This window comes from Catharus ustulatus, chromosome 2 (assembly GCF_009819885.2).
Source record: "Catharus ustulatus isolate bCatUst1 chromosome 2, bCatUst1.pri.v2, whole genome shotgun sequence".
NCBI lineage: Eukaryota > Metazoa > Chordata > Aves > Passeriformes > Turdidae > Catharus > Catharus ustulatus.
The window spans coordinates 4,784,198-4,924,800 of NC_046222.1; the positions used below are offsets into that span (position 1 = coordinate 4,784,198).

General features: G+C 48.2%; 3 protein-coding genes and 2 long non-coding RNA genes across 5 annotated transcripts in view; 4 read left to right on the plus strand and 1 right to left on the minus strand.

The window, feature by feature from the left end:
- LOC117011236 overlaps positions 1 to 1,028 on the plus strand; it is a 5,057-nt gene extending 4,029 nt beyond the window's left edge. Inside the window, exon 3 of the long non-coding RNA XR_004420910.1 lies at positions 953 to 1,028. This is a non-coding gene — a long non-coding RNA (uncharacterized LOC117011236). The remainder of the gene's footprint in view (positions 1 to 952) is intronic.
- Positions 1,029 to 4,092: 3,064 nt separating this feature from the next.
- LOC116992943 lies at positions 4,093 to 18,124 on the plus strand. Its single transcript, XR_004417137.1, has 4 exons — positions 4,093 to 4,268; positions 5,831 to 5,980; positions 7,877 to 7,995; positions 17,975 to 18,124. It is a non-coding gene; the product is annotated as an uncharacterized LOC116992943 (long non-coding RNA).
- A 2,200-nt stretch (positions 18,125 to 20,324) lies between these two features.
- Positions 20,325 to 112,319, plus strand: IGSF3 (immunoglobulin superfamily member 3). The gene is made up of 10 exons (XM_033051412.1): positions 20,325 to 20,389; positions 46,851 to 47,228; positions 79,459 to 79,869; positions 80,674 to 81,063; positions 82,754 to 83,155; positions 86,538 to 86,942; positions 101,912 to 102,322; positions 104,419 to 104,826; positions 108,230 to 108,664; positions 109,356 to 112,319. Exons 1-10 carry the CDS (start codon positions 20,347 to 20,349, stop codon positions 109,604 to 109,606), a joined length of 3,534 nt encoding a protein of 1,177 aa, XP_032907303.1. The 5' UTR covers positions 20,325 to 20,346; the 3' UTR covers positions 109,607 to 112,319.
- Positions 112,320 to 113,292: 973 nt separating this feature from the next.
- Positions 113,293 to 121,017, minus strand: ADPRH (ADP-ribosylarginine hydrolase). The gene is made up of 4 exons (XM_033051414.2): positions 120,667 to 121,017; positions 119,673 to 120,016; positions 114,478 to 114,838; positions 113,293 to 113,788 (listed from the first exon to the last, which is right to left on the minus strand). Exons 1-4 carry the CDS (start codon positions 120,951 to 120,953, stop codon positions 113,401 to 113,403), a joined length of 1,380 nt encoding a protein of 459 aa, XP_032907305.1. The 5' UTR covers positions 120,954 to 121,017; the 3' UTR covers positions 113,293 to 113,400.
- A 13,918-nt stretch (positions 121,018 to 134,935) lies between these two features.
- LOC116992697 (T-lymphocyte activation antigen CD80-like) overlaps positions 134,936 to 140,603 on the plus strand; it is a 19,515-nt gene continuing 13,847 nt past the window's right edge. The window contains exons 1-2 of the mRNA XM_033052555.1: positions 134,936 to 135,031; positions 135,174 to 135,273. Of these exons, the coding sequence (XP_032908446.1) occupies positions 135,192 to 135,273 (82 nt within the window). The 5' untranslated portion in view covers positions 134,936 to 135,031; positions 135,174 to 135,191. The remainder of the gene's footprint in view (positions 135,032 to 135,173; positions 135,274 to 140,603) is intronic.

Genomic DNA, 140,603 nt, shown 5'->3' on the forward strand with positions numbered 1-140,603 from the left:
AGGGTTCTTCAGCATCCTACAGCAGTCTCTCTTTTGGGTGCTCTGTTTCTCAGCAGAATGACTTGCAACATGCTCTCTCTTAAGAGATTTCATAACAACCTGCAGAAAAATCCTGTACTTTTTTTTCTGATTACAACCCCCACCTCCCTATAACTAATGCACTATTTCTGACACCCACAACCTGAATTACCCTAGTGCACTCCCACAGAGAGTGTATCAGATGTATTAATGATGCCTCTGACTGATTCAGCCCCTGGCATAGAACCCTCTTCCACATTGTCAGGTTATAAGGAGCAGAGGTTTCCCCTCATATTGAACCAGCAGTCAGCATCAGCCTGGTCTGAATTTTAAGCTCACAGCCCATTTCTGGTGTGCTTTTGCTACCCAGAGGTGTCTGCCTTGAGAAGTTTCCACTTGAAACGCACCAGGATCAGGCATGGTTGTACACCAGGAGTGCAGAGGGTGGCAGTGCCATGTACATACTCATCTACATATAGATATAAAAACCCCAGATAACGAATTGACAGGACAAACTCAAGTGAATTTTGTGCTTAATGATGTTTCTAAGGAGTGCTGCTTCTGCTGCTTGCAGAACTGGGGGTGCCAATGGTGCGTGTAATTGAGGTCTCTACTTGGTGTGCCTTGGTGAGTTATTCCAGGGAAGTGAAGGAGAAGGAAGAAAGTGAGAAGAAATCAAATGTGACCACACTTTTTCCACATATGACCATAATTGTTAATGTTACTTGAGTGATCTGCTGATAGCACAGGGCCTGATGGCTTCTGGTGCTACTCTGTGTTAACAACCAAAGTGGAACTTTGAGGCAACTTATCCTCAAGCCTTGCCTTGTTATCCCTCATGTCAGCAGCTAAGGGTGTCCTTCCCCTCATCCCCATTTTTTTCCCCTTTGGGTAAGCAGAGGAATTGCCCATTTCCACCCTGTTTTAATTACAGGAGCCGTGTGACCCTTCCTGGAGCAGACAGAGTGCGAGATCACCAGGCCAGCAGACTCACAGAAAATATGTAAGTAGGTTACAGGGGGGTGGAGGAAGCTGTTAAACACAGCATGATCCACTTAACAGAGCACCTGTTAGGGGAACAGGCAGACAGAGCCATACCTGCACAGCTTTCTTCTTTCTAACAAACCCTGGCCAGGCTCAAGCAGCAGAGTGGGAAGCTGGGCAGGGAGGGAGGCTGGCAGAGAAGAAGCTGAGGGTGTTTGGATGCTCTGGGATGGAGGGATGACACAGGGAGCAGCTTGCCCTGGTCCCATTCCTTCTGTGTGCACAGGGTGGTGTGTCCTGTCCCCAGGGCAGGGGACAGCAGCAGCGAGGGCAGAGCCAACACCCTGGATTCAGACCTGGTCTCCTTCGTGAAAGCTTTTGGGGAATCCAGGCAGACTCCTTCTTGCCTCACAATTTAACTTCTAAGATTTTCAGGGTGGTGTTTTGCCCTAAATAGCTTAAGGACTGCCTTATCTTTTGGAGAGAGGCTCCTCTGGGCACCTGGAGAGCATCTCTGGCATTTGACTAGCTGGGTGATGTTTCCCTTCTCCGAGGTAAAACTGCTCTTAGTTATATGCAGCATGAGGAATTTTTTTTCCCCTTCAAATCTTGCATTTATATAATCTGTCTGCTGACAGATATAGCCAAATCAAACATCTAAATAGGATTAATTCAGGCAGCTTATTACTGGCTCTTGAGGAAGGCCAGGAATTATGGTTATCAACCATAACAGTGAAGTTGGGGTGTCTGACCTCAACAATTTATCCTTGAAAAATACTGTACTAATATCTTCTGAACTGGTGAAAAGTAATTTCATATTCACTGAATAACAGAGAAGGGTGCAAACTAAAATAGCCAGATCTGAATATCAGAATATATTTTGGTTTTTTTCTTGGTGACAGGAGGATGAATATAATCATAAGTGAAATTAGTGTTGAGCCATATTTAACCCTCTCAACACCCCATCAAGACCAAACAAAGCTGTGTCAGTCTTTCCAAACATAAAAAATTGCCTGACCACAGAAAACTATGTGCTCTGCTATTGTAAGGGAAATATTCTGTGATGTCTCCTGCCCTTGGGTGGGATTTATCTGCAAAACCTGTGGAAAAGCTGCCTAGATGCCTCCTGGCTTACAGGGAGCCAGCTGGGGTGAGGTGTCCAGGACATTCCACATCAGGATTATGGCTGGATGTGATGGTCCTGCACAGTTTTGTGCTGTGGAATGTAGTGCACGAGGGCATGGTAAGGAATATATGTTTTGTTCACTCCAGATGGCTCACTGAAATCAATCTTGCAGTCACTGAGAGTGGAAGTACAGTTCTTACCTCCTGATGGCTACCAGCAGCCTGTTTGAACAGAGCTGATGACTCCCAGTGGTGTTCTTGATGGGCAATGTCTCCATCTTTTAAAATCATCCTTAACAGACAGGTGATTAGTTCCCTTATTGGCATTTTCACCTGCAGAAATGAGAACTGAATGGGCTGAATGCTCATTTTGTACAGTAATTTATGCATGTAGTCCAATATAGCTCATACTGAGGATCTATTCCTCTTTTATAATTGGGACAAATTCCATCTCTAGAAGCTTTTCTTCCAAGAGAGGATGAAATATCTAAGCCATCACCTGTCTAACACCATTCAGCTGGTATTTATTTCTGACATGTTTGTGTCAGGAGAAGACTTTCCAAGCTCACAGAGATATTGGGAGGTTTCATTTATACAATACTGTGAGATTGCCTGATCAAAGGCATACAAGTGGAAATCATTACTGTTATTTTCAGACACGTCTTTAATCACAGCCTCTCCCTATTCATTGCAATCATTGCAATTGTAAATCAGAAGTGAGTTCCCTCACCACCTGGCCACTTGGTGCTCTTTTAATTTCTGCCTGTTGCCTGTACAGTGAAATTCCTCCTGCATCCCCCTCCACCTCTGTGTGACGCAAACACGTGCACTAAAATTTGCTATGATAGCTCCACTTTATGTGGATTTGTTTCTGCAAAGAGAGGTGATATTGAACTTCCTGAATCTCTCCCGCTGGGAAATGGGGATAATGCTTGGAACTGTCAATACAGGGACCATTCACCAGGGCCTGAGAACCCTGCTGAAGTGACTGAATCCTATTCCTATCAGCAGAAAGTAAGAAATGAGTTACAGTGATTTAAACATGGGACTAGAGGAATTTGACCTTCTAACTACAGAAAGGAATGAGCTTGTTAAGGCCCTGTACTCTTGATAATGTATATATTTTTTGTCTGATCATGCACTAAGTCCCAGTGCTGTGGTAGCTTCTGGCCAGGAGAACTGAGCTTTCTCCTTTCTGTTATTTCCATGGGATTTGTGAACCTGACACTGTGATAGAGCTGGTCTGTAGTCTCTCCAAAACCAGTGGGTTCAAGAAAGATATTGAAGTGTTGGAGCAAGTCCAGAGAAGAGCAATGGAGCTGGAGAAGGGTCTGGAACAAGTCTAAGGAGTAGCTGAGCGATCTGGGAGTGTTCAGCCTGGAGAGAAGGAGGCTCAGGAGAGACATTCTCACTCTACTACCTGAAAGAAGTGTGGGGTTTGGCCTCTTCTCCAGGCAGCAAGGGACAGGACAAGGCTTCAGGCTGTGCCAGAGGAGGTTCAGGCTGGACATCAGGAAGAATTTATTACTGGAAAGAGTGGTTAACCACTGGAATGGGCTGCCCAGGAAGATGGGAAGGTTACCATCCCTAGAAGTGTACAAGAAATGACTGGATGTGGCACTTGGTGCTGTGGTGAAGTTGAGTTTAGGTGCTTTAGGTTGGACTTTATTATCTTGGAGATCTTTTCCACAGTTCATTATTCTATGATTCGATGCACATCCACTTCTTTTTTTTCCTCCTATCTCTGCCATCTGTAGAGACTTTGGGAAGTGTGGCAGGTGAGGGTAGAGAACCTGCAGAAAGGCCAGTGTGGAAGTGCCCATTAGAATAATCTGAGATCTCTGCTGGAGATCCACTAGGGCCAAATAAAACCGTCTACTGCACTCTGCGTTGTTTTTTTCAGAAGCTGTATCTTTTATTTCCAAAAGGTTACAAGTACCCAGAGTGGCTTTGCCCAGAGCTCAGGCCAGTCCAGCTGGACAATGGCAATGGAAATCTGGTTTAGTTTTGAGCCTGGTTTTGATTTGGGGCGCTGGAAGCCATGAGAATGCCAAGAAAACTTTGATGCTGCTGACTGCCTTGGATGACAGCAAATCTCCTACATCCTGACCATGGAAATGCCTCCCTCCCAGCAGCTGCAGGTAATGACTGTTTCCATGTGTTTGTCTCATCTGGCTGAAATCCTCTGTGCAGCAGCTGTTGCTGTTTTATAAAGGCTAAGGTGTTTCCCAGCTCCCTTAAACAGAGATCAGTGTCTCACGAGGGCAGGAATGGGAGGTGGAACCTTCCCATCTGAAATCACAAATTCTAGTCTGGGCCTAGGTCATCTGAAAGTTGTCATCACTTAGAAATTCAGTCTACTTGTATTTGCCCTGCATGATTAAATATTCATGCTGGGATATTGTGCCATGCACGATGAGAATATTCAATGTAATCTCACTGGAAAAACTATTCTGCAGATGCAGTCAATGTCCTGCTGCTTTCTGAAATGAATTCTACATTTGTCCATTCTCTAGCTTCTCTCTGATAAATGTCAGACTAGTCCCAAATGTCCACATGATCATCCCATTCCGAGAGACTGATTTTTTTACACACAAACATCAACACCCTCCTTTTCTTGCCTGATAAGGCAAAGGGGGTAATATGCTAAATATCCTTCTCATTCCCAGAGGTGGGTGATTCATCTGAGAATGAAGAGACTGCTGGGGAGCAAACCCTTTGCTCAGGATCACAGCAGAACAGCTTCCAGCGCAACTAGCTGATGGCTAATTTGCTTGGGGCTGGCAGCCTGGTGCTTTCAACAGCCTGAACTTCACTTAAAAAAATTATAGTGATTAAGTAAACACAACTATAATGGAAATCTTTATTCTGCATATTACAAACCAAAATGGCCATGAAGGGAGCAATTATGAAATCTCAGGACTGTGGTGAGGGGAGGAATCGTTTGAGCTGTGCTGTTGTTTGTTTTTGTACATCATTTATTTCCCCTGGGAAACTTGGCTCTGAAGCAATCTCTGCTGCATTGAGAGATTCCTTACATTTTTGTTAACCCAATTTCCCATCCAGTCTTAAGCAAGATGGGAGAAAATATAAGGGTTTCACATGAAATCACAAGACGTGATGAACTACCTTGGGGAAGGATTCCTAGATCCAGCTTCCAGTTCCTACCATAAGCCCCCAGCACAAGTTGCACACCAATTTCCCTCTCTCTTTTCCTGTTAGTCATCAATGACATGACTGATCTTACACAGACTTAAAGGAGTGGTGAAGATAATGCAGGAGTGGCAGTGTTAAAGCTGTACTAGTGGGAATTGCAGTGATGATTCAGATGTGGTGGTCTCCTGCCCTTTCTGCAGATCGGTGATTGGTCCTACTGGGTCTTTGTACTTCCCTGGTTCAGGAAAATTATAGTGTAAAGCTGCACCAGGCTTTCAGCTTCAGTTGATTTTTGCTGATGTTTGTTCAAGACCAGAGGGAAATTAGCTGGTGGACTAGTCAGCTGTTAGTAGAAAATTGACTGAGAAATCGAGAGCACAGCAGAGAATAGTTGGTAAATGATGGGATGAGTGGTAATTCCTAGGTAGTGAAAAGATTGATGCAATCCAAAAGCCCAACATACTTCCTAAATATATATAATAATGGAAGTTCAAGAGCTGCTTCAAGGGCAGAAACCAACTTGGAGATCTTTTCCTTGACTCAACAGGCTTAAACAAAGAGAGTCCAGCATTTCCATTTGATCCCTACTTAAAGCTGCAGATCTGTCAGCACAGGCACTCATTGTGTGTACAAATATGACAGCTGAGCAAAGCCACAGGCTACCAACTAATCATCCAAGATCTCCAAACATTCCCAGGTAAGGACTGAGTGTGCTTCAGGGATGGAGAGCAACCCCCCTAGGCTGGAAAGTCTCCAGAAATGTCTGGCACTTCCCATCAGGTGGCTGTGGTTGGCTAAGGAAGAAAGCTGCCCAGGCACCATCCAGACTTTCCACTGGCACCATGGTGAGCACATCCCAGAGAGGTGGAAATAAGAGAACAAACTTTCTCCTTCCCAGGCAAAACACACTTCAGGTACAAGGCTTCAGGGCTGAGCTAGCTGGTTGCCAAGGCAGTCTGGAACAGCAGAAAAGTGGGTGGTGTCTAGGGAATAAGGGGCTGGGTTTGGTGGGAGAGGGACTGAGGGATAAAAGAAAAGACTTAATTTTTAGGGATGGGAGTAAACATGGCAGGATTTTGACAGCAGGCTGTGGCTCCTGCCTCAGCAAACCAAGCAAAGAAAGGTAACCAGAGCACACACACACTAAAGGAATTGTAACTATTGCTCCTATTCAAGGGCAATAATGGCAATAATACAACACATACCTGCAGGTTGGTCTGAAACCACCTCCCCTGTTCACCCTCACTTCTTCTGGAAGCCAATTAAGTCCTTCCTGAAGAGATGCTACATGAAACAGAGGTTTTTCTGAGATTGGTAATGGCTGTCACCCCAGCAATAATCATAATGAATCACACTTGGGCTCCTGTTGAGCTCATATTTTCAAAGAGATGTTGGTTCTCGATCCATTCATTAATATTAATTAGCATGAAGTCACGTTTCATTTCCCACTTATGTGCCCAACCTGCAGCATCCTTGTGTGTCCTGTGCTAACGAACCAGATGCCATTTATGGCTGGCACAAAATAATTAGCTAATAGTTGAAGAATACGTATCTCAAGTTATTTAAATATTTATGCCAGACTTTTTACATTTTGGCTCCCAGCCCTCATCTGGGGGTTGCAATGCAATTTAGGGAGAATATGAGAAAGTTTTCACAGTTGTCTGCAGAAAGCTTCAATTATACATTCTCCATATGGATGCAAATGTTTGATGTTATACAGATGTTGGCACCAAGCTGACCACCGAGTACCAGAGTAGAAATAGCAAACTTCAGCAAGCAGATCAAAATCTAGCTCCCTTGTTGTGACTGGATGCTGCATAATGCAACAGCTACTCTTTCACCTTCTGATCCACCCTCTTTTGCTCAGGGACCTCTTCTTCCAAACACTTCCAGCCAAACCCTGCTCCTGGGGATCTCTGGAGGAGGCTGAGATCACAGAGATGTTATCAGCAGGAGCAAGGACATCCAGAACTCAGAGGAGCTGGGATTCCTGGTGTTTTGAGAAATTGAGGAGTATATCCCCCCTTCTGACTCAGTGTCAATGCAGGGATGCTTGTGTGTGTAATTCCTGGTGTGCTTCCCACTGAAGGATCGGAGAAGGAGGCTGGCAGACTGCGATGACACAGGGCTGTTAGCTGATTTCTCCTTGAGGATATGAACAGAACTCTGTTTACTACTTTATAAGTGAATGGCATTGATATATGAAGTCCCACTGAAGGCTGATTTTTGCTTAAGTCACCTACCTCTCCTGTGCTCTGACCTTCCACTCTTAACAGTGCAGAGATGATTTGCTTTTGCATAGTCAGAAGCTCAGAAACTCCAAATTATCTGTAGTGTCTTGAGCACATAATTATATTGAGCTTATCTCTGTGATTCCTCGGCACTTTCACCTTGCTGTGCCCTCGGTGAGGCTCAGTCCCTGAACCAGCTCTGGTGGAGATCCAGTTCTGCTGAAGCTTTCATTCTTTGGAGCAGGTTTGGGCAGGGAGATGGTGGGAAGGGGAAATGTTGGTTAATGCATATGTTAGATGTGATACCAGGAGAAAAAGGGCTTGTGATCAGTTCTCACATGAGTGTCACACCCTCTGATCAGGTCAGACGAGCTGACTGCTGCGTGAGGAGCATCTGGGTCCTGTGAAGGAGCAGTGAGTGACCCATACCTTCCCTATTTCACCCTGCTGCTCCTGCCTCTGAGATCGCCCATTTCCACAGGTAAGCAGAAATGGGCTTACTCACTAGGTGGATGAAAGAACTTCTAAGGAATATGTGGGTGCTCTAGAAGGTCATGTTGCACTTCACTGAACAGAGCCCTTCCCTTTGAATCAGTCTCTGCTTTGGCAATTCAGCCTTTACAGGCAGCTCTTTATTTTTTTGTGGTTTTTTTCTTTGGTCTAAGTTATGAAAACCATGAAGGATTTCTCAAGGTTCCAGTTAAATTGCAGTTTTTGCCATTCCAATCCGCTGTTCCATCTCTGCAGGCAAAAACAACTGCATTTTCCCTGCCACTCCTTCTGTGCTGTGAAATAGCTGTCAAGCTCTACCCCAGAGTTAGCTGCATTGTTGCGGGGGAAGAAATGGTTTTTTTCTGTCCATGCACGAAAGTGAATAGATAAATCTCCTTAGATGAAGAGGCAGTTATTTTGTCTTAAAGAGTGGGAAGTGAATGGAGGAAACAGTGAGAAGACTACAGCACACTACAGCTCAAGAATCAGTTCAAGGTATTTATTCCTTGCAGAGGCAAAGGAGAGCAGTCCCACCATTTTTCTTCTCCTGGGTCAGGAACACAGGAGTGACACCACAGTAACTCACTTCTTCCCTCTTGAGGGATGGCTGTAAAGGCAGTGGTTTTAACTTATTGTATTTAATAAGGAGCTGAGAGACAATAAAGCAACAAAATGAAACTTCTGCCCACCACGTAGCAAGAAGGGGAAAGAGGTTAGACAAAAGTCCAAATGCCATGTCTGAAAAGTGGAAAGCAGGGGTGTACTGGTTACAAATCACTTACTCCACAGGGCTGGCCCTGGCCACAATGGATGCACTTTCTTTTTGGCTGCCTACAGCTACCATCACTCCTATCAATGTTTTCTGCCATGGCAGAGGAGCTGTGCTCTTTGCATTGCAATGCAGAACTGCAGGCACTAGGAAGGAGGAAACCAAAGTACAGTAATTTCACGATTATAAGCCGCACCATTTTGACTAAAATTTTGGTCCGAACCCAAAGTGTGGTTTATAATCAGGTGCGATTTATATGTGGACAAAGAACGAAAAGTTGCTGTTTTAGTTTGGAGGACAGGTGTCTGCTGAGAAAGGCAGGAGCTTCTCTTTGAAATGGAGAATGTAAACCCCCTTCCTCCAAATTATTATAATTTTGAAATCAAGGGGCTTTCAGGCAAAGATATGGGAATTAGGAATAACAGTTCTTTACTAGGGAAATTAAAATAGAAATACAGCACTACAAAGAAACAAACTGCAAACCCTGACACAGTCAGAGTACAACCTGACACCCGTCAGGCAGGGTGTTGGCAGCAGTCCCATTCCATGGTGGCTGCATCCTCCTGCAGTGACAGATGTGGCTCAGTTGGAGCAGTGCTCCTGTACAAGGTGCAGTTTCCCTCCGGAGCTCCAGTGGTGATGTGGAGAAATCCGGTTTTCCTCTGGAGTCCAGTGGAGAAAGGGGCTCCCTTAGTGTCCCAAAACCTCTGTTTTTATCTTGGTAAGAAATGTTGGGCTCTTCCCCCTGGCTGGAGCAACTTCCAATGGGATGCAGTAATTTTATCAGTCCCACAGTGGGACTCAATGGCCATTAGCAGAAAATGACTGGCTGGAGGAAGGATGGGTTGTGAAAAGATAAAGAACAATGCCCCAGCTGGTTTCAATGGATGGCCCATTAGCAGAATATCTCCCAGGGAGATAAGGATCACTGCCCCCACCCTCAACAGATGGTGATAGAACAGATACCTTTTATCACACTCTGTGTTGTAATGTGCAGCTTATAATCAGGTGTGGCTTATAATAATGAAATTACTGTAGTCTTGGCTGAGGGGTGAGACAGCCCTGCAGGGTTTAGTTTTTGAGGATTTCAGTTGGATATGTGCTTTCCCTCCTCTTCTGGAGAGTGCCTCCTCTGTTCTTTGTTGAGCTGGAAAGAAGAAAGCATGGAGGACCAAAAGAAAGGGAGTTGACCGAGCAGGTCTGTAGAAGTTCCTAAGGGAAGGAAAAATCCTCTCTCAGTCTGGTGAGAATAACACACGGTGCTCTAGTTACTGGGGGCACGGTGAAGGGAGCTAGTGAGGATGCCAGAAAAAGAGTGCAGCAGGCGTCATTGCATGGTGGTGATCCACTTTTAAGTGATACCAGAAAAACCTATTAAATATATAACCTCAGTGCCCAGAAAAACGTGTTAAGAGGTTTATTCGTGTAGGAAAAGCTTCATCTTATAAATATAGATAAGGGCTTCTTTTTTTTCCCCCTCTTCTTCTTTTGGATTTCCTATACAGAAAACATATTTGGACTGTAATTTCCCTTCTGGGAAGCTCTGCCTAGTTAGGCTGCTTTCTGTCTGGCAGGACTGCAAGGTCCATGCTGGAAATGGGAGAGCTCAGTGTGAGGAGTTCTTCCTGACATGTATCCCACTACATCCTGTTCCAGGCCCCATTCTACAGAGCTGTGTGCATGTGCTGCCCTGCAAGAGGGCTGGTGGTTCCACCAAGCAGATGTAGGGCTGCTGTGTGCTGTGGGTGATGGAGAGCTGCTGCAGATACTCCCCTGAAAGAGAGGGAAAGATCCATAAAATAAGAAGCCACTCTTGGTTTCTCCTTCTTTCTCTCAGCATAAGCTCATCAGGTGGAAATACTGTTGTGAAGATTAAGTAAACCTGCTATATTCAGGTTGCCACCTTCCTTCCTCAACAATTCTCTTTCCTCTTTGAGAGGGTAGAACAGGACCTCTCTGAGGTGCCCACCCTCACCTACCAACAAAAGTCCAGCCAATATCTTTGTGCTGAACATAAATCAACCCATGTCTCACCTTTAAATCCATGTTCTCCAGTCCAAATTAACATTTAATTCTGTTTCTGTGTTGTTTCTTTATGGAGGGCTCCCAAAAGCTGGAGCTCAGCAATGCTGATGTTCTTGTCCACAGTCCCCATTGCTTGTGGGGACCCCTCAAAATGATGCTGAACTGGGTCATCCTCCTCATGCTTGGTTTTTTGGCTTCTTCTCATTTGCCTTGACTTCCTATGCCTTCCCAGCTCTTCAGGGTGTCCCTGTTCCAAGTGACCTGGCAGGCATGGAGCCTTCCCTGCTCAGACAAGCGCTGTTGGGCTGTACCTGTATGACTGCTCCTGCTGAGGACATCCACAATCATCTGCTGTCATCCCTGTTCACATCTCCTCAAAGTTCCTGTCGTGTGTGTCTACAAACAAGTAAACTAAACAACTGCCAATGTAGACATTTTTGGGGCTTAATCACTATGACTAACATTGCCTCATGGCTTCTTTATGCTCTTCTATCCACAACCATCTGCTCTTGCTTTGCTTACCAATTGATAACTGTGAATCAGGGAATTTCCTCTTCCCTTCTCCACCCCACCCCAATCTCTGCCTTATTCTCCTAGGGGCTATGACAGCTTCCAAAATCATCTCATTATCACAGGCAGGGCAGCTCACGTCCTGTTGGTACAAGGAAGCTTCCTTTTGTGAACATTAAGGACCATCCCTTCATGGGAGTTGTGAAACAACCAGATGACACCATGCTTGCATTATATTGCCATTGTACTTGGCATTATATTGGCTGAGGTGAAAGTGGAACTAGCTTATAAGCAGGTTGCAAAACTCCTGCCTTGCTCCTTCTCAGGTGCTGTCACTGGTTTGTGACACACTTCCAAAAATCCCATTTCTGGTAGAGGGCTTTGGTTATTTTTTCTGATTAGTTCTTTTGGGAGGGGTTTTGTGTGTGGTTTGTTTTGTTGGGTTTTTTATCTTTGTCTTGGGGATATGGAGATACCAAATCTGGTTTTTCCTGGCTTTGTCAGACCTCTGAGGTGAGGCCCAGATCAAGTGCTAGTACAGGCGCTGGCAGCTCTCCCCCTTCTGGCATGGGTGCCTGCCAGAAAACCCATGAGACACTGCAGAGAGCATTACTTTTTCCTACTGGGATGGAAACCAAGGCAAAGAGGGGTGCAGTATCCAGCTGATTACCCAGGAGGAAAGGCAAGTTTAGAGTACAGGGCTTGTCCTGATCTCTTCCCACATGCTGGGGCTGACTGCTGCTTTTTCTGCCGTCCCCCTGGGATGGGGGCCAGTGCTGGTGGACAGCAGAAATGTCCTTTTTCCTCAGCTCCAAGTGCCCATTGCAGCATTAGCTCTGCCTGGCATGTGTGCCCGCAGAGGAATTCAGAGTTTGAAAGAAAACAAAGCAGAGCAAACGGCTCTCCTTGAAAAGCAGCTGGTGAGCTCCTCTGGCTGGAGCCAGGAGCCCTTTTAGGGTAAGTGACGGTTCCCTTCTCCCTTAGGGAAGAAGGATCTGCTCCAACAGAGGCTCCTCTGTAATGGGAGGTTAGCAAAGGAATCTGGTGTACGTTTTAGTGGAGTAACGCCTCAGATTTTCGGTTTGCAGCCCGGCTGTAAATCACATTTTCATGTGGGTGGGGTGATCCGGACAGCTCCGGAGCTGCAGAAGGAAACCTGTCCGTGCTGGCTGATTGGGCTGATAGCAAGTCAAAGTCTGCATCCCTTGGGTGTTTGTGAGGGGGCCGTGACTGGGACCTGCCTCAGGGGAGCCCATGACCTCAGCTCTCTCCTGCTGTGCCCCCTGATCTGTCTTTTCCATCAAGGTAAAGTGGGAGTAAGATAATATCCCTAGGAACTGGTAACCATCTGTGTCAGGGCCAGCTTTAGTCACAGCAGTTGCTTTCAGGCAGGAAATTGCTGAGGACAGCAAATCATCCTGACAATAACCATAATGCAAACCTGTTGCCTCTTCCCCCAGCTTTGCCCTGCGCCTGCTTCATCTCCATCTCCATCTTCACCTCCATCTTCGCAGCTGCTGCTGGTGCAGGGGGCAGAGTGCAGAGAGGGCTGCCCTGGACTCCTCCTGCCCCACCACGGCCTCTGTGAAGAAATGACAGGGTGCAGAGAGGGGGATCACACCAAAGAAGCTTCCAGACTCAGGAAGTTATTTTTTCCTCATTCTTGAGAAGCAAATCTCACATGAGCCGTGTGATGGGAAAGCTCAGCACGCGTCGAACAGCACTGAGAAGTGAAGACTCGGCACAAAACCGTGTTGGCAGCTGACATTTCGTGAGTGCATTGCCATCAGGCTCAGCTGAGAGAGCTGAGGAAACCCTGCAGCAGGGTGGCCCCTTTGCCTGCCCCAGCATGGAGCCTCTGGGGGTGCAAGATGCTGTCCTGTGGGCAAGGCAGAAAGCTGTGAACCAAGGTCACCCCTGCTCCATACCCAAACTGGTGCCTTGTCCCCAACGTGGTCTCTTGTTTGCACAGAATTTAAGGAGGTGACACTGAAGTGTAGGGGATAAAAGGTGTTCCTGGTCCTCTGGAGAGGGTTTTTGACCACATTTTTTGTGTGCTTTTCCACCCACAGCTGACCCTGCTCTAACTTTGTACACAGGGATGCCTCGACAAGCTCCTACCATAGCTCACCACAAGGAGAAGGGGCAGTGCATACCCTGCCAGTGCACTAATTTAAATTACCTGGCTGCAGCACTACTGCACATAAACCTGTTGCCTCCTTTGGGAGACTCTGGGAGCTGAGGAGTTGGAGCTGATGAGTCATTTGCCACGTAGTAGAGAAGCCATTCATTGCCTGCCTGCATTTCAAGGCATCTGACTGCCTGTGCTGTGTGCTTTCAGTTCAGGTTGGAAGGGAGACAGCAAAGCCTGCTGTGTTTGGGAATGTCAGCTTCTTGGAATGGGAGATGAAATGTTAAGGGAGAAAAAGAAGAAGGTGGTGGAGGGATAAACAGGGGACCAAGTCTCGTAATGTAGAGACTCCTGGGCTTTCATTCTTGCTGTCATGAATATTTCAAGGTTTCTATAATGATTTTTGAATGTAAAATGCAAAACAGTCATGGGAGTAAGGGCATGGTGTCCTGGACTTCTCCCCCTTTAGATGAATCCCAGACTATTTCTTTATTACATAAAGGTGACCAACACCCACAGCAAAATGCAAGCAGAATTGCTGGTATCTTTCCATATCAGCTGCTACCTTGCTGTCACAGGCCAATATTGAGAGAGGTATGAATTGGCTGCAGTCACAGAAATGAAGGTGTGGACTCTGAAACCTAATGATAACATATTTCTTCCAGAGTAACAATGAAAGTGCTTATCATAGCTAACTGGATGAAAGAAATGTTTTAAGATAAATGACAGCAGCTGAGAGACGGCTTTTTTTTTTCTTTTTTTTTCTTTCTTTCTTTTTTTTTTTTGTACAGTTGCCCAGAACTGTTTAGAAAGAATTCAGACACACCCAAAAAGTCTCACATGGTGAGATTGGGCCAAGAAATAGATTTTCTTTCCTAAAAATGATTCTGTGGAAAAATGGGAAGTGCAACCAGGAGCTGAAAGTCTTGTGAGATGAGAGGCTGAAAGTGTACTTGGCAAAGGTGATTTCTACTTTTGCTGTTCACTGCTGAAGCACCCTTTTTTTTTTTTTTTTGCAGGTTGCCAATGAAGAAATTATGAAGAAATTGATAATGGAAATGTCCATTTGCCCCTTTTTCTATGTCACTTTTCTTCCCAGGGTGGAAAGAAAACAAAGATAAACCCTGCTCCATCAGCGATTGTGAAGTTTGGACTCAACCTTTTACTCACACGCCTTATTCTGGCACTCACTCTGAGCGTGGGGAGGTCTGAATTAACTGGCAGAACAGCACAAAACTGAGACCTGAGCTTGATTTTGGTAGGTAGGAGTAGGAAGCAGAAAAGCAGTGTGCTCATTCCTGCGTGTACTCCCGGCAGAGCCTACAGAAGCTGGGAAGGTCCCAGCAGCAGCTGCAGGTCCGGCTGCTCCTGGAGCAGAACTCACCTCTGTCATCTGTGCCTAATGAGCCCAGTCTTCTGGGCCCTGAAGGGTTCTGCCCCTGTAATTTGTGCATGCCCACGTCAGGACCGAGTCATTTTAGCCCTGCAGCTCACAAGAACAGCTTTATGGGCTGCTTGCTGCCTGTCCTTAGAGATGGATGCAACAGCTGAACGCTGCAGAACACAGCATCTGAGAGTTACATCAGGAACAAGCAAAGCTTTGCCTTGTTGTAGCTCTTTGGTCTTGCAGAGTGCTCACCAAACTGCACTAAAGCTCCAGCTGTGTCTGGAGGGGACGTGTGGGAGGACTCCAGCAGGGGGTTGAAACCAGAGCTGACCATCAGCCCATCTGGGCAGCACCAGCCCTGTCCCCTGCACTGGCTTGGCTCAGCCTGGGAGGGATCCAGCAGCGTGCTGGAGAACTGCAGGTATGTAGCCAGGCACCCACCTCACCTCTGGCCTCCTTCATCTTCAGGAAACATCTTTGACTCTGCACACACTCCAAAGCTTGAAGCTGCTGTGCGTTTCTGGGAGAGATGTTTCCCTAATGTTATTTCCCAAGGTGGTAGTATAACGTTTTTCCTTGCAGATAGATCATAACCCCAGGCTGAGTGCAACATCAGACGTCAGTACATTTATGAAAAAAAATTGGCATACTCCTCTGTCAAGCAACAGTTAAAAGAAAATCTGCAAAGGGATTAGCTGCCATACACTCTGGGGCTTGCTGACAGATGTCCTGAAAATCTGGAAATGTGTCGATCTATCTTTACACAGGGTTTTTGGTTTTTTTTTCTCATTCTCTCTCCTTCTCCCTCTCCTCATCCATCTTCTCAGGGCACACAAATGGGAATTCCTTCAAATCCACAGGGCTTCCTGGGAACAGCCTTGATGCCATCCACAGACTGGTATAGGGGTCCTAGGGTGCAATCTGGACTGAGTTAAACCCAAAACCTCAGTCTCATTAGATGCCAGCCTCCCTACAAGGGCAGCAGTGCTGCTTTGTGCCAGGGCAGTTAGGGTTTTCTTTCTGTTCCAACTGCAACCTCTCAGCTCATTTTAAAGGAGCTTAAATGTTGGCCATTAAATATAAATATCTTCTTTTTCCTCTGGGCAAAACTGATGTTCAAAACTTCACAGTGTAAATAAGGTCTGGAGAAAATGTTTTAGGCAATGATTCTGTCAAAATACACGGCTCTGGCTGTTCCTCCCCATTTCAGACCAGAGCTCTAGGTGTACCTGCTCTCCCTTTCACAATGTGGCAGAGGAGCTTTGACCTGATTGTGATGTTCCTCCAAGCACATCTTTTGGTTTAAGACCCTGACTTCTGTGGATTGTGTTGCGTGATCTTGGGCAAATCACACAGGACCATTTTTTAAAGTGCTTTCTGTTTCTGGATGGTTTGTCTCTGATTGCTCAATCTGAAATGCTCAGGTGGCCTCTGAGAGGAGGGGGATGTGGATACAGCCCCCTGTCTTTGAGCCTTTTCTGTTCTCCAGCTCTGGCCCCAGTCACTGCCCTCGGGAGAGAGTCCCTCCTGCAACTGTGGTTAAATCTCCCCCTCCTCCCCAATGATCTCTTTCCCTCCCCTACAGGAAGGAAATAATTTCTCCTGACTTACGGAGCAGTCAGGAGTCTCCTGCCTTGCTGAAAACAAGACAGGGGCCTGCCTTGCTCTGTTGAGTCCAGTCCCTCTTTTTGCTATAGTTACTGCCTGCTCTAAAATCTAATTGCAAAACTGTTCTGTGCCTTATTCCCTCTCCCACCTGCTAATCAGAGGAGCGGGGTAAATCCCCTCTGGGTCCAAATTGAGGGTGTGCATTGTTTTGTCCTGAAAAAGGAGCAGCATTCTTATTTCATAACGTACATAAGTTGTATTTTTTGCCAAACCTCTTTTCTCTGAGGGCCAGACAATAGTTGAACTTCACTGTTCATTTGTGGGCCATGGGAAGCCTGTGCACATCGGGCAAGCAGCATGTTCAGAGTCTGGATGTTGATGTAACCCTGCTTCCCTCGGGGGAAGGAGGCAGCTCTCAGTCACAGTTGTTGTATTACAGCAGCCTCTGGCAAGCCAGAGGTTTGGGATGCACCTACCCTGATGGCCCTGGGCCACACAGCAGCCACCCAGCCTCGCCTCTCGCTCAGGCACACGCTGGTTGTGCTCCTGATTCGGTATGAGCACTGAGCAGCCCAGCAAATACCACCATGTGGGATCCTTTCCCCTTCTCCTGCTGCCCAGCCTCAAGGTGAGCCATGGCAAGCAAGTCCCAGCACACTGCTGGCAGCGATCAAGCACCACGAAAGAGGCAGTGTGGGTTGTGACCTAATGAGTGTATCATCAGCAGGGCTTGAGTCACGCCTGTCTGCCTCCAGCTCTTACAGCTGCCCCGCTGCCAAAGAGCAACCGCGTGGCCCGACCAACATGATCCGGCTGCTGCTGAGGATGGCGCTCCTGAATGACTCAGTTGTGCTGGGAGAACAAGGCAGCCCAGATCTGTCTTCCTGGAAAGCTGCTTCGCAGCAACCTTGTGCTTGAAAGGGTTTTGTCTTTGAGGTGGCTGTGGTGCTCGTTTCCATTCAGCCGCGTGAGTAAACCACACGGACAGACAGATGTCCGCAGGGAGTCCGAGCCCCACCATGTGAGCCGAGCACTGCCTCCCTGGGCTGGGGAAAGCTGTCCTGCCCCAGCCTCAGTTTCTCCACTGGTGAAAAGTGAGGCCAATGTTTTCCCCAAAAGACCAGAAGGTGTTTGTGAAGTCCTCTGGAGAAGGGCACTCTGGTGAACACCAAGCTATTTTTATTATCGGGGTCAGGGAGGAGAACGCGCGCAAAGGTGATGAAGCTCTCGAAACACAGGTTCCCATTAATAGTCTTCAGCACGCACAGTTCTTATTATAATCTAATTTGACTGGAATTGGATTAATCTTATAATGCTATAATGTCATTTCCATGGTCTTTTTATATTTTTATTGTTACTATGCATTAATGCAATACTCTGCAAGAGCTCTGAGAAGAGGATGTGAGTTTAGTGAATCTCTGATAACATTTTTGCAGGGCATTTTTATGTTCTTGTTAGGCTTGTATGCTATAAAGTCACACAGTGCCTGGAAAAGAGCAAGAATTCACATAAATTCATCTTGAATTATCTTCCAACAGGCTCCACTGGCAAAAGCAATGTATTCAGAGCCAAGACACCAGGCTTGTCCCTGACCTGTCCCAGGAGCTCACCTGAATCATGCCAGTGTTTTCGTCTCTGTCTCTTCATCTGGAGATGGAAATAATGTGTCCACATAGGAATGTCATGAATCTGAGGTCTGTATCCCTTGCCATCTAGAAAAACTATCTTGTGTATCACAAAGCTTTAATACTCCCTTTTTTATTGACTTTATCCTGCCTGTGCCCTGTATTTCCTAATTTGCCTTTTTTTTTCTTTTGCTGTTATTTGTTTCTCTAGTTATACATCTTTTGAAGCAAAAAAGTAAATGATCTTTATCCTGCATCAATTTAAAGATGTTGGACATTTACTTGAAAGCAGCTCCACAGTTCTTGCTCTGAAAACTCCCAGACTTGTCCGTGAGGACTTGTAATAGAACAAATGTGACAAATATTGGGTAGGCTGAGCAATATTACAGTGGATGACATTTCAGTCCTCGAATCACCTAAGAGAAAAGCCAAATAGACTGGTATTTTCTATGAACTCTTATCAACACCTCTGTTCCTTTTCCAAGTCTCACTTGAAGGCAGTCTCGATGCAATTAGAGCTTAAGGGCCAAAGCGTGAGCTTCGTTTTCAGTGCAAGTACAACGCTAACCCTTTCTCTCCCAGATCTCTGGTTATTCTGTTCTTTGGTTCCTCTGCTCAGGGAGCATGGCAAAGCTTCAAATCAAACCTCCCACTCTGAAAACGGCACGCTTAACATTATTAGCCTGCAGAAACAGAATTTGCTGGGTCACTAGGAGCTGGCTACCAACGCATCTGCCACGACAGCCACGATGGGAAGCAAGTCCATATGGTAATCCAGACAGCTTCTGACTTCTGCTGGGTACAGCATCTAAGGACTTGGCATGTTTTATTAGACAGTTTGGGTTTGTGCTGTTTTGTGCCTTTCTGTGGCATAAAAGGGTTGGATTCCTACATTTTCTTCCCTGGGGACACTCTGTACGTAGGCAGAAGGGTCTCCTGTAGAGGATCCTTGCAGGATGGGAGCACTAGGAGGGTACCTCATTCTGCTATTGCTGTCACTTTCTTATTTTTGTAAGCAAACAAGTAACTAGGAGTTTCATTTGGAAGGAAATTTGAATGTCAGCACCCTCGAGAAGGGCTCTCTCATTCTCGTTTTATTTACAAACAACCTCAGCCCCAGTCCCTAGTGTTGCCGTACTTATGCATTTCAGGGTTTCCTGGATGCACTTTTAAGGCACTTCTGCCACTGCCACCGTGTGCTTATGATGGACTGGGCAGCATCCCAAGTGCAGCAGTGCCCGCACATGGGGAGGGCTCACATCTGGCAACCTGGCATTGACACAAGCCCTGGATTCGGGTCTCGGCAACAGCGCATCGCAGCGGGACGGTCACGAAACTTGCGAAGCCGGGCTGTTATTTCTGGCTTGCACGGGAACAAAAAGGTGCATTTATACCACGTCCCAAGACGCCGGCTTTCCGAGGAGCGCCCGAGGGAGGACTCTCCGACTCTTTCCCCCAAAAAAACAAAGGAACTCGAGTTTATCCCTGCAGCTCACTCACGCCACAACCTTCCCCAAGCCACGCGCTCCGCAGCGCCGTCCCAGCAGCGCCGCTCGCCGGGGGCACCGGGGCGGGACGGGGGGAACGGCGGTGAGGGCCGGGCCGGGGCGGGGCAGGGCCGGGGGGAACGGGTAGGGAGGGCCGGGCCGGGGGCGGGCAGGGCCGGGGGAGCGGGCGGTGAGGGCCGGGCTGGGGGCGGGCAGGGCCGGGGGGAGCGGGCGGTGAGGGCCGGGCCGGGGGCGGGCAGGGCCGGTGGGAGCGGGCGGTGAGGGCCGGGCCGGGGCGGGCCGGGGGCGGGCTCTGGCGGCGCGGAGGAAGCGCCGGGCACCCCGCGGCGGCGGCAGCGCTGAACGGGCGGGCGGGCGGGCAGGTGAAGGCGGCGGGCCGGGGCAAGCCGGGCAGCGCGGCGCCCCGCTTATTTTTTGTAACTTTCCGGGGTGGGGTCTTTTTGTTGTGGCTCCTGCCTCCTCCCCGCCTCTTCTCTCCCGCACCTTCCCCGTGCTCTTTATTTTTTTTTTTTTTCTTATTTTTTTTCCCGCCCCTCGGAGGAGACGTTTTTCCCTCGCTCTCCTGCTGCCTCTCCCGCGGGAGCCGTGGGCGCGGAGGGGAGGCGCGGCGGCCGCCCCGCTGCGGGGGCGATGCCCCCGCCTGCCTTGGCGCCTCCCCGTGCCGGCCCCGCCGCCTTCCCTTTGTGCCGCCGGGCCCGGCGCGACGCCTGCCCCGGGAGCCCCGCGGCGCCCCGCGGCGGGAGGTAAGGGCGGCCGCCGCCCCGCGCCCCGGCAGCCATGCGGACCCTGCGGCCGCAGCTCGCCTCCCTGCTGCTCCTCGGTAAGTGCCCGTCGCCGGCGGGGAGGGGCGGGACGGGACACGGGGTGCCCCGGTGGGGCGGGACGGGACGGGATCGCCGGTGGGCGCAGCGCTCGCAGGGCGTGCGGGAGGATCACCCCTTGTCAGTGCCGAGCGCCCGTGCCCGGGAGTTGTCACTGCCCGCGCTGCTCCTGCGGTCGGAGTGGCGGAAAAAATCCCACCGTAAATATGTGTATATGTATGAAACATATCAGGGTTTCATCTCCAGCCGCTGTTTCCCGGTGACCGTGCCCCGGGGTCCGGCCGGGGCGTGGGAGCGGAGGGGACGCGCAGCTCCAGCTCCGGCTCCGGGCGGGCTCCGGCTGCAACTTGGGAAGGCGAGCGGCCGTGCAGGGGCTGCTGCTGGGGTCGGAGGTGTCTCGGAGGGGAGCCGTAAGGGTAGGGAGTTACACGGCTCTGTGCTGAGCTTGCACAATGAAAGCGGAGAAAATGCCTGGGGTAAGGTAGGCTGCAGAAACAAAGTGCTCTGCTTGGCTCTCGAGGAGCGCGTTGAAATGTAGAGGGAAGGCAGTCCCTGCTGCCGTGAAATGCAGTTTGATTGCTTTGTGCTGCCTCTCCAAGTCCTGCTGTAGTCCCTTCTCTGTGCCGGCGTTTTGTACCCCGTGAACCGCTATCCGTGCGGTTTTGTCCCGTCCCACGAGTGCTGCCCCAGGGGTGGCTGTATGCAGTTCTCTAAAGTCCTTTGGGATCCTAGGGCTGGGTGAGAGATGCTCTGGGAATGCCAGATTCCTTCCCACAAATTTGGACAAAGCAGAGTACAAGACAGTTAAAAAGCCTCTATGTTTTCTGCTGCAGAACCAATGTGTGAGGCTTAAGTGCTGATGAATTGATAGGAACATTTGTGGAAAATACAGCACGGCACCCTCACTCTCCGTTCTGCCTGTGTATGTGCAGAGCAGCCCCGGAGCTTGTTTTGATTTGTATGATTGGTATGATTTTCTGCTGGCATTAATGCTGTTGAGGGAAGAAGCGGCGGTGCTGGCAATTTTACTGTCTTGAGAATTGTTACATGCATACCTGCTCTGCCAATTTGGAAACAAGATCTCTACTGGAATTGCAGTCATGCTTCCATGTCTGTAATTTTGAGGGAGGGGGGGGTAATAGCAAAGAAGAGAGCAAACTCTTTGAAATGGTTTTGGCGATGGTTCAAACTTCCCCTAACCACTAGCTGGGTTCCTTGGAAAAAAAGCCATCTCCGAGCTAAGTTTATCCAGGGTGCCCCTGCTCTGTGCGTGCAGGGAGGCTGGCGTAGCCCGCAAGATGGGTGTAGGCGAAGGGCACAGCGCTCGCTGCCTTGGCTTCGCACGCTCCATCTCTGCTGTTAAAGAACAATAGCACCATTCTGGATTAGGGATTCCTAATATGGAGCGCTCGGCTCTTGGGTCGGTGCGCGCTCCCTCCGGAGCACGCCCAGCTGCTGCTGCGGGGGAGCGGCCGGGGGCATCCCTGCTCCCGACCCGGGGCATCCCTCCACTGGGACCCACCAGCCCTGCACTCCCCACCCCATTCCGGTGCTCACCCACAGCCCTGCCCGCTGCCGAGGCTGCCCCGACCCCCTGCTTGCAGGAATTACCTTTCTACGTTTGACCTAAAACTGGCTCTGCCCTGCCTTGATCCTCCCCGGGGGACGAGCTGTGAGGTGTCATCTGTCGCTTCGGAGGATCGGTTGCTTTTCAGTGGTCCCCAAATCCCATGGATGTGTCTAGTTAATGAAAACACCGTGCTGACCTCCCTGTGCTGGACGTGAGGCTGTTTTGGAGGGTAGGATGGGTACCATGTGTGTGCCTGGAGTTACTTTTTCTTCTTTTCACCTGGACTTCTTTAGCTGCTTGGTCCGCTTTTTGCCCAGCTGCCAGTTTTAATAAAGCTGGGGATGTGTGACAGTGCCTCAAAGCCACAAGTCACACAGAAGTGCTTTCGGCTGCCCCTTGTAAAACTGAGACATCATTTGACTTAGTTTTGTAAAAATGCATGTTCTGTAACATAAATGTGACTGTCTAGAAAAGGTCTGTTGCTTTCTAAGCAAGTAATGTTTATGCTAGAATATGGGGATAAGATACTATGGGTCAAATATGCAGAAAAAGAAATGCAACTCATTCTTTCCTTCCCCTTCTGCAAACTCATTAAAATCACTGAAGGAGGAATTGTAGTTATGGAAAGAGATGGTGGGTGATTTAATATAATGTATCAAACATTAACTACCTACCAAAATCCACGTATCTGTGAAACCAGGGTCTGAAAACCCACATCTGGCATGTGGGTGTAACATTTGTAGATCTCTGCTGTTTTTTCCCCCCTTCTCCCTGCAGTGTTTGTTACAGGGTTCTTTAAACAAGTGGCACTTCATCACAACAAGTACAAAATGGGAAAATAGAGCAAGTGCTGTAAATAATCCTCATGCAGCAATGAGACCATTAATACTTGTGCCAGCCAGTGCTAATCCTATGTGTAGTTGCAAGATTTACCTCCTTTTTTTTTTTTCCAGGGATGCAGAGTCTGATACTCCTCATATTTATAGTGTAATATATAGGAAACACAATAGGCTTCTGGGGAACGCTGAACTCATTCATGTCAGTGACTGGTTTATGAATAGTTCTGCTTTTGAGTCTCTTGCAGTCTCCAGAATACCACCTGTGAATGCAATTTACGGCTCTTTGTGTTCAAACATTGCATATGTATATATGTACATAGACTCATTACCCTCTTCCTCTCTCTATTCATGCATAGTAATTGGTGATTTATTTGCGATTCCTAGAGGGGAGCAGAGCATGCTCAGGTCTCCAAACTGCAGCTCGCTTGTAAATGGCTCTTTGGGGTGGAATACCCATGCAGAGGTGGCTCTTGGAGAATGAAGGGATGCTCTTCCAGGCCTGTCTCCCGGAGGGGAAGGGGTGCTGGCTGGGAAGCAGCAGTGTGCAGCTGGCTGCTGCTCAAGAGTTCTGCTGCCTGCCCAGGCTGAGGCTGACACACTCAAGTTTAGGGGCACTAGACCTGAGGAGTGCTTGGCTGGAGGGGAACATCTGGAGCAAACAGCCTAGTGGGTGTTTGCACACAGGGGTTTGGGGCTGTTTTTGTTTACCACAGCTCGAAACCCAGGAGTGTTGCTGGCGCCTCATCTGCTCCTCCATGCACTGTTAGCAGCAGTGGCCAAGATTGTGCTTCCTCCATCTGCGTCTGCCCCAAGTCCTCCGCCGCGAGCTTCGTTTTTCCAGCCAATTCCGCTGCCCTCGTGCCTGTGTTTGCTGCCTCGGGATCACTGTGCTGTGCAGTGCTGGACCTGGGCTGATCCTGAGTGTGGGCTGTGACTCTGCTTTATCTGGGAGCATTCTCTGCAGATGGCTCTGGCATTGCCTCGTTTCTGTGTGTGGTTGAGGTGGCTCTCTGGTGTCCCTAAGGTGGGACACTGCTGCAGCCATCGGAGCCGGGCTGGCAGGCTCCTCTCCTGCACATCCCCAAGTGCAATTCTTCATGGGCAGACTCCCTCCCTGCGTTCTTGGCCAGACTCTCTGACATCCTGAGGCTCCTGCAGATCCTGTTTATTTACACAGGAGGTTTTGGTTTATGCGAATTGTTGTCTTTTAGTTGACCTTCCGTCAAGTTAGATGTCTTTATTAAAGCAGTTTTTATTGCAAATCGAATGTGTACTTAGAACACTTCTACCAGACCCATTATATAAAGTGAAAGGCAAAATAAACAGTGCTGCAGAACCACAGGGAAGGGGGTGGGAGAGAGATGGTCATTGGGAGAGCATCGCTCTGGTATTGGAAGGCTTGTTGAGTTGTTTTTTTTTTAACCAGGAAATTGCCTTTTTTTAAAAGACAAAAAAGTTCTTTTATTTTGGTCTTTCTTGGTTTCTTTCTTATCCATACAAAACGGGTCATGGGTTCTGTCATTGATTTAAAGGTTATACAGTCTAGTTTGAAGCCAGAGGTGTTTTCATTGGTTTACCTTGGGTGAATCAGAGTGCTGTAACCTGAAAGAGTGCTCTTTGCTGCCTGATAGTCAGCAATCTGCAGGATTCCTTGTCCAGGAACTTGAAGCAAACAGGAAAATCACCTGAAAGAAAGGGTAAGATTTTTGAGCTCAATAAGGTTTTCTTATTGCTGCTAGGGTTCCCCAGCTCATGATTTGACTTGTCTACTGGCATTGAGGGCGTTTAGGCCCTCCAGCCAGTGTCTGGAAAACTGCTGTATTGTGACTTGCCTCTGGCTTTGAAGTTCCTAAATACTTCTTAATGATAACCTGCTAAATGGGTTTTGACTCCATTTTTATATTATTATTTCTTTCCTAGTCGTATAAAATCTTCTTAAGCAACAGTTCTCTGAGCTAGAATATTAGGAGACGTTGAGCATCTGTTTCTTATCAGCCATGGTGAGGCTAAAATGGAGCCTTTCCTAACAAAGCTGGGTTTGATCACATTGCAAGGCAAAGAAATCGAGTCTGCAGCTGTTTTTGGTGGGTCTGGGCTGTTCCTGTGCATCTCTGTCATGTCCAGCTCTAACCTGTTGCTCACCCTGTCTCCATCAGGAATGTGTTTCAAATGATATAAGTCAGTAGGGTTTTTCTTGTTAGGTTTAATTAGCAAGTGAGACAAGAGGAAGTGTTGCCTTTCTGACTGTTGCTGAAGTCACATTTCAGTAAGTAATTGGGCACGAGCACAAAACCAGACCATCTCAGCTAAGTGATGGGAAGCCTTTCTTGGAAAGGGAAAGGCTTTGATGCTCAGGACTTGTACCATTGCTGCACAGTACTTCAACAAACACCAAAAAGCAGGGATGCTCCTGAAAGGAGGTGTTCCAGCCTGGTTCCTGCCTGGTGTGGCAGGCAGGGGAGGTGCAGGTCAGGCTGCTTGCATGCAGTTGGAGGGACTTGATTGATCTCAAAGCTAGCTTGGCAAACCCGGTAAATATGTGGAGGGACTGTGTGTGTGTGTCTGACACCAAAGTAGATCTGTTTTTCACATGGTCCTGCAGATGTTTGTGGGATGCCAAGGGAAGGGGGGTGCTGTGGAGGCAGGGGCTGGAGGGCATGGCAAGTTCATCTGGCTGGGTTCCCCACTTTGCTGGGATGTGCATGCTCCATGTGCCCGGGCCTCATTACTGGGATTCCAGGATGTGTGACCAGTTTCTCAGCCCTCCAGTGAGCCCAGCGTTTGATCCAGCCAGTCTCCTCAGTGTTACCTGCCCCTGACAGAGGCTGCCTGCTCTGTCCTGCTCAGTGTTTAACCTGCAGTTTCTGGCTGAAACCACTGCCTGAACCCTCCTATGGCTCCTCTTTCCTGATTTTTAGTCCTGTGCTGGTAGTTCTTTGGTGTTTCTAGGTCCGTTTCCAGCTGTTACTGGGCAGTGATCCACAGGGAGGGAAAATGTGGTGCACTGTAAAGTGGAGGAATGGGAAAAGGATCACAGACTGATGGAATAATTCGGGTTGGAAAAGACCTTAAAGATCACCTAGTTCCACACCCCCTCCCTGCCATGGATGGGGGTACCATCCAACTACACCAGGTTGCTCAGGGCCCATCCTACCTGGTCTTGAGCATTTCCAGGGATGGGGCATCCACTGCTTCTCTAGGCAGCCTGTTTCAGTGCCTCAGCACCCTCTGAATAAAGAATTTCCTCCTAACATCTAATCTAAGTTTCTCCTTTTTTCATTTAAAACTGTTCCCCCTTGTCTTATCACTGTCTGGCCGTCTATAAAGTTGTTCTCCATCTTTTTTATAAGCCCCCTTTGAGTACTGAAAGGCTGCAGTGATGCTTCCCTGGAGCCTTCTGTTCTCCAGACTGTAAAAAGGATGAGCCAAGGGAAAGCATTAGGGGGAGAAAGAAGGTGAAGAACCCAGCTGGTAAGAAAGATAGAGGGGAGCAGGCTCTGAAGGATGGGTCTTGCTGAACACCAGGCCTTACAGCTTGCCCACTGCTTTTCAAGTGTCAAAGACTCCTGAGTATAAAAGAAACTCAGATCTTGAGGATCTGTCTGTATTTGTCTTGTTCCTGAGTGTACTTACCACTGCTCTTAGCTGACTTCTTTCCAAACAAGGTATTGATTCCACCTGGGACTTGAAAAATCATCTAGCACTTCTCCTGTCTCTTCTGATTTTGGCAGATTTAAGACTGCTGGTCAGGAGGGGGTGAGGCTGCTGCTGAAGTGCAGGAATAAGGAGATTCCAGCGCAGTTTCTGGTGACAACATTGTCTTAGTTGGAATCCAGATCAGCATTTGGGGCAGCTGCACAGCCATTAGCACTGTCAGGCATTTCACTAATGCCAGTTGTTTGCTTTGCTGTTCTGCATATTGTTTTTCTGCCCCTTGCAAAACAGCTCATCAGGCTCTGATGTCTTTGGAGGTGATTTTTGATAGCTGTTGTAGCACTGCTAAATTTTGGGGGGAGGTTTTAACTGGTGGCATGAGTCTGGAATTGCTGTCATCTGCTGTGATAACTATCACAGAAGCTGATAGTTTTGCTTCCCAGCAAATATGTTCCCTCCTAGAGTCATTGTGATTAGAGGGGGAATAACAGGCAATGATGGTGCATCTGGGGGATTTTTGGGGTGGTTTTTTTGGTTGTTCCTCCCACATTGCATTCCTGATGTGTCTGCCTCAGGCCTGCTGTCACTTTTATGGCTTTTGGGCTTTGTGTGGAAGTTGATAAGCTTGTCAAAGGGAGATGGGAGAAGGGGGTGAGGTAGATCTAGTTTTCAGCAGACTCTGTTGCGCTGAATGTGTTTGAGAGGAGCTCAGCACTGACCCAGGCTGCTGTGAAATGGGTAGTTTCTGAAGCTTTTAGAGAAATGGAGGCTTGAAGATGAGATACTGAGCCCCAAAACAGCAGAATTTTTGGTTGTTTCTGTGGGAAAGAAGGGCTCTGATATCTCATGACAGCAAGGTTATTAAGATTTGACTGCTTAGATAAATTGGGCTTTTTTAATCTTTGATTAATCATTTTGTCTCCATGCAGCATCAGCACCATGAACCCAGGAATCTGCCCAGGTTCCTCCAGCTCTCTCTGAAGGAGAAGCTGGACCTTGAGTATGAGAAGGCAGTTGTTTGTTGCCAGAAGTCATCCAGAAGCTCAGTACTCTGGAAAGTCATACTGCTGGAATCTGGCACTTATTAACTCAAGTTACCCAGTACCTAGGATCCAGCCAAAGAGCTCTGGCTGGCTGCCAAGCTCAAATTACCAACCTGGGTGTCAGGCCTTGTTGGTTCCCCCTTGATAGCTTGAAATAGGAGCTTCCCAACAAGCATCTGTGTGCCAGCCTCCCTTCTAGTCTTATTTCTTCTTACAGCTTTGCAAATTTGTTTGAGGTAATTATAGTACCTACTAATATTTTCCCCAGTTCTGAGCAATTCTCTGAATGCATTTATCTCCGGTGTGCTTTCAAAGTGCTCTGCCCCCTCTCACAGTATCACTTCAACTCATCTCCCTGACTCAGTGCTTTCTGCTCTTCTTCTCTCATACAGTCCTTGGCCCTCAGCTGCTTCCACCCTCCTGAATACGCTGTCAAGCTTTGCTTTCCTCTCCTGGAGGTTCCCATATCCCTCTTTCCTGCTCTGCTGTCTAATCCCATTACAGGGGAGGGATGTTTGCTCCGGTTTGTGGGGGATGAGTGCTTGACCACCCTGCCAGGTGCTAAGGCGCTTTCCATGGAAGGACATGGATACCAAGGGAAGCTGGGCTGGCACTGTGCCGTCTCCCAGCTTTCTGCTGGCTGCTTGTGGCCTGCAGACAATATCTTGAGAGCTCCTGCTGAAGGGTTTGACCTTTATGCCTACAGCAGTGTTATCTGGCGCCTACAGCAGGAGTCACAGCGTGCAAATTCCAGCGCTTTCTTCTGACTTGTGATATAATTGTAGACAAGTCGCTCTGTCTCTGTTCTTGAAGTAGAAAGAGTGGCTTAAAAGGTGTCATGGGAAATATGCAGCATTAGGGCTGAGGTCTTGCTTGCTGTCTGTAAGCAAACAGGCTGCTTTTCTTCCTTATGCGCGGAAGAAAACGTGGCGTGGAAGAGATTGTTATGGCCTGATTGATTTCACTCTTGGTGTTAGAAAAAGACGAAAATTGATTTTCACTTTGAGCTCTGCGATGTTGTTTACCTGCACAAGCTCTCCTGCTTATCCCAGGTGAATGAGAGCTGGTGGGGCATGGCCCATGTGCCTGTAACGTGGAGCTGCTGTGATTCATCCCAGCCATCAGTGTTACAGCAGCACAGTTTATCTATGGGTCGCTGGCACCTCAGGAGCTGTTACGTCTAATCAGTCCCATGCAATGAGCTGGTTGGCAGTGAAATCTAATCTACACTGTGTAGCTGCCAAATGCTTGAAGTTTGCCAAGCACTTACTTACTCCTTTCTGCTGTAAATGAGTTGGGCTTGAACAAGATCAGCTTCAGGTGCCTTTCCTGCGTGTAGGACTCAGAGTCCAGCCTCAGATACCTGTACTGCAGAGGGGCAAAAGTTGTCCAGAGTCCAAAGGGCTACAAGGAATGTCTAAATTGACCTGCTCATCTTCATATGTAGATATCAAAACATGCTCTTCTCATCTCACGTGGTTTTTTTATGCCACCTCTTCCCTTTGCTTACGTGTGAGGAGGTGATCTCTCAGATACTGCCATCATCATTAGAGCATGGAAGGACTTTGTCTTGGTTTTTTTATATTTGCATGAGATGTCTAGTTTTTGTTTTTATTTCCTATTTTCTGCTGCTCTTACACCTCATCCACTCCTCTTGAGTTGTCCAGCTGTGCCTTCAGGATCTCTCTGCAGAGGCTACCCTGTGGCTACCAAGCAAAGGAAGGGCAGCACTTACTCGGTGATTATTCTGATTTGTGCCTGGCTCTGGAGTTTGGGCTATTTTTTTTTTCTTTCAGTCTTTGCAGGAAAGAATGTGGCTGCCAGTGTGTGGTGGGAAAGAGGTTTATTTCCTCCTGGAGCAGTGGGGAAAGCTGTCTGAGACTGCCCTGAGCAGCATGGGGTAATGTAGGGGAGGCAAGGGGCGGATCTCAAAGAGGTCTGTCACCTCTTCTCACAAGCCTGCCCCTCTTAAGCTATTGTCACCCTTCTTCAGGCTCTCATCTGGATCCCCTTGGTGTTTTAGGCTTAGGAGGGAGGTGAATGTGAGGAAGGATTTGCTGTGTGTCAAATGCCTGATAGCTGCTCTAGCAGATCCACTGGGATACATTACTAAAAGCATCCTAATGATCTCAGTGTAATGGGTTTGAGCCTTGGAAGTCCAGTTGCTGGGAAGGGGATTCCAGAGCTTTGTGCTTGGCTCCTGGGGATTGAGGGCTGTGTTCCTGGCAGCAGACAGGGCAGGCAGCAGGAGCTGCCTCAATCACAGAATCTATTAGGCTGGAAAAGCCCTCTGAGGTCATCCAGTCCATGCTGTGACTGAACACCGCCATGGCACTGAGTGCTGTGTCCAGTGGCACTTGGACACCTTCAGGATGACTCCATCACCTCCCTGGGCAGCCCATTCCAATGTTCCATCACCCTCTTTAGGGTACCCATCCCTCCATGGGGAAGTGTCAGAGCCATGTGCAGGGTTTGGTGTGGCAGAAAAATGACTCGGTGGGAGGCCTGGCCAAGCACCAACTAATGCTGTTACCTCAGAAACGTAGATTACCAGAGGCTGCAGTTGTGTGGGTGCCAACTAAGTCCCTAAAGAGATGTAATGTGAGGAAAGGGTAATTTTCCTTACAGAGGTATCTGGGTGCTGGTGGAAGAGGGAGATGTGCAGAGGAGCGTGACCATAACTGATGCCAACAGCCTCTAAGCCTGGCTGCTGGCAGCACATGTGGTCAAGAGATGTGCTGGGGAATGTGGCATCTGGCTCCGCTGCTCCCATTCCTATAGCCACTGCTGTTCCTCAGGTGGCATCATGCAGCCTCCTCTTCCTCCTGGCACTGGTGGTGACCTGGGAAAGACATGGGTTGTTTCTTACCTGCAAAAGTGATGGGAGCAAGGTGAGAAGTGACAAAGGAGGGTTCCTACCTTTCCAGGGTCCTGGAAGGTACCAGTGGAGTTGTGAAGACCCCTGAGATGGGTGGGGATGATGAAGAGGGTGTAGAAATGAGGGTGGGGGACAGCAAGAGTTCAGTTTTCCAGTGGATGGACAGATGTAAAAGAAATGCATGTAGGTGATCATAAAGGTGCTGCAGTAGAGATTCTCCATAGTTACTGGGGTGATCAGCATCGTTTTCTAAATCATCCTCCATATGGGGATGCGAATCTTGAGTGTGGGTAGGGTGAAGTGAGGCTTCTGGGGAAGTATGCTAGTGGGAGGCTAAAAATAAATTATCAAAAGGAAGAATTGAGAAATTAACAAAGCTAAACGGATGTATGCAGCTCTAAGAAAAGGGTGTCGTATTTGAAAGCATATTTTTGAAAATCCATTTGCTTAGTCATCTTACAGATAATTTAGCTATTTTTGCCTTCTTTGCTCTGATGACACTTCACTGTCTATATAATAGGCTTAGCATCTGCATTCTTTTCTAGAGTAAAGGGAAAATATATCTGCTAATTTTGAGTTGGCTTTGTACAATTGCTTTACCTCTTGGCTGTGAAATAAATAAGATACTGGTCTTAAAACTATTTTAAAGGGAATAGTTGGCATTATTTTCCTTCTAACTCATCTTTTTAATCCATCTGCCATGTCTGCAATCAAATTTGAATAGAGAATATATACCCTTGCTATTTAATGTGTAATAATAACTGTGCCCTCAACTGCTCCAGACATTAAAGTGGTGATGTTTGGGTTCAGCACAGTAATCTACTGGGGAATGAATGCAAGATCAAGGGCATTTGCAGATTTTTATTTCTTTGTGTTTGCAGGGGCTGTGGCACTGCTAGCGGGTTGCTCACAAATGGTGTCTTAGATTACCTCTTTTGCAGGCAGCGAGATTTGCATCTTGCCATTCCTATTTGATCTGCAAGTGGTGATGAGAGCTGTGTACTTGGATTCAGATTTTTCTGAGTGGCAGTCTGCAGTCATTAGGGCAGCACTTAGACCCCAGAGGCTTTTTCCATGTTTTCATCCTGTTTCAGTAACCGTGTCTCTTGTTATCTTGTTCCTGAATATTTTCTCTGGTAAGAGGACGCTGTTTGTTGCAGCTGTTAAACCTCAAATGTCTTGAATCTCCCTTAGGGAAGAGAGGGGAGAGTTCCTGAGGTTTCTGTGTGAGTAGACTATAGAAACACCTACATGTCTTTCCCAAGTATACAGCCAGGAGGTATTATTGGTGCTGTCCTAAACAGCTGATGGAATCTGGCTGATTCAGCCTGTGATTCCTCCCTCTTGTTATGTTGAAGGGGTTTAGTAAGGAAACAGGGATAACAGGGATTCTTTGGTTTTTTTCCTTTTTTATTTTTTCTTCTTGTTTTTTTGGCATGCAGTGGTACTGGATGGCTCTGGTTGCTTTTGTCAGAACAGTGTAGCTAGGAGGTGTCAAAGGAAATTATGGATGTTTGTTCGGTTTCCTGGCTGGATGTACCATGTGGGTTTTGGAGAAATGTGCATTGAATAAACATTGGGTAAATCTCCTAGGACTAGCACCGCCTGGGAGCAGTGTTGGGAGCTGTGCTTATCTTCATGGCAGGATTTAAAAAGAAACGTTTGTATGAGAAGAGTTTTGCGCCCTGTGTTTGGTTCCCATCGGTTCAGTGATTTGTAATGTTGCTCCGTCTGTTCCCTTTAAAGCCAGCTGGCCAACCTTAGGAGAGGATTATCTGAGTAAAATTCTCCAAAGCCTATATTGCCCTCAGAATTCTTTCTTTCCTCCTCTTTCACAGAGCCAGAGTCCAGCCTGAGCCCAGATCACATTTAAAATGTTGTGGCCAACCCCTGGGATTGCTGGAGCCCCTTGGCAGACAGGTTGTGCCCCATTTGTGCCCCTTCACTGGGTGGGCATGGCATGGGCAGAGCCAGTGGGGACAGCCACTGCCAGGAAGGACAGGAGCTCTGTCCCAAGTGGTGACAGCTCAGTGCCTTTTCCAGGAGTGGCCTGGCCACTGATGGATGGAGAATCCAAGGCTGTGTGTGCCATGGACCCGTTGTGCCTGTCCCCACAGGTCGTGCTCCCACCTCACTGGGGTCCCAGGGGATGCTGTGGTGGCAGCCAGCCCTGTGGCATGGTACACATTCACAGCCAGGGACATGGCTTGGGCTCTGTGCTTTGGGACATTGACCAGGGGCAGCCAAGTGCTTGTGGTCCCAAAACCTTGTGCAGGATGTGTAATTCTGCCTTCATCTTGGGAGGTGACACTTCACAGCTGCTGCAGGCAGGTGCTCAAAAAGCTGTGCTAGTGACTGGAACCTGTCCTAACCTCACCAGCAGTCTGCTGCTGCTCTGAGGTGAGGAGGGGGATTGCTCCTTTGGGATTGCAGTCCCACTTCCCCTCCCTTCTCCCTGTCTTTGTGCTGGTCTCCTCCAGCTGTGTTCAGTCCCTGACAGATCTGGAGCGTGTGTGGTGTTTCGGTACAGCTGCTGAATCTGTTAAACTGGCATCAGTCACTTGCTGTTAAGGCTTATAATCAGTGTAAAATCTCTGGGGTGCAGCTATTTACAGAAAAAAAACCAACCCGCTGCACCCTTCCAGACTTGCATCAAACAAGAGTTTTATTCTCATTAATTGAATTCCTCTAGAGTCTGATAACTTGGGCATGTTGAAATCAGATAAATAAAACCCTCCCTCCCTGGTAGCTGTGTAAGCCTTTCCTTAACTCCCTGATCAGAGGGGACTAGGCTTTGCTAAGTAAGTAGCTGAGGATGAAAACTTCTGCATACGTCTGCTCATCAGGGAGTGTAGGCAGGAGGATGCTCAGAGTGGAGGAAAGATTTACCTCATCCCCCACCCTTCCTTTCCTCAGTTGATTAGGAAAGGTTTTTTTGTTTAGTGACAAATGCTGTTTAGTCACCCTCAAACACATCCTCTGTGTCTAGAAGCTGAGATTCTGCTTTCTTCCAGACCTTCAAATAAACCTGCAGCCCTACAAAGTGGCAAGTCTGCTCTTGCTGCAGTCAGGGTGTATCACCTTTGGAGCATCTCTCAGGCTGTGCTGCCCCATCTCATCTTGTGGATGCTGAGACACATTGCTCTGGGAGGCAGAAGGGCTCTTGGACTGGTGCCCGAGGTGTGGTGTTGCTGAGCTGATTCTGTAATCCTCAAAAAATCCAACTTGCAGCTTTTCCCAGACTCCATACATCAAATGAGACTTGCAGTCGTTAAGGTCACGTCCCTTTCTGTGTTGTGTCTCTCGTGTTCCTGTCTTGGTGCTGGAGGCTGGGGCCCCTCTTGTTCAGCAGATGCTGTTGGTTAGTCCAGAGTCATTATTCCCTGTGCCTGGATCCCCCCTGCCATAATGAGGTACCTGGCTTGCCAGCCAACCTTTTGCATTTCAGTCAGCACTGCTCCTCCCCTTCAGGGTCTTTCTGTTGTTCTCCCCTGCCACTCCTGCTGCTGCTTTTTTTGTGCACCCTGGATTTGGATTTCCCTCCACTCCTCTTTTATCAGTATTTCTGCCCCATAACTGCTTATACCATCAAAGCAGTGGCATCTCCCCCATCCCCAGGACACTTTTTCTGCCCTCTCTCCCATCTGCTGCTTCTGCTCCTGCTGTCATGCAGTGGGTGTGAGACTGGCCTGAGTCCTCTCACCACACCGACCTCCCCATCTCAGAGCTTGGCCTCTTCCCTCTCCACCTTGTCCCTCATAAACTGAATGCTGATGTGGTATTCCCTCCCCCAAGCTTGGATAGCCCCTTCTCCACCTTCAGATTTGCTTCTCAAACTGTAAGAACTTTACGAAAAGAGTTGGCATACAGATGACGGTCTGTGCTTTCCTTCTCCATGCTTTTCACAAAGGTAGAATTTCTAACCTTTTTGCTTGTCTTAAGAGTCCCAACTCATTCTCCCTTGTCTCTGTCATTTGTTTTCCTACTCATAACCTCTCTCCTTCAGTGCAAAGCTGCTTTATCCCCTCCTCCTCCAGCAGCTGCTGCATCCTCTGTAAACCCCATGGGATGCTCTGTCTGGAGCTTTTGCCTCCCAGCTCTCTGCCAGTTCAGTCTGTTGCTGTGATTTACTTCACAAGGGCTTTCTTAATAGCCCCCACTGCTCTGCATCTCGGTTGTGATCAAATATTACCTTTCCTGACTTTGTAATTGACCTTGCACTAACCAGTTTTGGTCTCTTCCTGGAGAGATTTCCTCGAAGTTCTGTTGTCTTTGTCTTTTCCTGCCTCTGACAGAGCTTTTCTTGTGACTTCATGAGTCTACCCTGTATGCCAGTTTCAGGGTTTGTTTTTGTGTGGCTACCAGAGGTCTATTCTACATCTCTGTCCAGATTGTCCTACAGTCCCTGCTTCTTTGTAATTTTTTCCACTGGTAAAAACCTCTCTCTGCTGATGTTACAGGCTCATATTTCTGTTCAATTAAAAATTTTAACCTCAGTCTCTGGTGCTTACCTACATGCATGTGCACACACCTGGGTCTTTCTGCTTAAGGAGTGTAAGCTGCAGCATTTCCTATCCATCTCTGCCTCTGAAATTTGTTAAGTTTTTTTTTTGTTGTCTGCTGATTCCCCTGAATTCTCAAATTAGTTCCTCCTCTTCTGCTGTGCCAAATGCAAGATGCGTGTCTTCCCTTTTTAAAGCCCTTCTTAGCCTTGTTCTACCTTTTCTTTTTAGTGCTTTTTCCCTCTGTGGCTTTTGATTCCCAGGCTGTGCCTCTCATTGTGTTTCCTCAGGCTGGGTTCTCAGAGAAAGAGGGCTTATCTGATCATGCTGCCTCTGCCACCCCTTTCCAGAGAACCTGCAAGCCCTGTGGCCAATTTTACGCAAATTTGACAGGAGTAGAGCGCTTGGAAATAAACGAGTTCCTGCAAGCCTTGTGAAGAGTGAGTAGCTGAATGAGGGCAGTTGCAGGGGATGAAGGAGACCCTTTTCTTCCTCAGCAGTGCCTCCAAATGACTGTGCCAGCTGCAGGAGAAGCTCCAGCTGGAGCTTGCAGTCATTAGTCTCAGAGCCAGCCTCCCTCCTGAAGGCACGGTAAGCTAGGCTTCATTAAGTCTCCTGCTCTTAGGGTTGTTTGCTCAAAGAGGTGGCTTGGAACCTTTTCATTTTACTCTGTGTGATGGGGAGTAACCTGCAGCGAGCCTCTGCAGCACTTCTTCACTTGCTGCCTTTGCAGAAGGCATGTTAGAGACCTGCCATCAGGGTCTCCCAGCAGAGAGAGACCTTGGCACTTGTCACACTCTGCCCTGCTCTCCTTTCCTGCCCTCTCCTGACCCATCTGCTGCCTGGCTGAAGGTGCTGTCTCACAGTGGGGCTGAGCTGGTGCATTATCCCAGCTGCTAATTAAAAGGGTTGTTTGCCCCTGTCCCCCAAAGAAAAAGGTGTTCCTGCTCTCTTAGTGAAAATTCTTTCCTTGGGTCATTCTTTTTTCAGCTCATATGGAGGTCAAGCATGGGGAGACGAGTGTGTATATTTTGCCAGGAATAAAGTGAGTGGGAAAGCAAGACAGCTTTTTTGCTGTGGCAGCTGGTACCTAGAGCAGCTTAACTGCATTGTGAAAACACATTTTTAAACTGAATCTCCTGGGATGAGGGTTATTTTACCACCTTTTCTCTGTGGCTGGTGCAGTGAGGTTGCTCTGCGTAGGTGCTTGGTGCTGAGCTAAGGTAACTGAGTCTAGAGGAGTGGTAAAAATGCAGTCATGTTGGAGAGTCCTTCCCAGAATAGTTGAGATTAGAAGGGACCTTTGGAGGTCATCTGATCCAAGCTCCTTGCAGATTGCTCAGGATCATGTCCAGATGACTTTGAATACCTCTGGGTGGAGACTCCACAATCTCTTGAAGCAACCTGTGCCAGTGTGCAATTAGCTCTGACTGTTGTGTGTTGGTTTTGTTTGTTTGTTTGTTTAGTATAAAAAGTGTTTTCCTGTGCTTTCCAGCTGGTCAGTTCCCCCTGGTGCATGGGCTTGTTCCTCCTCAGGGAGGAGAATTGCATGATTGTCTTTCTTAGTCACTGATAGTAGTACTGTGCTGAGAAGAAATAGTTGTACCTTTCTCCCTCCCAGCCTGAAAGAAACAGTAACATAAATGCTTCTGCATTTCTTTTTGTTTTGTTTTGTTCTGTTTTCCTTTCCAAATGCCAGAAAGCTCCTGTCCTCTCATTTGAAATGAGAGCCTTGGTAGTTTGGTGACAACTGCTGATAGTCTGTGTAGCATGTCAAACTAATAAATTATAGCGTATGCAGACAAGGAGTTCTAACACCTTAATTAGCAATAAAAGGGAGCTGGTAACTGAAGAATCTCCCTGGATCTTTGTATGTCTTTCAGGGATGCTGTCTGAATCACAGAAGTTTTGAGAGGCAGCATCTTGCTGCTGCTTAGTGAACGTGGAAGAATCCAGATGAATTTGTAGGGAGGAAATGGAAATTACCTGCTGCTTTATGGCTATACTTCATATTCCTGTGATCCTTTATGGTGGGGTGGGAAAACTGTCTTGGAGAAATGCATGCTTTTAGCCAGTACACTTGACTTTGGGGATAAGTCAATTTGCTGTTTACCTAAAAGCTCTTTCTGCTAAAGAAGTACAAGATGGCAGCTTTGCCTTGCAAATTGAATCTTCTCTCGTGCTAATGGTCATGGCTGAGGGGCACAAATGTTTCTTTAGCAAGTCAGAAAGAAGAGGGAGAGATTGCCCCAGCTTTCTTTTTGAAGATACTACATTTTAGAAATTGTTTTTAGTTTTATTTCTACAGAGCTGTGTGCTCCAGAGGAGGTGGGGAGCAGGTGCAGAACCTGTGCTTGAGGATGCAGCCGGAGTTGCTGGAGGAATGGTGGGCTCTGGGAGGTAGGAAGGAGCGTGCAGCAGGGCGGTTTGTCATCAGCTTTTCCAGCCTGTCAATATTGAACAGATTGTTGTTAGATTTCTCTCTCTAGAAGGTAATCAATTCAGGGTTAAGCAATTAATAAATGGCTGCCTAAGGTGTCCAGTTTAGAGGTTGAAAAGGAGATGCTCTGTCGCTGCATGGAAGAACAAAGATGCAAGTCAAGGTTACAGAGAAAAATACGGGTACCGAACTCCTAAGTGTCGTCCTTGCCAAAGTAAGGGAAAATCTGGAGTCACTTGGTGCAAGGGGAAGGGCAGGAAACCAAATAAGCAGCTTCAAGGAGTATGGGAAGGTGGGCCAAAACACTGGTGTTTCTCTTTGGAGATGGAGGGAGGCACTTGTATCTCTGTCCTTCCTCCCCGTGTTTTAATTAAAGAGGACAAGAAGCTTTGTTTTTCTTTAGGAAAAATAAATTTGAGGGAAGGTAAGAAACCAGGCTTTCTGTGCATCAGAAGTATCTTAAGAGATCTGATGAAAGAGAGGGAATTCCTTTAATGAATGCCTGGACAGAAAATGCTGTTTCCTTTTGGCAAGGATAATGTGAAGGTGAGATTTGGGACTCCACACTCTTCTCTCTTGGGAGAGTATTTAAGCATCTGGATATTATGAGGTGAATTGCAGCAATAATAGGGACATTCTGTTTTTTAATATTGGAGGGGATCTCAGAGCATGCAGGAAAGCAAAAAAATAAGTGACATTAAAACGTTATTGACTGTGAAACAAAATGAAGTTTCTTATTGTCTGGGAGTGAGTGATAGCACAGGGAATAATGTTTGACAATTCTTCGAGTGACCCTGGACGTTGAACATGTAGCACTTGAAGACTAAGGAAGGATAATAAAAAGAAATACAGGGGCTGGAGGGCATAATGAACTATGTCAGAAATTTCCTGCCTAGCTTTGATGCTCAAAGCAATTTCATTTTACCCCCTCCTCTTGATAGGCTGGGAGCACATACCAGCCAAGAGTTCAGCAGTCCAAAATGCTTCATAGCTTTGGTACTAAAATGGCAATGCTGAATCTTTTAGAGGTCTGGGAGCAGTACGAGAAACACCAGAGTAAATGGTGTGTCCTTACATGTATTTTAAGAGCTACAAGAACAGAAGAAAAAGCACACATAGGAATCTTAGGAGACTTCACTTTTTTGTGCAGGTCTGCACTAAATCTTACAGGGAGTACATGTGGTGACAGCTTCAAAACTCAGGCTGGGGATGTACTGATGAAACCATCACTGCTTTTCATTGGGAAATAAAAAAGTGGGCATTGCCTTGTGCATTCCAGCAGGCCACTGTAAATGCTGTTTTGTACTGTAGTGCTTAACCAGACCTGGAACCAGCAGCAGTGACACAAGTCACTAGGGCTTGTAATTCAGTGGGCTGTGAGGAAGAAGAAACTCCTGAGGATAAGGCACAAGTTAGAAATACTGCGTGGGCAATCCAACACTTCCTGCCTGCATACTCCCAATATAAGCAGAATCTGCCAGGGAGCTTCTGCTTGCTTGTTCTTCCCATAATGATAAGGGTAGGGATGGTACTGTGTGTGAAGAACATGCTGATCTAGGAGATGGAAAAGGGCTGCAAAGGTCGTGTGCTGACCTTGGAGAAAGAGAAATTGTTGATTAAATGATTCACAGGACAAGCTCTACCTTAGGTACAGAAAAGAACCGTCCAAATTCTGTGTCAAAACTTTGGTGAATTGCTGGTTATAAGGGATTCTTTTTTCTCAGCATCTTTGCAGGAAAATAATAGAACTGCAATGAGCAGTAGGTGTGTTGCACAAAGATATTTGGGTCCCCAGCAGTCGTTTACAATTGTGAATCTGAACCAGCACAGCAGCCAGCTCAGTCTGTCCCTGGTGCACCAGCATGTGTTGTTACCTTTTACATCCAGGTACATCTTGTGCCATCCAGTGCTTCAAAGCCCTTGTGAAGTAAGGAGGCTGAGCACCATGAGCTGCAGAGCTCAGGGGTCTGTGTGCAGAAGGACTGCCCAGCCATCCTCCTTCCTTTTATTGCGGGTATTGCTCTTTGTTCTGACCACAGGCGTGTCTGGCTGGCTTCTGGATGCTGAGTACTTTGACTTTTCAAAGTCAGGCTATACGAGATTAAAGAGTAGTTTCAGGCTTCTGTGCAGCAAAGTAACTTTAAATATACTTTCTGGTGGGATGATTGAGAACGATAGAACTGTAAGAGCAGGGTGATCTTATGTCGTGCATCCCCTGGGGCAGGTTCATCTCTGCCTTATGGTATCCTCCATGAGTGTCTATTAGAGGAAGCTGTAGTGTGAGATGCCTCAGTCTCACAGAGCAGTCTCTCTAGTGCCTCACTTTCCTAGCTTCTGGGAAATGGAGCATTTAGCTAGCACCCATGACCAGTCTGAATCTCTGCTTTTCAAGTCCAAGCCTGTTGTTTCTTGTCTTTGCAGAGTCCAATGTAGATAACGAATTATTATTTCATCCTTTCAGCGTTTTTAGAAGTTTAAAGGTTGTAGTAATACAAAAACCTTGATCTGTGGCTCAAGAATATGCTATTCCGAGGTGGTGTTAAAACTTAGCATATTTTAACATGCCTAATTGTAGAACAGGGAAGAAGCATTTAGAGGAATGTGACATCCATATAGGATGTAGTTTGCTTAAAAAAGGTGGGGGGAAGAAATCACAAGGGCAGATCACATTTCACACTGTGCATCTGCAGAATACCAATGCCATCCTAGGGAAAATAAGGAAGTCTCCTGTCAATATAAGGGCCAGATCTGAGAAGAACCAAAGGATGTAAAATGGCTCTGATCTTGGCAAGGGGGTTGGACGTCTGGCTGGATGCATAATTATAGCAGAGGTACAAGACCTCTTTTACAGTCAGAACTTGGGAAGCTAGTCACAGGCCACCACAATCTATGGTGATTAAAAGAAATGTCATCTCTTTCATATTTATTGAAAACATTTTTCTTAAAAGACAGTAAACATCTGCTGTGGAAGCGAGCGGCTGTGAGACGGAGCAGCGAGCGGAGACGAGGGAAAGCAGTGGTGTTGGAAGAACAAAGAGCTGCATTGGCAGCTCCTGTCTGGTCTGCCCATGCTTTGATATTTCCCCTCTGATTCTGATATTTCCATACCAATTATTGTATAAATTGCTCCTGGCTGACCCCGCCACTTAGCCATCCTTAGTTGGCTCAGCAGTGGGAAGAATTTGAATGAGGAATGAATGTCTGGATGAGTTGGTTTAGGAGAGATGGTCCATGTGCTGGGAGCGGTGGGATGGTGGCAGGAGTGGAGGAAGAGGAGGATAGGGGATCAGGCATCCTTTTGGTTGCACCATTTAAACATTAAAGCAAAAGGGTTGAAGGGTAGGGACAGAGTTGTTCTGCAGGTGGCTCCAGCCAGCCTTTCAGTATACTGAGATCTCTTGGCATGAGAAAAAATACACCAAGAGAACACTGTATTTCCCCAGAATAAGGCTTTACTGTATTGAGGGAATGGTGGGGGCTTACCACATGTTTTCTTCTGATAGCATTGTTTTTTTCCATCTGGCAGCAGGTTGCAGTGTATGGTGATCGTTCCTGCTGTGAGTCATTTATGCAAAAATCAAGCTCAAACCTAATTTTGGTTGTGTGCCTTAACAGGAGACTTCACAGAATAGCAGGTGTGTGTTGCTAAAAGATTTGTCTCTGTTTTGGTGTTGCCTGGTGGGGCAGAGTCTCCCCCAGAGATTTTATTAGTCTTCAGCCTATGGCAAAAAGAAATGATGATTGCTTGGGGAAGTGTTCTCAGTGTCTGGACAATGGTGAGCTTGGAAGAGCCTTCTTGAAATGAATTACTGCTTTGTGTGTGTCAGCCCTGCTGTGGAGTGCAGAGAAAAAGCAGGGACTAAGAAATGGACTGGGTTTGGCAGGAGGTGTCTACATCCTCTGTGGGTGACAGAAGGGAGAGAGGAGGGGCCATCCCCTGGGAAGGCTTGTGCACGAGTGAGACTGAAAAAATAATCTGATTTGAGGGGGAATATGAGCTCGGAGGATGCTAACTGTCCCCGAGTGATTCACTGGAAGCACAGTCCTGTGCAGGGCTCAGTGCTCCTGCTTTGGGGCAGGGGAGGCAGGGCACTGAGGAGGGCTGATGCCACAGCCTGCAGCTCCTGGGCAGCAGGAGTGAGTCTGCTGGCACTTGTCTCACCTCAGACAGCACCATCCCATGCATTGGAGCACAGTGGCCAGCTGGGTGGTCAGCGTGGGCTCCTGCAGGTCCCCTGCCCCTCAGACCTGCAGGAGGGCAGCAGTGGCCACAGCCTGTGGTGCACTTGCACCTGCTCTTGGGTTGAGCTTGCCCAGAGCATCTCTGAAGCTCAGAGTTAGATACTTTAGCATAACTGCCCTTTAGCACTTATGTCTGAATTGTCTTCATTACTGGGGACTTTCTGCCAGGTCCTGTGGTCTGCCACAGATGCTAATTTGTCATAGCCAAGTAGGATTTATCCTTCCCTTCCCCTCCCCTCCCCTCCCATGTCAGTTCTAAGGATGTTTTGAGAGAACCAATTTGGTTGTTCAGAGCAGAAGTAGTCATGCTCTCAGAGAAGAAGCTGAAATGGGACCTTTTTTAGCTTCTGTTGCAGTATGACCAAGGCATAGTCTGCAGACCAGATGTGACCCACCCTGTTGAAGAATACAGTCTGCAATGACAGGAGTTGTGAGGGGGCACGAGGACACCTGTGCCAGTTGAGTGAATCCTGCACCTTGCTCAGCATCATGCCTCAGAAAGCTGTAGGCAGGTAGCTGTGCTTTGGGAGCTTGTTTTGGGAGCCTTACCAGGAACCTGATGTGGTTTACCTGTTTAGTTGCCCTCTTTCATGTGCTTGTCCCACTCATATTTTGACCCATGTAAACTTTTTCCATACCCACTGTATCCTTTAGCAAGGGCATCCACAGGTCTGCTATGTACAGCTGCAAAAACTGCCTCACTTATTCTAAACCTGGATCTGACCAGTTTTGGTTGATGGCCCTTGTTTTTTAAACTAGAAGACATGATAAACAGTCAGATTCTTGACCATCCTTGCCATGGTATATATATTTGTAAAAAAACCTTTACCAGATCCCCTTCAAGTCACCTTTTTTTTTTCCTCCAGACTCCATTATTTCTGACAGAGAAGCCATTCCCTAGTGTTTATCATCGTTGTTGCTCTTCTCTTGACACTTTCTCAGCAGTGCCTGTAAGTTGAACAAACAATAGCGACAACAACAAAACCCAGATGTGTGCTGTGTGTTTGTGAAAGGGAGAGGGATCTCCTTGGAAATGTTTTCTGTCTAATAACTGTAGTCAAAGCAGTAATTTCTAAAGGAAATTTAGGATTAGTATTTTCAGTTATTGACAAATAGTACTTTAGAGCTTCTCAGTGAAGGAAAGCTGCTGTAAAGCTACAGGGGTAGAAATATCCCCTCAGACTATGTAATCCATTTGGTGTTCAGCACTGTGAGCCCTGGTGCTTATAGAAAACATCTATACCAGTGTGATATCTATATCAAGACTTGCTGTCTAGTGATTAGAGACCCAGGATAATACTCATAGGAGCTCAAGTTTCTCCTTCAGATTAAATTACTACTGGCAGTGATTATTGATATCTAAGACAACTTGGTGCAACTGCAGCAGTGCTTTTGGATGTGGTGCAGACATAACCCATATGGTCTGAGATGGGGAGAATATTTGTGCAAGAGGCTCTACATCATGCTGTCATTAGTTTTTATTTATTCTTTTGATCTGTCAATGCTGTGGCAGAGTTTCTGTGTGCTCAGGCATCCTTTTATTACACCCACCTGTCCCTTGCAATAAGCCTTGAGTCGATGTTCTCAGCTAAAATTTTACACACCTATTCTTCTGAAAGGGGCCTGAAGGTCCACATCCTTCCCAGAGGCTAAATGTTTGGCACTTTGTGAAATGGGGCATCTTCAAAGTACTTCAAATCAGGCATCTGAAATGACCAGTTGAGTGTGGAAAACCTGAGCTCAGCGTGTCTCCATGGAAAGGTCAGATCTTGCCAAAATCATCTGAGGTTGCTGTGAGGATTTTGCAAAGACACAGTGTACTCAGAAGCTGAGCTGCAGCACTGCTGCTCCTTTCTTGCTCCTTTCTTGCTCCTTTCTTGCTCCTTTCTTGCTCCTTTCTTGCTCCTTTCTTGCTCCTTTCTTGCTCCTTTCTTGCTCCTTTCTTGCTTCTCTCTTTCTTGGAGAAGCATTGAAATCCTGGCTGTGATGTGACAAGGGAGACTGACATAACATTTTTCTCTTGCCTTTCCCGTGCTTTTCAGAGCTATTTCCCATGACATTTGCAGTGGCTCTGCTGGGTGAGCAGAGGTTCTGCGTCTGAGGTTCCTGGGTGCTGCACTGTCCCTTGCTGCTTCAGTTTAATCACCTGGCTGCACATCCCCTTTTGCCACTGCTCTGATCCCCCCTGCATCTCCAGGGCTGGGGAGATGGGTAAGCTCAGAGCTGCCTGGCTGTTGTTTGGCTTGCTCCAGGCTCAAAAGACTGGCAACAATAGCCCTGATCCCTAGGGGATAAGGATCAGGGAATGGCTTCCTCTGTATTGCATGGGATTTGCTGTCTTCTGGAAAAATACAGATGCACGAACCTATAATTTCTTATTAATTTTAAAGTAGCACTTGGTTCGCTACCTCCTCCCTATCAGCCCTTGTGTTGTCAGTAAATTATATTGGATTTGCAATTAAAAGCCAGCTGTGCCAGTGCAGTACCAGCCAAATGCCACCATCACTGTCTCCTGGGTGTCCTAGGGAAGGTGTGGAGCACACAGCTCCTCCTGTAGTGAGCTCTTCTCTCACTTCAAGAGGGAATGATAAGAGTTTAAATGGGATCTCAGGCACGTTATTTTTGTTAATCAGAGCACTTGCTCACTGAGAAATGCAGCTCTCTTCTTAATACCCTGTGTCATGAACATAGCAATTCCCAGAGCTTGCAAAGTGCCAAACATCATGCATAAGGTAACTGAGCACATCATGTACTGGTGAATGTCTGCCTCAGGCTGATTGTTTTTCTTCTTTCCTTTCTTGATTAAAATAGTTTTGGAGAAGTATTTCTGCTGCTGCTATTTGGGATTTTTTTAAAGTGTTGAAAAGCATTTGTGCCCACCTGTGTTGGAGCAGGAGCTTGCAACCAGGCATAGGGAGCAGCACTGAGGATGCACTGCTCCCTGCTCCTCTGGAGATCCAGCCTGTTCATCCAACTTCTGGGACAGCAACCTGCTGCCAGTTGTAGCAAAAGCCTGACTGCTTTGTCCTCTATCCATACTAGAGCTGGGCAGGACTTTTTCTGCACTGTCTTCTTCTGTCCCTCAGCTTCTTAGGCTCCTGGAGCCAGAAGAGAGAGCAAAGAGCTCTTTGACTCTTAACTCTCTCTTCACTTTTGGGTGCTTTAGGAAGGAGGAGGAATGTAGGAAGTGGGTCTGTTCAGAACCTGGAGGAGGACTCCAGGCAGAGTTACAGTGAAGGTCACTGGCAAGGGAAGAAGGAAGCCCATGTTAGTGCTGGCTGTGAGGGTGGAGAGATTTGACATCTGACAAAAATCTGTGCTGTGGGTCCCTGGGGTTGTGGTCTTCCTGTGAGCTTTGGAAAGTCTGATACCCATCTCTGATAAAATGATATTTTTTAACTAGCTAGCTGGGAAACTCCTATGTAAAAATCCAGCACCGTGTTAAAGTCCTGATAAACAAAGTTGTGCACGTAGCTGAGAAATACCTGATTGAGTGTTGTGTGTGGAACTTTAGATTCCTACCACTGCACATTTGCCTTGTGGTGCAATTTTAATTGTCATTGCAGGTGGGATATGTGTATAGGCTACATGTGCATACAGAAATTGGATTATGGGCTGTCTTTAGGTGTGTAATAAAGATCTTGTCCTTCCTGCTGCTTTCAAAACACTTCACTTCAAAGGCTGTAGTATTTGCTGTGTCCTTTGGCCTTTGTGGGGTGAGAAAAGAGGCTGCCTGCACCTTATATGTTAGTTGTCTCTAGCAGTATCTTTCCCCAGGATGAGGAGATTGGTACAGCAAACAGTGGGGGAGTGTTTGCCTCTGTTGTTCCTCTCCCTGTTTGTTTCAAATGTGCTAGCTTTCCCCGTCCTCCCCTTAAATCACATTATTTCATAAAGAGTAAAAAGAAACATAATTTGGAGCAGCAGCAAGCTGAGCCCAAGTTAATAGTTTGAATTGCGCTCCATCTGTTCAGCTGCATGCCCTGATGGATGTGCTGAACCCATTTTTCACAATTTGTTTTAAGCTGCTAAGAACCATCTCTCCTGGCTCCAGTCCAGGCTGGCTGTGGAGAAAAACTTTGTTTCTGGACATCGATGTTCAGAGGGCAGGATTGAATCGATAAACCCCAGCTTCAAGGCTACCTCTTCACTTGCAAGATACCAGTTTTTGAAAGCTTAAATTCTTCTCTGGACTTGAGCATTGTTATTGAAAATTAGAGGGGGGGGAACCTCCAACATACACACGCAGAGAGAGGATGAAATTTGCAAACGTGATTATGCAGGACCTGCTCTAAATCGGCTTATTGCTGTTTTCTGATGGCAAGCAAGCAGTCACAGAAGCCAGGGTGATTGGCCTTGCCATGTGTGCATGCTGCTGGTAACTCAATAACCGATGAACACCCACCGTGGTCTCCAGACCTCGAGCCTTTGATGCAGCAACAAACAAGATAGATGGCTGTAATTTATCCGGCCCCTGGAGGGCTGTGCTGGTAATGTGCCATGAGCCCAAGGGCCAGCCATCCATAATCTGTGTAAAAATCCAGCGGATGGCCATACTGCGGGGCTGTCTTTGTTTTGTGCTGCACATGTTTGTGTGTGTACAGCGCACAGCACTGGGCTCTGGCTCCAGCAGCCAGGGGCACTGAGCTTTACTGTAATGTGCCCACTCCCTCTGTTAGCTTTAATTGGGTTTGTTATGTACTAAACAAAACCGATTCAAACATGTTTCAGATAGACTTGGGAAGGCAGTACTGGAAACACGATATTTCTCTGTGTGCCTTTACAAGCATAGGAGAGAATGGAGAAGGTGTGCTGGATCTGGGGAAAAAGAATGGGATTTTATAGCAGATGAAGCCTCTGGCAGGTTTGCTGATGGAGGATGAATGCCTGGAGCATTGGACTTGGATGGTCCAGCAACCAAAGGAGAGTGTGTGTAGCCCCTTGGCTTGCACATGGGGTGATTAGAGTTGGAAAGTAAAAGTACTGAAAACAAAGACCTGTCACCTTGAGTTTCTGATTTGTTTCTGTGTGGTGCATTGCCCTTTCACGCCTGGGTTCTTACTGCTTCCAAACAAGGGGTTTATGTTACCTCAAGGCTGCTTCTTCCGTGGGGTGTTTTTAAAACACTTCCATTGAGTCAGCAGGAATTCTGCGATCTGATGTGCCAGCTGTAAAATGGGGTGTGAGGACTTGATTTGTCCAGCATGGCCATGGAAGGGCGAGGATATATCTGGGTTGTGGGTGTGGGGATTGCCTGCTGGTCAGTAACACCGGGCTCCTCTCCTCCCACAGGCATGGCACTGGCCCAGCGGCAAGTGACAGTGCAGCAGGGCCCCCTGTACCGCACGGAGGGCTCCCACATCACCCTGTGGTGCAAGGTGAGCGGCTACCAGGGGCCAGCAGAGCAGAACTTCCAGTGGTCCATCTACCTGCCGTCGGCCCCGGAGCGGGAGGTGCAGATCGTCAGCACCGTGGACCCCTCGTTCCCCTACGCCATCTACACGCAGCGCGTGCGCGGCCGCGGCATCTTCGTGGAGCGGCTGCAGGGGGACGCCGTGCTGCTGCACATCACCGAGCTGCAGGAGCGCGACGCCGGCCAGTACGAGTGCCACACGCCCAACACTGACGAGAGGTACTTCGGCAGCTACAGCGCCAAGATGAACCTCGTGGGTAAGCTGTGGTGTCGCATCCCACCCCTGTTGGGTTGTTTTCTTTAAAGAGCAGAGCAGTTGTTAGCTGCTGGGACTGAGGCACTTCAGTCTCGAGAGGCAAAGAATCACAAGTGTTCAAAAAGTTTTCAGCACAGAGTCCTAATGGTCCTGGAAAGCTGATGTTGCTGTGGCAGCTCCTGTCTTCTTCTGGTGAGGATGATAGTGGTGAGGGGAGAGAAGAAAGAGAGAGCAAGAGCAAATCTCTCCCCAGTTTTATACACAAATTACCCAACAAGCTAAAAACACAAACTCTAACCGTTTCTTCTTAACCTATTAGAATTCCAGTTTCTTAGCACACCAGGTTGTGTATAAACTACGCATATGGGCTATCTAAAAAATGTAACCAATATTCTTACTATAGCTTTATTTATAAAACTGTGTTCCTGGACCCTCTATGGAAACTTATTTTTAACACTAGTATCTAGGACTATGTTTTTCAGCCTTCACTGGAACTTGCTGATTTCCTCAGAGAGACCTCTGTTTTTTCTGATTCCATCATTCCCCATGTGCAGTGGCTGTCAGGTATAAATGCCGTGAGGGAGAGCTGGAGCAGAGAGGAGGTGGCACAGTGGTGTGAATTACAGGAAATCAGGGTATAGAGGCACAAGAAATGGCAAGCTTTCTTCACTAAAATGAGACCCCAGGCAGAGGAATGTTTGAAGCCATGGCTGAAAGCAAGGGGGATGTGGAACTGATTTATACAGAGGGAAAGGAGCAGGGAGTCTGTGTCAGATGGCACAAGTCACAGACGAGAGAACTGCTTGCCAAAGGTGGTGAAATAACTGAGCAGGAAAGATGGGAGTAGTCATGAGCAGCACATAAAAGGGAACAGGAGAGATGGTCATCTTCAGATTCTTACAGCAGTGCTGAATACATCCTGAATCCAGTGAGCAGATTGAGCTGTCCGTAGATCAGTGTGGAGAAGCTGGTTTGGGACTTCTATTTTTTTTGTTAAAAAATTGAAAACAGATACTTTAAAATCTGGAGTATGTCCATGGCACCTCTTTGACTGGAAGATTTGACCTTTTCAAGCTTAAGCTTGCTTTCTGTATCTCAAAACAGCATTTGAAGTGTCTAACTTGGCTAACAGCAGTCAAACAGCTTCCATCCAAGTCTTTGGCTGAAAGACCCCTAAAAGAGCTCCTTTGCAGCACAGACACCCCTCTAGCAAATTCAAGCCCACGGACAGCAAGCAGGCTTGCTTTCCTTAGGAGGTGTCTGTGAGCCTGCAGCTTGGAAACCACTTTGGCCTTTTCCAGCCCATGGTGGTGTTGCTGGTTTAGGTTGTGTTGACACAAGAAGCCCAGTGTGAAAGGAGCCACGATATTATTTCAATCACTACAGCCTTCCTTTGGGTTGAGCTTCTTGCTTCCAGCTTGTGTGGCCCTGGCCTCTTTCCTTCAGAGGTGCCAGCCCACCCACTCTCGCAGGTGAAGCTCCACAGCAGGGGTGTAAGTGCTTATTTATTTAGGTGCCTTTTTTGCCATCTGATATCCGTGAGTAGTTGGGGAGTAGATACCTGAGTATTTTCTTTTTTATTTCCAGTTCTGTAATTTGCTTTAGGTGTCCGGATTTGCAGTTCCCACTGCAGTTTAAACAAGACTGAGTCAGAGCTGCTGCTGTTAAATCACCTTGGGGAGTGAAACCCATTGAAACCAACACCCTCTGAAAAAACGTGCCTGGGGTCGGGGTGGGGTTGGATGGGTTCTGGGTTGCTCTGCCAAAGAGCTGGAGCTGAGCACAGTCAGCACATCCAGTGGCTGGGCAGTGGGGAGCTCCTCCACTGCTCTCCAAGAGTCTGGGGAGCCAAAGCTGTTTGATCTGTTTTTGCTCTGTCCTTCCCTTTCCACAGCTACAAGCCCGTAAGATTTGGGATTTAGACACCCAGTAGCAGAGCTTGGAGGACATTGGCTTTGGGGCTTACATGTGTCAGAGACACTGAAGAAAATTGATCTAAAGTAACTTTTAATGGATTAGTTAAATCACATTATGCCCCTTCATGGATACTTGCGCTCAGGATTTTGGGCCCGAATTTGGTTTAGCTTAATTAATTTCTGAAAACTCACTTTGGAAAAGACTTAGGGTGACTTGCATTTTGAACATGTGCATCTATGTAGGTTCCCTTCTGTGGGTTAGCCAAACTTTGACAGAAACTGAATTTTTCAGAGTGCTCCCAGCAATGACCTGTAGACAGCAGGTCCTTAAAGAGATCCTTCCTTCTGCCTCCTGTTCATGGGATGTAGTGCTGACTTCAACTTTGCTGGACCCTGAAATCCTTCTAGGGAAATGGGCTCCTCTCTGCAGTGCTGGGCAGATCTCCTGTCCTTTCTGTTTTCCTGTTCTTTTAGCTCTCAACTGCAGGTTGGGGCTTTTCAGGCTGGTTTAGTTTCTGCAGACAATATGCAAGAAGAGGTACAGAAAGGAGTTACACTTCTCTTTTTCGCAGAAAAAGAACCAAACTATTACTTTTTTTTCATTCATCCAGTTATGAATTTTTAATTGACTCATTATATTGAGTGGCTCTTTTCTGGCAGCAGCAAAGCCTGAAGGGAGACAGGTTTGTTAGCATCTCTGTTCTCTCCACTTATGTGTGAAGTGGATGGGTTTGAAGCAGTGTTGATTTAGGCTTGCTGCTCTGGGACCTTGGAATTGTTGTGTCCTGTGGTTTGAGGGAAGAGCTGAAGGAGGAGTTTCTCCTCTTTCATAATCCAACCCTGTGGCAGGGGAGCTGGATGGGACACTGGTGCAGCAGCACGTGGGGCTGCTGTCTGCACCGGGGCGTTTCAGCTTGCAGCAGAGCAGCTGGGATGTGTTCTGCTCCTGCCATCTGAGCATTGTTGAAGGCTGTGTCTCCAGGGCTCTGAGGCTGCTAAAAAATAATCTTGTCAGCTTCAGAGACATGCCAGTTTGGCTTGAAAGTACACTTCTCTCCACCTCATGAACAGCAAGCGTGGCTGGTTGTCCCTCTCCCATTATTAGTGTTGCCGCTCCAGATTCCTTTTCCTTCGCTGAGACTTTGGCCATGGTCTAGTACTGCTTTGAGGACCTGATGTCTGTGATGGCCTGGAGTAAGAACTGCTCCCCAGGCACTCTGTGGGGCTCTTATCTGAATTTAGGCATGCAGCACAAGTGCTAATCTCACTGAACTCATGTGGTTCAAAGGCTTTTTGCCATGCAAGCATGTGTATCGAGGCTTAATCTTCTTCACCAGTCTTCCAATTTCCTTCAGTTGCTTCAAAAACAAGCTTTTGTATGTTACTGCTCCTCTTCTCATCCCCCTCTGAGCTGCATCTTTGGGATGGAGTTATGCCTGGGCTGCAAGATGTGTTAGAAAAATTTATAACATTTCAGACTGAGTTTCAGGTGCTGAGAGAGGTGGGGGGGAAAAAAAAAGAGGGGATGCAGCTCTTCAGGATGTTGTGGAACCATAGCCTTGTGATTGATTTATGAGAAAGGATTAGCCTGTGTACAAAGTCTGCAACTCTGTTGTTTGCCTTCAGGTTTCAGTTCCCTGAGGGTGATGCAGAATTGCTGAGGCTGGTTCATGCTCTTTTACTCAGGGTGGCAGGAAAATACTTTGGAAGACCTCATGAGTTGTCTGCCACCCATTCATTTCACACCGGACTCACTGCCTAAGGTAGATGTCCAGGCAGTATCTGCCATCAGAAGAGAGAAGAGGACAGATCTGAAGAGCAGTCCATCTTTGTTTAAATTAACTGCATTGTTCTCTGTATTGACTAAAGAGAGATCCTACATGTTAGACTCAAGCTAGGCACAGTGGCTGATGACTTGCCTGCTCTTGAAGATTTGCCCTATCAGGCTTCTAAGCAGCTGGTGGGAATTTTGACTTTGTGGTTGAATTGGGAAGACACTTGAGTGTACTGAAGAGGGGAGCTTCAAAATTTAAATTGAACTGATTAAATCGTGCATCTGGGGACAATGCACACAATTGTATTGCTTGTTGCTGACTGTGGTATGTGGGCTGTCACTTCATTTTTTTAAGAAATTGAGGACAGAAAAGGATTTTCAGGTGAAGGAAAGCAACATCCCAGAAGCACAGCATCACCACTGACAAGACAAGGTTCAACGTTTTCCAGGTTGTCAGTGGAATTCTCCCTTTTCTTAACTCTTGAAATATGGGCAGAAGAGGAGGTTTCTGTGCAGTAATTTAGTTGGTGGAACTGCAGGAGTGCTATGCAAATGAAGGTGGTGGTTTGTGCTTCTCCTGTTGATGGTAAACTTGTGTTTTGCTGCAGGGTAGAACTGAGCACATGGCAGTTCCTTCAAAGAGCGTGAGTCACTGCAAATTTGTACTCCACTATATCTCTGCGATGAATTGTTTGTGTGCCTGTACCCTTACTTAGATAACAGTGAAGAGGCCCAGGTCTAACCTCTTCAGAAGTTTCAGACTTTTATCTCAGTGTTTTTTCATCTGTGCTCCCAAAAACTTTGAGATCTTTTTCAGAGTAAGTGATTTGAGGGAAGAAATCAAGCTTTGAGGTTTTTCTTAAACAGGTTGTGATAGAGCGGGAGGAAAGGTTTCAAAGCACTTGAGGAGGTGGCAGCTCTTTTAGTCTTTATTTTGGGGGAGGCAGCTGTACAGCATCTGTCCTAAACAAGTTAAAGCAAAAAAATTGAAAGGAGTTTGGATGGGAGGAGGCCACAGTCCCCACAGGCTGGGAAGAGGCAATGTCAGTGCAGACTTGAGAAACAAGGAGCACTCAAACCCAGCTGCCTTTGCAGCAGGCAGGAGCTGCTGTGGAGCTGGTGTAGTGCCTGCAGGGATGGTCACCAGGACCTTCTTCCAGCCAGAGGGCAGAGAGGCTTCATGCTAGCTAGGTGCAATTCAGTGGCTGCTCTGCCAACCTGGTCACACTTTTGCTCTCTGCTGTTTCTCACTGGTCTCATCCTGCCTGGGTGGGTTGGTGCCTTGGCCCCTGCCCTGCTGTCCTGTGTCCTGCATTACCTGTGATGGCTCCCAGGGGTTCTGTGTGGTTTTTTTGGCTAGTATAGCCCCATTGTGGTGAAGTTCCTACACCGTGCCAAGCTTGGAGTGGTGGTGGGCAAGGGCATTGATGGGATGAAGAGCCATCTGCCTCTGTGGCTGAGGGGTCTTGTCTCCTAATGCTGAGCTGCCCAAGGCACTTGCAGCTCTCTGCAGACCAGGACTCATTCCATGGACACCTAGACCATGCCTTCAGGAGTTTGTCTTCAGGATCCTCTGTGCCCTGCAACTGTGGCATGTAACTGCGTGGCCACCTGCAAGCCTGTGTCTGGGACAGGCGGGACATGTGTAGGTGTAGGACATGTAGATAGGTGTGTCTGAGAGCCTTTGGTGGCAAGGGAGGTGGAAGAAACATTAATGCAGGCCAGACACTTAGCACTGGAAAGAAAGGGGCTGCATGTATCTCAGACAAGCCTTCAAGAGAAAAAAGCAGGTCTCTTTTGTTGGACTTGCCACCAAAAACCTCCAGGATCTCTCTGCTGAGAGCAAAAGAGTGTGTGGCAGGCAACAGAAAGTCACGTCACAGTTTGGATTTGGGAAGCACAGTCTGCTCGTGGCAGCCCGGATGAGAGCAGTCACATCTCTCCATGAGGGGCACATGGACCTCAGTGGCTGCTACTTTATTCCAGCTGCCAACAGGGCTGAAGGTGGCTTTGCTTGAGGCAGGTGTTGGAGAGAGATGGCAATCTCAGAGACGAGGACCTACCAGTTCTGATAGAAGTCTTTGGGGGCTCTTCTTCCTGCGCTGCATTTTTCTTCTTTGTCTTCACCTGAGAGACAGGGAAAAGTGTTTGTCACTGTACTTGAGTGAGCAGCCTGTGTCCTGGGGAGACCAGGCTTTTTGCAGACGAGCAACAACAGGGCAAAAATCGAAATAAGCAGTTCAGCCTGTCCTGAAAGGTTGCAAAGGCTTCATCTCTGGAGGCTTTCAAGACCTGACAGGATCAAGCTCTGAGTGGCCTTGTCTGACCTTGTAGCTGGCCCTGCTTGACCCTGTAGCTGCACTACAGACCCACAAGGTCCCTTCCACCCTGAATTCTCCTGTGATGAGCTACTTGGCTGCATTGCAGAAAGGAACCACTGTCAGGCAGCGTTTTGAAGGGTTGGTGCTAAATAAGTGAGTTTGGAGGGTCAGAGCTAAATAATGGCGTAACATTGATGATCTCAACCAGGTGAGAACGCCTATTTTACATCCCCAAATTCTGTTTTTTAGCTGGCATATTTTTTATATTTCATCTTCTTATTTCTCTAGTGAGGTTACAGAAGTTTGTCTCCATTGCTCTGCTCTGGTGTCTGAAGGTAGAACTTGGAAATCCTATTCACAGATGTCCTAATCTCTCTTAGTCTGTCTCCTTGGCTTGACTGCCTCCATGAAACATGTGTGTGCCTTATCTGGCCAAGCTGTGTGAGTTAACCAGAGTGAGCTGCAGGATTGGTGTTGTACTGTGTGAGTTACATTAATCTTTGCCTGTTTGGGCTGTGCTTGTTGCAGTAATTAGCTCCCCAGAGGAGTAAGATGTCCTTCACTTTCAAATTACCCTTTAACTGACATTAAAAAGGGATTTAAAAAAAAAATCAAATGCCTTCTTATAGGTGGTCCTTTGCAACTAGGCACAGGGTATTTTGCTCTTACTGTCCTCCTTTACATGCCTGATTCTCTCTATAGTAACCTTCACCAAAAAATTGACCTGTGCTCCTCTGCTTTCTCTTTCTGTTCCTGCTATGGATGGAAAGGAATTATTTGTCTGTTGATGGGGGAGGAGTGGGGAGGGGTAAACATATTTACCTCTGGCAGTTCCTGTGGCCACAGCCTGGGGAATTGCACCTGGTTTGTGATGCTACAGGCATTCAGCCCTGTTATGCTGCCAACTTGCTACATGTCCTTGGATATGGCACAATCCATCTCCCTCACCGTTTTCCAGCTGGTAAAATTAGGGATAATAGCACACAAGCCTTTTCACAAAGTCTAAGCTAAATAATTGTGATGGGCTTTGAGCTCCTCAGATAGCGGGAGTTAAAAACAAAGGCTTATATTTCAGCTCTGCCTGGTAATAATGCTGAATGGGATTCATCTCCTCTCCTGCTTAGTCATTTCTGCTGTCTTGAAAGTGTAGCTGCCTAAGCTCACCCAATTTTCCCCCAGCAGGAGCTGTGAGGCTGATAGGCACTGCCAGACTGGGGGGCCGGTGATCCGCAGGGACGTGGGAGCCCGGCACAGGCAGCCCTGTGCTTTAGTCATGTACAGTCTGGCAGTGAATTCCATGGGCTGGTTATTCCTTGTGCTTCCCAAACCACTCTTTTGTAGGTACCAGTCGTGTTAGAGCTGATGGCTTATGACAGAAATCTCTGTGCATGTCCTCGCATATGGGACAGGGCTCACTCGTTTTTGTGTCTTTATCTCATCCCTTGTTACTGTATTTTTCTGCTAAACACTTCCAATTATTCCTGTTTTCTTGCAGTATGCCATCCTCTATTCTTTCCTGTTGGAATTGCTTGCCTGATTTTTACTTTCTTATTTTTGTATTACATTGCATCACTTCTGTACCTCTGAATATGCAGGAGAAATGGAACAAATTGTGGGCAGACTGTGCCTAAAAAAATGGGCAATCCATTGTATCCACTCTTTTGTTCCTTTCTTCAGTTTTTTCTTCCCCTCCCTCGCCTTTCTGCCCTGTCCCTCAAAACCACGAGCAACTTGGTGGCATGACATGCTTTGTGGGAAGGGCTCTCAGTTTGGGAACTGATTCTTTCTTTTTTTTAATGCCATCCACCTACCCGTTTCTCAAAAACCTGGTATTAGATACATTTGGAGCACATCACTGTATTCTATATATTTTTTCCTATGTTGTCTCGTATAGGAAAAGGTTTGAGGCAGAGGTACTTTTTAAAATTTAGCTAGCATGTGGAGAACAATTGCAATAAGAATATGTGTCCTTTTTGGATGTATCTGTACACTTGTACCGATTTTTTTTGCATTTTAAGAAAAAAAATATTCTAAAAAGCATTTCTAAAAATGTAAATTAATACAGCCTCAGGCAATTGCACAGTCCCCTGCTTGAAGATCTGGTCTTGTCTTTAAAATGAGCCCTCTTGCTTCTTTCTACATCCTTTCCTTGTCAGGAAGGCAGGCATGGAATCCTGAATGCTGACTTGCCTTCAGACTGTGAAGAGCTGCAGTGTTTTGCTTGGCTGGGTTTCTGTGCAGCGCTGAGCCTGAATGGTAACATCAGGCCAGTCAGCTAAAATGGTCTTTGAAAACTAAAGCAGTCTTTGCTGAAAAAACCTCTTTTCTGAAGGCTCTGAGTGGTGCCCTCCAGTCTGCTCTTGAGCCGTGTCTGGCTCCTCTCAGCCTGATGGGAATGTGGCATTTGCTGTCAAGGATGCTGCAAGGCTTGGGGTCCTCTGCTGCCCTGAAAGGAGTTGCTCAAAACACAACCTTGCTCAGACCATGTCTTCTTTTTGCTTCTCCCACGTGCTTTGCCAGTTCCTGGTAAATTGAGGTGTTTGGTGATAAGAATTGTTGTGTTTTATGGGATGCCTTTCAGTCTGTCCCCCTGAGAAGAGGGATTGGTGGCATGGCTGTTTGTGTATATTGACATAATGTGCTGAGAAGAGATAAAGGATGCAGAGGTTTTTAAGTAGGATAGAAGAGTCTTTAGTTAGAGATCCTGGTGCATTTGCAGACCAGCTCTACCACCACTGGGTTACTCAGCATCCTAGGTTCAAGCCTGGGGCAAAAGGTTGTCTGGTGTCAAAAACAGTTTAATGCTATCTCCATTCCTGAATTCAACATTTCCTCCTAACCTTGTCTGGGCAGCCCCAGACCCTTTTTTCTCCCCAACAAATGTTTGCTTTTTCACTATATGCACAGCTACAAGAAGCTCTGAAGGATAAAAAGAAAATTGCTGCGCACAAAAGGAGAGGCAGAAGGAGCTGGGCTGGGTCGTGCGAGCAGGTGGTGGAGCCAGCAGGCTGTGAAGTGGGATGGGCAGAGCCTGGCACCTGCCTCCTACCTCCTGTGCACTTGGCAGCTTTCTGGGGGCTGGAGGGGAGCTCAGGGACACCCATCTCTTCTTCCTCCCTGCCAGTGCTGGGTACTGAGCAGCCAGCACAGCCTGGTGGCTCGCTGGCATGGGGACCCAGTGTCACTGGCATTGCCTGCTGGCATTTCTGGCAGCCTTTTTGGAGTACCGGGTGGCGGGGGAGAGGCACAAAAGTGTGCAGGTTTCTGTGCTCGTGTGCCTCCAAAGAGTCTCTCAGCGTTAAACGGGGGAAGCGACGACTGCGAGCGCAGCTGGTAACATATGGCACCCGTCCCCAGCCTTGGCAATTGCTCAGTGAACTCTGAAAGTGGAATACGGTCCCCGTGGCTCCAGCCAGCTGCAGCACTGAGAAATTCCGCACCACCGAAAACTTCGCGTTCCACGTCGCTTATTTTTCCTGCTGTGCTTCCCTGGGGAGGTTTTTGCTGTGCTTACTCTTCCTCCCACTCCCCTTTTTTTTCTTTTTTTTTTTAAATTTGTTTTCCCTGGAGGAGTGCTTTATTTGTTCTTTAGTTCCAGCCCCTCAGATTTGGTTGCTCTGCACTTCTGTTGCTTTGCTGCCCTGAGAGGAAGGGGCAGCTGTTTCTGCTGTCGATGCTGATGCTTTCCTGGAGTTCTTTTGGGGAATAAGTAGGTCTGGTGATGAACAGTGGAGTCCCCACGTAGCAGAGGGTGAGTGCAGTGCCCATTGCTCAGCCCTGTGCCACAAAATGCTCCCTGTGGTGTGGATGCACATCATCTTGCTGAAAAACTACAAAGCCAACCAAGTCAAACTGGTGGCCAGTGCAAGCCCAGGATCTCCTAGCAGCATAACCAATCTACATCAGATCCTTTTTGTCATCTCAGATAAGATAATGCCAAACTTGCAATCCTACTATTTCCTACCCCTAGCTCTGATGATTTGGAATCCTTATCTCTAATTAGAGATGCTGCTATTGAGCATCTGGGGAAGAAGGGTTGGGGTAGGGGGAGATGAGGAGATTTCTGTAAGTTTAAGGCTTTGGAGTATCTCTGCCCTGCTTCTGCTGCCCACAGGAGAGGTGGGAAAGGGAAAGCAATTCTTTGGTGCTGTAGAGTTCCATGGCAGCCTATTCCTCCTCCTTCAGCCCAAAGCCCTGGCAGAACTGGCCTTTCTCCCCTCCCTTCAGCTCCAGGTGGTGCAGGGCTTTGCTTTATGTGCTGAGAAGGAAACCTGACCTGCTCTGGGACAGAGCTGCCCCTTGGTGAGGGGAAGTTGGGGAGGGAAATTTTCCATCTTGATTCTGTGCCTGCCTTGTCAGTTTAGCCCTCTAACAGTTTTACAATCTTTATCTGATATAGGTTTAAGAGGATTTCCCTGGGCACAGTGGGATTATTATAAGTCAGAGAGCAGTCTCCAGCTGATATTCCTTCGGCAAGTATTTTTTTCGAGTGGGTTTAAGAGTATTTAATTTAAAACAAAAAAACAACTTTCTGGTTTTTGGTTTTTGGGTTTTTTTTGCATGGCTTGTAAGTAAATTGTTTGTGCTATCAGAGAAGTAGAGCCTGAATAAAATGAAGAAATATATTGTTGCTTTCCAGGCTGGGGGTGGTGGAAGGAAAGCAGCAGCTGGAGGTGGGGAGGGTAGAAGATAAAATAGTAATGTGGTGGGAAACGTAACATTATTCCATGCAGCACTGATTAGTAATACTGCCAAACAGCTGTTTATAAATGGGAAGTGTAATGGGAAGGAGGGCTGTGAGGAACATGAGAGTGCTGCAGGCACTGCTGGGTCATCGTATGAGGAGGGGATGGCTTCTGTCAACCTTTTATCTGCCCCCTGGGGTATCAGGGGCTGTGTGCTGCAGCCCCCAGGAGCATGGGGTGCTGGGGGTGTCCCATCCACCCTCCCTGGCCCTGGTGGGATGGTGCTCAGTTGTTTTTACACATAAAATGCTCCCCCCAGCTTAGGAGTTTTGTGTCACCTTCAGAAAAGAGGAGCAGTGACGACCTTTGGCATTGGGAAAGCTGTGCCTGTAGGAGAAAAATCTCCTTTTGAGCCACATGTGGGCTGTCTGTTTATCCTCTTCCCCCCTCTGGCAGGCTTTATTGATGGCAGACGGCTCTGGGCTCTGGGGCTGGATGTGTGTGCACGCATCCAGAAGTCCTGCTGTCTTAGTGAGAGTCGCCTTCTGGCCACCTGCACCCCGGCAGCATCCCAGTCCTTGGAGTATTTCAGAGGATGCTAATGGAATGGGATTAGCCGCCCCACTTGCCCTTGCCATCAACAAGAGATGTTTCTGGAGAGCCTACAAAGAAAAGCCAGAGCTAACAGGGCAAACCCGAACAAAGGCGCTTTAGAATGCAGAGAGAAGCCTGATTTTTACCCTGAGGAGGCAAGAGGTGGGGCTGCTCTGCTCCCCATTTGAAGTCTGAATGAACCTCTGCCTTAAGGGATGGTGGATGTCTGAGTTGGTGCTAATGGGCTGGATGCCCTTCAGTGTCCCTGCTCTGCCCTGCTCCCTTCCTTGACATTGTGTTTCAACATATTGTGCCCTTCAGGGCTTTATTCCTTGCTACTTGAGAGTTAAAATGATAATTTAGGGCTCTCCAAAGAAATGTAGAGCTAGGGATGCCTGCCCTGGGGAAGTGTGTCATGGCAGGCAGGGTTTTCTGGGCAGGAATGCCTCTGTGCTAGGCACGATGTGCTCTGAGCACTTAACTTTCTTAGACCCTGTCATCCTTCATTTTTAGCTGCCTATTCAAGAGAGCAGGATTTTTATACAGCCATTTCTTACCAAAAGCATTTCCTGATTGTAACTTGTAATGCCAAACGTACTGAGGGTGAGAAGGTTTAGAGGGGTCAGTTTTCTTTATGGCATTGTGCTGCTGCATGGAAACAAAGAGATCCAAAAGCAGCAGGTTCCTTATCAGAGGGTTAATGTTGGTCTCCCTGTCCACTGAAAAAATTGCATCAGCATGCCACAGATGACCACAGGTGCTCTGGCAGTCTGTTGTCACCTTTTGAGCTCTCTCAGGTGTACTGATGCCACCTGGCCACAGACAGGACTCCTTGCAAAGCTGCAGGTGATGGCTGTGCCCCTCAGGTGGCCCACCTGGCACTGTGGCTGGAAAGGGGGAGTGCTGGCCCAGCAGTGTTTACCTGTGGGGAAGGGAAAGTATTGTGGTTTTTGGGGGGTTTTTTGCTAGAGTTGGGATTAAAAGTTCAAGAGACGGTATTTTTTGTTTGGACTTAGATGTTTATTAATTTTTATTTATATTACAGTGAATTCTACAGTACTTCTAGTTAACAAGCTATAAATGGAGACATATCTTTTTTCTCTACGAGGCCTTTTAAGGGCAAATATGTCCAATTAAGAATGGACACCTAAATTATTTTCGCTTTTAACTTAATAACTAACCACTTGTGACTCACAGTATGAAATTTTCTATCTAATTATAAAAGTACCACTTAGATCCATGAAGAAGAAAGACACTTCCATGCTAAAACCTCCATTTTGCTTTGTATATATATATATATTACTATATTCTAAAACCTTTTCCACCATGTGATATTACACACTGCTATGCAAACTACACACTCGTGGTCTCAGTTTTATCACTCGATTTTGGAAGCCTCCACAGCCTCAGGTCAAAAGCTGTGTTTTTGTGGGGGTCACTGCCTGTCAGCACAGAAAGTCTAAAATTCTCAGTGCCCAGGTTCCAACAGAGTGCTTCTCACTTCTGCAAAAGTTAGGAGCACTGCCCATCATCCAACAGCCCCTCTCAAGTACAGCAGCCAGGTGAGTGTATGAGCTTATCCAGAGGAGTGGTGCAGGGAAAAGCATCCCTCTGCATGAAGGGTTCCTGCCTCCAGGCAGAGTCCTGGTGTGCAGGGGGAGCCAAGGATGGAACCCTTTGGCTGCTGTGGGGTGGGGGATTATGGCACCCCTGCCCCTACTGGGGAAAGGGAAGGTTGTGGTCATCCCAGGGCTGGGCAGGGAGAGCAGATGGAGGCTTGTGAGGCAGATAGTGAGTGGGGTGAGGAGATGGAGGTATAGGGGTTAAAAACCAAGCAAAAGGTGAGAGGAGGGAAAACAGGGAGCAGGAAGAAAAGCAGGAACAGCAGCACTGGGAAGGCAAGAGGAGGAGGGAGTGTGGAAGTGGCAGGTGGAAGACCTTGGATGGGAGTTTTTTGTGCTGTTAAGAGCAGTGGGGTGTGCAGATTGGCATCTTGGAGGTACTGAAGCAGGGAGAGCTGAAATGGGGAGTCCCAGAGAGGGACTGTGGTTGGGGTGGAAGGAGTGTCCCTGCTCCCTCCTGCAGTTGGAGGTGGCCCCTGAACTGCCAGAGACACGAGTCCCTCTCCATCTGGCCTCCTTCTGCTGGGCTTTGTGGGGGCTCTTCCCCTACCCTTTCCATGTGTCCTTGGTGTGCCCTAGATGCTCTTCCAGCTTTTGACTCTGGAGCAGACAATGGGGGTTTCAGTGCTGTCTTCCATCAGCGCTGTCAGGATGTAGTAATTACCTTTGCACTGCTGCCTCCTACCCTTTATTCCTCTCCCTTTGTGACTGGGATGTCAGAGGCAGTGCTGGTGCTTTGAGGAGCTCCTTTTGAAGTGACTTTGTGAGTCACAGGGACTGGTGAGCAGTGGGGAGTGAGAGCTGGTGCCCTGCACTCTCAGATCATTTCAGCTCCCTGGTGTCTGTGGCCAGAGCAGCGTGTCCTGTGCCCATCCTCGGGGACATCCTCAGAGCCCATATGCTTAGAGAGGGTCTTGGTGCGGGTTTGATGTGGATGGAGAGAAAGGGAGGGAAGGAACCAGGACACCAGAGGTGTGCTGGGCTGGGCAACAGTGCTGTGGTTTTGGCTTAGCCAGAGCCTGTTGCTGGGAAAAGCGCAGCGCTGGCTCAGGGCGCTGGGCTGCTCCATTGCAGCAGTGAGATGAGTTTCTGCAGGCAGCCCTGTCACAGATCATCAGTACAGCAAGATGGACTTGCTGTCTCCTGTGGTGTGTTCAGGCCACAGGATGCTCTGGTAGAGCTGAGTTAAGCTGGATAGCTGTGGACAGTTTGCACTAATGAGATGTTTTAAATGACACGTGTGCCCCCAGGAGCCACTGTAGAACCCTCCCCGCCTCAAATCTCTTACTGCAAGGTGCTTTCCATCACTGCTTAAGTGTCATGAGTTGGAGCCAGGCACCACAGTCCCAGCTCTATTACTGGTCCACTGAGCTGATGCCCACAGGGCCACCCATCCTGTCCCTTACTCTCTTCTGGTTGAGGTTGACAAGACTGAAATGTGAGTCCTCCTGTTGACTGCCAGGAGTTAGCGCTGCTGTCGAGCATTCAGGGCTGCTGTGTGGAGCAGTAGGACAGGCAGCCAGCCTGTCTGTGAATCCCCTGTACGCCAGCCAGAGCAGAGCTGATTAAGCTTATGAAACCTGACAAGATCACAGCCCAAGGTGGTATTGCTGGAGGCTGCTTGACTGGGAACCACGTTCCTGTTGCAGCAGCACGGGCATTAGGGATATGCCTCTTGAAGCCTGTCATGACACACGGCTAGCCCCTGAATGTCTCTCACAGTTGTTATCCTGCCAGCAGAGTGCAGGAAGAGCCTCCTCCCAAAAGGAGCACTGGCAGCATCTGCTTGCAAATGAGGAGCAGTTCCTCATTCTCTGCCATCCTAGCTTTGAATGGATGGTCCCCTGAACAAGTAAATGCTGACCAGGGCACTGCTCTTTTGGCTCTGCAGATACAGCAACCTCTCCAGCTTGGCTGATATGTGTGTCCCCAAAATAATCAGGCTTTGTGACCTGTGAAGGACATCCCCATAGCCCTGCTGCTCCATCGGTGGCCTGTGTCTCTTTGACCCCAGATGAGGAGCTGTTGCCTGTCTCTCAGGGCATGGCAGTCAGTCCCTGAGGGTGCTGTGTGGTGCCTGCTGTAGGTCTGGGAGCTGGCAGAGCAGGGACTGCTGCAGGAGGCTCTGTGGTCTGCTCCCCATCAGCTAAAATAAGATCTGAAGTGATGCATCCTGTGGTACAACCTGGGTGGGAGACTGCCTGACTCACTGCCTCTGCCTAGCAGCTATTGCAGGGATCTTCATGCCACTTGTTGTGGATCTGCATGAAACCAGAGGCTTATATTTCCTTAGCAATCAGTATTTCTCACGCAGGCACTGCCCGCAGATTCCTCCTGGTAGGATTTGTGTTTGTCTGGGAGAAGCAGCAGCTTCTTAAACAGACCAGCTCTTATGCCTTTGTTTCCCTCAGCCCCACAGGGTTAATCTCCTTCTTGGCACCTGATTATTTGCTGCTGCAGGGTGTGTGTTTGAAATTCTCATTTAGCTGGCTTTAATCCCCATCTGGGAGCTCTGTCCAGGTCCCTGGGGCTGGGGGTGAGTTAATACCTGGGCCTCCCTGAGCAGCTCAGTCGCCTCTGCCTCTCCCCACAACTGTGGCTCTCAGGTATCCCTGAGCGAGTATTGAGGGGAAAGGACCACTTCCCAAATGGTTACCAAGCATGTTGTGTTCCTTTGTGAGCATTGGTGTTGCTGGCTTAGCAGCAGGCCCGCTGACAGGCAGGGATGGGGGCTTGCAGGGCTGCCTGGTCAGGTGAGAAATGGAGCTCCCTTCTGCTCTCACCGTGAGCTCCTCTCCTTCAGCTCTGGAGCACATCAGGCATTGACACAGCTGGCAAACATCACTGTATCCCCACGAGCCACGAGCTTCTGTCACCCTCCTGTTGCTCCTGCAGGCAATGGCACCCAATACTTTCCAAGCCATTGCTCCATCTCGCTGCCTTCTCCTTCTACCCTAGAGATGCCCACAGTTACCTTTTCAGTGTTCCTCTGCCACCCACTTGCCTTGATGCCTTGTCTTGGCTGTCACACTGTCACCTTCCCCTCTTCCAGTGTCCTTGCTGTTTTGGGGCAAGAACCATTCCCAGTGGAGCTCAGGGTGCTCTCTCCCCCAGCCCCATGTGAAGCAGGTCTGGTCTAACTCCTGCCGTGCTGTAAGGTACCCACTGTTCTTTAGGATGCTCAGTCTCCTCTCCCGTTGGCTCTCCCCCCTCCAGGTGCCTCTGCTGGTGTGTAATGAGCTGGCACAGCACAGAGCAGTGGCTCCCCGGGGTGCTCTGAGCTGACACGAGCAGCAGACGGTGACTAAAGCGGAGACAGCTCCGCGCGCTCTGTGCGTCCCCGGGAGCTCAAAAAGCCATCACAGATGTGGAATGAACGGGAGCGCTTTGAACGAGTGGCACCCTAATCCCTCCCTGCCCCCGCCCCTCTACCCCCCTTTTTGCAGACATTAGTGTGATTAAAATTGCATGAGCCCACACACGGGTGTATTTTATTTTATTTATTTATCTCCTCCTAGCGAGAGATTGGTTTGAGGTCTGCTTTGTGGGAAAACAGCCAGAGGGATGCTGGGGAATTTGGGGTGTTTTACAAAACTTTCCCTCTGCGGAGCTCACAGCTGGCTGCTGTGGGACTGGTTGTACTGGTGAGACCTGCTTTTCCTGTGGGATGCTAAACATAAGCACCTTCTTCCCTGCAGAGCCTGAGGTCCTTGCTGGTGGTGCCTGGGTGTGTGCTGGGCAGGCAGGAGCCCCTTCCAGCCCTGCTGTAGGGCAGCAGCACATGGAAGGGAGCAAAGCTTCACCCAGGGCTTTCCACATTACTGAAATGGCTGAGGGTGGGTGTAAACAGCTGGTGTAAAACACAGGAATTAACTCACAGTATAGGTAAAACAAAAATAGATGCGTTCTCTTTCAGCCAGGTTTGTGCACCCAGATTGGACACCAGTAAAGTCTCTTTACCATTTGAAGCAGCCTTCTGTCTCCTCTAGAAATGGGGAGAAGGCATGAAGAGATAGATTACTTTGTTCTGCAGCCCTGTTCCATCTGTAAATGCAGTATTTTTGCCAATGCCGTGGCAGTGCTGTGTCAAATCTCCTTGGTGGGCATTTATAGTATAGGCTGTCTTACTGCCTCACCCAGGGGCACATACGGTTCAGCTTGTGCCTGTTTTCCCCCATTTTGGAAAAGAAAGATGCAATTTCCTTCCCTTCAGGAGGGTTTACTTTTAATGAAATGTTGTAAAGTGCAGTATGACTCCAGGGAGGGCTCTGTTACACTCCAAGCGTGGTTTCCTTGTCTGTATCTTTGTCATGCCCTGCTTGTGCCTCTGTGTTTTTCCCCAGGTGGAGCAGTGAGTGAAAGGGGGAGCAGCTCCCAAATGTGCTCATCCCAGGGCTTTGTGAGCTGTCTGGAGGTTTAATCCTTTCTTCTCAGACATCGCTGTGCAGCACAGGGCTCTGGGAAGATGGGCTGGTGTAGCTGGTGTCCCAGCTGGCTGCTCAGCCCTGAGCTCCTGCTCAGCTGCTCAGCCTGGTCTGCAAGCCCATGCACTTTTAGAAGGTGGAAATGCAGTGGGAGCTGTGTTTTCCCAGGAGGAGATGGCTTCCTTTCCTCTTCCTTGCCCACAGGGATGAAGTGGTTGTGTGGTGTCTAAAGGACAGCAAGGTTTCATGCAATGGCAGTGCAGGATGGGTGCTCTGTGCAAGGGGTTCAGAACCCCACGGGATCCTGCTCCTCTAAGACCCTTGCCATAATCTGTGTCCATCACCATGGAGTGCCTTTAGTGGCACCCCATGTCTGCCTTCCTTTGGGAGGAGTGGCCATTCTCTTGGGCAATGGGACCCTACACGAGTCCCTGTCAATGCCTCCACGCACAGGTCTCGCTGCAGGACACATCTCTTCCAGGTTTGATGGGAGTGTGACCTGCAGGACACAATTCCCTGGGTTTTTTGAGTATGTGGGTGCTTGCCTTCCCCACGGACTGGAAATCTTTGCTGGCTGGTAGGGGTTAGCATAACAAAGCGTCAGGTGAGAGGGAGGCATTGAATTTCAATAAACCAGCAACTGGGGAATGAAATCTCCTTGATTCTAATTCGAGTCCCTCTTGCTCACCTCGGAGCAAATCTGCTGTAATGCATAGGAAACAGCTCAGCAACTGCAGTTCTGCTGTCATCGAGGTGCAGGCTGAGGTTTATTAAAGACCTGCAGAGGTCTGTAAAAAAAAAAAAAAAAATTTATGATCTCCTTGGGTTTAGTCATTGCAAGTTAAATATTTGAATAGGTAGGGGCAAGCATTTTGCTGAAATTGGATGATCCCTTTCATATTTATGTTTGGTTACTCTTGCTCCACTTGTATTTGGATGCTTGGCCAGGGGCGGAGAGGGAGGTGAAGGATGAAAGGGATTTAGTACAGAGAGGGGAAAACAGGAGCAGGGAGTGATTAGAATGGAGAAGAAAGCAAAGGAAACTACTGAAGGTTAAAAATAATAACAATTAGACTGGGGGGGACCGAGAAGAGGCAGCAAAATAAATTGGTGCCTTTGAAGAAAAAAGGGGATAGACAGTGAAGCCTTTTATTAAAATCTAAATGGCTGACTCTGAAGATAAATGAGGTTGCAAAGAAACAATGAAAATAATAAAAAGTGGAAGACAGGAAGGAGGGAAATATTTAAAAGGAAAATGAGAGGTTTTCACAGGTGTGTGCGATTGAGCATGTCAGCAGAGATGCTCTGTAATCTGCTCTAATAATGTGACAGCTACTGGGGGCTTTGGAAAAACAAACATAGCCCAAACCTTGCAATTATTTTTCCAGGGAGGTGAAGTTTGTTGAGTGTCTGAAGCTGATGGTGTCCTCCTTTTGTGAGGCTGCAGATTACAGTCCAGCCTTTCCTTTCTGGGACGTGTCAGGAGCTGCTGCAGGGACAGTAAGCAAAGCCTTTCCCAGGGCACTGCTGGCTTTTGTTCCAGATGCAGGGAGGCTGGAGAGGCAGTGATTCTGTGCTTGCCTGGGGTTGCACAGCCATCAAGGTACTCCAGCCACCAGCAAAGGAAAGAGACTTTGATCACACCTGGGGAAAATCCTGCCATTTTCCACCCAAAACTGTTGTGCTGCAGGGGGATATCTGCCCTGTTCTGCTCTGTTTTGCTGTGTCTGTGGAAGTGGTTGGTGATTTTGGGAAAGAAGGATCAGGGCACCCTGCTTGCTAAGGAGGAGCCAACCTCCTGTTGGGCTACTGTGAGGATTTGTGAGGTGGTCACCTCATTTTGTGTAGGTCCTTGGCACTGTGGGAGGTTTCTTGGCTTGGTAGGACGTGGCTGTGATGGATGAAGATGTCAGACTCTGCTGTGTGATGTTGGGAGGTGTGATGTTTGCATTTCTGGGAGGTCAGGTCTGACCCATAGGCAGGTGGAGGAATTTGTTTGCCCCAAACCAGGCTGGGATCCCCAGTGCTGCCCATCTCCATGAGTAGCTGTGCACTGCAAAATGGGGAGGGACTGAGTTCATTGACCTTGCTTTTCCTCCCTTCCCAGTGGAGCATTTCTTTAAGGTGTGCCTGGCTCCCAGCAGGGACAATCCTGCTGCCATCCACCAGCCATGCATGTGTCAGTCCCTCTGTGGAAATTGTATTTCCAGGAGGGAACCAGTGCTTCCATAGTTCAGTGGAAAGTCCTGTCTCAAAATCTCTCTCAGCAGTGAATTGGTCTGCACCTAGGGCAAAACCACAGCACTCACCACGAACTGTAGAGGTGGAAAACAGATGTATGATTATTTTCCTTAAAGGAAAAAAACACTGAATCACAAGGACCTAATTGCTTAAAATAAATGCAGGGGAAAAAAAAAAAGGAAAGGTAGGAGGAGAGTGGTGGAGGTGAAATTCAGCAAGCCAGTGCTGGTAGCCCCTGTTAGGATGCACATCCACCCACTCTGTCTCTACTGCTGTGTTCAGGGTGAACATGACACATTTCTCAGGGATGTGGCTGCCTCTTACCCACTCCCAGCCTGTGTTTCCACAGGCAAGGATCTTGTGAGCCATAGGAAAGAGCTCCCAAGCCAGGCTTACCCAAAGCCAGTGGAAGGCCAAGCTCTTGATGTTCGGTGTGGTGGCGTGCACCTCAGCAGCTCTGTGGATAAAGGAAGAGCATTTGTCAGCCTCCTAGGAATTTTATCTTCACATTTTTCTCATATTATTTCTGGGTACTCTTGGGGGCTGAATTTGCATCAGTGGCATGAAAGGAATTGGCTTTTCACTTGCAACGTGTGAGGTAGTGAGTTTTGCATTTTGCCTGTGTGTCTTTTCCAGTCTTACTACACCCCCACCCCTTTGTGTATACCCTTAAATTCCTGAAATTATCAAGGTGAACTGCATGGATTAAAGTCTGCTACAAATATCTTTTTTAACATCAAGCATAAGAGGCTTCATTAGTTTAACTGAAATCACTTTGTGTGGATTTCTCTGGCATAAACCAGACCTTAATAGATCCAGAATGTCTGAGGATGATGGAGTACTCAAATAAACTTGCAATGAATTTTATGGGAAAATAGCTTTCTGTCTCTTTTATGTTGTGGAATTTTTTTTCTAGTGATGGCTAGAAGAATGAACATTTTTCTTAAACAAGGATGTTTGGTTTGTTTGGGTTTTTTAAATCACTTCCCTGCTTATTTTGGGGCAGCAGTGTACAATATTGCTGTATAGTCTGTTTTGCTGTAGGAAGGTGGCATTTCAAAGAACCAGGCTAAAAGAGTTCTTTGGAGCCTCGGGTGTGGCCATCTCTGCTAACAGGCCACAGGTAGAGAGTCCTTCCCAAGGAATTCCTTTCTTTCCTGAGTGTACCTGTAAATGGGAGCTGTAAGTCTGACTGATGCTCCAGTCCCTTATGTATTGATTTCCCCACTCTCCCATCTGTGCTGTCATGATTCCACTAGTTCTTCAGTCACCCTTGACTTTGCCAGGGCACAGGAGACTTGAATACCTAATGTGCTCAAGCAAAGGTTTTAGAACACCAAAAAAAAAAAAAAAACCACCAGAATAATTACGTAGAAAAAGAAAAAAACCTTCATACCATTTTAATGTAACAGAAGAAAAGGAACAATCTAAAGCTCTTTTCTTCCTTTTTGAAGGCTGTGTTTATCGGAATTTAGCTGTGATCTGAAATATGATAGCCTTTAAAACTGTCCTGCTTTGTTACAGGGAACAAAACAGTGACAAGCAAGAAGGGAGGACGTGTCCTAGCTATGCCACTAAACAAGGCTCTTGAGTCTGCCTTCAGTGGCTTTTTGTTGGAGTGGGTCCCTTGTTTTAGACAGGATAGAATGCTGATACCAGTGCTAACTTTGATGAAGATTTTTACAAAAGAAAGGAGAATAAATGTGGCCAGAAGAACTACTAAAGTTTGGTTTCCTGTGGGTTTTGCTTCATGGTTGAATTGCTAAGTACCAAAAAAAGTGCAGTCACTGCTTTTCCCTGATTGCTATACCCCATGGTTGTTTTCCAGGTGATTTCTTTGGTGTCTGAGGGTTGACCAAAGATTTCATTTGTTCTCCACAGAGAAGTGTTAGTAGTGGTGGGTATCTCTTCTGCTTCTCCAGCTATTTAATGAAATCTGTGAAACTTACTCTTGAACTGCTGTCTTCCCTCTTACTTTGGGAAATTCAGCCCACCCTCTCAAAGCAGTGGCCACTTGCTAAAGTTAGGTAGGAGACAGGTGCAAACACTACCCTATCAGGTGGTGCTGTCTCTTCTGGAAGTCTAAATATCTGTAGGAAGAGGTCAGCCTAATAACATTTACCAGCCAGAGGCTGGTGCACAAGGTGAGGATGGAAAAATACATTGTCCAAGAATATTGCAGTGCTGAGAAGCCCTTCCTGAAGACTCTTGTCTTTCAGCAGTCTTTAAAGGATTACCTTCTGTCTTGCTCTCTCATTTTTCTTTTCACAGCAGCCCAGGACACTGAGAGATCTGTAACTGCTTAGAACTTCCCTCACCCTCCTTCTGCTCCAGAGTCATTTCAGGCTGATGTGAGCTGGTGATGTTTCCATTATGCTGTGCTTTCCTCCATCTGCTGAGCTGACAGCAACCAGCAGAGTGTCTGCTGCTGTTCCCAGGCATTTCTCCCTGGGAATCTCAGCCAGTTAAACTCCAGAGCCTACCGCTGCCCAGGGCATTCCTGGGGAGCAGCCTGAGTGACATGCTTCTTGCTGGCCATTTTGCCATTTACCTGCAGGGTAGGGAGCAGCAGCTGGGAATCTGGCAGCTTGCAGAGCCTTTTGCACTCAGATGCAATGGTGGAACAAGCACAGGGTGGGAAAACTGGAGCTGTCTGTGGATCTGGGGACAGGAGTGTGTCAGCTGAGCCTGGCTCTCATTCAGAGGCTTTACCAGTAGAAGGGCTGGAGGACCTATAAATAAAATGCTGAATTCTGCTGGAGTCAGTGCTATTGATCCTGCACTGGAGACATCATAGAAACTTCCTATTTACTAGTTTATTTTGTGACTTATTTTCTTTACTGTTTTGAGTGAGTTCCTTAATGCACTGCTTTGATGCACTGTGTGCCTTTGGGTTAATGATAGGTGAGCCAAAAGCATCTTCTCCTTATTTTAATGAGAGATTTCTTTCCTGAACAGTTACTTTTAAATGCCCACAGTCTCCTGCAAAGGATTTGGGGTGTCCTGGAAAACTTGGAGCAGTGTGCCCTAGGAGGCCTTACCTCCTATTTTGGAAGACTGAGCTTTCCCTTCTGACTGTAAGCATCAGTGGTGTGTCTGTGCTGCATATAAAAATTGACTCATTTATTCAAAGGTATTAATACACAGATACCAGGCACACATGCAGAAAGTCAACTGGTTGTACATGCCACATTAGCTTTTCCAGACTAGCTCATTGCTGCACAATTGCACTTTTTGCTGTCTGGAAAGCCCAGAAGTTTCAAGCAGAGCCATTTCACCTCCCTTCCACTTATCTTCTGTCCCTCAGATTACCACCAGCTGAACTAGACAAAGCTTGGAGAGGAGAGGTGAGCCATGTGAGTAGGAGGCCAAACTGCAGAAGTAGAGTAGAAAATAAACTCCTTAAAAAAAACAGATTTGCAGAAGTGGATGTTACCTTGTTTTATCTATGTTATCTTGACCAGATGGCAGAAGATTGTCAACTGTTTGGCTGAATTGGCTTTATTCATCTTAATCATGCTTTCCTCGTTTTCTAGTAAAGGAGAAGAGCAGGTGGCCCTTGTGGCTGGGGAACTTGGACTCCATCCTGCAAGAGCCAGACTGTGCCTTTCATTCATCATGAGAGTGCCAGCTTCAGAGTAACACTTCTGACCTGCCAAAACCTTGTTGGAAGAAAGTAGCTTGGAAATATGCAAAAGAGCCACCACCCTTCCTTCCAGCTTCCAGAAATCCCTCCAGCTCATGCTGACTTTGTGGCTCGCTTGATGGTTATTGTCTGGTGAAGATTTATGTTTCTGTAATATATTACAAATAATTTCCATTCTTTAAACATGGATAGATGAAAAGATTTCCACTCTCTTAGTTTGTATGGATTTGGTTTTTGCCTTAGATTTCAAAACTTCTTCTTGTCTACCCATCAACTATTCTATGTCTCTCAGTAATCTGCGTGTGAAGGATGTGATTCTCTCCTTCCCTGTCTGTGCATCAGGATGCCAGTGTTCTCTCTCTGTCTTTCCATGGGAAAGAGCCAGACCTGGGCTGAACAGGAATTTTAGCTCTAATAATAGAGAGCAAAACCTAATTCTGTGCTTTCTTTAGTACTTTGCTTGTGAGGATTGAAATTCTTATGTGTTCAGCAGAAAAGTGGGTTTTGGAGGGGTTAGTTCTAGATTCTGCTTTCAAAAACCATCTCCCCAGTGTGCCTTGGTCTGTGTTGTCTTGCCCTGGAGGCAAAAATAAATTACTGCTGAGCCTAAGGAGTAGGACAGAAGGGAATATTGGAAGTTGTGATCGTGGGCTTTGCACCTCTAGGGACAGGTTAGATACCCAAAGGCAGATGGGAGAAAGGTGCTTGCAGGTTTCAAAACCTTCATTATTGAATAAGTGAAAGAAAAAACAGCTCTCACGTGCACACCTTGACCTCCTGTGTGATCTCTGCCGAGCTCTTGAAGCGAGGGCACTAATCTCTGAAAGCAGCTCTTGCACTCTTATCTCCTAGTGTTGCTTGTATAGCCAAAGTAGAGGAGAATGAATCCTCCTTGAAAATTGATTTTTGAGAAGGGTAACTTACCTGACTATAAAGCACCACAAACGTTATTATAGTCCAGGGGGAATGTGGCCTGGGATGTGTTTTGAAATGATACTACACAACTCTCCCCGTTCAGCTCTTTGTATTGCCTGCCTGCCGAAGTGCACCAGGTGGAATGAAATCAGGCTTTTTGAAAAATCGGAGAAAAGAGGATTTTCTAAGCTTCCTATTTCTGTCATTTCTTAACTTCAGGTTCAGAGGTGTAAAACGTTCAGACAGTGTTGCCTGGCCATCTTCAGAGGAGCCCAGGCTGCATCAGCTCCGTGTTTCCTTCTTTTCGGCTTTCCCCGCCTGTCCCGTGAGCTCCAGGATGCTGTGGCTTAGCAGGTTGCCCTGTGCTGCTTTAAGCCACACAAATTCCCACATCCCTGCTCTTAGCTCACAAGTGCTGTTAAGTAAAACACATCAGCTTAACCCTCAGTGGAAGAGTTGCGTGCTGCCGCGCTCTGCCCTCCTGTTTGCAGTGGCTTAGGCTTGCCTTAAGCTGCGGTGGCTGCTGGTGCTCGGGATCAGCAGGAGAGCTAAACCCTCACAGAGGTGAGATTGTGGAAGAGGGAGGGAGGCAGTGGAGGGATTTGTGGTGTGTCTCAGCTTGGCTTGCTGCTGGAGGTTATTGCCTCCACAGGTGAGAGGTTGGTGTGGCACATGGTGGTCTGCAGCCCACTCTGCCCTCCCTGGGTGTCTCCCCCAGGCTCTGGTTTGGAGGGGTCTTTGGGTTGCTTGGTGGGGCTGCGCTGGGCTGGCAGCCTGGGCAGGAGTCACTGAGCACAGCAGCTGGGGCAGGGACAGGTCCCAGGGCCAGCATCACCCAGAGAAGAGCCAGGGTGTGAGCATTAGTTTTGGGAGAGCTGTGAGAGCAGGGCAGTGCCATAGTGTGCCTGGGTCATGTCTGGGTGTTCTGTGACCACAGAGCCTGCAAGTGCTGGGTAGTCAAGAAGGGACATCCAGCCCTTTACCAAGCACAAGTTTCCTTGTTGCAGAGAAGCAAAATCCGTGTCCTTTTGGATGTCATCTCTGCCACCTCCTCAAGCCTATTTTTTACTTGCAGACTGATCTCCCTGCAGAGCGTCTACCTCTCAGAGCAGGATTACAAAAAAAAGTCTGCATGTGTGAGGAAATAAAGGTTTTCTCCCTGAGCTGGCTGGGGGATGGAAGCAGGGATGAATGCTGTGCTCTCTGCCCCACACCCAGCTCATGGCACTTCTTGGTTGCCTCCATCCCCAGTATCTCTGCCCTTTGGGCTGCTGTCATCAGGATTCACTCTGCTGACGCTCCAGATAATTTTTGCTTAATGAACAAATGATGAGTCTCACTGCTGGGTGCTGCCTTGTCCTTTTACCACCCCTTTCTGGTTTCTTCCCTTTTCTTTTTTTTTAATTTTAATGAGGTCACTTGAACTTTTCCACCTAAATTAGCTGTCCTAATAACCAGACGCTCCTTGGGATGCTTTGGGACATGGGTGGATAGAGGAGAAGGATCTTGTTAGCAGGAGCCTGACTTCTGCTGTTCCCAAAAGCAGGTTTAGTGTAGGGCAGGGGCTGTGGGTGTGTTCCCAGTACCTACCACACTGCACCCACAGCAGTCAGGGGAAGGGGGCTAGCATTTTTGGAGGAGCATCCACTCAGAGGAGTGATCCGAACAGCACTGTGCTGGTGGAGCCCCAGAGTAATGCCCAAGGGAAAAGGAGAGGGCAGGTGTTCTCCCTTTTTGACTACATTAGTTACTTCTGGTTTGTTTTTAGTTTTTTATTCTGCCTTTTCTCACTTGCTGCTTGAACTCACCCAGTTGCATTGGGAGATGCATTTCTATTGGTATAATCATTCCAGGCAGTCGTTAATGTACCAATAAGGACACCGTTGTAATGGGAGGATTTATTGCTGCTGCTGTGAAACAACTGCCATGCTGTCTCACTTAACTCTTCAGCTCCCCTCCTGTCCTCTGCCAGCATCTCAGCAGCAAACTACCCTTTTGAAAAAGCTGCAGGCATGCAACCTAGGGATGTGTTACTTTATTTTGTTTTTTTCCTGCTCTTACCATAGGATGCTGCAGTGATGTGAGTGAGGGAGATCAGTGCCTCACTATCCATTTCTGGATTGTGTTGCAGCTGAAAGTGACTTTGTTGTTAAACTTCTCATTTAAAACAAGATTTAAATATTTCCATGAAGATGAAAAGTATATTTTGACTGTTCTTCTTTTGACCACAGCAGTAGTGTGCTGTGACTTTCTTTTTAGTCTAGTTAAACAATTACTGGCATTTAATCTGCCTTTATTTTTCAGTGCAGATGAGGCTTTGCTGAAGGGAAGTAATCCCCAAACAACCAGACTGTTAATGCTTGTTTTTCTGTGGTAGCCAGAGCCTGTGCTATGTGTTGGTGGACAAGGAAGAAAAGAGGGGAAGTTCTGCACAGAGACCCTGCACCCTCAGTCACAATGAAAATACCTCTTTGCCCCAGTAGGGTGGTAGGTTTTCCTTTTCAGATTCTGGTAGGACTTTGGGCAGTGGAGGAAACTCGTAAGCACCAATAATAGAAATGAAGCTTTCCTCTGCCTGCAACCACCTGAGAGTTTCTAGCTGGTGCTTAAAAATAAGACAAGCTAAAGAGTGGAGTGATCAGCTCAGATTTTTTCCCACTTGCAGAGGTGACATTGAGGGTCTTCATCAGTTTTGCAGCGCAAATTTTTGCGGTGTGTTTCCTCCCTGCTGAATGAAGGCACTCGTGACTGGCAGGGAGGAGTGCCTGGTGTGCTGCAGCAGGTATGGATCAGCATGTACAGCTAATTGCCAGGCACGAGGGCTCCAGAGGATTACACTGCTAATCTAGATACTGCTCCTGCCTTATCACCTCCCTCTCCCACATGCCTGCACACGTACTGGGATCCTGTACAGAGCAGGAATCCATAGTGCTGTGGGGCAGGGATGTAAGGAACATGGATCCCTGAGAGCTTCCAGTGTCTGGGAAACAACAGGTCCCTTCCTGCTGCTGCTGTAGCAGCAGGGTGTCTCTGGTGGCAGACCCTCCCTCCTTCTCTGGTTTGGTGTGGGTTGCCACAGAAGGGTTAGCAGATTTTCCAGAGTCTAATAACAACGCTCTGTGTTCCTCATATTCTCATATTCCCACCCTTGTTGCCATTCAGGTGTCTCGCAGTGCTCACCTCTGGGTTCACCAGGCATTGCTGTTCCCCTTGAGCATCTTGTTTCTATCTTGCACACACCACTGTAGGGCTTTGGAAGGTTTGTTGGTGCTGAGCTGTGATCCCTGTGGAGCAGCAAGATGTTGTGGGGCAGACAGAAACATAACTTTTGCACTAATTCCCTGCAAAATCCAGGGTGTCTGTCTTAGCCAGAAACACTTTCTTAGGAATAGGGTGTACATGTATTTGTTCTTCTTAAATAGTTCACACCTGATACTTGGTAAGCTTGGCTCTGTCCATGCAGCATGGAGCAGGCAGCTGGGGACACAGGGTAACACCATGGGCTGTCTCTAAAGTGTATCAGTGGGTAAAAACTATAAGGAAATCTGAAGGAAGAAAAGGTTGCTGGCTTTTGCTTGGTCTGCAGTGGTCCTGAGATGGTCCAGCTGTATTGAGTAGCCTGTCTTAAGTTGTTTCACTCCTGAAGAGCCTGAAGTGTAATGCTGCTGTGGTGCTAAGTGATTTTCACAGCATTGTTTCACCAACTTGAGCTAGAGAGCCTCTGGCTCCCAGCCTGATGCTCCTCCTGCATCACTTAGCAAGGAAAAGGAGTCTTGGGCAGCTTTGCTGCCTTGCCTGTGAGTAGAGAAAATGTTGGTAGATCTCTTTGTGTTGGCTCATAAAAGCTTTCATAGCCTACCCCTTGGAGGTGTTTGGGGTTTTGGAGACCCAAGGATGAACCAGAGCCAGCCTGGGGAAAAGCAAGACACCTGGATCATCCTTGTGTGCGTGGGCAGAGTTCAGCATGGCACTGGGAGCTGCTGGAAGCCTGGAGCCTGTCCTGGGGCTTGGAGAAAAGTGTGTTGAGCTGTGCACACCTGGGAACTCAAGTCTCTGCTCCCTTCCTGTTTTCCAGGAGACTGTAAGCCAGTTCCTTGTGCTGAAATTAGTTGTAATTAGCTCCCTGGGTTCTCGTTGGTTGTGTATTATTGAGGTGTGTGCATTTGAGGTGGGTTTGTGTGGAGCTGGGTGTGCAGGCTTCCTGAGGAGGGCTGCCCTGGTCAGTGGGAGCAGCTCTAAGCTCCTGGTCCTGGCAGCTGGGCCCTCTGACTCTCCCTGGCTGGGTCCCTGACACCCTCTAGTGGAAATATTTATATTTAATACTTCAGGAGCTTTCAGAACTTGGTGGTGGTTGTGAGCACCCGGTGCTCAGCAGCCCATCCAGTGCCCTCTGCAGTGACCTGTGGCCTCATAGGAAAGGCTGTGTTCCTTGCTCTTAAGTGTAAGTACAAGCTCAAGGCTGTCAGCTTTGACTGGCTCAGAGATGATAGCACAGTAGATTTGCTCCCAGGAATTGCTTTTCAGTCACTGCTCTCCTTCTCCAGCTGCTTGCTGCCAAACCTAACCTTGATGCTGGAGAGAAGGGAGTTCTGCTGACACTTGCAGAGGGTCGTGACAGCTGCAGGGATGGACTTGTGACTGAGGACAAAGAGGAAACAAGGCTGGATGCTGAGGGAAGTGCAGAGCAGGCTGCCTGCCTGGCACATTGAGAAGAGAAGAGAAGAGAGGAGGAACAGGCGGGAGCTGGGTGAGAAAGAAAAAGCAAAAGGATGTGTCCTGCAGCATCCCTCTTGGCTCTGATTCAGGTGTGGCTCTGCTCCCTTTCATACACAGAGATGACTCTCATCTAAACTTGTCCTTGCTTTCAAGTGGAGCTCAGCTTGCAGAGTGTCCCCAGAAGCCCTGGTGCTTTCTGTGGCAGGTGGCTGGAGGATGAGTGTGGGCGGCTGGCAGCAAAGCCAGCTCCCAGGTGAGCACTGTGCAAAGACTCACTCGTGTCCCAATATGCAAACTGATGTCTGTGAAGCCTAAGCAGGGTGACTGGCTTGGGAGGAACTTCTCTTCTGAGAATGCACATCCTGCATGCTCTGTCCTGCCCTGATGAGCACCTTTGCTGATTCCCTGCTTCTTTTTTTCTCTCTGACTTCCAGCCCTAATCTGCTGCAGCCTGATGGGCTAAGCCATGCCTGTAGCTCTCTTGTTACACAGTCACAGAATGGGTGAGATTGGAAGGGACCACTGAAGGTTGTCTAGTCCAGTCTCCCTGCTTGAACTGAACCCTCCAAAGCAAAATTACTCAGGATTGTGTCCAGAAGGCTTTTGAATATCTCCAGAGAAGAAGCCTCCACAGCCTCTCTGGGCAGCCTGTTTCAGTGCTCTTGTCATCCTCACAGAAAATAAGTTTTTCCTCATGTTTCTCTCCTCCTACTGCTCAGCACCACCTGACTGCACCCTCTTGATGCCTGCCCTTCAGACACTTGCATACATTGGTGAGGTTCCCTCTCAGTCACCCATCACTGGTGCAGCCCAGTGGGGTCTGTGCCTTGGGAATAGCATTTTCTCTTCTCCTACCAACTTCCCCCCTTGCTAAAGACAGTACCCGAGGCACATCTTGCAGTGTAAATAAAACAGCTGTTTGTGCATCGCTGGCCAAGCATGAGTGATGGCGTGAAGCACAGAGCCTCCCCATTGTCCCAGCCACCTCAGGGCTCTGGCTTGTTCCTCCCTGATCATCTGATCCTTGAAAAACTGGGCTTTCATTTATCAAGCAGGTCTCAAGCCCTCCTGCTTAGGAAGGTGGCACTGACTGAATGTATGTCCCTGCCGTGCTGACGTAAGACAGCAGCCTGAAGTCTGTGTGCAACCCAAAAGGTCTTACCAGTTCCTCTAACCAGGAGGATCTTGGTTGGCTTTTTTAAGTGAAGTAGCAGGAGGAATGCAGCACAGTGTGTCAGGTGTTACCACAGTTAAATTACAGTGTTAACCACACGCTGACACCTCCTGATTTTTCTCCAGGAGTGCACTTTGCAAAAACCTGCCTTTGTGGGATAAGGGATGCTAACCCTCCAGCTGGGTTATGACCTAGAAATACAAAGTCATGGTTCTAGCTGGCAAAAAGATGTCTGTGCTAGGCTCAGGGAATGGTGTGGCCAGTACTTGCCTGGCACTCAGCCTTCAGACAGGCTTCCCAGCATTACTCCCAGGGAAGTGGGCAGCTCCACGTCTGGCAAGCCAAGTGCCTGTCCCCTCTTGGACCATGACCTGGCTTGTCCTGCAAAGCCAGACAGGCTCCTGGGGTCAGCAGCTCCCTGTGCTTACCCAGAGAGCAGCTGTGCTGCAGAGCAGGGCTGGGGGGCACACAGGGAGCTGGTGGGGTACGCAGGGCTCTCAGACTGAGGGAGAGAGGACAGGCACATTTCGTTCACAGGTACCTGTTGTCACCCATAAGCTGTGGCACAGAGGCCCTGCATTCAAAGCATCTCTGCGGGAAAGTCACTCCAGCGAGATGATGATGAGGCTTAATTTATTTAAATAACATAAGGGAAGTTGTAAGAGCCCATGGCCTGAGGGCGCAGAGAAAGGAGCCATGCATCTGTGAAAATTACTCAGTAAGGTTTGAAATGAGAAGTTTAAAGCTTGTTGTGCAGGCAGCATGAGCTGGCAAGGTTAGTTGTTGCTGTCACCACTGTTTGGAAGTCAGGGGGAATGGGAAGGGTGAAGTAAGAAGGATCCTGGCCAGAAACTACTGCCAGCAAGCAGGGGATGGAGGTTCCAGTAAAAGAGATGAGGGGAAGGGAGGGAGTAGAAGATGTGGTGGTCACAGAGACAATGACCTGCAGTGTAAGCAGGCTTACAAGGTACTTTTTCTGTCAGGCAGTAACCTGGGTGATGAGCGTGTAGTAAAAGAAAATGCATCCATCCAGACTGGATGTGGGAAGATTTCTCTCTCATTTACTCCCAACTTGTTCCTTTTTTTCTTTGCCCTCTTCTGATTTTGACTTTTCTGCCGTAAATAATCCAAATGGTTGTCTTCACTGCAGCTCATTGCTCTCTGTAGCAGTGCCTGAATGAAACAGATGCAGCTTCTGGCAGCTCAGCTAATTTTGTCAAACCATCCAGTGCTATCAATGAAACCAAACTGAGATATGTTAATTATATTCCACTGGTATGTGGAAAAACCGTGGGCATTAACAGGCTTGCTAACACTGCCTTGTCTGCAGAGCTGGGGAGAAGGTTTACATTCTTTTTTCCACATGGTGTTTGATGAGACAGCAGTCTAGAAAGGTTTCTTTTTTTAAAAAGTCTTACCTTCTGGTGGTAGAACCTCTTGCTAAATCCAGGCAAGGTTGGGGGGCTGCAGTTTTTGATTTTTATCCTGATTTTAGCAGCTATGCTTCCTTTCCTCTGGTTTATCAACTGGAAAAGTAGCCAGCAGTTTTACTGCCAAGTGCCTTGACCTGGCTGGGTCCTGGGAGTGAGCACTGGTCAGGATGCAATTGTATTGCTGCTCTTAGAGCAGCCAGTTCCTGTGAATGCAGAAACCCCTTCCTTTGGCCTGAGGGGGTCATTAAAAGATGAAGTTATATAAGCAAAGGGGAAGGGAGTTGGATCTTCTGACTTTATGAGGGAAGATTAAAAGAACTGAATGCATTTTGCTTGGCCTCGTGTGACTGAAGAGGGGTGAAGACCGTGACAGGGATGGAGGATGTGGGCAAGAGGGGGGAACATGCTGTGGGGCACGTGATGGAGGAGAGGCTCCTCATGACAAAATGCCTTGATGGGGAAGGGATGCATTAAACTGCTGCTCTGCAGTTTGATGGAAAACCTTGTTCACTTGCTGGGACCCACTGAGCAGCAATTTAAGCATCACGCTTAGTTTGTGCTGCAGGTCATGGTCTTTCCCAGCCAAGGGCTTTGGGGACGATTCTCTTCTTAGAGGCTAAATGTGAGTTAACATAGCCTTGCCTAATACTTAATGTTTAATTGCAACTGTAAAATTAAACTTCTCCCCCAGCTCTCTTTTAAGGTGTTTGGCCTTTACGCTGAGCAGCTGGCGTTGCTAACTCTGGGCTGCTGTGTCCTCTCTGCTGCAGTGATCCCGGACTCGCTGCGGGTCACAGCGATCCCGCAGACGCTCAACAAGGTGGAGCACGACTCCCTGGAGCTGAAGTGCGAGGTGTCCAAGAGCACAACCCAGCACAGCCACGTCTCCATCGCATGGTACCGGCAGCGGGGCAGCGAGGTGCCCGTCGAGATCATCTCGCTCAGCCGCGACTTCGTCCTGCGGGCCGGCAGCGCCTACGCCCAGCGACACGCCACGGGGGACGTGCGCCTGGACAAAGTGGGGGAGACCACCTCCAAACTCACCATCTACAACCTCCACCCCTCAGACCAGGGCGAGTTCTACTGCGAGGCAGCGGAGTGGATCCAGGACCCGGACGATTCTTGGTATGCCATGACCCGCAAGCGCTCGCAGGGCGCCGTCGTCAACGTGCAAGCCACTGGTCAGTGTCTCCTCTGCCTTTTCTCCCTTGGCTGGGCAGTGGGAGGAGATGGGAAATGGGGCTCTACCTTGTTAGGTGGCTGGGGTTTGCCTGTGCCCCACTTGGGGGGCTGCTGGCAGGGTGAAACAGGACAAAGGAGGGCCCAGGCACTGTCTGCAGCCAAGGGAGGTGTCAGCTGTGGGCAGCAAGGGGGACTGGGTGTCGGGCTCTGTCTCCTGACATGGTCAGGGATCTGGGCTGGCACAGAACCTAAAACATACGTCTTAAGCACTCGGTGCTAGCACAGACAGTGAGGATTTTGCGAAGTTAGGAGATAAAAGTGATACAGCAGGGAATGAAACTACAAATTTCAGCAAGCGCTTTTGTATTGTACAAGGCCCATTTCCAAGTCAAAATTCTCCTAGCCCCCAGCACAGGTTCCTGCTAAGGATCTAAAGACCCAGCTGAGCTCTTTGTTCCTCTCTGATATCCCCAAGGGTTCTGCCTCTTGACTCTAGCTGAGCAGGGTATGAGCAGGACTAGGCTCCAGATCATTTTCCACAGTGGTACTGGATGCTGGTGTCACACCAGAGCTGCTACCTGGAGGAAAGGGATGTGACTGAGGAAGCCTTTGCTTGCTCTTTGCTTGATGGGCAGGAAGGTGCTTCTCTGGCAGCACAGCCCATCTGTCCAAGTCCCTAACCTTTTTACCCTCTGATGGAGGGATGTTGGCTATGCAGGGAGTAGTGAGCACCTCAGGTGAGGTGTGCTGGCTGTCCTGGTGGGCTTTGCCATCCTGACACGAGTCGCTGTGTCTCTCCCCAGACAAGGAGTTCAGCGTGCGGCTGGAGACAGAGAAGCGGATGTACATCGTGGGCGAGCCGGCGGAGTTCCGCTGCATCCTGGAGGCGCAGAACGTCCCCGACCGCTACTTCTCCATCTCCTGGGCCTTCAACAGCTCCCTCATCGCCAGCCTGGGACCCAACGCCGTGCCGGTGCTCAACAACGAGTTTGCCCAGCGCGAGGCCCTGGGCCAGCTCAAGGTGGCCAAAGAAAGCGACAACGTTTTTGTGCTGAAGATCTACCGCCTGCGCCTGGAGGACAGCGGCAAGTACAACTGCCGGGTGACCGAGCGCGAGAAGACCGTGACGGGAGACTTCATCGACAAGGAGAGCAAGCGGCCAAAGAACATCCCCATCACTGTCATGCCACTCAGTAAGTAGGGGTGTGCCCACCCCCTCCTGGGGGCGTTGCTGTGCTGGGCAGGTGGCTGGGAAAGCGACATGCCCAGACCACAGCAGTGCAGGAGAGGGAGGGTAAGAGTTCACGTGCTGTGCAGGCTTGGAATCCCAACTGGCAAGGTGTGTTTTTGTTGTTGGGAAAGGGATGAAAAGGAGGGATGTGTGTCAAAATCATAGGTGGAGAGTCATGACCCCACCTTGGTAATGACACCAAGCTGGCAGTTCCATTCTTGAGCTGAAGGTACGTGTTACAACCTCTGACTTGCTCCTCACATCTCTCTCCTGGCCTTGCTCTGCAGGGGGCTGGGTGCTCTGTGAAGTACTCAGCAGGCATAGTGGGGAGACCAGCTTGGCCTTGGTTTATCCTAGGAGCTGCTAGGTTCCTGCAGGCTCTTATGTGATGGTGGTTCAGCTGTCTTGCAAGACAGCTGTACTGGAAGGAACCAGGTGTGCTCCTTGAGCCCCAGTGCTCTTTCAGCATGGAGGTCCATCCTGGTCACTGTGTGCCAGCCAGCTCTGGTGAAAACAACTGGAGACTTGCCTTGAATGTCTTATATATTTGTCAGATAAACATGGTAAATACAGAAACAACAGGTTGAGAGGAGATGTTCCACTGATTCATTCCTTGATTTGCTCTCTGAAACTCTGGTAGTCATGGCATGGTGAGCCATGCATGGGTTGCCCAGGCTACCATGGCAGTGGGCTTGGACCAAGCAGAGGGTAGCTGCAAGAGAATTTTGTGCTGTATTGGCCTCCTATCTCCTAGATTTGTAGGGAAATGCAGCCCTTTCCTCTAGCTTTTTTTTTCCCTCCTCATTTCTCCAAAAGAAATTCTATTTCTTTTCTCTCCTACCGAAATTTGGTCTCATTTGTTTGGCTTTGAAAATTACTCTAACTAGAAATCTTGCATTGGACAAATGTCTAAAATGTATTGTTTCTAGACCCAGCCGCCTTTCAGACAGATTTGATTCTTGCCTGTTATAAATCACCAGCTGTAGGAACAAATGTGATGATTTTTTTTAAGGGTGCTAAGCGTCCATAGCTCTGATGGAAGGCAGCAGGAGTAACCAGCACTCAGTATCTCTGAAAAACCAGCCACAAAGCCTTACACTTCTGGGAAGCTCAAGATACCAGATTTTTTTTGAACATTACCAAACAGTGATAGCTACCTATAGTGTCACTAGCAGTGGGAGTCTGGGAGAGCTTCTCCTCAAAGGTGTTGCTAGGAATGGATGTGGCAAGATGGTGACCAGGATGACGTGAATTGAAAAAGCCACAGGGCGCTGGAAGCCTTTTTTTTTTTTGGCAGAACCAGTTGCACGCAGTGCATATTGTAGCAACAGAAATTCCCTCGAGTTTTGCTGAGATCCCATCCCGGACCTGTGAGCAGAAGACACGGCAATGTCTCCTGAGCCGTAGGCAGAGATTGCTCCCAGCTTTGGCCTACACCTGCCTTGAGTGTGCAAGTCACCAGGAGCAGCTCGCTGCCCACCAGCTGTTTTTGGATGTGGTCACGCATGAGGTTAAGACGTGCCTGGACCCAAATGCGTGGGCAGTTTCCTGCACCTGGTGGAAAGCGTCTCTGGCCAGCAGCGTCCTTCTTGCAGCCCGAGCAGTGGCGAGTGTGTATCATCTCCCCTGTGTGTCTGCGTTTCTCTCCTTAGAGACCAGCATCTCCTTGGAGATAATCAACAACGCCAGCACTGTCTTGGAGGGAGAGAGCCTGCGCTTTGGCTGCAACGTGCGCTCGGGCTTGGGGCCGCAGAGCCGCCTGTCGGTCAGCTGGCAGCTGCTGGACAAGCTGAACCGGCGCAGCGAAATCGTGCGTCTGGACCGGGAGGGCACCCTGCACCCCGGGCCTGCCTACGCCGAGCGCAGCAGCTACGGGGGCATCCAGGTGGAGCAGGTGCGGCCCGGCTCCTTCACCCTGGAGATCTTCAACAGCGTCAAGGCAGACGAGGGCCACTATGAGTGCCGGGTGGCCGAGTGGACACGGACACAGGATGGGGAGTGGCAGATGGTTGGGGAGCGGCACACGAGCACCCTGGTGTCCATCACTGCTCTGGGTGAGTACTTGAGGCGTGGGGGGCCCTGGGGCCACGGTCCCCCATGTGCCTGGCCGTCTCCCAGAAGGTCACCTGCAAGTCACTGAGGCTGTTCTCAGCGCTCCTGCCTTTGCTTGCCAGCAAAATGGAGGCACCCAGCAGCCTGCCCACAGCTCCTCGTAGGTTGGTGCAAAACGCCTGCATGTGCTGTTTTGTCTAGGGGCAAAGTCTGAGGGGTGGCTGTGGCAGGAGAGAGAGGTATAGGGTGTCCAGTGTCCATCAGAGGAGAGAGGCTGCCAGTCCCATGATGTGTTCTGCCAGTACTGGAGCTGGGTTTTGGTCAGTGCAGTGATGGTGATCTCCATCAGCAGCCCATGGACATCGAAGCCTCTTTGCCTGCCCTGGGTAAACATTACCTCTGCCCACACCAGATCAGGAGTGCAGAATGCTGGGCATCTGTTGGCCCAAAAAGGAGAAATAGTGGGCATCTCTGATGGAAAGCATGAGTCAGGAATGGTCCTCACTGCCTCTGCAGGGAGGCACTGAGCTGCTAGCCTGGAACCACAGTGTCATCTATGACCTAAGAAAAGCAGTACCAGGGATCATTGCAGCTGGTAGACTGCTCTGCCAAAGGGCTCCTCTACTCAAGCACAGTGAAACCACATCAGTTTAGGAGAGGGCAGGTAGGGAGTTCAACATTTTGCATGGATTGTGAGTTACTTTGCTTCTCTTGGGCTGGTTCCAAAAGTGATGTGCAGAAGGCCACTGATTTTCAGAATGCCAAGGCTAAGACAATCAGGGAGCTCTATTGAAAGGTTGAGATAGGAATTTTGGCAGGAGAATGGGGATTGTGTGGCTTTTATTGGTACTCTGAAATATTAATCTTAAGCTTTGACAAGATGTGTGTGAGACCAGACTTCAAATTCATATTGTATTCTGATGAAAATCTTGCTTTTTTCCTCCTTTCCTCTACTTTACTTTTGACCTCCTTTCAGAGGCTGTTTTGTCTAGAGTTAGAAATCTTTTATGTAAGCAGGTAGGGATGTCCTTTTGTAAAGAACTAAAGGAAGATTTTCATCTAGTTTCAATAGTGTCTTCCTCATGAGGTCAGCAGCATTTGGCCTGCTACAAGTCCCAAGTGTCAGCCCTTCCCTTTACTCTGCCACTTGTAAAAGTCTTGAGATTAAGCACTGAGATTTTAAAACGTGTCACTTCTACTCTTGTTAAAATTTAAGATGCTCAGAAGTGCACAGCAGTTCCAGAAGATGTGATGGAAAGGTTGTCCCACCTCTGCTGCTCAATCACCAGCTGTTGAGCATGTTCTAAGTCCTAAGAAATTCCTAGGTCTCTTTAACTGGCAGAGCTGAAGTACCTCATAAAAATATAGTAGAGAAACTATTGAGTATTGTTTTGCTGCTGAATCTGGTATTTTTTTGTTGAGCTTAATGTTTTTGAAATTTAATTCGGGGTGCTAAGAAAAAGCAGGGGAGGTTTATGGCTTCAGAAACTGATGTATTTTAAAAAATGCAGTAGATTTAGTGACACTCACATTCCAAGTGAAGGTCTCGTTTGCCAGCCTGCTGGGGTAAGAAACTCTTTAGCTGATGATGTTCAAACCCATAAATCTAACCACAGGGTGGTTCAGAAGCAGCAGCCAGAAGAGAGAGATGTGCTATCAGAAGAGACCAGATGTTCCCAAACTTCTGAGGCTCTGCATGGCATGGACTTAAGTCTGTCTGGCCACAGAAGGAGGGGGTGAGGGAGTGCTGTATTTTTGTAGGGAGGTTTTACAGAAAATCAGTCCACTTTTATGCTTTTTGTACCAAGTCCCAAGAGAAGAAGGGCTTTTGTTTGTTAACCTGAGTGCCATGACCATGCTGACAGAGTTGAAACACACCTGGCTTCTGCATGACTTCATGAAACTTCCTTGCCCAGGCCAACTGGAGAGTAAACGTGATGGAGTCAGCTGATCTTGGTGAAATTAAGTTGGCTTTCTAGGACCTTCTCTGGCTCAAGATTTCTCTGAGCTGGGTCTGGTAACACATTTACTGGGGCAGGAGAGCTGTGCAGGGTCTGAAGGTGAGGGCTTACGTGGGGCTGAGACGCAACAGCTCTGCAGGGGAGGCAGCCTGGGTCTCACACTGCCCTCCTGTGTAATCACTGAACATGCTGTGAGAGGCTTTAATCCCGAAGATTGACCTGTTTTCTCAGTAATTATACGTCCTGGAGTGCTGGCACAGTGACACTGTGGGGTTGCAGAGGCACTTGCTGGAGCTGTGCAGATTTGGTGGGCTCCATGCTGTGCCTGCTCTGCCTGCAGCAGCAGGGAACTCCTGGCTCATCTTTTTGAGCCAGTGGCAAGCTGAAGCTCCATGCTGATCCAGAAGATGTTCCTTTTTTGACTGGGCACTGTCTGGGATCTCCTCAAGCAGTGGCAGCTCTGCTGAGAGCTGGGGTGGTCAGCACTGCAGGGAGAGGGAGAACTGTCAGCTCATGTGGGATGCCCCATGGAGCCTCTGAGGAGAGGAGCTCTTCTTGGGGACGTTGGCAGAAGAAAACAAGGTCCCTGCTAAGTCTGCTGGCCACACTGAAGTGATTGGAAGAGAAGAAAATATTTCTCTCTGCAGTTTGGAGCAAATGAGCAATGGAAATACTCTGAATATGTAAGCCTGACTGGCTTACAGTAGACTAACTGGAATATGTTACCTTTTAATTACTAATAGACTGCTGATTTCAACTCCTCTAAACAAACAGAGTGCTGGGGGTAGACAAGTCAAAGTGTATTGACCAGCTTGCAGAGTGGCAGACATTGGAGAACAACTGCATAAAGCTGTGCTGGAGTTGTGATCTGGAAGAGAACGAAAGCTGTGCTGTATGAAGAACAGGAGCAACCAGCTTCTCTTCCAGTTTACCTCCATCCTGGGGTTTTGTAACCATTGCCACCTCCGTGATGCATGTTTTGAAGGCTGCTATTTCTTGCTTTCCTCATTCTTCCTCCAGCTGCAGCAGGCAGACCCGGGTTGGGTGACAGGGTGGGACCCCCTGCCTGAGAGGTAGATGTGAATCACAGGAGGCTGCTCTGCCAGGTGCTGCTGCATTTCCACACAGGGTTTGGGCAGCCTGCAAGACACGTGTCTCGGGGGATCTCACTGCTGGGCAGAAATCAATGGCAGTCCTGCTGTGACTGCAGCCTGTGCTCACTCAGGCAGGCACTGCTGCTTAGGCAGTCACCACTGGTGTGTTTTTCCCTCTGCTTTTCACCTCACTTGGCCGTAGCAGATGAGAAGCTGGCACAACTCGAGTGGCTGATTGCAGCACTGGATGACCACGCTCTGGCTTTTGCATGGCGACAGCGGCGCCTCCTTGGGCGGGTGTCTCACGGCGCTCTCCTCTCTCCCCGCAGAGGCCGGATTCGCCGTCACCGCCATCTCCCGCACGCCGGGCGTGACCTACAACGAGTCCTTCGACCTCCAGTGCATCATCAAGCCCCACTACCCGTCGTGGGTGCCGGTGTCGGTGACGTGGCGCTTCCAGCCGGCGGGCAGCACCGAGTTCCACGACCTGGTGACCTTCACGCGGGACGGCGGCGTGCAGTGGGGCGACAGGGCCGCGGCCTTCCGCACGCGCACCGCCATCGAGAAGGCCGAGTCCAGCAACAACGTGCGCCTGAGCATCAGCAGGGCCAGCGACACCGAGGCCGGCAAGTACCAGTGCGTGGCTGAGCTCTGGAGGAAGAACTACAACAGCAGCTGGACCAGGCTGGCAGACAGGACCTCCAACCTGCTGGAGATCAGGGTGCTGAGGCCAGGTGAGTGCCATGGAGGGGCTTGGGGGAATGGGGTGTGTTGGAATGCTGGAAGCTGAGAATTGTAGACTTCCTGTGCTGACCCCCAAGAAACAGCTTTTGACCTGAGGCCATGTGTTGGATCCCAGAAACCTGGGATTTTTGAGCTTTCTGTGCTTTCTGACTCTGACCCCCTGGAGAACACTGCTTTTGACTTGAGATCTTGTGTTGGATCCCAGAAACCTGGGATTTTTGAGCTTTCTGTGCCTTCTGACACTCACCCCCTGGAGAACACTGCTTTTCACCTGAGGCCATGTGTTGGATCCCAGAAACCTGGGGTTTTTGAGCTTTCTGTACTTTCTGACTCTGACACCCTGGAGAACACTGCTTTTGACTTGAGATCTTGGAGAAGGCTTCCAAATCTGAGTGATGGAATTAAAGTCATGAGTATTAGTTAAATAGGAGTTTGTGATTTCACATGGTGAAGGGTTTTAAAATTGGGTTTTTAAAATACAGTAATAGGTATGGGACAAGATGGAAGTCCTTGGGCATTTCGCTTTCCTCTTTCTTCTTCCTTCTTCTTCATGATTTCAGGCAGTAATTTTGGTTGGATAGTGCTGCACTGTGGGTCACAGGGGTTTGGTTATTGGTCAGAAGTATAAATAATATAAGTGTTATTTCTCTTTTGGACTGTTTAGCTTTAAAAGACCTTGTAACTAGCTAAATTCACCTCTATTTTGCTCGCCTTTAGCTGGTAGCCTGATTTTCACCCTTAACAGAAATTGAGCCCTTTTGGCTGAAAGTCTCCACAGCCAAGGGTGCCCACACAAAGTGTGCCACAGATAAGCAACAGACAGTCAGAAAACCCACAAGGTGCTGTCCCTGTACAGCCACTGGGGAGAGTGAGGGCCTTCTGTAGGCCTTGTCACTGATATTTTGGTGGTGTCTCTATTGTGCATGAAAAGTGCAAAGATACGTGGCCACGGTAGCTGTGGACTGTTGCTGAGCTGGATGGTGTATTGCTGTTTTGGCTTTAGGGATGGTGTTTAGAATGAGGCTTTTAACATCTTCAAGACCATTGGCTCAGGTCCTTGCTGCATGTTAGTCCTCCTTTTGTGTTCCTGTGCAGAAGGACTCCTTCCTAGGGTCTCTCCTGGTTGGGCTTTGTGTTTTTCCCATCAGTATCCCTCTTCATACTCCTTCCACGTTCCTCAGCCCTGTCTTCAGACTACTCAGTGGATGCTGTGAGCTCCAGCCACCTCATAGGCTCTCCATCATTTTTCTTCCCTCTCTCTCCCTTGCCCTCATCTCCAGGTTAATCTTCTCCATTTATCTTGATTATGCTGCCTTGTAATACACGTTTTACTGCTTGCAAGGTCGAGTTGGTGATGTTCATCATTTTAGCTTACTTCCCTAGGAAACAGTGCTGAATGGATGTGGTCCCTGGTGTAACATGCTTCTTCACAGCCCTGTGCATGCATGTCTGTGTGTGAGACAGAGGGGGAAAGAGAAATCCTTGATAACAGCTTCCAGAAGAGAGCCTGTGTGTCACAGCTCAGTTAAACCATGCTCTGGCAGCCTGTTGATCTTTACTAGAGCAGTAACCCTCAAGTGATGCCTTAACAGAACAAGTTGTCCGGGTCTCCATGGTTTTTACCTCTCCTTGTCTTCCAGCTGCTCAGCAAACAACTGCAAAATAAATCTTAGCTGTCAGTTCAATGAGCCTTGCATAATGTTTGAGGCTTTGTGGCTCACAAGTGTGGAAGGAAAAGAGGAAGGACTCCTCAGAGCTCTCCCAGCACTGTGGCTGCACCCTCTCTGTGTTTTGTTATCATGTCCCAGGCAGCCTCTCAGAGTGGGTGGTTGATGTTCCCCATGAATGAAATGTTGGCAGCTAGACTAGGGACTGCTCTGGTTCTTTCTGGTTTTGCAGGTGGCAGAGGGGGTTGTATTGTATCATTCCTGGGTCTTTGGCTGGATGATCTCCAGAGAGGATTCAGGATATGGAAGACACCTTCCCCAGACACTTCTGAATGAATGAATGAATGAATGAATGAATGAATGAATGAATGTCCTAGAGCCCTCCCAGTCAAACCTGTGCTGATGAAGTGGGTGCTGGTTTTCAGCTAAATATCCAAGGCTTCTCCAGAAAGGGTCATTCAGGATCCTGGAATAATCAAACAGCTGACAGCACTGTCTCTCTACTTCTGTTCCACTACAATCACCTTAATCTGGGATAACTTCAGCTTGCTATTTGGTGTCTCAGTCCCAGCTTTTCCTTTGCCATTAGCCATAGGTGTCTGCCTTGACCCAAATGCTTGGGGTGACCTATCTCCACTACAAGTCCACTAAGGGACACCATAAAGAAGGCTTGTTGGCTTGTCCTTTTGGCAAATGGAGCTAGCATGTGTTTCTAGACTGTAAGTTAAGGTGAGGATTCTAGTTCCCTCTCAAACCCCTGCTCCCTGTTTGAGTGACCTTTCTATTTGACAGGTTCCAGGTGCAGACATGGAAATCAGTATACGTCAGCCTTTGAAGTGTGTTGAGGAGAGAAAGGTAAATTAGTGGTGGCCTCCTTGCTTTGTGAAATCCCACATGCCTAAGGAATAAGCTGGAGCTTCTCCTGGTGTTTTGGTTTGCCATTTCAGTGCTCAGGCTGCTTCTCCTTGGCACTCTTGCAGTGGGGTGGTGTTTCTACGTGTCATCTGTGCTGTGGTAGTTGCAGAGGTGGCAGTGCTGGTTTTGAATTGCATGTATTAATGTGGCTACAAAGTCATTTCACATGTGACAATCTTGTGGCAAACAGGTGATGCTAGCAGCTTGAAACATCCAGTCCTTTCCTACTCCAAGAAGAAATGAGCAGTATTTTGAGAAATGAAACATGTAGGGGGCTGAAGGAGGGAGCAAGAAAGGCAGGCAATGGCAGCATTAACCCAGCTCTGAGGTCTGCAGGCTGGATGGCACAAGTCTCCTGTGTGGCATCTGAGCCAGATTTGGCCTTTGAGAGTGAAGTTCCTGATCCCTTGGGCATGAAGCTGTTCTAAAGACTGGCAGTGTGCGGAAATTTCCTATAAAGGGTGCTGGCTGTATGTGTGAGAGGTTGTAGAGAATTCAGGTATCATGTAACTTCACCAGCAGTAGCACTAGGATCTGAAGCTCCTTTTCCTGGCCTGCTCCTAAGTGTCATGCAAGCCTGCACACCTTGGGTTGAGAGGGACAGACACCTGCACTGCTTTAGGGCCACTGCTGAGTTTTAACTTCTGTAGGCTGGGGCAGAAATCCAGGCTGGTGTGGGGGGCTGTTAGACCAGACTGGCAGGATAGCCTGTGGCTATTTCATTTTCCTACGATGCAGTGCTCTCCTTTTTACTTCAGTCTCTCAAGATACCTGTTGTTTCTTGGTGAGCTCATGTTGCAGCAGAAGGGGAAGAATAATAAAATTACATCTCCATTCTCACCAGCTGCTTCTCTGAAACCAAGCTGTCAGGAGGCCATGCACAGTAGTGCAGCCTGAACTAGATGTGAGCCCCAAGTGCAGGAGTGGAGATTTCTTTTGTGTTTGAGGCTCCCCTTCCACACTGGTCTGCCTCTGAAAACCTGGGTATTTCCTCCCCAAGGCCATCTTCTCTTTCTCCTGAGGGTTCACCACCATTTTCCCATCTGGAGACATTGCTTTGCCCTTTATCTTGCCCCTTTCCAGGTGGAGAAGAGCATCCAGCATGCAAGGCTTAGTGGGCTGATATGCGAGAGATCCATCAGGATTAGCTGTGTCCTGTCCTTGGAGAGGACATGTGTGGTGACTCCCTGGCACTTACAGTTTTCTAGGCTTTTAGGGGAAGCAGAGGTGCCTTTTAGGGGAAGCAGGTGGTTCCTTTTGAATCCTGGAAGCGTTTGGATTCAGGCTGAGCTCTCAGTGCTCACACTGAGATGCCAGCTGAGCTCACTGTTCCTGCTCCCTTCTCTGCACATGGAGGATAAACAGAGCTTGGACTCTGGGTCCTGCCTGAGGCAGGAAGGTGGTAGATAGGCTCAGACAGGTCAAGGGGAAGACCCAAGGGCTGTCAGGAAGGCTCTGTTCCCATCTCCTCCAGAGATGGAGCACTGAGACAGCAGGTGCTGTCTGGGAGCAGCACGTGTCCGTGTGGTCTGCAGGACTCAGACAAGGGCAGCAGACAGTACACGACAGGGGCTGTGCTGCAATCTGGGTAGGCTTGGGTGTCTGCAGAGTGCTCTCTCTTTTGGCAAGGAGGCTTGGAGCAGATTTGTGCTGTATATTAAATTGCCATTGTCATTGAGTGTGTTAGTGCACTTACCATTCCCCTGCAGCACAAATGAGGGGGCGATTCAGCAAAGTCCTGGGGTCTGAGTGCTGGAGAGTTTATCTGGCAGCAGCACAGTAAGAAAGCAGGGCTTTCACATAACACCCCCACCCTCAGAGCACCTTCTCACCCCTTTCATACTCAGGCACCTCCCCATGCAGCTCCCCACCCCTCTATCCTTGCCTTGTCCTGTTCCTTGATGACTAATTCTGGATCGGGCGCTCAGGGGGAAGCTGCAATCGCCTCTATAAATCTGTCCTCTTGCTGCTGGGATTTTGACAGTAATGAACATGGGAGGAGGGATGGCAGGGGATGATAACTGAGCAGACACCAGGGGTGCTGGGCTCCTCACTGCTTTTTTGCAAGCCAGTCTGAAGCAGATTGATTGACCTGGGAGCCGTGGAGCAAACAAGGCAGTCACGCTCTTCATTAGAGCATTAATTAGCTTTCAGAAGCTCTCCAGGGGCCACTTCTTAAAGTTTGGTTTATTAGGAGCTCTCAAGTTGAAACTATCATGGAGGGGGAGGATGGAGGCTCTTGAAGCTGGCCTTGGAGGAGCTGAAGGTGGCTTCCTCCTGAACCTTACTTTAGGAGTGGGGCAAGCCAGAGCTGTGCTCTCCCTGAAGCCCTGCATTCAGGTGGGTGCAGAGCCCTCTGCTGCTTTTCTGCTTTTCATAGGAAACCAGAGGGTGGCTGTGCTGGGCTACCAATGACCAGAGAAATCTAATGAGTGGGGAATGAAGGACTCTCACCTCTTTGTCCAAGCCCATCTGTGCAGCCACACAGAGAATATTCATTCTCATGCACCTCCTCCTCTCTGAAGGCTCACTGACCAGCCAAGCAGTGGATGGTTGTGACTGCAGACTGAGGAGGCTAGGAAGATGAGGGGGGCATGAGGCAGAGGAGTGCTGGAAAAGGAGGCTGCTTTATAGTACACTTAATGCTGGGAGAGGAGGACTGATTTTCAGATAATTACCAAGACATTTGTGGAGTATAGTGAGAAGCATTCCATACTCAGATATTACTCTTAATGCCTTTAATCCATCTCATTTTAGTAATTCTCAGTAATTTCAGTGTTTAAGGAATCCCCCTCATGGATGGATGTGAAAGATGCCTTTTCTACTACAGGTGGCCAGTGGGATACTGATCTGACTCTTGAGTGGAGGCTCAAACAAGTGTTTTCAAAGGCCACAAAGTCTCTGCTTCAAGCTGACACTTCTTGCTTCTGGCAGCATCCAGCAATAAAGTTAAGCAAGGAAGGTTAATGAGCTGGAAACTTCCTTACAGAAGTGAAGTCTGGAAACTGAAGTTTGCTGCTTGCTTGATCCCAGAGTGGTTTTGCTCTGTAGAACAGCACTCATTCCCTGCTTTACAGCTGCCTACTCCATCTGGCAAATGGCTGTACTCCTGCTTGAGTGATGAAGGAGTTCAAGAAGAGCTCAGAAGAGAGGAGCCTGTTCTCAGCAGCAGTGGCTGTGGTGCAGAGCAGTCTCCTCTCCCCTGTGTGCTCAGGGACTTGCTCCTTTCCCTTCACTGCCAGTGGGGTAAGACCTGCTGTTCTTCCTCAGGGCTGCAGCTCCTTCCTTCCAGCACACTGAACACATGAAATGAAGGGGCTCAGTGTTGCATGACCCAGAGCTGTCCCCTTGCATAGACCTGCATTAGTGACCCAGCTGGAGCCCTTTTCCTTCTGCAGATAGCAGATGTAAGGTTGATTCTCCTACCTTGTACCCCAGGTAGTCTCCTACTCTCCAGGGCTCCATTTGCCCTGGGGAGCTCTGTTGCCACACTTACCAGGTCCTCTGGGACAGATTCCCCATTTAGATTTGCTGTCATCTCCTTGGTACAGTTATTTATGCCAGGCCAGCACCCCAGAGTGCTTTTTCTCCACACTTAGCCATCACTCCCTCCTCCAAACATCCCTGTCATCCTGGGTGTAAGCAGCAGGGGAGGGAACTTGTGCTGGATGTGCTGCTGCATTCCTGATGCTGTACTGGGGATGATGACGCTGGCCTTGTGGGGTCAGAGCTGGGATTCACCTCTCTCTGCATTTGGTTTTCCTTCTGGGAGCTGTTTGGCTCCTCTGCAGGTTTGCCTGTGAGAGCTTTCTGTAAGAGCCAAGTGTGTTGAGCTAAATGCAGTCAGTTATGTTCAGGGTTTCTCCTGAGACTCCAGCCTGGAAAATGCACCCAGGGGTGTGACCTGAGAAGTTGAACTTTAAATGGATGAAGCATCTTGGATGCATTTCACAGGGGTGAAGAGTGTGGGAATGCATCCTTGCACCTAGTGGGACCTTAACCTGACCCAGCCTGCTCTGTGTGTGCCCACTAATCTTAGTACAGTCAGTCTTTCTTTTCAGCCCCCCCAACAAGGCTGACAGTGGCAGGAGAGCTGGGCTGTATCCAGGATATGCTGCTCTCTTCAAATTAGCTCTCTCCATGGTTACTTTTTAGGTCCAATTTTTTCACTTCCATTTCAAAGTACTCTCTACTTTTTCTCTTTGATATCTTCTGAGTGGTTTTCCACTCCTGTCTGCAGCATGGATGTACGAAACTATGGTGTCAGCCTGTTTGCAGTCTGTGCACATGCACGTTCTTTGATGTTGTCTTGAACAGCTTCTCTCTCTCCGTACTTTAGTTTCTCATCGATTCCCTCTTTGCTCTCCTTGGACTAAAATACTCTGCAGTGAGCAGTACTTAGATGGTGTCCAGCTCTAAAGCTTTGTACCTCCTGTTGTCCTGGAAGATTTCAAAAGCAGGGGCAGCCCTTGAGGTAGAGGGAGACTGGTGATGAGCAGCTTTGCATTGAGGTGTTGACCACTCTTCTGTCCCAGTGTCTGCATGGAACCCCAGCCCTCCGTGAGCTGAGTGGCCTTGGGGCCACTGCTGCAGCACAATATTTCTCTTGCTGCATTCTCAGCCCTCCAGTCAGAGCAGGGCCCAGCCCAGGGGTCCCTCCCTCTGTGCCCAAGCAGCACCTTTGGCTGTCCATCCCTGTGCATGGGACCTGCACCATTTTTCTGTGTTCTGAATCCTGAGGAATGCTTCTCCTGGCATGAGAAGCTGCATGTTCTGACACTGGTCAAAGACTGAATTCCTGGGTTCACTGAACTTGAGATCTGCTTCCTTACAGCAGAATGGCTCCAAACATGCCGAACCTGTGGCTCAGGGTCTTTTATTTTAACATATGTATGTATACATAAAATTTTTCTCTCAAGGCCATCTTGCTTTCTTAAATAGGCATTTGGGATGCTGCTAAATACTGTAGTTTTCCTTGTCCCAATTAACAGAGAAGCAGGGAGTGCAGATGACGATGGATCTGTAGCCCATTATGCTGAAATATGTCCTCACTCCTTAAGTTCAAGAGTACAATTCCTTAAGAAATGACAGATGGCTCATTTTACTTGCTTGTTCTTCCAGCAGTAGTTGTACTCACTAGTTATGGAAGCAGTATCATCCATGAGCTTCAGTTTTGAGAAAACAGTATCTTCAGCTGCAATTAAACGTTGCCTTTCCCAGGATTTGGTAATAGTAGCTCATAAGTGGGAAGTAAACTCCTGCAGGTGGAGCTGATCTGGCACTTTGCTGCACAGAAGGAGGTGATCCTCATCCCCGATGTGACTGCATGGTCTTGTCCCATTCCTTGTGCTGGCACAGGTCCTTCTGTGTAACCAGTTTGGTATGCCTGCAGAGAGCTAGCCCAGTGGCAAGGAGCAGTTAAAGGAGGATAGAGTGAGCCTAGTGCTTGGATGGATTCATCTGGGGGCTTCTCTTTGCATGGAGAGCAGCACCTGGCAGGGCTGCTGTGGGCAGTATCCAAAAGATCTCCTGATCCTGCCTGAGGTCTGTCTGGAGAGCTTGCTGTCTGGGTGGCAAGAAAATGACATTTCACACCACCCTGAGCACCTTATCTGTGTCTGCACAGCACTCAGTTTTCCAACAGAAGCTGCTGAAAATGCCCAAGTCAAACACAGCGTGTGCAAAAGTCAGCCATGTGGTACAGGGTGCAGTTGTGCTCTGAGTGTGCAGCTGCAGGTTTTTTGTGATCCCAGGAAATTGTGATCTCAAATCCAGCCTCCAGCATGGCATGGGAGTTGCTGTGTGGTGCTGCTGTGTGTGTTACAACTTGCTCTCCGGGTGCATTTAATTACTATTTTTCCTAATTGATCTAGCACTCCTTTGTTTGAAATCTTTCTGACGGAGAATTTATTAAATATCTCTGTATGTTATTTTTTTCTTTCTTTCTCCTCAGTGGCTGTGGCTTGGTACTGAATTTATCTTTCAGTGATCCTATCTCCATATTTTAATTTACAAGTGATCAGTGAGCCATATATTGTTTTCTGACAGCAGGCACAACTCATGCTGGGAATCTTTTATTTCTCCCTCCCTTCCTGTCTCTCGTGCAGAACTTTTATGTGCATTTCAGGGTTTTGCAGGAAAGTTTCTGGTTTTAGGTTTGTGAAGCATTTTGCTTTGGGGCGTATCTTGCTGTTCTTTACAGTGGCATGGTTTCTGTTTCTTGAGGGAAGTCCTGTTTTTTCCAGGCCAGTGGCACATCCCAGCTGGTGGTCTCTGCCTTAGCCTTGGCTGGACCTGGGGGGCTGTGAACTTCCCAGCTTTTTCCATCCTTGCCTTTCCTGTATGTGCTGGCAGATGTATGGCTTCTGGGCTTTAAAGAGCCTTTCTGGGTCGCACATGCATTCCTCCCTGAGGCCCCACTTGGTTACCTGCTACTTTGTTAGCTGCTCCACAGGCTCTGGCACGGCTGCTAATCCCAGGCTGTTCCCTTGCCAGTGGTGTCCTTGTCACTGCCTGCAGTCATCACATGCAGAGATGGACTTGACCTGCTCCCCCAGTGTTTGGTGCAGTCTGACTGTGCTGCTTTTGGGGAGAGGAAGGGATGGGTCCACTTGTAGGTGCTTTGGGATGATCCAACTTCTTGGGGCTGGAGCTGGTGGGGGTGCGGATGAGCAAGCAGATCCACTGTAGGGTTTGAGGAGAGGTGCCTGTACTGCTTTGCACAACACCCTCTGGCACCATTCTGAGTGCATCAAACTGCACTCCCCAGGCTGCAGTAGCACGGTGTCCTTCAGTCCTGTGCCTGTGCTTGGGGCTGAGTGCTGGGCAGGGCTGTTGGACAGGTGATGGTCAGCATGGACGTGCACAGCTGTTTAAATACCCATCTAGTCTTGCTGCAGCAGCAGCTGTGAGGCTGGGGAGTGTCTGGGCTGTCTGCTGGGCTGTGGACTTGGCAGCAACTTGCTGAACATGTTGAAATGCAGGTCACTTGGTGGTGTTCACAGTCACAGCCTCAGCTCTTTTGTCTGACCCCACGGGAGGGGGCTGAAGCTGAGCCTTCCTCAGGAAAGGGTTAATGCTGTCTTTCCTTCCCACAGAGCTGCTCTCCCAGTAATTCAATCATGTCAGCCTGTTTGCAGGCAATAATTCATTGTTATAGGAACACTACAGTAAAGTGACAAGTTAATAATGGCAGTAATAATGGCAGGCAAAGTCTAATGCTATTTCCCTTTCTGCTGCTCCTGTTGCACCAGCAGCCTCCCATGTTGGCTAATGCAATTTGCAACCTCACTAATCCAGTTTCAGGAGGAATTGTGTTCAGTTAAAAGAGAATAGCTGGAGTCAGGAGCTGTGCTGCCATGTTCCTGCCTTCTCTGGGGAGGTTGCCCCGGTGCTGGAAGCCTTTGTCTTTACTTAGCTGTGATTTCTATACTGTGGTTAAGCTTAATGAGCACAGTCCTCCTAGGAGCATCTCTCATTTTCTTCCCTTCTGCAATGCCTTTCTTCTGGTGCCTCCTCTCCAAAAGGGCTTGCACATCTTTCCCTTTTGGATGTTGGTTTGCTTTCAGCTAACCTAATAAACGTGAGTCACCCAGCTCTCACCGTGCTGAATCAGTAGGCTGGCGTGTGCTTGCTTGACTCCAGTCATTAGAACAGGAGTCCTTGCAGTGTCTGGGGAGCTGGAGGAGGCTCCTCAGCCCTGCTTTGTGGAAGGGAGAAGAACTGGCAGAGGTCTGAATGTTAGTACATGTCTAAACCTGTGGCAGTGACCTGCACATTGGTATCCTGAATCCCAATTCAGGCACTGAGTGCTTTCCAGGCCCTGGTGAGGGAAATGATGCAGCACCTCTGGGTGGTGACCACAGGCTGAGGGAATGGCTGAGTTTGTGCCAAAGTGCCCTTCAGGGTTGAGCGTGCTGGGGAGAGAGGGGTTCCTTGTAGGAAGTGGGGCTGTGCTCCTGGAAAAGAATCCTGATCAGCCTGCTAAACCCACTGCATGGTGTTAAACCAGGGCTGGGCTCAGGTTGGGCTGGCCTCGTTTCTGCTCCCCCTGCACACACACCTCAGCACAGTGAAATCTCAGTGGAGGCTTTTAAAAGTAGGACATTCCCCCAGAAAACTTTTTGCAACATTTCATCAGTTCTTTGGAAGCAGAAGTGTCCTCTGGAGGATGTCTCCCCAGAGAGCAGCAGTTTCCAAAGTGGGACACCACCTCCCTGCTGTGGTGACAGGGCTTTCTGGGGACTCTCTGGCCATCCTCCTGCCCACCCTTCTGTGCCACAGCTGCTAGTTCATGTGGAGCTGGCTCCTTCCCCAGCCCCTCCTCCTTTGCTGCAGGGCAGTGTTCTGGGGTTTTTGTGTGGGGCTGTTTTGGGGAAATGGTATCTTCAGCTGCAATTAAACATTGCCATTCCCAGAACTTGGTAATAGTGGCTCCCAGGTGGGAAGTAGACTCCTGCTGTTGTGTTTTCTTGCTGCCTACAAGGCAAAATGATGTAAGGTGTTTGAGACAGAGCATCTTCTTATCACAGCATTTTTAGGTTCAGGTTGCAAACTGCTTTGCTGAAGGGAGGTGTTGTAACCCCAGCTTGATGAATAGGAAACAGAGGGAAGGGAGCCAAGAGGCAGTAAGTCAGCAGAAAAACCGTGAATCGCATCACTCTGTCCTCCTCCTCTAATGACTGCTCGCCCTTCCCCCAAATATTTGTATAACTGTGCTTACCACATGCTCAACTTGAGGAGACTGATTGCCTGCTTGATGGTGTGGAGAAAACCCTACTACATATTAGCTTGTGGAGGACCTGGCTGTGTCATAGCCTGCTGTGGTTTAAGGTGTGTCTGACCTGAACTCCCAGCCAGAGGTGCAAGCTTTGAGAACCAGAAGCTGCCACAGGCATCTTGAGATAATGATTCAAAAAAACTAAGAGGGTTCTAACCATGACTTGTTGCCAGTGTAAATTGAAAGCCTTAATAGCTTATGTAGGGCCAATTACAGTACATTAAGGTACAATATCCTCTTTACTGGCACTCTCCAGGGAGCCAGGAGACATTGTGGCAACAGGATTATGGTTTGCAGATGATATGCACGATAACTTCACCTAGACACAGGCACCTGTTCCTCTCTCAGAGCAGATGTTTGGGAGGCTGTTAAGAGAACATCAGCCTCTTGACAGCACAGCAGAAAATGCCAGGTAACTGTGTCTGCTCACACGGCTGCTCCCACCACCTCTGCTCCTCAGGAGCAGCCCTGCCCTGCCCCAACGAAACCCCAGCCCCTGGGGCACACCAGATCAACTCAGCATTTGAAGGCCAAGCCCTTCCCTGGCTCTCTGCCCAGGCAAATCCTCAGGTCAGGAAAGGGAGTTTCCTCCTAGTCAAAAGGGTGAGGTTTTGCTGGCTCAGTGCCTGGAGTGTCAGACTTCTTGCAACCTCACTTGTGCACCAGCAGCTACAACCATTTCCATGTCATGGCAGCATCTTTAAACATGACCTGGCAAGCTGCACGTGGCATGGAGAGACTCAGTTTGTACTGGAATAGGCTTTCCACTAGAATGGGAAGAGATGGATGGACTCCTGGTGTTGTATTGTACCATTCCCATTACCCTGGGCCACCAACTTCAGTATTATCTGTTTTCCCATTTTAAATAATTTTTCCCAAATGCAAAATGAGCTTGGTGGATGAAGGTAATGAAGAAGAGATGAGTGCCTGTATACTATGCAGAAATCAGAATTGGGATGTGGGAGCATTTGGTATTCACAGAATTGGAAAAGACTGAGAATGTCCTCTCTAATTCTGTGGGAGGGAAACAGAACCTGCGCTTGCATTTTCTGTGGTGTGCCTCCTTTAGGAAAATAATTCATGTTTGATGAAAAGTGCATTGGCAGGGATGTCATTACATATCACTGATACCTCTAATGTAGAGGAAACTTGGTGCACAGTGTTATGAACCTCTGCAAGAGTGCAGTCTGGCAAAGGGAAGACCTGTGACTCCCTGCCAGGGCTTGCTGCTCCAGCTGGTAGCAGCTGTAGAAGCGTTACCTCATCAATATCTTGGGGACTCAGTGCAAATGTGGGCAAATTCCTGACTGCTGGCTGCAGTGGCTGCCAAGGATGGCTTGGAAGGACAGAGTGTGTGTGTGTGAAATTTAGGATCTCATTTTTGCCAGAGTTAATAAGATTTCTTCCCCATTACACTCAAAAATATTTCTTCCCAAATGTTGCATGGGAGCGGGGAAAGCTGCTGAGAGGCCATCTAAGAGTCCTTGGATGACCTCAGGTGTCCGTGCTGTTTGTACACAGTGATAATTACTGTGATTATGATCTGGGAACAAGCCCTCACTGCTTCATTGGAATACATCTGCCATGTACAAGGCGCAGGTCTGTTGCCCCAAACACTGAGATTAGAATTACTCCATGTCAGCCATCCTCAGTAGCTGTGCTCTGTGTGTACCCTGGCTTTGTGTGTGTGTGTGTGTGTGTGTGTGTGTTGATATTGAGCAGCCCACCACACACAGAGTGTGTATATACTGCATTTTAATAGATATAGGACTACTGACTTAACATACACAGTTGCTATAGTAACAAAGGTTTCCGTAGTAACGGTTGCAGAAAATAATCCAGTACCAATTAAAAATAAACTGTTTGGAAAGGGGGCTGGGGGAGAAAGGAAACTGCTGAGAACCACCTTCTCCTTTATTGGCTCATCTCCTAGGGACTTGGAAGATTGATTAATGCTCAAAATAACAGTTCTTAATCAATGGTGAGCCAAAAAGGTGGGATGAGGGTGGGCGTGGTGGCTAAGGCTGTTGTTCTGAAGTGAAACAAAGGGGAAAGAATGTGTCTGGGGTATGGCAGAAATACAAGAGGGTGACACTGACTTTTCCCATTAGGTTGAAGTCCCTAGGGAGGAAAACCAAGGACAATTTCCTTCCTTTTCCTTCCTCCAGTGTCTGCATGCCATACCACAGCCAAGGAGTCTTTATTAGCATACTGATTAAAGCCACAGGCAAAGCAGGCTCCAGGGGAAATTCTGATCCGATACCAGGAGGCCTGTCTCAGATGTGATAGCACAGAAAGCATTGCTGTGGTGGGAGTTCCTCCCATTTGAAGTTGTTTGTGCCCATCCTCTCCCTGGGCACCGTCACTCATCACTTGTGCCGACAGGCATCCGAGCCCTGGTGCCCAAGGGAAGCTGGAAGCAAAGCATGATGCAAAGCATGGAGCCTGTGCCTTGGTGAGAGAGGGAAGACAACACTGCTTCCTCACAAGCACAGGATGCGTGGGATGTGTTCGCAGGGTGCGGATGGGCACAGGTCCCCTGGCAGCCTTGGGTTGTTTGTGCCTGTCGTGCCACACTTTGTCGTGCTGCTTGCACCCGTGCACTCTTCAGGTTTTATTTAAGAGATTTGCAGCTTGTCAGCAGCAAGGCAGCATTCCCCCTTTCAGAGGTGAAGGAGGGGAGGGCCATGGTGGCAGAGATGCTGGGAGGAGTGGTGTGTCCAGCTGGGTGGGAGCTGCCCCTCTCCCTGTGTGTAGCCTGGAGCTCCAGGGCACACGAGTGTCACAGGAGGGCGCCTTGTGTCCTCCCCTGCCAACAGGAACGCCCTGGCTCAGGGAGACAAGCACAGCGTGAGCACACACTGCAGCAGAGGCTCTGTCCTGTGATTGTACAGGGAGAGATGAATTGGGAAATTGGGAATCTGTGTGTCTCTCCTTACAGGAACTAGAGCTAATGATTCTGCTGTATCATCCTCAGCAGCGTGGCACTGCTTAGCTACAGCACAGGAGCTGTACTTGTGCTTGGGAAGCCAGGAGAGGTGATGGGCCTATGGCTTGCCCTAGGCTGTGCAGTTTGTGGTGGAGTTGGAGCTAGATCTCCTGGCTGTGAGAGCAGAGCTTGGTCTCTTCCAGTCTGGTTCTCTTTCTCCTTTTCTTTTCTGCACTTCCTTCCTCCCCTAGCTATTGCGTCTGTGTGGGATACATCTCACTGAGATGGCTGGCATGTGACAGCAGTGGGGTCTCATTTAATTCACTTTTTTAGAAGTGGTTTTCTCTGGAACTGGTCAACAGCACATTGCTTTGAGGTGCAAGTGGGATGATTTAACCATGAGAAAAACCATTGAGTTTGGGTGTAGTCATCTTACTAAGTCTGGTGCCTTAGACCACTATGAATTAAAAAGTCTTTCAAAGGTCAGGCTGAGAAAAAGCAGCCTCTCTTGCTGAGGGACACAGTGGGAGGATTCAGGAGCAGATAGGGGTTGAAAGGAGAGATTTGGTAGAATATCTAAATGTCTTAAAGGCAGATGGTACCCAAGCGAGTTTCTTTTCTGTGTTAATGACCCACTTCTCTCCATGCCTCTCCATTCCCCCCTCCCAGTGACCAAGCTGCAGGTGAGCAAGTCGAAGCGGAGCATCACTCTGCTGGAGAACCGGCCCATCCTGCTGAACTGCTCGGTGAAATCCCAGACCAGCCCCGACTCCCACTTCGCCGTGCTCTGGTACGTGCACAAGCCCTCGGACGCCGACGGGAAGCTCATCCTGAAGACCACGCACAGCTCAGCCTTCGAGTACGGCACCTATGCGGAAGAGGAGGGGCTGCGGGGCCGGCTGCAGTTCGAGCGCTCGGCCTCGGGCGGGCTCTTCAGCCTGACGGTGCAGCGGGCAGAGGTGCGGGACAGCGGCAGCTACTACTGCCACGTGGAGGAGTGGCTGCTCAGCCCCAACCACGCCTGGTACAAGCTGGCAGAGGAGGTGTCAGGCCGGACCGAGGTCACCGTCAAGCAGCCAGGTGGGCTCCGTGCACGGCCTGGGAGATTGCCACCCTGTCCCTGCATTCTCATGCCTGCACGTCCCTGCGTGGAAGGAGGGTTTTCCCTCCTTTGATGGGGCTCTTGTCCCTCTAGGCCGAGCTTGTGTGGCTTTTGGTGTCCCCACGTGAAGGTTGTTCATCCCCCATTTGTAGGGCCACTGCATCCAGCCAGGTTTCATTGTCCTTGAGAGCACCATGTAGTAGGACTGTCAGTGTACTGGTTTGAAAGCAAAACCAGGAGAGACTCCAAGTCAGAAATACAAATTAATAGAGGAAAAAAAAAGAAAAAAATAAAATACATGCAGTAGTGCAAAAGAAAACCACTGACAGAGTCAGAATACAACCTGACACCTCTGTAGTTATGGTGGTGGTAGCAGACCAGATGAAGTGATCTTGTTGAAGTAGCGATCCTGTAGAAAGGTCTGGTAGCTCTTGTCCTCTGGAAACCAGTGGGCAAGGGCTGCCTTGATGTTCCAAATCTCAGATTTTATCCAGGTAGGAAATGTTTGGTTCCTCCCCCTGGGTGGAGCATTTCACAATGGAATGATGTAATTTTATCAGTCATGCAGTGAGACTCAATGGCCCATTAACAGAAGATATCCTCCTGGAGGAGAGGTGGGTGGAAAAGATAAAGAGCTGTTTTTTAGCAGATCGTGATAGAATACATACTTTTGGGCTTATATCTTTACATTGTAACCCAGGACAGTCAACTAGCAATTCACTGAGAACCTCTGTGTGCCTACCTAGAAAAGCATTTTTATGTCTTACACACAGTTTAATTTTACTCTGTGCCTGTATCCTGGCAGACACAAGGAGCCTTGTTTCTCTTCCCTTTGCACATGAGATGGGAATAACGTTTAATGAGGTGGGGAGCTGCTGCCAGGAAAGGAGAAATCTGCTCTGTGGGTGGTTTCCGTGGCAGTGGATGACACTGATAAAGGTGAGCTGGTGGAGGAGCTAAATATATCCCCCACAAGCTCAGCCAAAGGGCAGAGGGGAGAGGCAAGGAGGCAAGTACTGTCCAGAGCGTGGGCACTTCATGAGGAAGCCTGCCTTGTCCTTGTTTGTTCCAGCCACCAGTGTCTGGAAGATAAAATCCCTCAGGCAGGATGGATGCAGTTGGATATCAGGGCTGGAATAGGGTGCTTAGTGCATTTTCTCTCTCTGGGTTTGGCTGGCTAGACACAAGCTCTGTGGACAGGGTGCAGGAGGAATATTGGATATGGTCCTCAGTGCAGCTTTGCCTGGTCACACACACAGGATGCACAGCAGGCCATGACTTGCTGCCAGTCCTCATTTCTGTCTGCAGAGTCCCAGGATGGCTGAGGGCTGGTCAGGGACAGGGGAACTGTGACTGCCCCCTCCTTTCCATCACCCACCTCTCTCTGGGAAGTACAGTGCTTGTTGCTTGCTGCAGCAGCAGTACCAGGGAAGTCCAGACTGGCCCTGGAAAGAATTGTGAAGGATTTAGGAGAGTTCAACACGTCATTTCGCATAAAAGAGCTGATTCCAGTCACCCTCCCCTGTATCAATGAAGTTGTGGAGCAAAAACCAGGGGCATTCCCGAGGCAGCAAAACACTGTGTGTGACTTTGCCCTCTTGCCACTTCTTGTTTTGCAGTGGGGGTTCCCTGTAATCAGCTGTCTGTTCTCCACTTTGCTGGTTTTTTCCTTTTTCCACAACAGTGGGGCTTACTGGTTGGGGTGTGATCAGGCTACTGCCTCATCCTGGGAGTGAGGATGAGGAAGAGAGTGAGTTGTGATCTCCCTTCATTAGGTCTCTGTGCATTTAGGACCTCCCAGGTCCTGCTGGGAGATTGTGGGTTTCCAATTCCCTGTGCTGAATGGGTCATTGTTGGTGGCTAGCCTGAGATTTTCAGAAGACCCTAAAACACCTAAGCCTTATTTTCTTCTCCTCCTCTATTTTGTCCTTTCCTTTCTCCATCATTTTTTCCTCTACTTCCTCATTTCTTCCATCACACCCCAGGCTTGTGGCCATGCAGGAAAGGCTTGTGGGGAGACAAAGACTCTTGCAGCCCTTGGTCACATTGCATTTCTGATGGGTTTTTCTAATAGATAACCGCCTGCATGTCAACCAGACCCACAGAAACATCACGGTGCGGGAGAACGAGTGGGTGACCCTGCAGTGCCTGGTGAGCAACAGGACCAGCCCCTCATCCCAGCTGCTGGTGGAGTGGTCGGTGCGGCGGCCGGGCCGCGCCGACAAGGACGTGGTGGCCTGGCTGAGCCGGCAGAGCACGCTGCACTACGGGGACCCCGCGGTGCTGGGCGAGCTGCGGAGCCGGCTGCGCCTGGAGAGCCCGGCCCCGGGGCTCTTCCTGCTCTCCATCCAGAACTCCACCGTGCGCGACAGCGGCGCCTATGGCTGCCGCGTGGAGGAGTGGCTGCTGGACCCCAGCGACCGCTGGTACAAGCGGGCAGAGGAGCTCTCCGGGATCATCACCCTCACGGTCAAGCAGCCAGGTGAGGGGGGTCTGGTGCTGTCTGCCTTGAGCAGCCTTGTGCCCTCTTGGGAAAACACCAGTCACCATCTGTTTGTCAGCCACAGTGAATCCAGGCAGGGCAGGATCACAGCACAGACCATGCTGATTCCTTTTTCCACGTCTTTTTGATTGCACTCTTGCTTTTCTGGAAAGGAAAAAACTAGATGGGCTTGGCATTTTGTCACTGCATCTACTTTTTTTTTCCCAGCACTTTTGGCAGATTAAATAGGGTAGGCTCCTGATTTTACTCACATTTTGATTGAGAATAGGATGGAATAACTACCTGTGCTACCCAGGTGTGTGCCCCTTTCATGAGAAGAGGGCAGTGGAAGTACACTGCTGAGTCTTACTGAGCTTGCTGCCAACCAGCACCCCCAGATCCCTTTCTGCAGGGCTGCTCTCCAGTTACTCCTCTCCCAGTTCTGCTTGTGGATAGTGTTACTTGGACCTAGGTATAAAATCCAGGCATTTCAACTTGTTAAATTCCATTCCATTAATTAAAGTCCAGAGCTCCAGACTATCTAGATGACTTGTATAAGGTCCCCTGTCCCTCAAGAGAGTGAGCAGCACCTCCCACTTTGGTATTGACAGCAGATTTGGTGCATTCAACTCCTGTATCCAGATCTTTGATAAATACATGGAACAGCACTGGCCCTAAAATCAAACCCTGAGGAACACCACTGGTGACCAGTTACCAGCCAGAAGTAGCTGCATTCGTTGTATCCCTTTGAACTCTGCCCTTCAGCCAGTTCTTCACCCAGTGCACCAATAACCCCTCCATCCCACAGTTGGAAGGATGCTGTTAGGGACAATATAAAAAGCCTTACTGAAATTGAAAAACTGGATCCACTGCCTTCTCTTCATCCACTGACAGAGCAGGTGACACACAGATACTAAATTATTTAACCAGACTTCCCATTTGTGAAGTCATGCTGGCTGTGTCTGATGACTGTTGTTCTTTGAATGCCTTTCAGCAGTACCCAGGATAATCTTCTCCATAATTTTCCAGGAGCTGAGGTTAGACTAACAGGTCTATAGTTTCCTGAGTCTTCCCTCATGTCATTCCTATAAATTGGACTTATACTAGCTTTTCTTCATCCCTATTAAATAGGAACTATCTTCAACACGTATCAGTTCAACATTTTCTTCAGACACCTTTTTGCTATTTAACAGCCTTACAAAGTGCTGGCACAACACTCACCAATTTCAACTCTAATTGGGCTTTGATATTTGTGTCTTCTCCCTGCCTATACTAACTACAGCTCTATAATCTTCCTGCAGAGCCTCACTTCCAGAGATCATACAATTTCTTTCTCCTCTTGAGCTCCCACAAGGAGTTTGCTGTTCAGCCATAGGACACAGTGGAGTTGCCTGCTCCTATGCTCCCAAAAAGTGATTCTTAAGACTGACCAGCACTGATGGACTCCTAAACCCTCAAAAACAGATTCCCAGAGTACTCTGCTAAGTTTTGCCTGTTTTAGCAACAGATAAGATGCAAAGGCAGTTAACCTTGGAAAACACCGGTTCCCTAGTTTTTGAGGCATATGACTCAACATTAAATGTCTGTCTTAAAGGCTGTAGGACAAATAACAGTACAGTCCTCCTTCACTGAGTACTTTCTTCTGAAGTAACCACTCTCTCCATGTTCTGCAGTGCTTCATGCCTGCTCATTTCAGCAAGATGTCAGCCTCATAACTGTGCAGCGGAGCTGGCAAAAGGGTGAGGTTCTGGAAAGAATTTAGTGGTCATTCCTGGCAGAGATTTGTACTGTGGAGGAGGAGCATTCTCAGCATAGATAAGTGAGCAGAGCTCTTATCTACCGCATCTTTGCTTGGGAAGTTTTGCTGGCCAAAGTGGCTTGAGCCAGCTGCCCAGGCAAATCCCTGTGCCATGATGGATTGTCAGTATAGCTCTCCACCCAGTGAGATAATTGCCAGCCCTGATGGAGGGGATAATGAACAGCAGGAAAAATCTCTGAGGCTCCTCTTGAATTGCAGAAGAATGCAGAGTGGGAAGAAGACAGAGAGTTGGGAGTGCACTAATTGAAGATTTTTTTTTTTCCCCTAAAAGTGCTTTGTTGTTATTGGGTTTTTTTGTTTGTTTCATAGCAGTCAGTACTTAACAAAATGACTAATCATGCTTGTGACTCATGTCTCATTAGTGAGGATCTCCAGCCTCATCTGTCAGGGCTATAATCAGCAAGGGGGGGGAAAACTCCTTCAGACATCAGTTCTTCTCTTTCTTCCTAACCTGCTAAAGGTGAGGGAGGCTTTGTGTTAGTTTTGACAAGCCATTTCCTTCCCTTCCTCCTTTTTACCTCAGTAGTCCCCAAAATTTCGTGACTCATTCCTATTTCTGCTCAGGAGTATTCTTTGGGAAGATGTGAACTGCAGATACTCACATTGCTTATGGCCTGAGGAGCTCTGGCCTTAATGAAGGTTTTCCTCACGGGACCATTTAAAAAGTGCTGGGCAGGTGCTATAATGAGAAGCCCACTGGACACAGCAGCCCTGTGACTGATGAGAGCTGAGGGACAGCAGCCCCCTCCTGCAGGGACACCCCAGGTCTGCACAAGGGAGGGCTTGCCCAGCTCTCCTCACTGGAGGGGAAAGTTCCTCTCTCTTCAGTGAGCTATTGACTTGGCCTTCCTGCTCAGCCCTTGCTTTGGAAAGGGCTTTTTAATCTTTAAATGAAAGCTTAGATCCAGACTGATTGTGATCCCTGGAGTATGGGCTCCCTGGCAAGATGACTAAACCAAATGTTAATTGCTCTTGAAGTCAGCCTTTAATCAACTCATCGTGGGTTCTGGCCACTGTGTCTCAGTTAGGTAAAAGCATCTCTTTAGCCTTGCAGCAAGCACTAGAGGAAAAAAATGAGAGACCTTTGGAGCATCCTTGCTGCATCAGTGTTGAGACCATCTCCATGTAGGCACCCCTTACCTAAATGACTTTCCAAGCTGCTGGAAAAGGTCTTCTCTTCTGTCGTAATGATTTTCAAGTTTTTTGAGCACTCTCCAAGGAATAAAAAGCAGGGAGTGTAATGTTCTGTGCAGCAGTAGCTGGGGAGGAATAACGTATTGCTCCTCAGCACATGCACCAAACCTTGGTGTCCTGACACCTGTCATGTCTGGATGAGCTGCAAGAGCTTTCTCCTCTCGTCTCTTAGTTGGGGTGAGGGTGGGCAGGGGTAGGATGGTGCCTGTTTGACCCTGTGCCAGATGGTGCGTGGTGCGGTGAGGAGGCTCTGCCTGCAGGGTTGGCCTCGGAGGCTGTGTCAAGCTTTGGGTTTTGCTTGGATCAGCACCAGAGTCATGACAGTTTGTGTTGAGATAGAATGGTTTTGATGATAGCTCAGCGCTCACCTCTTGACTTTTGTCATCTCAGATCCCACCTTGCAGGTGGACACAGCCACCGCCAACCTGACGGTGCAGGAGAAGGAGTCCTTCCTGCTGGACTGCAGCATCCTGTCCCGCTCCAGCCCGGAGTCGCACTTCGCAGTGACGTGGTACAGCCTGCGGGCCAAGGAGGCGGGCGACCACGCCGAGGAGGGCGAGGAGGAGGAGGAGGAGGAGAGGGAAGCGGTGCTGAGTGTGGGCCCTGATGCCATCTTCAGCCCCGAGGCCGGTCGCTGGGAGGGCCGCCTGCGCTTCCAGAGACTCTCGGCGGTGCTTTTCCGGCTGACGGTGCTGCAGGCCGGCGGTGCCGACACGGGCAACTACTCGTGCCGAGTGGAGGAGTGGCTGGCGGATCCCAACGGCGTCTGGTACCGGCTGGCCGAGGAGGAGTCGGGGATGGTTGCTGTGCACGTGCAGGATGCAGGTGAGAAGAGGTGATGACTGTCTGGGGCTGTGGCCCTGGCATCCCCTGCATCTTTGGTTCACTCAAAGAGTGAGTGGGACTGGGCCAAGTCTGTGGTGCTGGTACTTTTCCAATCAGCTCTTGCTCTGCCTTGAGTATCCACACTGCACTTTGCTCTGTACTGGGACTGCTCACCCAGAGCATTTACCACCTGGTGTGTCCTGAGTCAGTGAGGATGGACCTTGCCACCCCCTGGGATTTAGCCCTCCCCTTTGGGGTAGTTGGTTTAGCTCTGCACAAGAGCATAGGTTGTGGCACAACAGTCTCCTGACATCAACTCTTAAAGCTGATGTGTGGTTTAGAGGCCCCAGAAGTAACTGAGGTCATGAGGGTTTTGTGGACCTTTAAGGGGCATAGAGATCCTGAGGTGCTGCTGCTTTTACAAGCTTTGCAAGGCTCCCTGCTTTGTAAGATACTATAAAATCTCCATCAGGAAGGACTCTGACCACTCATGAAGCTCTTTGGGGGATAAAGCTGAGACATGCCCTGTTACAACTTTCTTCTGTTCTGACACTGTTATTTTTCCCAGAGCTCCACCTCCTGCTTTGACATAGAATAAGGAGCATCTGGTTTTCTGTGTTTCTGAGGAAGTTTGTGCATGCCCTGATTGCAGAGAAACCATGAAATGTGACCATCCTGTGTCTCTTTGCAGGCTCCACGCTGCAGTCTGTCATCTGCTCCAATGACGCTCTCTTCTACTTCGTGTTCTTCTACCCCTTCCCCATCTTTGGCATCTTGATCATCACCATCCTCCTGGTGCGGTTTAAGAGCCGAAACTCCAGCAAGAACTCGGAGGGCAAGAATGGGGTTCCCTTACTGTGGATCAAAGAGCCTCACCTCAACTACTCTCCCACTTGCCTAGAGCCACCAGTCCTCAGCATCCACCCGGGAACCATAGACTAAAGAGGCAGAGACTGCTGTAGGGATGCACAGAGGGAGAGAAGCAGAGATACACCAGGAACGCCGAGGAACACAGTGGGGTTTGTTGTTCTTGTTTCATTTGTTTCTGTGTCTGTGCTCCGACACTGGCTGAGCTCTGCCCAGCCAGCAGGAGCAGGAAGGTCCAAGGCTTTTTCCAGCACCTGTGGGAACATAGCCCCTCACCCCAATGGACAGAGGCACTTGCTGTACATAGCGGATGTTCCTCTCGGACTAATCTGACTCACATCAGTTGCTGTCTTTTGGGCTGTTACTTTTTTATCATTTCTTTTTTGGTCACTCAAAGAACTGTAGACTTTCCCTGCCTTCCACACGGTGTGGAGTTCCCCAGGGGTATTTGGTCCTGGAATGATCTCTTTGGAAGTAAATGTGTATGTTTTCCAAAACAGACTGTTTTTCCTTCTCGGACTCAGTACCACACTGAAGAAGGTCTTTTCCCAAGGTGCACTGAGCTAGCTCCTCCCTTCTCCAAAACAGACACAGCCAGGTCTGTCCCCAGAGGGGTTAACCAGGCTGTCTATCAAGAGGTCCATTTCAAAGACTGGCTGTAGCCTCAGCATCTTCTTGCCTCCATCTTACTTGTTTTCTCAGGAGGGAGCAATTCACCTTTTGGGAGTGTTCCCAGGTCTTGGAGAGACTGAATATTGAGTGTGTGCTTGCGGTCAGGACAAAAGCAGTTTAGTTTGTTTCAAGGAACTGAAGGAGGGGAAGGAAGGACACCTGACTGTGTTGTAGCAAAGAGGGTCCTTGTACGGTCTCACCAGAGTCATGCTCCTCCCTGGTGTCCATGCTGCCATCTCTGATGAGGCAGACCTCATCTGTGCCCCAGTTATTCGGGAATGGGAGGCTTAATCCAGTCTCTGAAGGCTTCAACATGACCAAAGTAATGACTCCAGGAAGGAGGAAAGGAGAAGCTCCACGGGTCAGGTTCACAGTCCCTGGATGGTTCAGCCAAGGAGCCCAGTAGCAAACATGCCACGTAGTGAGGCCATGCAGTTAACCACCGTGTGTCACGAGTTCTCCTGTAGCTGCAGTACTCCCCAGTGTGAGCCTGAACAAAGGGGCCTGCAGCACATCAGCACCCTGGGGACTTCCCTGTCCCCTTGGCCAAGAGAAATCTTCCCCCTGCGTGTAAGTGCATCTGCCATTTGTTTCTGAGACTTTAGGAAGAGAATCCATTTCTCCATAAGCTCTCCCTCCTGGCAAAGTCACCTGCTCTTGTAAGAGTGCTGTGGCAGGAAATGCTGTTCTTTCTGTGAAAGATATGGCTCCAGTGAACCAAACCAGGGCTCTCACCGCGTGGGGCACCTGACCTCCTGCACCCCCTGATGCCAAGAACCCCTGTCCTGTGGAGGAAACCGCCTCCTCCCCCGTAAGCGTTATGTCTGGCGGAAGAAAATGTTTGCCAAAAATGGCCTTTTGTTGTCTTCCTTGATGTCTTCCTGGCAAATCCGGCCATTTCTTTTCTTGCAGCGTGGCTGAAGCCAATGGGGGATGGACGGGTGCAGCCGCAAGACTCCCCCTGCCTCACATGTGAGAGGTGCCATAGTCACAGCCCTCGTCCTCTCCGGAGGGTCGGACTGCTCTTTGGGAGCAGAGGGGACCTCAGCAGATGCTCTGTAGCACTAAGTCAGTTAGACCCTGATGCCTTGACGTTTCAGAGGTGGTGAAGCTTCAGGTAGGAGATCTGCACCGTGAAGCCTTGCTGCTGTGTGGGGGAGGACCCACGTGGCTGCAGATCATACGTGCTAAGGTGTTAGAAGTTGGCCACCTCTGCGCCTCCACCAGAACAGCACTGGTTTCTTCTTCTGCTGGGGAGCCCCAGTTTCACTCGTCCCTCTGTGAAGTCTGCCTCCTGGAGATGTAACTGCTTACTGGCCCCAGCATACGCATAAAATCACACTCCTATATCTGTATGTATCGCACACCTGCACACTTGTCTTCCCTTTCTGGCAAAGATGTCTGCAAAGAGAGGAGTGGGATGAGAAGTGAATGGAAATGAAGAATTTGAGGTGCAAACAGCTGCAGCTGCAGCCAGTGGGTATTGTTTCCTAACTGTACTATCTCCTGTACGTACTGCTCCTGGGCAGGAACCACAACTCACTTCAGCTTTAAGGAAGAAGAGAGAATGAATGAAGTCAGCGGCAGCCATTCTTCCCTGGGAGAGCTCTGCTCTGCACCTGAGCCACACTCCTCCTCACCAACCTGCCTGCCCCAGAGCAGGGCTCTCCTGAGGCCTGCCCCATGGCCCTGCCCCCCTGGGTGGACAGGGTGTCTTTCCAGCCCTGCAGTTCCTGCACAGAGCCCAGGCTTTCCTGGGAAGTGGCTCCCATGGTGGTCCCTGAATGTACCCTGCTGGTGACATTTCTCCATTGCTCTGGCAGTGTGTTGCCCAGTCTCAAACTTCTCTCCGTTTTTATAAGGCAGACTCTTCCTGTAATGAGTTTTAACACAAAGCTTTTCAAATCACTCTCTCTGCGGTAACTTTCTGTAACAAACTCAAGAAGAAAGAGAGAGACCCTGTCCATGCATGATGTGGAAAAATCTGTTCGGGATTTTTAAAAAAAGAAAAAGGTGAAAAAAAAACACCCAACAAAAACTTTGTACTATGTTGCACTAAAAAAATGTTTTATACAACACACCCAAGAGCTGTAGTAAACTGTGTTGAAATTGTGAATCCTATTGCTGCTGGTTTTTGTCAGATCTGGGCTTTTATTATGCCTTTATGTGCACTCAGAGCATAAAGGTGTGAAGCCCTCCTCTTGGGAACCCTCTCCCTCTGCCCCTACTCCTTGATGCAATAATTTCTCTTCCTAACATTAGTAGCACATCTCCTCTCTCTTGCAGCTGGAGCTTGCAGACACCTGACACCTCTGATTCCATACCCCATCCACCCCTCAATCCATGCCATAATAGAATATAACATTCAACAGAGGCCTGTCAGGTCTTTTTATTGAATGGGATACACTGGGTTTGAACATAAAAGCACTTTGCTGTGTCATAGTCTGGATTTAAAGAAAAACCTTATTTTCAATAGAATTATGCATATCAAATGTTAAGCAAATTACCTTTAATAACCTTGATGAAAGCAGAATATAGTTCACTGCAGAAGCCGATGTAAAATGCAGCCTGTTAATTCTCATTACCCACTTTTGCCTTAGGAACAATTTGGTCAGGAGTCTTGAATTCCCACATTCACTGAAGTAGGGAACACCAGGATGCACTCCTACCTGTATTGCAGAAGTGGTACAGACTTGGGTAAAATGCGCTCACATAGCTTCAAGGTTGGGTTTGGGGGTTTTTTCCACAGTCATTTAAAACAAAAAAGATCCTCTACCAAAATAATTTCCGAAGAAAGCTCTGTTGTCCCCAGACACAATGGGCTGCTTGTGCCCCCTGCTCCCATTGTAGGATCAGGATGCTGATTTAGGGCAGCCTGAGTGAGGTTTGCTGCCTGTCCTGCTGCTGCAGCATGACCAGCAGGGCTGCAGTGGCTGCTCCTGCTCCTCTTGAGGACCAGACCATGTGCAGCCACCCTGCAGTGATGTCTCAGGGGACCACTGAATGTTCCCATCAAACCACCAACCCCAAACGAGTGCCGACGTGGCCTCCCCACTGAAGCCAACACACAGAGAAAAGGCAAGTCTGGCTCTGGCTTACATTCACGAGATTTAATCCATTGAGTTTGCAAACGGAGCGAGCAAGCACGGGACAGCTGCTGGGTAAGCGTGCCTGTGGGCTGCCCCACCATCTCCTGCTTAGAGGATGCTGTACAAATCCTTGGCTACCTTCTCCAGGCGCTCCTTGTACTCCAGGTGGGCGTAGAGGGAGGGGGGAACCCCCTGGAAGCCGTACATGATGCCCCACCATCCGGCGGCGATGACAGCCGTGGAGTCGCTGTCGCCGCCGTGGAAGAAGGCGCGGTTGGCCAGCTCTATCCACGAGTCCCCCGCGCCCAGCAGCGCGTCGTAGGCGATCATGGGCGCGTCGTGCCCGCTGCTGCCCCCCCAGCCGCTGTAGCTCAGCGATGTGTAGAACGAGTCTCTCTCTGCCACGCCGTACTTGGAGGGGAACCTGGGCAATGACACCCCATCCGAGATGCCTCTCTCCGCCAGGTATTTCTTCCACTGCTCTTCGAAGTAATACCTGCCAGACAGGATGGGATGGAGCGGCTGTGAGTTGTCCCAGGGCAGCAGCACACAGCTGAGCACCGCTCTGGCGTCAGCAGAAAATGCGCCGCGTCAAGAGCCCGGAGCCAGGGCTCAGCAAAATGGCAGGCAGGCCCCGTTTGTCAAAACTAGGGACATGATTTACAGGAAGAGGCACAAGGACATGTTTCAGTGAGTTAGTTTAGATTTCCCCTCCCTCCAGCCACATGAGAGAAGGCAGCACAGCACCTGCAGGATTCAAAGGCTCAGAGTGAGAACTGAGTCATCCTCCCAAATTCAGAGCAGCTCTACCTCTGCGTGAGCCCCTGCACACAGAGGTGCAGTGAATATGCAGGCAGATTTGGTTATAACTTTCAAACTGAGCTCAGCCCTAAGCTTGATGTTGTTCCCCACCCCTGCTTGCCACCTTTCATAAAATCACAGTTGCATGAGATGACAAGTCTACCTACTTCATACTGGCTCCAAAAAATGGTCATAACCGCATGACCCAAACACAACCTGCCTTTTTTTTTCCCCCAAGTTATTCTGAATTGGTTTGATCCTTACGGCAGGTGTGTGCTGCCCTAGGAGTTTACCATCATGCGATTACTGAAACTGAAGCATGAGCAGAGCTCGCCCTGTCGTACGAGGGCTTTAAGAAATGGCGGCACAAGGAGCACAGCTCACCATTGCTCCATGTTCTCCTTCACGAACAAGTCGGACTTCTGCACGTAGGCTTTTGCCTTTGGCAGCACCTCCATCAGCCCCTTCCCCCAGGCCACGGGGGGCACGCTGTTCACTGCGTAAGCCGTGAAGAGGGCTGAGGCCAGGCCCCCCAGGTAGCCGGTGGGGTGGTGGTGGGTCATGCGGCCGCTCTCGATGCTGACTTTGATCAGGGTGTCCAGCTGGGCAGGGCGGTAGAAGCGCATCCCGATGCACATGGAGCGCATGGCGGCCCCGCAGCCGCCCGCCCGCGGGTTGAACGGGATACGCCAGCCGTTCCGCCTCCCTGGTTCCAGCTTACTGGTGCCTTCCAGGGACGTGGAACCTGCAGCAGGAGCCACGGAGCCCCAGAGAGAGAAGAAACAGAATCATCAGCAGGAGATGGCTTGGGAACAGGGGAAGACAGGGCAGTGGGGGAAAAAGCATCGCTCTGCATAAGGGATTTCAGCTTTCTTTTAAAAATGTAAGTTGTCTGCTCACATACATACCCTGCCTTAAACTGCTGAGGCATCCTGCATCCTCCCCAGCAGACCTGGTAATTGTTGTTTGTGAAAATAATTAAAAGGTCTGGGGGGTAGAAAACTTCACTGCTCATTTACTGACATGGTTTATATTTACATTTTGTGTTATCCATAAAGCATATGTACTAGTAGATATATACATATACACCTAGATATCTCTATAAACAGAAAGGTTTGTCAAGTCTAGGTAGCTGCTTTTTCACAGGACTTCTAAAAGCAGTGGTACCAGGTAAGAGCAAAGGTTTGTCCAGCTCACTAGTTCATCTCCAAACACTGCCACTGAAGGGTAACTACAGAAAGACTAAGAAATGAGGCAAGCCCACCTCCATCGCTTTCATATTTCTGCTGTTTATTTTTTAAAGAAATTATTCTGCTTTTTCCAGTGCTGTTTCTTTAGACTAACACTTGTTCGTCCAACATATTCATAGGACAAAGAAAACACCCAAATTTCAGAACCCCCAGCCAGCTTCCCCAGCCAAGACAGTGAAATGTTTTAAGAGCTAAGACCAAATGCTTATATGTAAAGAAGAAACAGATTGGGGACATTGAATTATCTTTGATTCTCTTCTACTTTGCTTTTTTTCTCCTAGTCTTCTCTTTTGGCCCAATCTGAAATACTTCTTTTCCAGCAGGAAGGTAAATCGAGGCAGGTTTCAAGCAGCTTCTTTTAAGTTTTAATGTGTTGGACAATGGCAGAGGTGGGCTCAGCAGACTAATCCCAGTGTGCTCAATTCTCAGTCCTCTCTCAGACAGGGTAACAGCAGCAGCTGGCTGTACCACACCCTCAAAACTAGACTGTTGCTCCTAGACTTTGTTCCCTCACTGGGACAGGTAGCTGATGAACTTGCAGGGAAGGTGCTCTGTTACTTTGGAAGTCAAACTAAATAAAATGGAGTAGCAAGGAAGAAGCATGCTCGAGCAATTTCACCTCTCTTTGGTGCAACTCAGTCACCATGACCTGTGACCTTGCTAATCACAGCCAGTCCCTGCCAAGCTCTTGGCTTCTGCACTTCCATGTACATGTCTGGCAGTAGTGTTTGGTTTATGACAGCCTGTTTTACCTGCATTTACAGCACCCTTGTAGCTGAAATATCTCCAAATCCATGCACAGCTTTAAGACTGGCTTCTGGACATGTGCAAAAAATAACTAACAGCTGGCCACTGCCAGGAATAATGTCACATGGTGGGCCAAGTGTCTTTAGCTCTACTGGGACTGGTCACCACCAGCTTCTAACTGAAATGCCTGTGAATTTGCTTTTAGGATGTCTCAGTGTGGGAACACGTTCAGGCCTCTAAATTTCATGTAGTTTACTAATTCAGTGCTGGCTGTCGTGTATCAAAATTGTTAAGAGGGATATCAGCATAATTTCCAACCTCGTGATGACTAACAGAAAATTGAGGCATTTTTCTAAAATTCTCACCATACCAAGCATTGTACCCAGTGACTTGTAACATTAAAATGAACCTGTCAAACAAAGCCACGTTTTTAAAAAGCTGTACCAACTGCTCTATTGTATATTCTGGTAAAAGAGAACTTCTTCCAGGAAAGCAAGGGGGAGGAGAGAGAGCGCAGGGACTAAGGTACCTTAAAATCAAAATCTGCATAACAAAAGCAAAGATTACTCTTGCTGAAACTTTGAGAAAAAACGTTTCTTCAGGACACGTCTGGGCAGGTTGAGACCACACACCTCAGTCCTTGATAAAAAGTGAGATTGTTCTTGCACTAATGGTAGCTAAAATAAAAAGGAAGATGACAAAGCTGTAAATGGAAAGAGACTGGTTATTGTGCAATGCAATTTGCTTGCAGCTTTAAGCCTGTGCATATTATTTTAGGAGATGACTACTGGTAACTTGCAAGTGGAAAAAATTGTGTAAAACAAAGCACTGTATGACAGCTAAGACTCCTACAATTTATGACGCAAATCCCTCACACTTCTAAACAGGTAAAATACTAAAACATTGGAAAGCAAATTTAGGAAGACTAAGCTGGAATAACATCAGGTCTTTTTTTAAAAACAGGTTTTAAAAAAACTGCTGTAGGGAGCTTTTGAATGAGGAAATTGTTTCGGAAATCCTTCACATCCTGGTTAGGAATCCTTTGTATTAACAACAAGAAATTAAAAGTAACCTAAGCATAGTACTGGTGTAAGGAAAGAAGAAACAAAAGGAAAAAGTAGTGTGTGAATTAGGGCAGCCTGAAAAAAGTTTCAAAACAGCTGGACTCAATTTTTGGGATAGGCTTTCATTCCACTTACCCAGACTCTTCAAGAGCACAGACAGTAACATTTGTTTGGGGTTGATCAGTACATATAAAAAAAAAAAATTAATTAAACAAACCACACAGTGGTAAATAATTCCAAAGGGAGAGGACTAGGACCAGAAGAGTTTTGAAGCAGAAGGTTTCCTGGAGAAGTGCTGTAGTTGTACCATGAAAAAAGAAATATGTCTAAACTTGTGTTGCTTAATTCATTGGTTTTGTAATCTGCAAGAAACAATGAATATGGGGCTGTGGCACATCACAAATAGCAATAGTGGATGTAGGGATTACCTTGTCACTGAATTACTACCCCCAGAGTTCTCTCCTGGGGCTGTGTCCCTGAGGGACCCTGCTGTGGCTGTCCTGTGACTCAGAACGTTGTGGGAATCCCTTTGTTACTGCAGCTTTGGGTTTTCGGGTCTGGGCTCCCTCATGTGAGCCATCAATGTGACTTTCCCCCACTGTTCTAAGGAAATCTCCTCTGTGTTGGGCAAAAATTCCAATAGCAACTTTCCATTTTCAGCCTTCAGGGCTGCAATTCCCTGGTGAGTACTTAGGCCAGAACAGCACCACCATGGGTTATGTTCTCAGTCAAAATCCATTTATTCTGAAAGAAGTTATTGACATGCAACTTTTATCATTTGGCCTTATCAATATGGCCTGGAGACTCCAGACTGCAGACAGCTTTTCAGGGCATGGATTAGGTATTCCCTTCAGGGGGAATTAAAGTGCTACAGGTCAGGATTTAAACTCTCAGAGCTGAATCCCTTTCCTGTAGCTGCAGCAATTCTGACTGTAAGATGTTAAATTGTCTTTGGACCTACTAAACAACATGTATTTCTTTTTATCTAGATCATCTGACCTTTCCTTGTCACTCCTTTATGTCCAGAGCAAGTTTGCTTTCAAATTCTTCACTTCCAAATGGGAACTTATTTTGGACATACTGCAGGTCATTTTAGTCACAGAAGGAATGCAGTAGGTGTCCTATTATCCTTAGATATCATTTACTAACATTTAAATTTTAGGTTCGTCTTTTCATCTTAGATTTTAGTCACCAAGGTTAGAAAGTGAAAATCCTTCCAGGTGCTGTCTCACTGCCAGCTGTGGTTAGTCCATCTTGGCTGGGGGAACTAAACTATGCTGCTTCACCAAAACTGCAGTGAATCCCTTGGAAGTTTGATCTGCCAACTTTGGTTGTCCTGACAAGTATCACTGCCCCTTCCTAAATATTTTATTAATTAGGCCACTCCAACAACTGGGAATATGGGTGTTAAAGGATGACTGGTAATTTAGTTCTTTACACAAGGATAGGAGCCCACTGTGGAAAGGTAAGCAGAATAAATTTCCTGTTCAGGTTTCCAACTTGGTTTATTTTGGAGATGCACAGCTCCAATACACTATTCTCAGTGGCAAGATTTGGCCTTTCCTATGTTTAATGTCAAGACAGAAGACTCTTGACATACTCTGGCCACTCCAAATAAGCACGTCTAAGCATACATACAATTTCAATGTATAAACTTTGCACAGGACTGCTGAATTTGAGTGTTTCCTGGATACTTCACACTTTCTGTGCTGGTCAAATTAGAGACCCAGCCTAAGCAGCTCCAATTTAAATGTAATTCAAGCATCCAAAAGAGCCTGGGCCATGTGCACAGAGATGGATGGAATGCTCAGGGAGGAGCTGGGTTAGGAGGACTGGGTGAACTAGGAGCCACAGGAATGGGTTGTGCATGTCTTGGCACGTGACACGAACTCACTGTGTCTATGCAGAGAAAAGAGAGATGATGGAAGTACAGGGTTCAGAAAAGAAGATTGTGGCCTGACTGTGCTGTGGCAGAAAGCAGGCATACAGAGCTAGCCACAAGCAGACTTTGGGTTTAATAAGTGTAATTATTCCAAGCAAAGATTTTTGGGCCTTTAAATATATTTTACATGTAATTTGTTGTGTTTATTATGAGAAGTTCTGTATTCTCTGTTTAAATGTGTTGCTTTAACACAGCATCTCAGGGTGTGCATTACAGTAGTTGAATGTGCACTTTTTATCCACTGAATGCAGGAACCCCAAGTACAAAAGCCATCACCCTTCCCAAGCTGAGCCTAGGCCTCAGACACACCCGTAAGAATGTTTTGTAAATGTGGGCAAAACAGTATCTTTTTCAGAGAACAGTATCTAGTTCAGAGAAGCCCAAACCACTTCAGCTTGCCTTACTCTGTTCTCTTTAGCTCATCCTGAAACTGCTACTGAGTGTGGAACACTTTTGCCTTTATGTGAAATACAGTTAACACTCTAAACAGCCAAAAGCAGAGCCGGGGGCAGCCCAAGCTCCAAGCTGCAGGAGAGACATGAGCGACAGCACATGACAGTGCAATGGAGGGGTTACCTGGAGCTCTGCCCTCCATGTCATTCATGCACTCCTTGTAGTTCTTTGCAAGCAGAGAGTAGAGATGTGGTAAGCTTGGGTTTTTCCCGGCTGCTACCAGGGCTTCGGCCGTGGCCAAGTGCATCACGGTATCATCGCTGACTCTCCAGCCTTGGATGCTGAAGTTGCCCAGTCCCCCCATCTCTGCCAGCTCCTTGTGGATGATTGGGCCACTCCTCTCGAACTCCCATTTCCCATTGTTATATCCCAGCGTGTCAGCAACTGCACTCAGCACTATGGAAGCCACATAGTTTTCCTCCTTCTTAGGACACATTTTGCGTCCGATTACTTCAATGTAGAAGACACTGTGAAAAAGAGGGGGGGGAAAAAAGAGAAGGAGAATTAAATCTTTGGCAGTTTAGTACGGGCTTGTCCTGCTAAGCTCCATCGGGCTGGACACCCTGCCTGGCACACAAGTCTCACTCACAGAATGCATTTCTACACAGCAGGCAGACTCTGTACACCTGCCTGCCATGGGTGAGTGTGTGACAGCCAGCCCAGGGCCAGGGGCACCTGGAGATGTCCTGCTGGGACACGGGTAGCAGCCCAGCATAACGCTGCACATCCTACGATGTTCAAAGACCAAAAAACAAGGGAGGAGTGATGAACCAGCACAGGGTATATGACCACAACCACGATCTCTGAATGCACGAGCAAGCTCAGATCAGCACCCAGCGGCTTTTGTTCGCCGGGGCAAGGCGAGGCCGACCTTCAGGGATACAAAAGCAAAGGGTACGGGGTAAGGCTGGGCTGACCGCTCGGCTTTGGCAGGGCCTGCTCCTCGGGCAGGCTACCACAGCGGCTGCTCACACAGCACTCCGCGCGTATCTCAGCCATGAAACACCAACCACGCCCTCCCCCAGAAACCCTGCCCAAGCCAGGGCCTGCTTCTCCTTTTCGCTTGTGAGAAGCGGAAGCGGCGAGGCCCCCGGGCCAGGGCCCCGCGGGAACTTACACAGCGAGCCCCCCGATCGCCGCCAGCCCGGCCAGCACGGCCACCACGTCCAGCGGACTTCGAGGAGCCCAGGGGAACCTTCCCCAGGCCATCGAGCTCGGCTTGGCTTGCGCAGGCGTGGATCCGGCCTGTTCAGCCCGTTCCGGGCCGCTCCCCCCGGGCCGATCCCGCGCGGCCTCCCGGGACGGTGTCGCCGGGCCCGGCTGCTCCTCACGAGCGCCCCGAGCTGTCCCTGGCAGCGCCCCGGGCCCGGCTCGGCGAAGGTGGACAGGCTGGCTGGCTTCCATTTTCGGGGCTGCCCTCAGGAGAGCCGCGCTGAGCCCTCGGAATCGAAAGTGGCACCAGGGAAATGAAGGCGACGCGTGGAAACAACTGTTTAAATTTTTTTTTTTTTTTTTTTTAAAAGGTCGTTGACAGCATTTATCTTGGATCGCACTCTGTGTCTGCACTGCGGACAGATTTTGATAAGGTTTTCGTCAGTTTTGGGTTGTGTTTCCCCTCCTTGCTGCAGCCTGAGCAGAGCCTCCAGCATTTGCCAGGTTATCTTTGACCTTTGCCCGTTCCCTTAAAGAACGGCAGCACTGCTGCTGAAACTACGGGAAAAAAAAAAAACGGGAACTCTCTGACAACATCTTTTCAGTGTTAGAAAATCACGGCATTAGTTTATTCTGGCCAGGATGTGCGGTAGGAATTATGTCATCCACTCACGTCCGGGTTGCGCAGTGAAAATCATTCCACCGTACATGGTTCTTTACTAGACTTCTCAAGTATTTATGCATTAAAAAACTCCAAAGACATTCACGTTAATTGGTCCTAAATTACACAATTCTTAGTATTCTGTCTCCTCTTGCTTTAATGCTGAGTAGGTATTCATTCTTTGGTTCTCTTTTCCCAGACATGTTGCTGACCATATCCATGGTAATGTTCATTAATGTTTACCTGCTGTATATCTTCTGGCAACTCCCAATCTGTAGATGTTAAACTCATCAGGCCTCACCCAACCTCTGAATAGAATTGTTTCAAAAGAAACTTCATTTCACCTCCCCCTGGGCAAAGGCAAACACACCACTGACTAAAGTTACATAAAAAATGTTTCAAGGTGCACCATTTCCAACAGAATCACCAGGACTGGAAGAAGCTGTCAATAACGCCAAGTGCAAGCATCCACCCAGCAAAATCACTTTAACCCCTTAACCCCAAAACCATCATCCAGCACCACATCCAGACCCCCCTTGAACACTGCCAGGGGTGGTGACTCCACCACCTCCCTGGGCAACCTGTTCCAATGCCTGACCAGCCTAACAGTGAAAAACCTTTCCTAATGCCTAGTCTGAATCTCCTCTGTCCCAGATTAAGGCTGTTTCCTGTAGGTATGGTAGAAGAGGTGGTTGTAGAGACCAGTGAGGTCACCCCTGAGCCTCCTCTTCTCTTAGCCAACCTCCTTCAGTATTTCGGTGCAACGCTTTCCCCACAGCCCCAGCATGGCCCAGATCAGCTCCCTGGGATCCCAACCCCTCCTAAACCAGGGCTGATCTTTGCTATGTCCAGCATTAAGTGCCTTGTGATCCCACTGCCTTGCTTTATCCCTTATTTTTATTTTTGGGAGTGGTTAGGTGGCTGAAGGATTCAGTCAGTGAATGAGGAAGGGATAGGAACACAACACAGGAGCAAGAAACAGGACTGAGCATGGCTGGAATTGCACTTTGTGGAAGGTGAACATTTTTACCAGCTGGCAATCCCTTCCACACCAGGTCTCCAGAGCCCTTGTTCACCCTAGAAGGTACCAGCATCTCTAATATGGAGGGAAAGCAAAAATTTCCGCCTTGGTGCCTGTGGGAGAAAGCAGTGGTAGTTTTTGAGCCGCAGCCCTGGGGGATTTCAAGGCAATCACAAATGTAGTGCTGGGTCAGAGCAGAGTCACTGGGGAATTTGGGGGCAAGTCAGTGTGGGGGGCTTGGGGGAGGCCCTGGGGGAATTCAGGTAGCTGAGAACACAGGTCTGCATGGGAGCATCAGCCCCGGTGGCCTCGATGAGGGCATCAACCCTCGTCATGCCATGCTCATTCCTAGATCTACTCCCCCTCTGTGCCCTGCTGCAAATGGAGTTTGAGAAGCATCTAGCAGGAGAAATAGTAAAAGAAAAGGAAGTGGGAAAATAAGCTGCCGGTGTTCCAGCACTGCCAGCAGTGCCTGATGACCTTTTCTGGTCCTCTGCTTCATTTTGTTTTCTCTAGAACAGCCCTGAATTTACCCAGGTTGGTGCAGTGCTCAAAAGCAAAGCGGGGTTTTTCACTCCTGAGGTTTGGGTCTGTGCGAGGGAAAACCCCTCCTGTTTTTGTCTTGAGGAATGGCTGTCTGTGAGGAATGGCTTCTGCTCCAGCCTCAAGGACAGAGGAGCACAGAGGAAAGTCACAGGGCTCCTCAAACAGAGAAAGAAGATGAGTCCACATCTCTACATTGGCAAAAAATTGCCTGCGGCACTGAGATGTTTGGTTCTCCTAATTGCTTCCAGCTTCCTGAATTCTCAGCTTCCTAAAAAATGAGAACATGACGTGCAATGCAGTTAAGTGACATCCAAGAGATGTCAGAGAAAAGTGTTGAGGACTCCTCACAGAGTGACAGAGGATAATGATCCAGCAGCAGGAACCATCAGCAGGAGCCTGCAAACCGAGGGTGGGGGGAGCAGCAGCCTTCAAGCTCAAAGGAATGCATTGATCCCAAAGGGATCTCAGTGTGTGAGTCCCAGGGGACATCCACAAGTGGATGAGGAGAGCATTCTCCACCAGGGAGCACCTCCATCTCCAAGATATTGCAGGGAAGCATTGCCCTGGCTCACACTGTGGTGTGGGGAGGTGGGCAAGATTCTCCCCCTTTGCAAGGAAGACCTTCTGATGCTGAGCACTGCAAAGAGTTAGACTCACCATGTCGCAACATTCTGGGGGTTTTTTGTATCTTTTATTAATGAAAATTTAGACTTCTGTGTACCAGTAACCAGAATATGCCATCTGGAAAGTACCATGTTGGAGCTGCTTGCTGACCTGCCCCTGCCATGTGTTGGACACTGTGGTTAGCACTCGCTTAGATTTAGAATTTTCTTTCACATTAATCTGGGAAAAAAAGGGTAATTCTTTCTGACTAAAAAAATGTACCTTTCTAGATGAGCTCAGGGTTGAGGGCTCCTATTTGAGGGGGCTTTGAAGGGTAGCACAGCAGCACTGGAGCTCCAAACTGGTTGAGACCCTGCAGGGTATTTCCTCAGAACTACATGAGGCCTTCAGGCCAGGAGTGAGAAAAAAGGGTGAACACTAGAAATTCATTTTGGATTGTGTGCTGGCACTGTGTTCCCCACTGGCATGGTGGCAGTGTGTGAGGGCCTGCCTTGTTGTCCCTTCAGGTGCTTTCTTTGCAGAAGCTGCTGTCAGTATCCTTTCAGAGAGTATCAGGGTGGAGAGGAGCCCATCAGAGGTGTGCCATGCCTGCAAGCAGACAGCCCATCAATCCTGCCTTACAACCACTCTCAACTCACCCTACAGCACACCAGCAGGCTGAACTTGGAGATGCTTGGTGCTTGCCAGTGAGGATAAACCCTAATGGAATGTGGTGCTTAGTGATGGGAGGGGAGAAGGTTTCATCATGCTGAAGGTTTCATCATGCTGTAGGTTTTGAAACGGTGATGCTCCTCCTGCGTTGTGCAAGCAGTGATGTTTGAAGTGTTAGATGTGCTTTCCGCTTTGAGAGGAGGTTTCTCCTTTCCGTGGGAAAAGACGCAGTCTGGGGAACATCACTGCAGTCCACAGTGTAGTAAAGATGTGCCAGGAAAATGAAGAACAGCTGCAGGAGAAGGAGCTCAGTATTCTAGGACAGAAATCACAGCCCTCCAATCCCAGCCAAAGCTCTGCTGAGGCTCCTGGTTTTGCAAGGATAGAAGTAGTGTAAAAATAAGGATGAGGAAGGAACAAGGTTGGTAAATAAACGCTTCTCTTCTGCCAGCAAGTTGCAAGTGTGTTCAAGATGTCTGAGGAAATCATGGGTTGTGTACAAGAGCTAAGCTTGAGGGAGGGAGAGTTGGAGGCAATAGCTGAAGTTTAGGAAAGCAGGTGGATGGGAATGATACTCAGAAATTCCTATTGGCTTACTGCGGAGGGAATACAGTACCAGGACCTGGAAGGCTGAAGGATGCCTTTGCTCAGCTTGAATGATTTAAACTGAGAGCAGGTGCAATTGTAGGTATGATAGGTTAGGAAAAGCCCTGTGGGGGCTTTGACTTACTTGGCTGGGTGGTTCTATTCCACCACAGGGATTTCTTTGATGCTGGGTTGTAGCCAGGACCTTCTTCCTTGTCCTTCTCTTGTGGCTATTTCTTCATCAGCTCCCTCTGTAATACTCACTGTTCTTGGGAACAACTCCTGCTTTTCAACATGTAACAGAAGAACAAAAGGGCATGTAGGAACAGCAGAAAGCTTGGCATTTGAAAAGTTACTTCTGCATTTGATTTTCATGAATTGAATTTCAGAGAATTGGGAAGTGCTGGTTTGTGACGGAAGAAGAACATGTGAGCAACATCCTTGAATACTCTATTTTATCCACTGTTCTGACAAGGCTTAGAAATATCTTCCTATGTTTCCTTTCTCTGTTTATGTGCTTTGTGTGATGCAATTCAGTGGTGGCATTGTTTTGATGCATGGAAAAGTCTTCCTGGAAGAAAGAGCAAGTACATGGGCAGTGGTTTCCGCTCTCGCAGCTTAACCCTCAGCCTGTGCACGTACCCAAACTCACAGGGTTCAGAGAGGTCACCAAAGACACTGATGCTGTGGTCAGTCCCCTGGTGTGTTCCCAGGATGAGCCTGGTCCAGCAGAAAGGACAGGCAAGCTCCTGACAGCAATCACTAGGCAAAGGAAGCTGCTAACTGTGAAACCTCTTGCTCTTAAAGCTGAGATAGCACTTGAGGTCTAGGAGCCACTGATCTGCCAGGTGTGTGGCTGCACAGAGCTGCAAGGCAGTGTAAGACAATCTGGATGGGGGGAAAAGAACTTCATGTGATGTAAGACCTCATGTCGTTGAAAGTTAAGAAAATAACTCAGAGAGACAGAGAGAGGCACGGGAATAAGGATGCTGTCCTTCCTGTAGGTTTAGAATTGCTTGGAGCAGAGGAGAAAATCACACTGTCTTGGTTTAGGGCAAATTTGGGAGGACACCTCCAAATGGGGTCCCTCTAGGAAACAGATTCAAGTGGCCCCTCACCCAACTGGTTTGGGAAAAGATTTCCTCAGAGAGAAGTAGAAAGAAAAACCTATTTATTTTACAGGCAAAGCACTCCCCAGCACAAAAATGAACAGTACTAAACAACAGAACCTCTCACTGCTCTGAAGATATGACAAATTCAGAAGGTCCCTTTTGTGGGTTGCAGCCCAGCTCACTCAGTCTGTTCTCAGTCCCTCCAGCACTGGGAAATATCACAGCCCAGGCCAGGCCAAGCCTGGGGGGCCACAGGTGTGAGCTGTTCTGGATTTTCAGTCTAGAGCAGGTTCAAATAATTCCAAGAAAAAGAAAAAGAAAAAAAACATTAAAAAAAACAGTGCAGGGAACTTCTCTGCCTCAGCTAGTGAAAAACTAACTGAAAGCCAAGGAGAGCTCTCTCCTGCTGACCACTGCAGATGGAACAGTCTGTGTGAAGGATGTAGGGGAGCAAGGGCAGTCTCTGAAAACAAACTCTGCACCTCTTGTCTCCCCTTTCACTCTTAAAGTTGCAAACTTAATATCCAGCACAAACAGAACAGACAACTGGGGATGCGAGCATCATAAAGTCACCCCCGGACACACGCTTGTGCTTTCATCTTGTATCAAAGACCCATCCCTGTGCTCTCCCCCAGCAGCAGGAGCACAGGGCAGCTCCTTGTTTGACACGGGTGTGACAGGAGCACGAGCCCAGGGTCTGGCTGTGTGTCAGCACAGACATTTGCTGGGCGTGGGGAGTGTGTTGGTCTCCGGTCTGTCAGCGCCGCCGTCGCACTGGAGTAGCTGGGGAGCTGTAAGAGGCAAAGGAGTGTGAGATCTTTTTGCATGCTGTTCAGTCACCTGCTTGCACTGGGACCAGTGCTTGGAAAGTGAAATGTTGCTTATCCTGTCCTCGGTCCCCAGAGCCTTCTCATTTTCTTCCACTGACTATCCCTGACATACCAGCCGCTTTGATGTCACCTGCTCATGCGTGGCTTGAGTTGTTTTGGCTGTGATAGTGAAACCTGCGAGGCCACGCTTGGACTGACATTACTGTGTCCAGCCATAAACAAGGCTGGCTGTGAGGAACCTCAGAGCCTTGGGCTGTGGCCAGGAGGAAGCAAACCAAGAGTTGCTTGTGCTCCTTGCTCAAGAGGGCGTGGGTGGTGGTAAGGGGAAATGAGGGGCAACATAATTGCCCCATTCCGGAACTGGCATATGAAAACACAGTCCGGTGGTAAGACTTTCTACCAGTAGCAAAGGTCATTGCTGTCATTAAGAAACTAAGGTTGGAGAGCTGTGTAAGCTGGGATCCCCAAGCAGCCAACTAGCCTGACCTCAGTAAGTGGGAAATGAGATCAAGGGCAAAATGAGTTTACCAGGGCTATCTCATGCCTGGCTATCTTAGTAGGTTTATTTTGATAAGATAATTGACTGTGTAGACAATGGACTTCAGTAAGGCAGCACTTACAGTGCTACAGGCAAAGCCATTAAGCTGGAGAACCAGGGGATTAATGTGAGCATTGTAAGGATTTACCTAAAGAAAGGATGTCAGGAGGTTGTGCCTCGAGGGAAGCAAGCTGGGTGGAAAGGGGTTATTAATGATGCTCCTCTAAGGGGTGATCTTGTTTACCCAGCAGGAAAACAAGCTGTAATCAGATTTGGTCAGATTTGAAGGGCTAAGTCACTGCAAAGATTTCTCAGGCTATGGGAAGAGTAGAACTGATGGCACCAAGGACAAGAATAGGGGAAATAGGGTAAAAAAGCAGCAGTACAAAATGCAAGCTTGCATTTGCAGACAGTAGCTAGATGTTTTGCTCCCAGCTTGTCCTCTGCCATTTGAAAAATACAGAGTAAGTGGAGTTTGATTGAGGACAAGAGTGTAGCCAAGAAAAAGAGGAAGGTGGGCACATCTGCTGAAGAAGCCAAACATAGCATCTGTGCTGTGGCATTGCTTTGTCTCTCCTGGCAGCTTTTAATGAGCACACTTGGATCTCAGGCCTCCCCTCAGTCTTTGCCCTAGGTAGAAAACAAGATTCATTGATGGAGGAGCTGTATTGTCCAGGCAGCCTCTCCTGAGCCTCACAGACTGTGGATGTGGGCTCTGAAGTAGGGCAGATCCAAGCCAAAGGCACCAGTGCTCCAGCAGTCTGAGGGTTTCCATTTAAAAAATTGTGATATCCATTTAAAAGGGGAAACCCCACAGCTCACACTTACAGAAAATTACTCTCTCTATGTTCAAATGGAAAAGAAACAAACCAAAGCTGGACACCACATTTAGGTTTGAGGTTCTGAATGTTTTCAGGTTTGGTTCTTGTTTTAGGTTTTGGGGGCTTTTGCTTTTGTTTGTTTTCTCCCTAACTCCCCCTCCCACCTTCAAATGTCAACCTGGCAGGTTTCTGGAATTGAGTCCTTCTGAGCTTTGATTCCTGAAAGCCCTGAATTTGCACTTCCCATGTTGCTGTCTGATCTGTGTGTACACCACAGTGAGCTATGTCTGCTGATGCATCAGCAAGGGCAGATACATAGCTGTCCCTAAGAAAGCAAATCTGCCAAGAAATGTTGCATTTGGCAAGAAAACTGCTCCAGCATGAAGAGTGGCCAGTCTGTGGGTTGCCAGCACAACCTTGCTGCAGATGGAGGTTTTGGAGGTTTTCTGTACTGATCCCTTCCCTGAGCACATGCAAAATGAAACCAGCTAAATATTTCCCAACACACATATGGGCGTCATTTTTCAAAGGGTTGGAAAAAGCAGGGGCCCTGACAATGCCCTTCTGACCAGTGAATTTCTTCTTCCATGACAGAAACAAGCCAGAGCCTAATAAGGATATTATAATCACAGCCTCAACAAAAGAAAAAAAATCCTTTATTTTCTTGTTAGTGGTAGAAATACATGTTTCTTTTCTCCTTCTTTTTTTTTTTGGTGGATTTTTAATAGATCTGTCTAAACCATATCTGATGTAAAAAAAAAAAAATCATCCCAGCAGGTTAAATTTTTAAAATGAAGCCTAACCACATCCAAAGCAGAGGACAACAATGCCTAGCAGCACTGATTACAGGTAGTGCTTTCAGCTCTGATTTTAAGAGAGCATATAATTATGGTTTTTGGGCATGATTTCCATTGAAAACAGTGCTGCATTTTATATACAAATCTGTGTCAGAGTGGCATTCACACTTACATATATGGTCCTTGTCCATATGGGAAAATTGCAGGTAGGAAGTTGGGCTGCATGCTCATTGGTTCTAATTAATTCCTTGATTACATGGTCCTACAGGCACCAGGGGTGATTTACTTTGCTTCACTCTTAGAGACAAGAGAGGTTTGAACACAATGATTTGATGAAATTATATATAACATTTGGAGCTGATTCAGTGCCCCCTTTTTGTCAACAGTCCTTTCTCTCTTTCTCAGACCACCACGTCCTGCTGCTGGTGCTGGTTCCAGTAAATCAGTGCAACTCACAAAGATGTTGTGAATCCAAGATGTTGTGATGCCAAGAAAAGCAAGTTTGTTTAATTTTTTTTTGTTTGCAGGGTTAGGATGTTGAACAGATTCCAAGGGGGTACTGAGGGATAAATGTTCAGGGGTGAGATTTGTCCCTGCCTCTGATCAACCGTGTGGAAGTAATTCTTGGGATTTTTGTAAGCCTGCATCTTAGAAACCGAGCATCATGGGAATCAACTGTGGATTACTAAAATCAAAAGCAATGTTCTGATGAGCAAAACACGCTTAGAGTTTGTCAGTCCTTAATCATATTGACAGATTCCTCAAGCTGGCAGGACAATTGCCCAGCAGACCTCACGGAGAAGGCAGATCCAAAGTGCTGCTTCTCCAACATGGCACTTCACACCTTGATTCATTCACTTTGTGGGTGTGTTTTCATATCCACATATCAGCATCTCGGCATACAAGCTTAAATATTTACCTACTTATGTTTGCACCATGTCAGTTTCTCATCATCACTGTGATTTTGTGATAAAGACAGTTTGAATTTCCGTGGATCTCTGCAAAACCTCTAGGACCAAGGCCCTCAGATTTTGCTTCTGTGTGATCCTCTCTGAAGCCAGCTCGGAACATTACACGTTTTTCCCCAGTGAATGCCAGGGTAACACAGGGAAATACAGTCCTGGATAGGAAACAGCCTGAAAACCACCTTCCCCTTGATGCAGTCACTTGTGCCAAACAGCAAAATGCCTGATTAGGCAGGCTTTCCAGGGATCTGGCTGTCCTCAGCTGCACCCTGGCACTGCTGGCACCCGGAGCAGGGAGCACAGGTGCCCTGCCTGCAGGGAGAGGCAGAGCCAGGATGGGGGAACAGGGCAGGGAGTGTGCTCTGAATGTACACCCTGTACAGTGCTTGCTCCTGGTTGCATTTACATTTTTCTGTGTAATAGCTAAAAAAAAAAAAAAAAATGTAGTCAGGATCTCAGCCACAGGGCTGCCAGCCTAAACTGCTTGTGAAAACAGGATGATGAAGGCTCACAGCCCCTTATGAGCCAGCAAAGCCTGCAATGCACCCAGCACAAATAGTAATTTAAGTCACAGCACAGCCAGACAGCTGCCCATGTGCTGAAATAGTTGGTGGGAATATTAAAACCAATAAAAAAATCAGTGTCTTCTTCCCAGCCTGGTGCTGCCAAGGACTGTGACTCCCTGGCACAACCATTGCAGGCAGCCCATCCTGCTTTTGTGAGGGAAACCAGTGTGTTTGCAGCTCTGTAATCACTCACAGGGAGATTGCATCCTCCTTTCCAGCACCTCTGCTGCAAGGGAAGAGCTTGCAGGAGCTGCCCTGGAGGAAAGGTGTGGATGGGGGCAGCTGTGAGTTGCCAGCCTGCATGCACAGACCTGTCACTCTTTTCTACATGGACTGTGTGAGCATGCTGGTTGCACAAACAGGAGTGCCTCACTAGAGCAAAGGACAGCAATCCAGTGGGTTTCTTACGGTAGTTTGCTGTGAAGTAATTTAGGAAGGCTAATCCCAGATTATTAAGGATTTTTGTCAAGAAGCCCCAGTGCTTTGTGCAGTAGAAATCAAATATCCACCCACGCAGTAATCGGGTCCAAGTTACACTTGTTGGTGCATTTTGCATTTTGCATTTGCATTGCTGGGATTAATTTCCCACATTTTCCCCCTACCTGTTTCTGAGTTCAGAAGATTTTTTTAAACTTTATTGGTCACTCCTGATTTACCATGACATGCTACCTGTGCTTTCAAATGTACCATGTCATCAAAGCATATTACCTGTTCATTTTCTTTCTTTCTTTCTTTCTTTCTTTCTTTCTTTCTTTCTTTCTTTCTTTCTTTCTTTCTTTCTTTCTTTCTTTCTTTCTTTCTTTCTTTCTTTCTTTCTTTCTTCCTTCCTTCCTTCCTTCCTTCCTTCCTTCCTTCCTTCCTTCCTTCCTTCCTTCCTTCCTTCCTTCCTTCCTTCCTTCTTTTTTCTTTGCTTTCTTTTTCTTTTCTTCCTTTCTTTCTTCCTTTCTCTTTCTTCCTTTTTTCCTTCCTTCCTTTCTCTTTCTTCTTTCCATTCCCTTCTTTTTTTATCTGTCAACAAGATGATGCTTGTGCTCCAGTCTGTGCCAAGACAAAGACGTTACTTCTTCAGATCTTGCCAGTTTTAGAGTCTGAAGGCTGGGGAGAGCTAGGGGAAAAGAAGTACAAGAAGTACATAGTGGGCTAAACCCAGCAGTGCTGGATTAACAGTTGGGCTAATTGATCTTAAAGGTCTTTTCCAACCTAATTCTATGATTTTATGAAAAAAAAATCCTAAAAATGTTATCCTGCTTTGCAATGGGATCATTTCTCCAACAAAGATGCTTTTAGGGCACTTGGAGTATTGTTTTTTGGTGATACATCTCTGGAAACATAGCTTGGGTTCTTGCCATTCAACGTGGACTTTCTGGTACTAAAGGCATGTTTTTAGTTCAGATTAACACAAATTGGAATGGCTGTTCACCTTGAACACAGTGAAAGGTATCCCAGTCCTGTAGGAGGAAATGTGATTATGAATCCTCGGTGGAGAATAGGTGCTGTGTTTTGGTTTAGTGTTTACCCATTCTGACCTTTCTGGTATTTCTCTGAGATGTTGGTTGAGAGAGGGAGGTTGGGGTGTTTGTGTGTGCTGTGGAATAAGGACTTTACAATTTCAAATTGTAAAGTTTTCATAATATACTACTAATCTCTATGGCCTTTACCTAGCAACTAAATTCTTTATGTGTTTCATTACAAGTTGTTTCTACCTAACAAGTTGCATTCCTGTATGTTCTCTTACAAATTATTTTTCTACTTTTACAAAATTGCTAAACAAGCTATGTCTCCCCTCCACCTGCCTAAGCACCTTATATGTTTCTAAAATTCTGAATTATCATATGTGTATGCATTTCCCATGTCATCTGTATGTTCTTGACAATCAATAAATGTTCAAAGTAACGATGTTGGATTGCACTGGAAGTGCATTTCTTGAGGGATGGAAAAAGTTGGTGATGTCAGTGAGTCTGCTGGCAGCAATGTATTTGAAAAGACTTCCCTTTGAGTGCAAAGGATTTCTACCACAAGTGCTGATTACTGAAATTAATTTCCCCTGCACAGCACATACGCTGCAAAATTTCACTTGTCTTTTCTGCTTTTTCCCTGATGGTTTTCTGTGAAAGCAATGGAAAAATGTAGTTGTGTGAATGTTCTTGCATCTTCCTCTTTTCTGCAGTAAATGTTTTTAGCAGAATTTAACCATCCTTTCCTATTAAATCTTAGCTTATCTTCTGCAATACTTCCATTTAAAGCTGTTTCTGGAGCATATAGAGGTGAAATGCTGAAGGCCTAATCAAGTGCAGAAGGAACCTTATTTCTGTGGGGATTCTGCTGTGAATTAGTGGGCTTCTATTATTCTCTGCAGGGCTCAAAAAGCAGTGTCTTCTGCACTGTGACTTCAGTATGTATGAATCCTTCAACTTTGTTAACATCCTGAAGAAGCATAACACCTCTTCCCTTGAACTGATGGATTCCATTAATCAGTGATATGATATGTACTTAGGGAAGCTTTAAGTGATGGAAAAATTATGACTTTTGCCTCTGATCAAAGCAGAACAAAGCACTTGGCTGCTTCTCTCTCTCTCTGTTACTGCAGTCTCCTTGCAATCAAGGAAATCTCTGGAGCAGGAGGTACCAAAACCTGTAACACCTAGGAAAAGAGAAGGAGCCCTGAGTGAGAATAACATCCTTGAGTTCATCTAAAATTTAGGCAGCCCTAGCTGGTCCAGGTTCTTCTCTGTGTAGTGAGAGGTTGTTGTATTTCCTTACTACAGTCTGGCAGCTGATGGGCTCAGTTACTTTCCCTGGGACTGCTCATCCGAAAGCAGGGTTAAGTCCCGAGGAAGAAACGCAGATGCAAACGTAACAGGCTGGAGTTTCCTTCTAGCTGTAATATGCTAATGGCAGAAATATGTATTTAAGAAAAGCTTGAATTTAAAATGAAAGTGAGGTGATGAACTGTACAGCTGTGAAAGGGTTGCCAGTAACTGTGTAATGATAAGGATTAGTGATCAGGCTATCAGGAGAAAGCTTATTCCATCTGAGTCAGAGAGGCAGTCCCTGCTCGAGGGCTGGGGCTGTGACTTAGGGAAGCTGTGTATGGTTGGCTGCATTAATGATACTTTCTTCTCCTCTGAGCACCATGGAAACACTTCTACGTAAACACATGGTGCTGCTGTCATCTGCATTTGCAAACCATGCTGGTGGAAAACGCATGGACGGAGCACAAATGGACAGGATTTAGATCATAGCCCAAAACACAGGCACTCAAAACCCTGCAATGGAGAAAGAGCCAGTCTGACTCAGTAACAGGCTCCTCTCAGCCATTTAATGTACAATGATTTTCTCTCTACAGAAATGTTATAACCTGTATTTGATTTCTCTACAGAATACCATCGTTTTAATTATGTCAAAATAAAATTCTGATTTGTAATTCAACCCAGTCCATCTAACCAGTCTAATTCAAGGAACCTGTACTGAAGGAAAACTGGAGCAATGTAGCAGCAAATTGTTTCTGATAAAAAGGATGCATTTCATTTAAATCAAAATAACTTAAACCAGCAAACCAGAAATCTGCATTTTAAAAATTATTTTACTCTTCATTTGTATTTACACTTTTTTTTCTCCTTGAAGAATACCAGGTTTTCACTGGTGTGCAACCCTCTTGTTGTGATTATTACAGCTAAATAAAACCCCTTACACTGTAACCTCTTGCACTACACCAAGGCTTATTTTATTTTGCAGGAGGGTGTGCAGTATCTGTACGAATCTACATCACTTAGCATGCATTTACTCCCTCAAGTTCTTATTGAGTGGTTTGTTTATCTGCCCAGGATTTGCTCTGCCCTTCCAGGCTTTAAAGCAGGGTTGGTCCCTGCCTGTCCCCTGCCCCATCCAGAGCTGGGGCCTTGGCTGAGCAGTGGGTGCCTTCTGTGGAAGGCAGGACACAATGCTGGGGAGGCAAGTGCTGCCTGCAATTCTGCAGGGCTGGTGGATGCTCTCTGGTGACACCACCACCCACAATTGGCCCTGCTGCCACATCCCACTCCCTGTCCAGGTGCTCAGCTGTGACATCCATCATGAGCAGCCTAAGCAGCCTTCTTAGATTTTCTTTGGAAAATCCATTTCTTGATGGATTACATCCTGCTGATGTAACGAGCCTGAAATGGTGGTGTGGGCATTTTGTTTCATTTTGAACCTAATTTTATGCAACTATTCCCAAAGCAGCATCAGGGTTTCGCTTAGCTGCATTTTAACCTCCAAAGCCCCCAGCACTGCCTGACACTTACATTCACAGGCAGGGTCCTTCATCCTGACACCCTCCTGGCTGGAGGGACACCCAGAGCATCCCCAGGGGATGAAGGCAGTGCTGTGTCCCTCGGGTGCTGGTGGGGGTGGCAGGCGCTGCATCCTGACACACGCCCCGCGAGGAAGCCGTGGGCGGTGAGAGGTGACTTACGAGGCTGAGCGCTCTGCCAGCACCAACACTTCCCCCTGCACTCTGTCAGGGAGTGTCTCAGCAGCCTGTGACAGCAGCCAGGCACCCATGGCCTGGCACTGAGCCCCCTGCCTGCTCCCTGCCCCAGGGCTGGCCTCGCTGCTGCTCGACCAGGACACAACAGGTACCAGGGCAGGGAAGAGGGGCAGGCTGGGCTTCACTCAGGGTTTTTGTGGTGGCAGCAGGCAGGAAGGAGAAGGACATTGTAGAGGGTGCTGTGACTCCTCGGGCTCTGTTCCCCTAACCGTGTTCCCCTCTCCTCCCAGCCCAGGAGCTACAGGAAGATGATGTGCCTGCCTGCCTCCCCACCAGCGCTGGCGTCGAGGCTGGGGCTCGGGCTCTTGGTGCTGCTCTGCCTTGGGATAGGTAAGCAGGAGCCAGAATGGGACTGTGGGAAGGGGCTGGGCACCAGAGCAGCACCCTTTTGTGCTCTCTGTGATGGTTGATGTGATGGGAGCAGGGGATGGTGGAACTCAGGACACTCCTGGTGCCTTCTGCCAGGGCTGAGCTCAGGTTTGGGGCAGCAGGAGCTTCACTGAGGCTCCCTCAGCTCTCATCTTCCCAGGCCCACTGCACCAGGCTGATGGCTCCCAGAGAGGCGTGGTGATCTCCCATCACAGCCAGGCTGACAGAAATGAGGGTGGTTTTGTCCAGCTGATGTCTGTGAGGAGCACATGGCGCAACCCCTCGGGTTTCGGCTTCAGTGGCGGGGTGGTTTCTGCAGATTTTTGGGTGGTTAAAAGTGGGTGCCTGGTGAAAAAGATAGGGAAATGTGGCAGCTTGGAGTGCTCTGCACGGAGCAGAGCAAGTTCTTTCTCCAGCAACACAAATCCCTGTTGAAATCCTTTTCTTGAGGACTTGCCACAAAGCTCTCACAGATCTCTCCTCGCCTCAGCAGGCTTGGGATGAGTCTTCTCAGATGTGTGAAATGTTAACCTGGAAACCACACAAAATTAACTTCTGAGCTGGACTTCATTGTGGATGCAAAATAAGTTGTGCTTGTTGTCAATTTTAGTGTTTCATAGCAGCTAATGGTACTCTAGAGCAAACCTGAACTGAAGCTTTCATTTAAAATCAACACTGCAAAATTAGGAGCTTTTCATGCTGCTATTATGAAACTGGGAGATATTTTATGTTGAGTTTCATTTTCAGTTTCAGGCTCTGAATTTTAAAACAAAACTTGGAGAATTTAGCAGGGAATGAATTGCAGAGCTCACTTGTAAAGAAAGTAGTGACCTCGAATGTGGGATCTCTGCTCTTCTGTCTTCCCCTCACTCCGTCCCCTACTTCTGGGCTTGCAAAGCATTTGTCAAGCATAAATATATTTTGCTTGCATTTGCATCAGGCAAACAATGTATCATCAGCAGAACTGTTTTTCTCTCAATACTTTAAGAGCTTGTGGTGTGTTAATAATGTAATTATGAGCATATGGTAATTTTCCAGTCATGTAATTTCTCTGAAAAGGATTCTGGTTCCTCGGCTAAAGGATGTATAGTTGGATGTATAGTTTGATGCATGCTAATATCCGCTACTAGAAACAGGAGTTTGATAACAGAAAACTAAATGTTTGTCTAGTTGTACTTTTGGGGCAACAGGTCTGTGGAAGTCACAATGCCTCAGGAGCAGGTGCTTGGCAGACTGGAAAGAGCAGGACAGCTGATGCACTGATTTCTCTCTGTGTGTGCACTCACACACACTCTGAACCCTTTCTCTCCAAAGATCAGCATTCCTACATGGCAAATACGTGGTGCAGTACCCACAAAGGGCTGGGTTTTAAAAGCTGTGCTGGTGCTTGTGGGTGATGCCCTCTCAAGGTTGCCTATAGGGACCACAAGGACTGAGTCGTGGCAAAATAGAGGAGCCTTGGGTGTGTGCCATGACACTGGCAGTGATTTCCCATGCAATACTAAGTGAATCATCACAGCCGGCATTTACAGGACTGACCCCACGTGGGGCTGCTCATGAACACACCAAAGCACAGTCAGGGCTGGCTCCCAGAGCCTGTGTCCTTGGTGTGGCCCAGGTGTCCTGATGCTGGCACACATCCCTGGTGTAGCACTGCAAAAGGTCAGGCAGCATTCCAGGCTGGAAACAAGTGCCCTCTATAAAGATTGTGTGAGCGAAATAGTAACAGAGGGGATGCCAGGCTGAATTTTCACATCAGGCATTAATGGGGAGGCTTAATTGAGAGGGATTTGAAGGTTGTCTTCCATGGGAAAGGTTGAAGGTTGATTTGAAGGTTGTCTTTCATAGGAATTTCATGTATATGCAAGTTATGCAGATCCATTTATTTTCCTTTGAATTGAGTTCTGCTACTCTGAGGTGCCCCCCTGAAATGCCAGTGTAATTCAGAGCTGCTCCTGGGATGTCATCTGCTGCTGGAGACACTGATGTCCATGAACAGCACCCCCGTGTCTCAGCACAGAGGGGCACAGCAGCCTTGGTTACAGCACAGACTTTTAAATTATGATCTGACTGCGTTGCTGGTATCCCCCTGGGCTTGGTTTTGTCCTGCCACTGCACCTTCACACACAAATTGTGGGATGTTCTCAGTCCCAGTTTGTTATCCTAGAAAAATAAAGCTTGGAATCCCTCAGTATGACCTTTCCCTGCCCTGTGTGCAAACAAAGCACAGGCACTGACTTCAGGGACCCAGCAAGCCCAGCTTTAAGTCCATGGAGTATTTTTAAACTTCCCTGGAGTCTTTTCTTCCAGCTGGGGACCACTTAGCTCTCGGTTTCTTCCCAGGGGTGAAATTTTTTGAGAATTTTTTAAGAAAATTCCCTACAGCTTTTCTAAATTACTGGAGAGTTGGGAAGGGAGGGGGAATATCCACTTCTGTGAGTGAGCACTGGCTCACAATTAAGTTATTCTGGGAATCCCCTCCCGTGTTACTCCCAGTAAAGAGCTCAGGGTGGAGCTGGGTTTCAGAAAGGCACTGAGGGCTGAGAAAGATTCCCTGGTTTGTGGCCACCCTGAATTTTGAAGTGTCTATCAATGAGCTTTAGGTGCTTGCTGTCTGATTTCCAGCTCTGGTATGGGCTGTGCTGGGGCAGATTTCATGGCGGAGATGGCAGAATTTTTTCTTTACATACCAGATTTGCCCACTTGGTCACTGGATGCAAATTGAGTTTCTGACTAACTCCTCTTCATGCCTTCAGCTGGTGTTTTAATTTCTTTTTTCGGATGGGTTTCTGTGTCCTGCTCCAGACATGAGGGAAAAAATTACTTTCAAAAACAAGGGCAGCAGGTCTAAGGAACTCCTTTTTCTGTCTGTCTGTCTATCCAGAGTGAAACCTGCTGTAAGAGCTTGTCTGGAGAAACAGAAACCCAGCTAAAGCCTACTGCTTTTTGCTTATAGGGACTGTTTTACTTCTTCTGAGTGTGCTTCTGAAATTAAAGGATTCTTTAGGGAAAAAAAACCCTCAGAAAATTAAACTTAGACAAGCTACATTTTTACAAACAAAATACAGTTAAAAGCCTAAATGCCAAGGTTGTAAGGCTATGGGTCAAATGTTCCTTTCACCCACATCATTTCCTTTTTCCAGTGAGATCGGAATGAACCCAGACAGCTCCAGTGACCTCATGTTGCTCTGACTGCAACAGCTTTTTTTTGCATTTGTTGGATCGCTGAGACATTTGTTTCCCTTTTGCTCTGTGCATGGTGAGCATTCCTGCATTTAAACATGCAAAGTTTGGAGTGGTTGTGCACCCTGGATGGGGATAGGAGTCACAGTTGAAGGGTACAAACAGGTTATTGCCATCAAAAAATGCAATCCTGCTTCTCTCTGGCTATGTGATCCTCCTCTTCTTTGCACATGTCTGATCCCTGCATGATCTGCTTCACCTCCCAGCTCAGCAGAAAGTTTCCTTTTTTCTATTTTTTTTTAAGACTGGTATATTGCACCAGACTCTGGAGAGCCCTTCAAGGGGGAACATGTGGGATTGGAAGTGAAAGGAGAGCCAGATCCCCTCTGCTTGCACGGGGAAGGCATGAGATCAGTGAGAGTTTGTTGTCTGGCTGCATCCCAAGGTCATGCCAGGCTGGGGGAGAATTTCCACATTCAGAGAAATTCTCACAGAATTATAGAGTTTGTGTTGGAAGGGATCTTAAAGCTTAATTTGTTCTAAGCTCCCTGCCATGGACACTTCCACTGGACCAGGTGGCTCAGAGTCCTATCCAAACTGGCCCTGAACACCTTCAGCATCCACAACTTTCCTGGGAAACCTGAGCCAGGGCCTCACCCCCCTCACAATAAATAATTTCTTCCTAATATCTGGTCTAAACCTTCCCTCCTTCAGCTTGAGGCCATTGTCCCTTGTCCTATTGCTACATGCCCTTGTGAAAAGTCTCTCTCTATTCTTTAAGGCTACTTTTAAGCTCTGGAAGGTTGCTCTAAGGTCTCCCTGGAACCTTCTCTCCTCCAGGCTGAATGCTTCTCCTTCCTTTTAAAGCTGTGTTTCCCAGTGTAAATGCTGTGAGCATGTGGATGTGGTACCTTCCACAGGGTGGCAAGGCAGGTGTGCTGGATGCAGTGAAGCCTGTTCACTTGGCAGAAGGGGATCAGTTTTGTTTTAAAATACTTTAACTTTCTGTCTAATTGTAGCTGTTCTGTCCCCTTGGAGGGGCATCACCACTGGGAGTCTCAGGAGCTCGTTTGAGAATCGGTGTAAATCTTTCCCAACTCGGAAATGCCACAGGCTTTGCTTCTGCTTTTTCACTGTTATGCTTTTAAAATATCATTGGTCCCAGGGGACTCCCTGAGTGAAAAGAAAGTGCTGACTGATGGCTCACAGTGGCATTTCTACCTATGCTGTGCCTTTTGGGCAGCTCCAATTCCTACCATATCACATAAATGGTTAGAAAAGGCACACTATTGCTGCCACCTTAGCAGGTACCCTCTGGTGTAATTCTAAATGCCCTGCAGACAAGGATTTGATCCCTGTGCCGGGGAAGTGCTCCAGGGAGAGCAGAGCTTGCCGTCTGACCTTGGTTCCTAAACACTGATAGCCCTTCCCTGCCTGCCCTGCCCTCAATGCCTCCAGCAGCACCTGCCCAAGCCTCTCATCCCACTCCCTCTGCAGCTCCTGTGGCTTGCAGACCACTCTGGGCTGCTCTGGCTTCCTGAGTGTTCTCCAGCTAATCACCAATCTCCATGCCCTGCTCTTATCTGGGGCTGTGTGATCTCTCCTCCAGCTGCAGGGTGACTGGCAGGGCTGTCTGCAGAGCATCCTTGAGTCAGTGCCTGAGCACACACCAGCTTTTCTAACAAGATAATGGCTGGAAAGCCTGCAGCATTGTTAGCTGCACTGGTGAGTGGTGCTATGGCTGAGCTCAAGTACTTTAATAGAAAAAAAACCAAAAAATTAAAATTTATGATTTTTCAACTTTGAAGCGGGCTTATGTGAGAGGTATCGTGCTTGATTTTCCTAGTTACAGGGTACTTTCACCTTCTATCAGTTTCAAGAGAGGGCTGGCTGCTTGGGGAGCATGAGAGAGAGATTTAGTAAGCATTGAAGAAAACTACAGCCTTAAGCAGTGGGGAGGACCTTAATTTCAGAAACTGCTGTGAGGACAGTAGCATGCATGGCAGTGGTACTGAAGGAATTAGGAAAATTATCTGAGAACATCTTCAGCTGGGAGATAAATATAGAGGAAGTACAAAGTGATCCTGTCAGCAAGAGACAGAGACTGC

Coding starts and splice junctions, on each gene's coding strand:
- IGSF3 (XM_033051412.1), top strand. CDS start 20,347: ATGCGGACCCTGCGGCCGCAGCTCGCCTCCCTGCTGCTCCTCG. Junction 86,943..101,911: donor GATCAGGGTGCTGAGGCCAG/GTGAGTGCCATG, acceptor CCCCCCTCCCAG/TGACCAAGCTGCAGGTGAGC. Junction 108,665..109,355: donor TGTGCACGTGCAGGATGCAG/GTGAGAAGAGGT, acceptor GTCTCTTTGCAG/GCTCCACGCTGCAGTCTGTC.
- ADPRH (XM_033051414.2), bottom strand. CDS start 120,953: ATGGAAGCCAGCCAGCCTGTCCACCTTCGCCGAGCCGGGCCCGGGGCG. Junction 120,017..120,666: donor GCGATCGGGGGGCTCGCTGT/GTAAGTTCCCGC, acceptor TCTTTTTCACAG/TGTCTTCTACATTGAAGTAA. Junction 114,839..119,672: donor CATGGAGGGCAGAGCTCCAG/GTAACCCCTCCA, acceptor CTCCTGCTGCAG/GTTCCACGTCCCTGGAAGGC.